General features: G+C 41.7%; 2 protein-coding genes across 5 annotated transcripts in view; both read right to left on the reverse strand.

Moving 5' to 3' along the window:
- The window catches only part of NEK2 (NIMA related kinase 2), an 18,031-nt gene extending 17,988 nt beyond the window's left edge, over nt 1-43 (reverse strand). The window contains exon 1 of the mRNA XM_058165327.1: nt 1-43. This exon is cut by the window's left edge and continues 124 nt beyond it. The gene's annotated coding sequence lies outside the window, so the exon portion shown is untranslated.
- A 54,761-nt stretch (nt 44-54,804) lies between these two features.
- On the reverse strand, nt 54,805-120,578 carry LPGAT1 (lysophosphatidylglycerol acyltransferase 1). Of its 4 annotated transcripts, none has more exons than XM_058165328.1 (9): nt 118,454-120,578; nt 116,702-116,922; nt 115,454-115,721; nt 101,555-101,673; nt 92,891-93,019; nt 87,251-87,524; nt 69,854-69,980; nt 63,444-63,550; nt 54,805-62,436 (listed from the first exon to the last, which is right to left on the reverse strand). In XM_058165328.1, exons 3-9 carry the CDS (start codon nt 115,689-115,691, stop codon nt 62,285-62,287), a joined length of 1,146 nt encoding a protein of 381 aa, XP_058021311.1. In that variant the 5' UTR covers nt 115,692-115,721; nt 116,702-116,922; nt 118,454-120,578; the 3' UTR covers nt 54,805-62,284. The 4 variants fall into 4 exon arrangements, with proteins under 4 accessions (XP_058021311.1, XP_058021312.1, XP_058021313.1 ...); XM_058165329.1 differs by lacking the exon at nt 118,454-120,578 and adding an exon at nt 117,904-118,367; XM_058165331.1 differs by having other exon boundaries at nt 54,810-62,436; nt 92,891-92,986; nt 118,454-120,126.
- Nucleotides 120,579-121,896: the final 1,318 nt, after the last annotated feature.

Genomic DNA, 121,896 nt, shown 5'->3' on the forward strand with positions numbered 1-121,896 from the left:
CCCTAAACAGTAAACACGCCGTTTCGCCGCGGAAGATGTTTAAAACGCGCCGCGCCTGCCGCTGATTGGCCTGGCTTCGCGGCTCCGCCCAAACCTCGCCGTCCGGCTTCCGATTGGCTCCTGTGGATACGTGCGGGACGCGCCGCGCAACGGTTGCTTCGGCAGTTGCTAGGCGACCACAATAAGTGGCGCTTCAGGGCGGCGCGAGCAGCGGATAGAGATCGTCCCGATTGGCTCTCCAAGCCCCGCCCCTATTCTAACCTGATGCTTTGATGGTGGTCTGCCTTCCAAAAAGCGTCTTAAGGTGTCTGTCGGGAACCAGGTTTTTTATTTCAAACAAACTATCATCGCTTTCCTTTCCGTATTTCAATACCTTGTATTTCCTAATCATTTGGCCTATAAATGTTACATGCAGTGGTGGGATTCAAGTAATTTAACAACCGGTTCTTTGCCCTAATGATTTCTTCCAACAACCAGTTTGCCAAACTGTTCAGAAAGTTAACAACCGGTTCTCCCGAAGTGGTGCGAACTGGCTGAATCCCACCACTGGTTACATAGACAGAAAGGTTAGTTTGCTGTCCTTCGTAAACTAAGATTGGATTGCAAACAGTCCAATTTCAGTCCTTGATATGTGTGTTTAGAAATAAATCTTACAATATTTATCGTTTTCATTAACTACTCTTGGAGCAAAGCTTTCCTGCACAGGTATAATGTTCCATAAAATAAAGCCCATAAAGATAATCCCACAAAAAAATAATTAGACTATCAACTTTCACAACATAGAAACCAATAGCGGTGGACCCACTTTTTAGGAAGGAGATAAAAAGAATTCACCTCAGAAAGCAAGGGCATTTTGAGATTTCCATGAAATGTGTTCTGTTGGAATTTTATCCTGTCTTTATTACCTTACTTATAAGTAACTCGATGTTTTGGGAAACAGCAGGATGCCGTTATTCCTCCAGAACAAGATGTGGCTTCTAGTGTTCCAGAAATGGAATGGGCCAAAGGAGCTCTTTATTTGTAGGTTTAATTATGAGTCATTCTGCATTTCAATAGGTTGAGCAAAATATTTGCATGGAGGGCTTCTTTCAAAGAGAAAAATCTCAATTTAATGAAGATTAAATTTAGTTTAATTTTCACAATATATATGGCCGCTCCATTTTCTCAGATTTTGAGCAATTCTACACTGCAGCCTAATCTGCTTGTCTCCCATTTGTTTCTTAAACTCACATAATAAATTCCACACCAGATTGCAGTGAGTTGGCAGCATGGCCACCTTGAGGTTCAATCCCTACTATTGCCACTACAAGACTTAACTGGTCATTCTGCTGTTTCTTGCTCTTCCCATCTATGTAAAGAAGGCAGTGTTCGCTAATTGACTCCTTGTGGACTGGAGACCAGATTAGATGGACAGATTTGATTTAGAGAAAATCCAATTTCACTCTTGCCATTGAGCTTCAGTATCTGAACCTTTGTTCTGCGTGTTATAATGTCATTATTTTGAAACAGCCTATCTGTACTGACTGCAGGAACAGTCTGGATCAGTAAAATAATGCCAGGGTTTTTTAAAAAAATATATATACAATACTAAAGGACTAAAATAACAGTTAATTTTATTCTGGTCTTTGATTTATAACATGGTTGCTATTCTCATTCATCATTTTATTAATTGTACTGGGGATTATAGAATGGATGAGAAGAAATGTATATAGATATATTAAATTAAATATCTGTGGGTATGCACATAACTACAAATATCCTAGACAAAGGGCACCTGCTTTATATCTGAACTTGATGTTTCAAAACTCAGAAAAGAAGTCAAACCTGAGAAATTGTGCCCTTTCTTTGAAAAACAAGACATTTGCAAAAGGCAAACTAGTAAAAATTTAATGCAGCAACTTTGATTTTAAATATCTTGCAACTAAGATATCAAAGATGACCTCTTTGAAAGATTTTACCTTTTAAAAAATAACTGAAGTGAACCTTTCCGAGCTTATACTACAAACACTAAATATTTTATTTATTTATTTACCTCCCGAACGACTCAGGGCGGTGTACAGGCAAAATAAAAACAGACAAGACAATATACAGTATAAAATGCAAGATTAAAAAACTTATTATAATTAGCCTAAAAATTTAAAATATATAGAAAACTAAAACCCCATTTAAAATTAATAATAAAAATTATAAAATCAATAAAATTTAAGCCAGCCCCGCGTGAATGAAAAGATGTGTCTTCAGTTCGCGGCGAAAGGTCCGAAGGTCAGGTATTTGGCGTAAACCTGGGGGAAGTTCGTTCCAGAGTGTGGGAGACCCCACAGAGAAGGACCTTCCCCTGGGGGCCGCCAGCCGACATTGCTTGGCGGACGGCACCCTGAGGAGTCCCTCTCTGTGAGAGCGTACGGGTCGGTGGGAGGCATGTGGTAACAGCAGGCGGTCCCGTAAGTACCCAGGCCCTAAGCCATGGAGCGCTTTAAAGGTCATAACCAAAACCTTAAAGTGCACCCGAAAGGCCACAGGTAGCCAGTGCAGTCTGCGCAGGAGCGGTGTTACATGGGAGCTACGCGAAGCTCCCTCTATCACCCGCGCAGCTGCATTCTGGACTAACTGAAGCCCTCGAGTGCACCTCAAGGGGAGCCCCATGTAGAGAGCATTACAATAATCCAGGCGAGAGGTAACGAGTGCGTGAGTGACTGTGCACAAGGCATCCCGATCAAGGAAGGGGTGCAACTGCCGAACCAGGCGGACCTGGTGGAAGGCCCCCCTGGAGACGGCCATCAAATGGTCTTCAAACGACAGCCGCTCATCCAGGAGGACACCTAAGTTGCGCACCCTATCCTTTGGGGCCAATAACTCGCCTCCAACAGTCAGCTGCAGCTGCAGCTGACTGAATCGAGATGCCGGCATCCACAGCCACTCCGTCTTGGAGGGATTGAGCTTGAGCCTGTTTCTCCCCATCCAGACCAGAATATTCCACTAGATGGCACTACTTTATCACTTCTCAAAGTTTAAAAAAAATCTTTGTACAGCCTTAAAGTTTCACTGTAACATAATGAATTACAGTACATCTTATTAGATGTGTTGTATTGTCCTCAGTTGGCTCCCTCTCTCCCTCTCTCTCTCTCTGTGTTGTGTGTGTGTGTGTGTGTGTGTGTGTGTGTGTAAATGAAAAAGAGATGAAATGCAAGAAAAGATTATTTGTGCCTTTTTTACATAAAAGGCAACTGTTTAATAAAGGAATATCACCTTTTAAAATCTTTGAATAGTCTGCTGGCAGGTAGTCAGTCCACAAAGGGATGGAGCCAATTTAAGTCAATATTAGTTCAGAAAAGTGAATATAATTACATGTATTCATAATGTTTCTAATTTGTCCTTAGTGTAAATGCTATGGGGCTGGCCCCAAGTTTTTTTCTTTTTGTGTGGGGGGGTACACATGTGACTTCTGGCTATAGCTTGGACAGTCTTGAAATGTATAATGAGAGCCCAGGGCACACTGACAATAGAGGCCACTGGTTTTTCCAACTACATTCTGCTGTTTAGCTTTTTAAATACCCTAGCTAGCACAACATTGCTGGAAGGAAAGCAGCATCCTCAGCAATTAGTGTTGTTATAAATTGTTGTATCCCATCTGGTTTCCTTTTGAACTCATATATGAAAGTACTTGGAAATGTGTCTATGCACATGCAGTATCTATCAGGCAGGTAGTGTTTGTAACCCACAAACATTGTTTCACAACAATCTAAAATAGATTTACTATTATATCCAGCTATTTTTTTCTTTGTTCTGAGTATGTAATAGGCCTGCTGAAAGATTATAGGAAGCAGTATGTGGACTCTTTTTATGGTAAGAAAATTAGAATAGAATAGAATAGAATAGAATAGAATAGAATAGAATAGAATAGAATAGAATAGAATAGAATAGAATAGAATAACAGAGTTGGAAGGGACCTTGGAGGTCTTCTAGTCCAACCCCTTGCTTAAGCAGGAAACCCTATACCATTTAAGACAAATGGTTATCTACTCTCTTCTTAAAAACCTTCAGTGTTGGAGCATTCACAACTTCTGGAGGCAAGTTGTTCCACTGATTAATTGTTCTAACTGTCAGGAAATTTCTCCTTAGTTCTAAGTTGCTTCTCTCCTTGATTAGTTTCCACCCATTGCTTCTTCTCCTACCCTCAGGTGCTTTGGAGAATAGCTTGACTCCCTGTTCTTTGTGGCAGCCCCTGAGATATTGGAACACTGCTGTCATATCACTCCAGTCCAGTGGTGGGCTTTAAATTTTTTAACAACTGGCTCTCTGCCCTAATGATTGGATGGATGGGCATGTATGGGTGGTCATGGATGGGTGGTCATGTGACTGGGTGTGCGTGGCCAACGCAACGTCGCTTCTTTGCCTAAAAAAAGATAGGTTGAATGCTGTTTCTCTCTGCCAAGCACTCTCTGGATGGGACTTTACAGGACCCAAAGCGGCGGCTCACAGCTGCTAAATTTCGCTGTGCTGCACAAGACATTTTCCCAGCAAGAGCAGCAGTGGAGAGAAACAGCTGCCGACCCGGAGAGCACATTGAGCGTCTCCACAAGCGATTGAGGTTCGCCCAACACTAGGGGCCGGAAGGAGGGGCTGCAAGATCTGAGAGACACTGGAGATGCAACCCAGCTGCTTCTCTACAGCGCTGGGTAAGGTTTGGGTAAGAACCATAGCCAAACCGCTTTAGGCCCTCTGCACCCATGCTGCCCCCCCTGTGCCCTTTGGTCAAATGCAGCAGGCCGCAGGCTGGGTAAATTGCTTCAGCTTGAGGGGGACATGCATGTCCCCAGACCCAAGGTGAAGGGTGAGTGGGCGGCATGCAGGCAGAGGTCCCAGGGAAGGCCAGGGACTGGCGGTTCACTGGGCCTTGAACTGAGGTGAAGGGCAAGCAGGCAGCATGGAAGGATGGTGAGAGCCAGGCCCAAAAGGTGTCCAAGTCTCGCCATGTCCACCCTGAGGCAGCTCTTCATCTGAGCGCCTTACCTTCACAGGCAGCCGTGGTGAGCAGAACATGGAGATCAGGGTGCTAAGCTGCAGCAAAGGCAGGCAAGCGGGCGAGTCGCAAAGATCAGCTGGGCTGCATGGTCTGGGCAAGTGAGCCAGAGAATAACTGGGCACAGGCGTGACTCTATCCACTGGCCAAGGCAAGCGAGGTGAGATAGGGCGAACTGGGGTGGAGCGGGGCAGGGTGGGGCAGGGCAGGGCAGGGTAGGTGAGACCCACCAGTGGTGGGACTTGCCGGTTTGCTGAACTGCGCAGAATCGTAACAACCAGTTCGCCTGAAGCAGTCCGAACCGGCAGTAGCCCACTTCTGCCCTAGTCCTTCTTGTCATCAAACTAGACATACCCAGTTCCTGCAACTGTTCTTCATGTTTTAGTCTCCAGTCCCCTAATCATCTTTGTTGCTCTTCTGTCTCCACGTCTTTTTTACACTCGTGACCAAAACTGGATGCAGTTTTCCAAGTGTGGCCTTACCAAGGCATTATAAAGTGGTATTAACACTTGTTTGTTTCTAGATGTTCGCTGATTCATTGCTTATCTTTTCCAGAAACTTCCCTGGTATTGAGGTCAAGTTGATAGGGCTGTAGTTTCCTGGATCTATTTTTTTTCCTTTTTTTGAAGATGGGAGCTACATCAGCTCTTTTCCAGTCCTCTGGCAGTTCCCCGGTGTTCTTTGAAAGATATAGTTCAGTGATTCTGAGATCTCATCTGCCAGTTCCTTCAAGATCTTGGTTGTAATCCATCTGGTCCTGGTGATTTGAACTTGTCTAGAGTAGACAGGTGCTCACTTACCATTTTCTTCTTTATTTTAGCTTGTGTTCCTAATCTGTTTTTTGTGGTACTGTTTTTGATAGGTTGGATTATTTTTTCCCTTTGAGAGGTGCAAAAAATGAATTAAGTAGTTCTGGTGTCTCCCTGTTGCTTGTCACCTTCTTGCCACCTTCTCCTAGCAATGTAACAATTGTTTCCTTGACTTTTTTCTTGTTTTTAACATGTTGGAAGAAGCTTTTTTTGTTATTTTTTTCTTTGTGGCAAGCCTTTGTTTATTGTGAGCCTTAGCTTTCCTCATTCCATTTTTGCAGACTCAGGCTATTTGCTGATATTCTGTCTTAGTTATGTGTCCCTTTCTCCACTTTTTATAGTTATCCTTTTTGTCTTTCAATTTTTCAGAGAGTGCTTTATGCAGCCAAGCTGGTTTTGAGAGCTGTTATTTTTCTTCTTCATTGGTACTGTTGCTACACTAGGCTTTTATAATCTCACTTTTCAAAATTTCCCAAGCTTCTTGAGTAGTTTTCCCCTTGAGGATTCTCATTTTCATTCTCATTCAATCCTTCCCAAGCTCTCTCTAAGTTCATTGAAATTAGCTCTCTTAAAGTCCAGGACTCAAGTTTGACTTTGTTCTATTGCTTGTGCTTGCATAATGTTGAATTCTAATATTGTATGATCACACACACACCCAAAATTCCTGTAGCTTCAACACCTTCTATCATTTCATCTCTGAAGGGCAACAGAAGTCTAGAGATTGTCCTGGAGGACTCCTGCTATGGCAGCAAAACCCTCTTTTGGTATCATGTGGCTAATTTCTCCAGATGTAGAAGCCAATTGGCATATCAAATGCAATCTCGCCTCCACCAAATCCAGAGATGCCTGATTTTATTGATATGCTACCAAAAGAACCCTCCCAGAGAAAAAAAGAATGGGATGGGATAGGATAGAGTAAGATAATCACATACTGTAATCACCTTTTATGTTCAGGCTAAAGCCGTGATGGCGAACCTATGGCATGCACACCGGAAGTGGCACACAGAGCCATTTCTCCAGGCACGTGGAGCTGTAGCCCGTTGCTCTTCCAGATTCTGGTGCGTTGGCCAGCCACCCATTGCATATGCATGCTCCAGGAAGATAATCTTCCTGTTTCTAGAGTGCACATGCTCACTGGCCAGCTGGTCTGGTTTCTGGTGTGCACGCACACACGAAGACCAGCAACAGGCGCGTGTGCCAAAACATGCAGAGAGGGGATCCCGGCGGTTGCTTCCTAAGGGAGCAGAGCAACGTAAGCTGGGGCTTCCTTCCCTCCCTGCCCATGCTGGCTTGTGCAGTTCCAGGTGGTCCAGAGCACCAATGGACCAGCAGCCAGTGAGAGCGGGGTGGTGGGCTGCCTGTGCAGATGACCCCGTGGCCTGGGCTCCTCCCTGCTGGAAGCCGCATTCCCCGGCCGGCAGCAGCACTCTCGGGAAGGCAGAAGAAAGCTAGAACTTGGTGGGGGGGGAAATGTGGAGATTGGAGAAGGCACGGAAGGCAGGAAAAAGCTTTCCTCCCTGGAAATGCACATTGCAGAGCCATGTGCCCTCCTCCTCCTCCTTCTCCACAAACTCACTTTCTCTTTCCTCCTGGCTAGATCTGCCGCCTGAAATTCAAGGAGGGGATTGCAGCACTGCCACCCGAAAACGCTTGCCGAGATCATGGCAACAGTGTTTTCGGGTGGCAGCACTTTGCCTTACGCCCTCTGCACAGCACCCACTTCACCAACTGGGTCCTGACCTCTGTGCTCCACTGGACCGCTACCGGAATCAGGCTCCGACCAAGGCAGCAGAGGCAAAGGAGGCTTGCTGGGAAGCCCGGCACCAGTGGGGAGGAGTCCAGGCAAGAATTTCGGGGTCACAGCAGAACGAACAACCAAAGCCCGTCTCTGCCGGCACGCCTGCCTCTACCCCCCCCTCTTCTCAGAAGAAGAGCAGCTTGCAAGGCTCTGTCATAGTTCTTTAACCAGCTTCTTGCACTGCAAGATGCCCCCCTCTCTCAGGTGTGGCCCTCCTTTTTATCGAGGGCCTACCTCATTGACGGATTTTGGAATCCCAAGAGGTGGCATGCTTCTAAGAGAGGGTTAAGGAGGTTTTTAAATTTATATTTTTGTAAACTTTTATCTAATTCAAATAATGGGTTAGGGGGTGGGGGGTGGGGGGGCACGCCCACAGGGGATTAGGCTAGTCCCTTCTAAGGTTCACGATCTGGAGGTTTGTAAATTGGAGGTCTTGGAGGAGGTTAAGGGTCGACCATGTATGGGCACTTCCATCTGCACGGTACGAGGGAGGGGCAGGTATGGCAGAAGCAGGGGCTCGTATCATGTTCGGGGAGTGTGTTCTCGCTGTTTGAAAGCGATACCGCACTCCGGGCCCCTAGGCTTCACTCGGGTCCCGAGTGGTTATATCCCCCGGAACCTGGACCTTCGACTGATGTTATGCAATGCCAGGTCCGTCATGAATAAGGCCCCCCCTCATATCCGATCTTATTCAAGAGGGGGGAGCGGACCTAATGGGCACGGAAGGGGGGTTTCCCCTCACTGAGATGTGCCCACCAGGTTTCCGTGCGTTCCATCAGCCGAGGGCCCAGGGTAGGGGTGGGGGGGTAGCGGTTGTCATTAACGAGAGTCTGGATCCGAGGGAGGTCGCTGTCCCGCAAATAGCGGTTGTGAAACTCTCTTCGTGAGGTGGGGCCAGGGGGTGCAGGTGGGCTTGCTGATTACGTACCTGGCTCCTTGCTACGTGATGGCAGCCCTGCCCGAGCTGCTGGAGATGATAGCCGGGACGGCGGTTGAAACCCCCAGACTTATGGTCATGGGGGATTTCAACTTGCCGTCGGCGGGCGATTCGTCAATGGCAGCTCGGGAGTTCATAGCTTCCATGACGGCCTTGGACCTGACCCAGGTAGTTGAGGTCCCCACCCACGTTGGGGGTAACACACTGGACTTGATTTTCGTCTTGGGACAGTGGCTAAATGATCTGGAGTTAGGGGAATTAATATCTCAACCCCTGTCATGGTCAGATCATTTATTCCTTCGGCTAGACTTTCGGACCACTACATCTCACCGCAGGGAGACGGAACCAGTTCGATGGTTCCGTCCCAGGCGCCTGATGGACCCTGAGAGGTTTCTGACGGAGCTTGGGCCATTTCTGAGGGAATTAGCCCACGGCTCGGCTGAGGAACTGGCGGCCGCCTGGGAGGAGGAGGCGGCTGGCGCCTTAGACCGTGTCGTGCCTTTGCGGCTTCTGACCCGGCGACGAACTCGACCAGCTCCTTGGTATAACGAGGAGCTGAGAGAGATGAAGCACCGGAAAAGAAGCCTAGAGAGCGCCTGGAGGTCCAGCCGCTCCGAACCTGACCGAACACTAGCGAAGTCATATATTCAGACTTATCTAGTGGCGATCAGGGCGGCAAAACATAACTATTTCTCCGCACTCATTGCATCGGCAGATAATCTTCCAGCCACCCTGTTTAGGGTGACCCGCTCCCTGCTTACGCAGGAGGCTTGGGAGGACCCCTTACACGGACGTGCTGAGGATTTTGTACAGTATCTGTCTGATAAAATCGCTCAGATTTGGGATGGCTTGGACACTGATTGGATAGATCCGGGTGGGATGGCGGAGACGAGTCTTGAGAATGTTATCTGGGCTGAGTTCGATCCTGTGACTCCTGATGACATGGACAGGTTGTTGGTTAGGTTGAATTCCACCACATGTTTATTGGACCCGTGTCCCTCCTGGATGGTACTGGCCACACGGGAGGTTACACGAGGCTGGCTCCTGGGAGTTACCAACGCTTCTTTGTTCGAGGGTGTTTTCCCCGCCGCATTGAAAGAGGCGGTGGTGAGGCCCCTCCTCAAGAAGCCCTCCCTGGACCCGGCTGTTTTAGCGAACTATCATCCAGTCTCCAACCTTCGCTTTTTGGCGAAGGTTGTTGAGAGTGTGGTGGCATATCAGCTTCCTCAACACCTGGAGGAAACTGTCTATCTGGACCCGTTCCAGTCCGGTTTCAGACCCGGATACAGCACTGAGACGGCTTTGGTCGCGTTGGTGGATGACCTCTGGAGAGCCCGGGACAGGGGTTGTTCCTCTGTCCTGGTTCTATTAGATCTCTCGGCGGCTTTTGATACCATCGACCATGGTATCCTGCTGTGGCGGTTGGAGGGATTGGGGGTGGGAGGCACCGTTTATCGGTGGTTCTCCTATCTCTCTGACCATTCGCAGATGGTGTTGGCAGGGGGGCAGAGGTCGACCCCAAGGCACCTCACTTGTGGGGTGCCTCAGGGGTCTGTTCTCTTGCCTCTCCTGTTCAACATCTATATGAAGCCGCTGGGTGAGGTTATCATCTGTACGCTGATGATACTCAGCTGTACATTTCTACCCCGAACCACCCCAACGAAGCCATTGAGGTGATGGGCCGGTGTCTTTAGGCCGTGCGGGTCTGGATGGGGAGGAACAGGCTCCGACTCAACCCTTCCAAGACAGAGTGGCTGTGGGTTCCGGCGTCCCGGTACAGTCAGCTTACATCATCGTTGACTGTGGGGGGGGGGAAGTACTGACCCCCAGGGAGGGAGTGCGCAACTTAGGTGTTCTCTTGGACGATCGGCTGTCCTTAGAGGAACGTTTGACAGCCGTCGCCAGGGGAGCATTTTATCAGGTTCACCTGATTTGCCAGTTGCGCCCTTTCCTTGACTGGGACGCCTTACGCACGGTCATTCATGCCCTCGTCACTTCCCGCCTGGACTATTGCAATGCTCTCTACATGGGGCTCCCTTTGAAGAGCACCAGGAGGCTCCAGCTAGTCCAGAATGCGGCCGTGCGGGTGATAGAGGGAGCACCGTGTTGCTCCCATATAACACCCATCCTGCGCGGCCTACACTGGCTGCCGGTAGCCTTCCGGGTGCAATTCAAGGTTTTGGTCACCATCTTTAAAGCACTCCATGGCTTAGGACCGGGATACCTACGAGACCGCCTTCTGCCGCCAATTGCCTCCCAACGACCCGTGCGCTCCCACAGAGCGGGCCTCCTCAGGGTGCCGTCGACCAAACAATGTAGGTTGGCGACCCCCAGGGGGAGGGCCTTCTCTGTGGCAGCACCGGCCCTGTGGAATGAGCTTCCTCCTGGGTTACGACAACTCCCCGACCTCCGGACCTTCAGACGTGAACTGAAGACTTTATTATTTCAGCGAGCTGGACTAGCCTAAGAATAAAATATTTTAGTTCAATTTTAATTGGTTTTTAATCGGTTTTTACCGTTTTAGTGATTATGATAATATTTAATTTTAATTGGGTTTTATGTTGTTTATTTATTATATTGTCTTATTTTAATATGCCTGTGAACCGCCCCGAGACCTACGGGAGATGGTGTGGTATAAAAGTATGATTAATAAATAAATAAATAAATAAATTTTGGACAATCCGTCCCCACGCGGCTCTCAGGTCCCTGTCCAAACTGGCCTGGAAGCGGCGCATCACCTTGCACCTACAAGCGAGGCGGTGGCTGCTCTCGCCAGTAACTGAGCCCGCAAATTGGTGTAGTGGGCTGTTACCAGTGAGAGCAGCTGCCACCTTGCTTGTGCCTTCTCATCCAACCTGCTGGGTGTTTCTCCGGTTCTTTCCGCCATAGCTGCACAGCCTTTTCTTCCAATTCTAGCTATGCCTTGGGACTCAGCCACGGCAGCCCAGAACTGCAGTTCCCATCACTCCAACCAGCAGCCTCTGCTCGTGTCAAGAAACCGGCAGCCGGGTAGGAGGAGGACAAGGATGGGCGCAAGGTGACATGCTGCTTCCAGCCCAGTTCGGCTGCAGGTGGGTGAGCAGGCAGCCCTCAGGGAAGAACGCTGCACTGTATGACACATCTCCCGGTCGCAGGCTGCATGCAGGGCCCGAGGCGGAGGGGTGAGTTTTCCCAGCTGGTGCATGGCGCTGCTGAGGTGGTAGGCCAAGAGCGTTGCCGCCAGCTGGGGAACAGCTATCATGCCAGGGAACAGGCCGGTAACTGGTTGTCCTCCATTATGAGGTATGCTGGCCCTCTTGGAAAAAGTGGGGTGTACACATACTCAGTGGAGGGTGCATGTGCACATGCGCAGTGCGGGAAGCATGCACATGGGGAGTGTGATTGGCAGTCATGCGTGCATGCACAAATGGGGGCGCCCATTTCATTAGCTCAGACTTTTCGCACACAACACCAAAAAGGTTTGCCATCACTGGGCTAAAGCAATTAGCCAGTATTTCTTCACTAGGGATCTGGGATTGCTATATGTAAACAAATATCCCCCTAACTGACTTAAGGATGCCTTGCTAGCCATTCTTCAAGACATGTCCATGAATTTAATAGACATAATTTGTAATACTTAATACTTATGTTGTCATTTCTAATAATCCCTACTGGACTTTGCCTTAATAGGAAGGGATGGAGTTTCAGAGATGTGTTTATAGAAACTGGGAGACAATATGGAATGAAGAGATCTTTGGTTTTATTTTAAGAGATAGTGATACATTCTTTAAGTTGATTGTACTTGCTGGGGATGAAGGGGGAGATTTCTTTTTTCTTTTTCTATTTTATTTTTTTCTTTATATTTTGTTTGCTTTAATGTATCTATTTTATAGCTGTATGAATTTTACTTGTATAATATATCTCTAACAAAATTATTTTAAAAATAATATCCATATGTCCATCTTTTCCTCATACCCAGCTAACCCAGCTAACTTTCATTCTCTTATCCAATGTGTAAATAATTCACAGATGTGCATTCCATCTTCTCCCAACAGAAACTTAATATGTAGTACTTTGGTGGCAACTGAGCTGGGCAATGACTGGAATCTGCCCAGCTCTTACTGGCTATTGGGCTCCTCCCCTCCAGCTGTCTTCAGTGGATTATGGCTGTCTCCCAAGTTCTCCTTGTGATTCACCAATTTAAATCAGTGTTGCTCTCCATGTGATCTCTGAAGTGATACTTTCTCTTCCTTGCATGACAAGCATGTGGGCAGGTTGTGCCAGGTTTTTCCCTCCCAAATCTGTGTACAAGGAGTCTGGGAGAGTGCCACAGATTCTACAACTACAGATCCCCCATGCAGTGTGCTGAAATGACTGCTCAGCAGGAAGATTTATTTATTTATTTATTCTGTCGAGTACGTATTAGATAATATATATAAGTATAAGCATGAATTGAATACATAAAATGAATACAATTAAAGGGAACATTAGGACAGGGATGATAGGCACACTGGTGTTCTTATGCCATGCCCCTTACAGACCTCTTAGGAATGGGGTGAGATCAACAGTAGCCAGTCTAAGGTTAAAATTTTGGGAGATTTTGGATGAAACCACAGAGTCAGGTAGTGCATTCCAGGCATTGACCACTCTGTTGCTGAAGTCATATTTTCTGCAATTGAGTTTGGAGCGGTTCACTTTAAGTTTGTATCTATTGTGCGCTTGTGTATCGTTGTGGTTGAAGCTGAAGTATTCATTGTCAGGTAGGACATTGTAGCAGGATTTTATGAGCTATGCTTAGGTCAGACCGAAGGCGGCGTAGTTCTAAATAAAGATGCCATGTCTGCTAACCCCCTATGTGAGCAGCCGACATGCCTGCAAAATGGACAGAGCAAGAAAGATTGCAAGCAAAGAACCAGGACAGGTAAAGACCATTCCAAAAAAAAGCCAAACAACATAAAAGTCTGAGAAGATTTCAACAGTGGAAGTAAAAATAATATCCATATGTCCATATGACATATGACATTCTCAGGCATTCCTGAGAATGCCGGGCCAGAATTTAGTCGGGAGAACGGGAGGCGGAATGGCGGCGGTTGGATGGGGCGGGGCAATTGGAGCTCCGGCCTATCTTCCGGCTTCCTTTCCGGCCTCTCCCAGGCAGCGTCCTTCTCTCCTGGCCTATTTTTGGTGATCCTCCGGCCTCTTTTTCGAACGGTGTTGGCTACTCTGGCTTCTTTTTCGATCTTGGAAGGCAACGGTTCTTTTCGATCTTGGAAGGCAACGGTTTGGACGAGGGCCGTTTCGATCTTTGAGCCCAACAACGATTACAGGTTACAGGAGCCCCAGCTTAGCCTTAAGTTGCCTGACTACAACAATGGCAACAATACAACAATGGCAGCTCTGGCCCAACCTTTGATTTAAGGAAGGGCCTCAGCTAAGCAACGGATCATGGGTCCCTACAGAATGGGGGGGGTGGACCGCGGCCATTGCCACGAGGACGAAGACGCCTTGTTGGGGCGGTGGATGACCCCTGAGCTATCCGTGGCAGTGGACACAGTAGACTCTTTTCCATCTCTCCTCCCCCCCCCTGGAATTCAATCTGGACCGGTTGGGGCTGTTTGGGCCGTTTATTTCTACCTCGGTGGTCTGTGTGTGTGATGGTGCGATGGTGTTTTATGACAGTGCACAATACATGGAAATCCCCTCCCCCTCGGACTCCCCCTGGACTCTGGAGCTTGGATGGGGGTTTGGACTTGGAGTCTTAGACTCCCCCCTAGACTCTGGAGCTTGGACGGGGGCTTTAGAGGGTCGTGACTGCCATTCCAGGCTTGCTTTAAGATCTGGCAAGGGCCTTGGGACAGCGTGTGTTTGCTGCTGGGACTGGCCCTATTTTGGCCATGTTAAGTTAAGATCTGCCGTTTTCTGGCCTTTCCCCCCTCCCCCCCTCTCCTTGCTGATGAGGAGTGGGATGGATTGGAGGGGAATAGATTGGCAGCTGTGTCATCTTAAACACCTTCTGTTTTAACATCGCTTTGTGGATTCCATGAGAGAGCATCCATCTTGTCTTCACCATCTCGTTTTTACCACCTGCATCATCTCTACCATCTTTATCATCTGTGGCCTTTTGTCATCGGCCCTAAAATTATGACTGCCGTACCATCACCTGTGGTCTGGGATGAACTCTTTACGCCAATTTGGCCCAATATGAGACATGAGATATTCTTCATCGGAACTCCATCATCTGCAAGGTTCCCCCGCCTCGCAGGAATGGCCCCCCATGTTATCGGGGGCCTATCTCAAGGATGGGTTTTGGGACCCAGAGAGATGGCATGCGGCAAGAAGGAACCTTTGGGGTTTCTTAGATAGATTTTTAAGGGGAGGGAGGGGGAAGTCGGGTAATGGGGGATACTCGTCGGGGAGGGGTTTTTTAAATGTTTTTTTACCGGGGAGTTTTAAGGGGAATTTTAAGGGGGGGAGGGAAATTGACGGGTTTGGTTCGGGTGGGTGGACGGGTGGGGGAGGAAACCCGTCAGGGAGGGTGGGGAGGGCAGGTCCAGTCCCGGAAACTGTTCCCGGCGGTTTTTCATCAGGTCCGAGGGAGGGGGGTGAGGGGTACGTTCCAGAGGTGGATGTTGGTCCCATCTGTACGGTAAGTGGGAGGGGCAGATATGGCGGAAGTAAGGGGCCGTATCGTTTTCTGGGAGCACGTGCTCACTGTTTAAAAGCGATCACGTGCTCCGGCCCCCCAGTCCTCCCCGTTCCCCGGAAGGCCAGGATCCTCAGAGCCCGGGCCTCCGGTTGATGTTGTGTAATGCCCGGTCCGTGGTTAATAAAGCCCCCCTGATTTGTGACCTTATTCAGGGGGAATCCACGGACTTTATGGGCATTACGGAGACCTGGTTGGGCGCAGAAGGGGGCGTGCCCCTAGTTGAACTGTGCCCTCCAGGTTTCCGAGCATTCCATCAACCGAGGGCCCGGGGTAGGGGTGGAGGGGTGGCGGTTGTTATGAGAGAGGGTCTGGAGCCGAGGGAGACCACTGTTCCTCAGATAGCCAGCTGTGAATCCCTTCTTGTGAAGTGGGGCTATAAGAATCAGATGGGTCTGTTGATCGCGTACCTGGCTCCTTGCTACATGACTACAGCCCTGCCTGAGCTGCTGGAGGTGCTTGCCGGGGTGGCTGTTGAGATCCCCAGACTGTTGGTCATGGGTGATTTCAACTTGCCATCGGCCGGCCTGTCGTCGACAGTGGTTCAGGAGTTCCAGGCTTCCATGACGGCCTTGGACCTGATTCAAATAACTGATGGCCCTACCCACACGGGGGGAATCCGCGCTGGACTTGATTTATATCTCTGGACAGTGGTTTAATGATCTGGTAGTAAGAGATTTAGTGACGATACCGGTGTCATGGTCAGATCATTTTCTCCTCTGCCTAGACTTTCAGACCACTACTCACCACCGCAGGGAGACGGAACCAATGCGTTGGTTCCGTCCCAGGCGCCTGATGGACCCTGAGAGGTTCCAGACGGAGCTTGGGCCATTTCCTGAGGGTCTTGCCCACGGCATGACCGAAGAACTAGTGGCGGCCTGGGAACAGGCCGCGGCTGGGGCTTTGGACCGTGTCGTGCCTTTGCGGCCTCTCACCCGGCGCAGATCTCAATTAGCTCCTTGGTTCTCTGAGGAGCTGAGAGAGATGAAACGCCGGAGAAGACGCCTAGAGAGTGTTTGGAGGTCCAGCCGTTCCGAAGCTGATCGGACACTAGTTAGGTCTTTTTCAAAGACCTACCTAGTGGCACTGAGGGTGGCGAAGCATTCCTATGCTTCCTCCCTCATTGCGTCGGCAGATAACCGCCCGGCCGCCCTGTTTCGGGTAACCCGTTCCCTCCTTCACCAGGGGGAGCGGGATGACCCCTTACAGGGACGTGCCGAGGAGTTTAGCGGTTATCTATACGATAAAATCGCTTAGCTCCGGGATAGCTTGGACCAAGATTGCGATGATCCGGATGAGATGACTGAGGCGCGTCTTGTTGATGTTGTTTGGGATGAGTTTGATTCTGTGGCTCCCGAGGACGTGGACAGGTTGCTGGGGAGACTGCATGCCACTACATGTTTACTGGACCTGTGCCTCCAGGTTTCGAGCATTCCATCAACCGAGGGCCCGGGGTAGGGGTGGAGGGGTGGCGGTTGTTATGAGAGAGGGTCTGGAGCCGAGGGAGACCACTGTTCCTCAGATAGCCAGCTGTGAATCCCTTCTTGTGAAGTGGGGCTATAAGAATCAGATGGGTCTGTTGATCGCGTACCTGGCTCCTTGCTACATGACTACAGCCCTGCCTGAGCTGCTGGAGGTGCTTGCCGGGGTGGCTGTTGAGATCCCCAGACTGTTGGTCATGGGTGATTTCAACTTGCCATCGGCCGGCCTGTCGTCGACAGTGGTTCAGGAGTTCCAGGCTTCCATGACGGCCTTGGACCTGATTCAAATAACTGATGGCCCTACCCACACGGGGGGAATCCGCGCTGGACTTGATTTATATCTCTGGACAGTGGTTTAATGATCTGGTAGTAAGAGATTTAGTGACGATACCGGTGTCATGGTCAGATCATTTTCTCCTCTGCCTAGACTTTCAGACCACTACTCACCACCGCAGGGAGACGGAACCAATGCGTTGGTTCCGTCCCAGGCGCCTGATGGACCCTGAGAGGTTCCAGACGGAGCTTGGGCCGTTTCCTGAGGATCTTGCCCACGGCACGACCGAAGAACTAGTGGCGGCCTGGGAACAGGCCGCGGCTGGGGCTTTGGACCGTGTCGTGCCTTTGCGGCCTCTGACCCGGCGCAGATCTCAATTAGCTCCTTGGTTCTCTGTGGAGCTGAGAGATGAAACGCGGAGAGGACGCCTAGAGAGTGTTTGGAGGTCCAGCCGTTCCGAAGCTGATCGGACACTAGTTAGGTCTTTTTCAAAGACCTACCTAGTGGCACTGAGGGTGGCGAAGCATTCCTATGCTTCCTCCCTCATTGCGTCGGCAGATAACCGCCCGGCCGCCCTGTTTCGGGTAACCCGTTCCCTCCTTCACCAGGGGGAGCGGGATGACCCTGAGCTATCCGTGGCAGTGGACACAGTAGACTCTTTTCCATCTCTCCTCCCCCCCCCCGGAATTCAATCTGGACCGGTTGGGGCTGTTTGGGCCGTTTATTTCTACCTCGGTGGTCTGTGTGTGTGATGGTGCGATGGTGTTTTATGACAGTGCACAATACATGGAAATCCCCTCCCCCTCGGACTCCCCCTGGACTCTGGAGCTTGGATGGGGGTTTGGACTTGGAGTCTTAGACTCCCCCCTAGACTCTGGAGCTTGGACGGGGGCTTTAGAGGGTTGTGACTGCCATTCCAGGCTTGCTTTAAGATCTGGCAAGGGCCTTGGGACAGCGTGTGTTTGCTGCCAGGACTGGCCCTATTTTGGCCATGTTAAGTTAAGATCTGCCGTTTCTTGGCCTTTCCCCCCTCCCCCCACTCTCCTTGCTGATGGGGAGTGGGATGGATTGGAGGGGAATAGATTGGCAGCTGTGTCATCTTAAACATCTTCTGTTTTAACATCGCTTTGTGGATTCCATGAGAGAGCATCCATTTTGTCTTCACCATCTCGTTTTACCACCTGCATCATCTCTACCATCTTTATCATCTGTGGCCTTTTGTTATCGGCCCTAAAATTATGACTGCCGTACCATCACCTGTGGTCTGGGATGAACTCTTTATGCCAATTTGGCCCAATATGAGACATGAGATATTCTTCATCGGAACTCCATCATCTGCGAGGTTCCCCCGCCTCGCAGGAATGGCCCCCCATGTTATCGGGGGCCTATCTCAAGGATGGGTTTTGGGACCCAGAGAGATGGCATGCAAGAAGGAACCTTTGGGGTTTCTTAGATAGATTTTAAGGGAGGTAGGGGAAGTCGGGTAATGGGGATACTCGTCGGGAGGGTTTTTAAATGTTTTTACCGGGAGTTTTAAGGGAATTTTAAGGGGAGGAAATTGACGGTTTGGTTGGGTGGGTGGACGGGTGGGGAGGAAACCCGTCAGGGAGGGTGGGAGGCAGGTCCAGTCCCGGAAACTGTTCGGCGGTTTTCATCAGGTCCGAGGAGGGTGAGAGTGCGTTCCAGAGGTGGATGTTGGTCCCATCTGTACGGTAAGTGGGAGGGGCAGATATGGCGGAAGTAAGGGGCGTGTCGTTTTCTGGGCCTACCCACACGGGGGAATCCGCTGGACTTGATTTATATCTCTGGACAGTGGTTTAATGATCTGGTAGTAAGAGATTTAGTGACGATACTGGTGTCATGGTCAGATCATTTTCTCCTCCGCCTAGACTTTCAGACTGCTACTCACCATAGCAGGGAGACGGAACCAATGCGTTGGTTCTGTCCCAGGCGCCTGATGGACCCTGAGAGGTTCCAGACGGAGCTTGGGCCGTTTCCTGAGGATCTTGCCCACGGCACGACCGAAGAACTAGTGGCAGCCTGGGAACAGGCCGCAGCTGGGGCTTTGGACCGTGTCGTGCCTTTGCGGCCTCTGACCCGGCGCAGATCTCAATTAGCTCCTTGGTTCTCTGAGGAGCTGAGAGATGAAACGCGGAGAAGACGCCTAGAGAGTGTTTGGAGGTCCAGCCGTTCGGTTGATCGGACACTAGTTAGGTCTTTTCAAAGACCTACCTAGTGGCACTGAGGGTGGCGAAGCATTCTATGCTTCCTCCTCATTGCGCCGGCAGATAACCGCCCGCCGCCCTGTTTGGGTAACCCGTTCCCTCCTTCACCAGGGGAGCGGGATGACCCCTGAGCTATCCGTGGCAGTGGACACAGTAGACTCTTTTCCATCTCTCCTCCCCCCCCCCGGAATTCAATCTGGACCGGTTGGGGCTGTTTGGGCCGTTTATTTCTACCTCGGTGGTCTGTGTGTGTGATGGTGCGATGGTGTTTTATGACAGTGCACAATACATGGAAATCCCCTCCCCCTCGGACTCCCCCTGGACTCTGGAGCTTGGATGGGGGTTTGGACTTGGAGTCTTAGACTCCCCCCTAGACTCTGGAGCTTGGACGGGGGCTTTAGAGGGTCGTGACTGCCATCCCAGGCTTGCTTTAAGATCTGGCAAGGGCCTTGGGACAGCGTGTGTTTGCTGCCGGGACTGGCCCTATTTTGGCCATGTTAAGTTAAGATCTGCCGTTTCCTGGCCTTTCCCCCCTCCCCCCACTCTCCTTGCTGATGGGGAGTGGGATGGATTGGAGGGGAATAGATTGGCAGCTGTGTCATCTTAAACATCTTCTGTTTTAACATCGCTTTGTGGATTCCATGAGAGAGCATCCATTTTGTCTTCACCATCTCGTTTTACCACCTGCATCATCTCTACCATCTTTATCATCTGTGGCCTTTTGTTATCGGCCCTAAAATTATGACTGCCGTACCATCACCTGTGGTCTGGGATGAACTCTTTACGCCAATTTGGCCCAATATGAGACATGAGATATTCTTCATCGGAACTCCATCATCTGCGAGGTTCCCCCGCCTCGCAGGAATGGCCCCCCATGTTATCGGGGGCCTATCTCAAGGATGGGTTTTGGGACCCAGAGAGATGGCATGCGGCAAGAAGGAACCTTTGGGGTTTCTTAGATAGATTTTTAAGGGGAGGGAGGGGGAAGTCGGGTAATGGGGGATACTCGTCGGGGAGGGGTTTTTTAAATGTTTTTTTACCGGGGAGTTTTAAGGGGAATTTTAAGGGGGGGAGGAAAATTGATGGGTTTGGTTCGGGGGGGTGGACGGGTGGGGGAGGAAACCCGTCAGGGAGGGTGGGGAGGGCAGGTCCAGTCCCGGAAACTGTTCCCGGCGGTTTTTCATCAGGTCCGAGAGGGGGGGGAGGGGTACGTTACAGAGGTGGAAGTTGGTTCCATCTGTACGGTAAGTGGGAGGGGCAGATATGGCAGAAGCAAGGGGCCGTATCGTTTTCTGGGAGCACGTGCTCGCTGTTTAAAAGCGATCACATGCTCCGGCCCCCCAGTCTTCCCCCATTCCCCGGAAGGCCAGGATCTCAGAGCCCGGGCCTCTGGTTGATGTTGTGTAATGCCCAGTCCGTGGTTAATAAAGCCCCCCTGATTTGTGACCTTATTCAGGGGGAATCCACGGACTTTATGGGCATTACGGAGACCTGGTTGGGCGCAGAAGGGGGCGTGCCCCTAGTTGAACTGTGCCCTCCAGGTTTCCAAGCATTCCATCAACCGAGGGCCCGGGGTAGGGGTGGAGGGGTGGCGGTTGTTATAAAAGAGGGTCTGGAGCCAAGGGAGACCACTGTTCCTCAGATAGCCGGCTGTGAATCCCTTCTTGTGAAGTGGGGCCATAAGAATCAGATGGGTTTGTTGATCGCGTACCTGGCTCCTTGCTACGTGACTACAGCCCTGCCTGAGCTGCTGGAGGTGCTTGCCGGGGTAGCTGTTGAGATCCCCAGACTGTTGGTCATGGGTGATTTCAACTTGCCATCGGCCGGCCTGTCGTCGACAGTGGTTCAGGAGTTCCAGGCTTCCATGATGGCCTTGGACCTGATCCAAATAACTGATGGCCCTACCCACACGGGGGGATCCGCGCTGGACTTGATTTAGATCTCTGGACAGTGGTTTAATGATCTGGTAGTAAGAGACTTAGTGACGATACCGGTGTCATGGTCAGATCATTTTCTCCTTCGCCTTGACTTTCAGACCGCTACTCACCACCGCAGGGAGATGGAACCAATGCGTTGGTTCCGTCCCAGGCGCCTGATGGACCCTGAGAGGTTCCAGACGGAGCTTGGGCCGTTTCCTGAGGATCTTGCCCACGGCACGACCGAAGAACTAGTGGCAGCCTGGGAACAGGCTGGGGCTTTGGACCGTGTCGTGCCTTTGTGGCCTCTGACCCGGTGCAGATCTCAATTAGCGCCTTGGTTCTCTGAGGAGCTGAGAGAGATGAAACGCCGGAGAAGATGCCTAGAGAGTGTTTGGAGGTCCAGCCGTTCCGAAGCTGATCGGACACTAGTTAGGTCTTTTTCAAAGACCTACCTAGTGGCACTGAGGGTGGCGAAGCATTCCTATGCTTCCTCCCTCATTGCGTCGGCAGATAACCGCCCGGCCGCCCTGTTTTGGGTAACCCGTTCCCTCCTTCACCAGGGGGAGCGGGATGACCCCTTACAGGGACGTGCCGAGGAGTTTAGCGGTTATCTATACGATAAAATCGCTTAGCTCCGGGATAGCTTGGACCAAGATTGCGATGATCCGGATGAGATGACTGAGGCGCGTCTTGTTGATGTTGTTTGGGATGAGTTTGATTCTGTGGCTCCCGAGGACGTGGACAGGTTGCTGGGGAGACTGCATGCCACTACATGTTTACTGGACCTGTGCCCCTCCTGGCTGGTGCTGGCCACTCAGGATGTGACACGAGGCTGGCTCCGGGATATTATAAATGCTTCTTTGATGGAGGGGACCTTTCCCGCCGCCTTGAAAGAGGCGGTGGTGAGACCCCTCCTCAAGAAGCCTTCCCTGGACCCAGCTATTTTGGGTAATTACCGTCCTGTCTCCAACCTTCGCTTTGTGGCGAAGGTTGTAGAGAGTGTGGTGGCGTGGCAGTTTCCTCAGTACCTGGAGGAAGCTGTCTATCTAGACCCGTTCCAGTCCGGCTTCCGGCCCGGGCATAGCACGGAGACAGCTTTGGTCACGTTGGTGGATGACCTCTGGAGGGCCAGGGATAGGGGTTGCTCCTCTGCCTTGGTCCTGTTAGATCTCTCATCGGCTTTTGATACCATCGACCATGGTATCCTGCTGCGCCGGCTGGAGGGGTTGGGAGTGGGAGGCACCGTTTATCGGTGGTTCTCCTCCTACCTCTCCGACCGGTCGCAGACGGTGTTGACAGGGGGGCAGAGATCGGCCGCGAGGCACCTCACTTGTGGGGTGCCGCAGGGGTCGATTCTCTCGCCTCTCCTGTTCAACATCTATATGAAGCCGCTGGGCGAGGTCATCAGTGGCTTTGGGGTGAGTTATCACCTGTACGCTGATGATACTCAGCTGTACTTTTCCACCCCAGGCCACCCCAGCGAAGCTGTCGAAGTGCTGTCCCATTGTCTGGAGGCCGTACGGGTCTGGATGGGGAGAAACAGACTCAGACTCAATCCATCCAAGACGGAGTGGCTGTGGATGCCGGCATCTCGGTACAGCCAGCTGCAACCGCAGCTGACTGTTGGGGGCGAGTCACTGGCCCCAACGGAAAGGGTGCGCAACTTGGGCGTTCTCCTGGATGGACGGCTGTCGTTCGAAGATCATTTGGCGGCCGTCTCCAGGAGAGCTTTTTACCAGGTTCGCCTGGTCCGCCAGTTGCGCCCCTTTCTAGACCGGGATGCCTTATGCACGGTCACTCATGCTCTCGTCACTTCTCGCCTGGATTATTGCAATGCTCTCTACATGGGGCTACCCCTGAAGTGCACTCGGAGACTTCAGCTAGTCCAGAATGCAGCTGCGCGGGTGATTGAGGGAGCACCACGTTGCTCCCGGGTAACACCACTCCTGCGCAGTCTGCACTGGCTACCTGTGGTCTTCCGGGTGCGCTTCAAGGTTTTGGTTACCACCTTCAAAGCGCTCCATGGCTTAGGGCCCGGGTACTTACGGGACCGCCTGCTGTTACCACATGCCTCCCACCGACCCGTGCGCTCTCACAGAGAGGGTCTTCTCAGGGTGCCGTCCGCCAGGCAGTGTCGGCTGGCGGCCCCCAGGGGAAGGGCCTTCTCTGTGGGAGCACCTACTTTCTGGAACGAACTTCCCCCCAGTTTACGCCAATTACCTGACCTTCGGACCTTTCGCCGGGAACTGAAAACTTATTTATTCATTCAAGCGGGACTGGCCTGATTTTTTAATTGCTAAATTTTTAAATTCTTAAATTTTAAATTTTAATTGTATTTTACTGGGTATTTTATATGGTCAATTTGGACGGTTTTAATTTCGGCCTTTATGGAATAAGTTTTTTAATTGTTATCTTAGTGTGTATATAAATTGTTTTAATGCAGGCTGTACACCGCCCTGAGTCCTTCGGGAGAAGGGTGGTATAAAAGTTTAATTAATTAATTAAATAAATAAATAAATAAATAAATAAATAAATAAATAAATAAATAAATAAATAAATAAATAAATAAATAATATGCATCCGGCAGAAGTGCTCAGACTAAAAGCATCAATATGGCAGAGAACTGATTTAAGGAATCAAAATAGAGACAAATACTGCTCAGAGTCACTTCTCAGAGTGACATGGGCAGCATATAAATTCAATAAATAAATAAACCACTCTGTCAAAACTCCACTCTATGCATGATCTGGATCAAGCCCCAGTCCATGTTTTGAGGAGCAGTAGGTCGAATGTTTTCTTAATGGCAAAGAAATCACTCAATTGTTGGACCATAACCTGTCTTATATCATTATCAAGCACTAGTCTTATTACTGAGGAAATGTAGAGACTGGCAAATTGGCCAGCCTACACTTGAGCCATCTCATAGCTTGGAGGAAAGCCCATTAAACCATTGTCTGCATATGCTTATTATATATTAATCCACAGGCCACAATGCAATTGAAACTGCAATAATTTTTATTGCCGTTAAATAAATTTCATACAAAAGCTCCACAGTTTATAGCTGAATGGCTCTTTGCGTTTTCATTTCATTTTTTTTTTCAGTTAAAAATAACCACATTTTTATTAGGTTCTTTCTGTCATACTATGCTTTTATTGCATGTTTATGTTACATAAACATGGTCAAATTGCGGTTAATATAAAATACAGTGACAAACAAGATTATTTTAAAATAGATTTGTTGTTTTCAGAAACTCTAAAACCCATTGTGTCAGTTTCCAGATAACAAATATTTATTGAAAGGGAAGATATGTGCAAGTGCCTGGATGACATCTATCAGTGGGGAGACATCAAACAATCCTGCCTTTTCTTCTTTATCCTTTCTGCCTGTGCTCCCTTTGCCTACAGATTTCTCAGCAATAGTTTGAAAACATTTGTGCAATTTAGCTTTAAATCCATAATGGTGCAATCTGATATGTTTCTAAATGCACAGCTCATGTGCTTCTTCCTTCAAATTCTCACTGATTCACCCTTGGTTTTCATGATACCATTGCTTTGGCATTTAACTGGGGCAGCTTTTTGTTTGTTTTACTTCTTTCCTGGATAATGCCTCTCTCATCATTAAAGGTAAAGGTTCCCCTCACACATTCGTGCTAGTCTTTCATCATTATTCTTTATTAAATCCTAATCTGTGTGCTGCCTCTTTTGTTAAAGCCAGTGGTGCATGAATATTTCAAGTAAATATAACAATAAAAATAGCAATTACAATAAAAAATTTGCAATAGCAAAGATAGCAACTTTAATTAATTTAATTTTTTTGTAACATGGGACAAGTGACCGCAATGCTGAATGCGCTTACTTGGGAAGAAGTTATATTGAACATTGAAGATTTGCATTATGAACAGCCATGCTCTGAATTGTACCATTTGGGATTTCAGTTTATTGATTATAGTTATGTGTTTCTAAATTTATTTGTCTGGAACTAAGCTTTTGTTTATGCTTAGCTGATGATAATTATTGACATCAGTGAAAAGCTATAGACTTGTTTTTAGAATATTGTTCATAAAAAACACCGTGCTTGTGATTTCAGGCAAAAATTATCCTGGCTGGAGTCTAAAGAAGAATTTCTAAATTAGCTTTTCAAGAAATAGAAGAATTTTCTCCAAAAAGATTCTTAAAGATGCCAAACATTCATTAACAATAATTGCACAGAAGATGGCCAGAACAAATGTTCTGGCTTTAATTGCGGCTCAGCTAAAAATAGTCTTCTTTCAAATTTCACAATGACAAGAAAAGGAAACACAAAGTTCATGTTGTCTTTGCACGCATTACAAGCAATGTTTCTAAAAAATCTTGCTTACTAAAACTGCAATTAGATAGCCAAAAACAAAGAATGAATCATCAGCAGTTCTTTATAATGACCTTACAGTAAGGATTCACTTGCATTATTAGTGTCATAAATAAGAATTGCAAATATTATGTGGAACAAACCTGAGAGCATTTAGCAGGCAGATGTAACTGTAATTTTCTATTTTAAATATGTTGATTTCAAATTTCTTTCTCCATGAAATTATCCCTTAAGGTAATGCTCAAAAAGAAGACCCATTGAATTCAAACTACTGACCAGAAGCCTTCTACCATTGGTGCCCAGTATTCTGCTTACAATTCATTCATCCACTTACAAGTTACACTTACACTTAGGGCCTCTGTGGCTCAGACTGGTAAGACAGTCTATTATTAATAGCAGCTGCCTGCAATTACTGCAGGTTCAAGCCCCACCAGGCCCAAGGTTGACTCAGCCTTCCATCCTTTATAAGGTAGGTAAAATGAGGACCCAGATTGTTGGGGGCAATAAGTTGACTTTGTATATAATATACAAATGGATGAAGACGCCCTGAGTCTTCGGAGAAGGGCAGGATATAAATGCAAATTTAAAAAAAAAGGCATGAACAGGATGCTGTTACCCAATTATTGCTGCCTTGAATTTTCCCTGTGGTCATCATTTCTCAGATTCAGGAAGCCCTACTTTTTCTTAAAACTGAAAGGGACATGATATCCCTGTATTATTAGCACCCTGTTGTTGCTTTTACAAGGCAAGGCTTTTGCCACATACGTGTTTCACTGATAAGTAAAAGTTCAAGTGGAAGAAATAACAAGATCATAAAATATTTTATGAGGGTTATTGTGAATGTGGTCAGCTTCATATAACTTTATCCACAGAACCTGTGGCACATCAACTGCTATGAACAGAACATATCAGTAGAGTGCAATTCTCTTAGGTACGTGGTAAGCTAACTGTACTTTGACTTTAGAACAGAAAAGCAAGGTTGTATAGTGATAGGAATCACCTGTTTGGAAATAGTAATTTTCCTTAGGGAATATGTATTGCAATGTTATTTATCCTTAAGACTGATATCACCACCCATTTTATCTATAATAACCTGAGTGGCTCACAGCAAAATCACTACCAATAACCAATAACAGCAAAAGATAAAACATAAATATATAACTTATTAAAGGACATAAAGACCTGTCCTTTATAATAAAGGATGTATGGTCATTGTAATTATACCTGACTATATTCTACATCAGGGTTTTGTAACCTTAGCAGCTTTATGATGTGTGAACCAACTCCCAAAAGTCCCTAGCTAGCATGCTGGCTGGGGAATTCTGGGAATTGAAGTCCATATACTGTATCTTCAAGCTGCAAAGATTGAGAAATACTGTACTATTTTCTGCTGTAGTTCTCAGTTTATTGGTGGCTGCAAAACACCAGAAATTCTCCTCTCAGATCTGTGTAAAATTGTTGCTTTATTGATAATTCGGCCATGCTGACACTGAGAAAAAGGCTCAAATAGGAGGGAAAAAAGGCAGCACATGTGCCTGGAATTTTGTCAAGGAGCCTGCTTCCACATATTTTAGGGAGAAACTGTAAAATTTATTTATCTGCACCAGCCACATAACATCTCAACAACAACAAAAATCTGGATAGAGGATTGCAGTACCTGGAGACAGCAGAATAGAGGAGAAAGAACTGGAGAAAAACATAAAATACAAAGACCTACAAACAGAAGTAGAATGACTATGATCAAAGAAAAAATAGTACCATTAGTAATAAGCATCATGGATGCAATTCCAAAATATTTGGAGGACCATTTGAACAACATTGGCATCAACATCATCCCCAACAATTATTCAAAAGTCAGCTTTACTTGGAACAGCTTATATCCTATGATACCTTTACAACATCAAACAACAGCTTCTGCCTATCCCAGATCATAATATGCAGAAGAACAGTACTGTTGTAAATAATAAAGATACCTTACTTATTCAAAGAGAGCAAATATATGCTATAGTTGTCCCCCAGTCAATCCCTTAACACCTTCTGGAAGATTCATATTTTTGTCAGTCTCCAAAAGGCCACGAGATCACCAAATCCCAGAAACATTTTAGAATACCCATCAGAATATTTGGGTAGAAATTATCACATTTCATATTAGCATTTTATGTGTGTTGATTAGGTTTTGGTTACTGAACCTCATGGATTAGCTGATTGGATCAATGCTCATACCAGGGATTGCATGTGTCTCCTCATGGATCAACACTTTATTTTATCACAACAGTATGCACAAGCATCAACATAAAATAACTACATATCATATAAGCATATATATGAGCAAAAGTATGCAATAACTATATTAATTTAATATAATGAAAGGAAACAATAGGACAGGAATGGTAGGCACTTTTGTGCACTTATGCACGCCCCTTATAGTCCCCCTAGGAATGGGATGAGGTCAATAGTAGACAGTTTTTGGTTAAAGCTTTTGGGATTTTGAGAAGAGACCACAGAGTCAGGTAGTGTTCCAAGCATTAATAACTGTTGCGGAAGTCATATTTTCTGCAATCAAGATTGAAGCGGTTAACATTAAATTTAAATCTATTGTTTGCTCTTGTATTATTGCGATTGAAGCTGAAGTAGTCTTCAACAGGAAGGACATTACAATAGATGATTCTAAGTGTTAACACACGTCTTGTCGGGAGTGGGTGGATTTCTAAGTTTTCTAAGCCCAGGATTTCAAGTCTGGTGGTATAAGGTATTTTGTTGTTTTCAGAGGAATGGAGAACTCTTGTAAAATATTTCTGGACATGTTCAATTGTATTAATGTCAGAGATGTGGTATGGGTTCCAGACAGGTGAGCTGTATTCAAGAATAGGTCTAGCGAATGTTTTGTATGCTCTGGTTAGTAGTGTAGTGTTTTTGGAAAAGAAGCTACGCAAGATTAGGTTTACAACTCTTAGAGCCTTTTTTGCTATGTAGTTGCAGTGGGCTTTGGCACTTAGATCAGTTGATATGAAAACTCCAAGGTCTTTAACAGGGTGGGGGTCATCTGTAAGGTTATTTCCATCAAGCTTGTACTTAGTGTTTGGGTTCTTTTTTCCAATATGTAAGACTGAGCATTTGCTGGTTGAGATTTGGAGTTGCCAAGTTTTAGACCAATCGGATACAAAGTCAAGGTCTTTTTGAAGGATAGTAGTATTGTTGGTGGTGTTAAATAGTTTGACATCATCAGCAAAGAGAACACAGTAACTTGAGATATGGTCACAGAGATCATTTATGTATAGTATGAAGAGCGTTGGTCCAAGAACGCTGCCTTGAGGAATGCCACTTTTGACAGGACCAGGATTTGATAGAGCATTGCCAATTTTGACCACTTGTTGTCTGTTTGACAGGAAAGCAGTTATCCAATTGTGAAGAAGTCCTGAAATGCCGTAGGATTTTAGTTTTAGGAGACGTTTATCATGTACTACTGAGTCAAAAGCTTTGCAAAAGTCTATGTAGATTGCATCTATTGCTTTCCCTTGATCAAGATTAGTAGTCCATACGTTTTTGCAGTGGAGAAGTTGTAAGTTACATGATAATTTTTTTCTGAAGCCAAATTGTTTATTAGAGAGTAGGTTGTTTATTTCTAGGTGGAGGGTAACGGATTGGTTGATGATAGATTCCATTACTTTGTAGGTGACGCAGAATAGAGAGATTGGTCTGTAATTTTCAACCAGGGTGGGATCTCCTTTTTTGAAGATAGGGGTGACTGTGGCGAGAGACCAAAGTTTGGGAAGGGAACTAGTCGTGAAAGCTTTATCAGAGATTATGCTTAGGGGTTCTGCTATATTAGTGGAAAGTTTTTTTTTTAAAGTATGCACATAGTCCATCAGGCTCAATAGATAAAGATGGTTTCAGTTTGTGAAGAGCTTTTTCAACATTATCTTCTGTGAAGTCTATATGTGTTAAGTCATTGTACTCATTGTTGGTACGATTGGGGAATGTCAGATATGAGCTATCACTGTTAACAAAGACTGAGCCAAAGAATGTGTTAAAGAGGTTTGCTTTAACTGTTTCATCATTACATTCTTTGCTGTTAGATTCTTTTAGTGGTGGGATGGATCTTGATTCTTTAAGTTTATTGTTCACAAAATTATAAAAAGCACGATGAGAATTTGTGCGCAGAAGGTCTTCTTCTTGCTTGGTGTGGTAAATGGTGCATTCAGTTTTTATTTGGTTGCAAATATTTTTGTAGCGGTTTTTGAAGTTTGCTACATAGCCCTTTTTGTTTCTTCTCCAGAGGGATTTTTTTTTTTGGATTGAAGCTTTTTTATTGATATGGGTAATTTGCTTTTTTTGATTTTGGTGGTGATTTGTGGTATGTATAGTTTAATGATTCTATTGATTTCAAGTAGCAAAACTCTATAGTGGTCTTCGGCAGTGATACAGGTTGAGAACAGATTTTGCCAGTCAAGAGATGAGAGGTCGTTGTTTATAAGGTCATAGTTGGCTTTTTTGAAATTGTAGTTAGGAGTACTATTATTATGATGATTTATGTGAGGACGTATATTGAGACAAAAGTCTATCATGCAGTGGTCACTGTTGGAAAAGGGTTCTTTTATTTGTAGTCCATAAATTGAGTTTGTGTTATTGCAAAAGATGAGGTCAAGGCAGTTGTTGAGTCATGTATTGTTAGTTACTAATTGTTCAAGACCTAGGTTTGTAATGGTGTTGTATAGTGTAGTATGGATTGGTTCCAGTTGTACATTCATTTGTTATTCAGTTAATAAAAGGTAGATTTAATAAAAGATTTAATAAAATTTAATAAAAATTTAATAAAAATTTAAAACTCCTCAGTTTGACTCCTCAGGGTGCCGTCGGCCAGGCAGTGCCGACTGGCGACGCCCAGGGGAAGGGCCTTTTCTGTGGGGGCTCCCACCCTCTGGAACGAGCTTCCCCCAGGATTTCGTCAACTTCCTGACCTTCGGACCTTCCGCCGCGAGCTTAAGACACATCTATTCATTTGCGCAGGACTGGACTAGATTTTTTAAATTTTAAATGTCTAAATTTTAGATTTGGTTTTAAATTGGGTTTTATTGTTTTTATGTCTATTTTAAATTTAGGCCGATATAATAAGTTTTTTAGATGAATGTTTTATTTTGTATATTTATGTGTTTTTTATATGGCTGTACACCGCCCTGAGTCCCTAGGGAGATAGGGCGGTATAAAAATATGAATAAATAAATAAATAAATAAGTAAATAAGTAAATAAATAAATAAATAAATAAATAAATAAATAAATAAATAAATAAATAAATAAATAAATAAATAAATAAATAAAAGATTTAATAAAAGGTAGATTTAATAAAAGGTAGATTTGCCCTCAATCACAGGTTGGGAGCCACTGGCTATAAAGAGCAAGATCATTTCACATTTGTGATGAATCACTTAAAGTCATGTAGCAATCTCAGCTATACTGCATGTAGATGGCTTTAAATTACATCAGAACTTTGCATTCAGAGAGTCCTAGTTTCCTGTCTGGCAAGGAGGTCTATCAACATGATAAAGGAGCAATCAGAAGGAGCTTTCTGGCCCTTTATCTTTTCCATGCAGTTCTTAAAGCGGTAAAGTGATGCATTCTTTTTTTTGTTTGTTTAAGCCAGCTATGCGTAACATTTTACCCACTAGTTTAGCCATAACTTCAAAAAAAAAAAACATTACGGTCTGCCAACAGTCTTCCCCTAGCATTTTTTTTATTTCTAAGCAAGAAACAAAAACAGATTTCTTGAGTTCCTGCTAGGCACAGCTGGTGGGCCTGCATCCAGATGGGTCAATTTGTTCAGGCTTGGTTTGATAGACAATTGTGAATTTCCTGTAGGAATGAAATGGAAGGAACAGACTGAGGATATTTGATTATATCTAATTTAGGTGGGTGACAAGGTGACTCAGACATCTGACACTGTCTCCCTGTGACTTTGCTAGAGCAAAATCAGCATCGTGCAGGCTAGTTGCCTCAAGCAGTGCAGGTAGCAAGCAGTAAGGAGTGATCAGGAGGCATTTGGTTCACTACACATTTCGGCCTCTAAGTGCATTCCTGCGTCATCTCCAGTATGGAGAAAAATATATTACCGTATATTTTGCCTAGCTAGAAGTCTTCTGCCTCTGGAATTAGGCAGCAGTCATAATTTCATATTTCACTGCACAAGAGTGTCCATTCTGGATCCATGAGTTCATAATGCTGCCATGGATAAAATGGAAAGATGCAGGAAGAAGCTACACACAAAAAAAATATATTTACTCTACTTCCACTTATAACTTTTCCAATGGAAATGTGAACTTTCTCCTGTTATCTGAGCTTATGTTCTGTATATTTCTTTTCTTTATTGTGAAAGTGAGAACATATGCTTTAGAGCTGAACAGCAGAGTTAGACTGAGGTCTCGGAGAGTTTCATAAAACAGGCCAAACCAATTTTCAGTTTAAAAAACCCATCACTTCTGAAAAATAGGGCATGAAAGAAGCCACTCCATTTAAAAAACCTTTGAGAAGTCTGGTCTGCAGTTATGTTGTTGAGCAGATAAAGTATATGAATAATGGCTCTGCCACATCTGAATTTGGCCTTTAAGTTTTATTTAGGGATATGTCAGACAGACAAATATTTACAAGTTTTCCAGTGTGTTCAGTATTTAGCCCATCTTTGGATGGAATAACCATTGTGTCAGTGTATATTTTTTTTACTTCTGTAAAAGACAACTAATCAACTGGTTAGTAAATATCAAAAAACAACTAGATAGACAGTTTCCTTTGACACAGGAAGCCACAAAAACAGGCATAATTAATTTACAATACTCTCTAGGCTATGGAACAAAATGTAATCATAATATAAAATCATTATGGGGAAGAACAGGAAAAAGAAATCAGATTAATTAGGAGAATCTGTGCTGATACCTACCCACTGAATGCTGTGTAGTGTGTATGCCCTTGCTATCTGGACAGCAGAAATACAGAAGCAGGAAGAACATTCTGGTTTGAGGCCACTTTGAGAAAGATTTGTTCTGATCTCTCTTAAAATTGAAACATGGAGAATATTTTTTTCATGTAGAGAAAGTGGCATGATAGAGCTGATGCTTGTAGCAATGTCGCTAGTCAATTTCTGTTCTATTCACTACTTGGCCTAAGGCTACCCAAGAAGCAGGATGGCAGGAGACTGTGGCCTCATGTAATTTAAATACATTTATTAAAATATTTATGACCTGCTTTTTAAACTGTCTTCTGTTCAAGGACACATTAAAAATAATAAAATGAACTAATTTAAAATCAGTTGCCAGTTATTAAAATAAATGCTATTAAAAAAGCTATTAAAATTATATACATATATATATATATGTTTTTGTAGGTTTTCACAGGTATAGGTATGTAGGTCTTGGCATTTTCGGGTCTTTTCCCATGTAAGGTTACCTTACACGGGAAAAGACCCAAAAATGCCAAGACCTACACACACACACACACACACACACACATATATGTAGATGTAGATGTAGCACGACCATGAACACGAAGCCAAACAACAGCAATGCAGCTCACCAGCTCAAATCCCCCTGCAACTCAGACTAATCTGAGCACAACCAAGCCCCAACCCAAACAGGACACACCCCCATCCAATCAGAGCACAAAAAAAATCCCCATCCAATCAGAGCACAGCCAAGCTCCCACCCAATCAGTTCAAACCCCCTCTAGCAGTTAAAAAGGAAGAAACAGTTGCAATCACACATTGCTCCCAGAAGCAAGAAGCTGAAGCCTGAAGATGACGAATGAGACTTCGTCGAAACGTCGCCAAGACACTTCCAATTTTAAGCGGGAGAAAACCCGAATAACCAAAGACCTACATACATACATACATACATACATACATACATACATACATATATATATATATATATGTTTGTTTTCTGAGGTTTTCACGGGTGTTTGTATGTAGGTCTTTGGTTGTTCGGGTTTTCTCCCGCGTAAAATTGGAAGTGTCTTGGCAATGTTCCAACGAAGTCTCATTCGTCATCTTCAGGCTTCAGTTTCGTGCTTCTGGGAGCAATGTGATTGCAGCTGTTTCTTCCTTTTAACTGCTAGTGGGGTTTGAACTGATTGGGTGGGAGCTTGGCTGTGCTCTGATTGGATGGGGTTTTTTTGTGCTCTGATTGGCTGGGGGTGTGTCCTGTGTTGGTGGGGGCTTGGTTGTGCTCAGATTAGTCTGAGTTGCAGGGGGATTTGAGCTGGTGAGCTGCATTGCACAAACATAACATCAAGACAGCATTCTGCACAAACCAAAAAATATCCACCATCCTAAGAAACCCCAAAGACAAAATTGAGTTAGAAAATCAAGGAGTATATGAAATCATGCACCGCCTGCCCCACCACATACATCGGACAAACCAACAGAAGAAGTGCACGCATTGAAGAACACAAGAACTCAGTCAAAAAAGAGGAACCAACTTCTTCCCTGGTCCATCACCTTAAAGCCACAGGACACAATATTGACTTTAAAAAGACCAGAACTATCGCCAAAAGTGAACATTTTAACAACAGAATAATCAGAGAAGCCATCAAGATAGAAAACGCCCACACAGCATGAACAAACGAGATGATATCTCCACCTACCAGCCATTTGGAAACCCGCCTTATTGACAAACGAGTCCCTAACACGAGGAATGACACCAGACCCACACTCACGAGGTCCACACAGGATGTCACCACCACATCCACCCAGAAAGCAGACCCAAACCCACACTGATCAGGAAGCACGACCAAGGACCAGAAGCCAGACCGCAGCTGCAACGTTAGCCATTTCAAACCCCTCCAATCCATACATGCAGCAGACAGACACCCACTATGAAGATGTAGCACGAGCACAAACACGAAGCCAAACAACAGAAATGCAACTCACCAGCTCAAATCCCCCTGCAACTCACATTAATCTGAGCACAACCAAGCCCCCACCCAAACAGGACACACCCCCAGCCAATCAGAGCACAAAAAAACCCACATCCAATCAGAGCACAGCCAAGCTCCCACCCAATCAGTTCAAACCCCCACTAGCAGTTAAAAAGGAAGAAACAGCTGCAATCACACACTGCTCCCAGAAGCACGAAGCTGAAGCCTGAAGATGACGAATGAGACTTCGTCGAACGTCGCCAAGACACTTCAATTTTAAGCGGGAGAAAACCGAATAACCAAAGACCTACATACATACATACATACATACATACATACATACATACATATATATATATATATATGTTTGTTTTCTGAGGTTTTCGCGGGTGTTTGTATGTAGGTCTTTGATTATTCGGGTTTTCTCCCGCGTAAAATTGGAAGTGTCTTGGCAATGTTCCAACGAAGTCTCATTCGTCATCTTCAGGCTTCAGTTTCGTGCTTCTGGGAGCAATGTGTGATTGCAGCTGTTTCTTCCTTTTTAACTGCTAGTGGGGGTTTGAACTGATTGGGTGGGAGCTTGGCTGTGCTCTGATTGGATGGGGTTTTTTTGTGCTCTGATTGGCTGGGGGTGTGTCCTGTGTTGGTGGGGGCTTGGTTGTGCTCAGATTAGTCTGAGTTGCAGGGGGATTTGAGCTGGTGAGCTGCATTGCACAAACATAACATCAAGACAGCATTCTGCACAAACCAAAAAATATCCACCATCCTAAGAAACCCCAAAGACAAAATTGAGTTAGAAAATCAAGGAGTATATGAAATCCCATGCACCGCCTGCCCCACCACATACATCGGACAAACCAACAGAAGAAGTGCACGCATTGAAGAACACAAGAACTCAGTCAAAAAAGAGGAACCAACTTCTTCCCTGGTCCATCACCTTAAAGCCACAGGACACAATATTGACTTTAAAAAGACCAGAACTATCGCCAAAAGTGAACATTTTAACAACAGAATAATCAGAGAAGCCATCAAGATAGAAAAACGCCCACACAGCATGAACAAACGAGATGATATCTCCCACCTACCAGCCATTTGGAAACCCGCCCTTATTGACAAACGAGTCCCTAACACGAGGAATGACACCAGACCCACACTCACGAGGTCCACACAGGATGTCACCACCACACATCCACCCAGAAAGCAGACCCAAACCCACACTGATCAGGAAGCACGACCAAGGACCAGAAGCCAGACCGCAGCTGCAACGTTAGCCATTTCAAACCCCTCCAATCCATACATGCAGCAGACAGACACCCACTATGAAGATGTAGCACGAGCACAAACACGAAGCCAAACAACAGAAATGCAACTCACCAGCTCAAATCCCCCTGCAACTCACATTAATCTGAGCACAACCAAGCCCCCACCCAAACAGGACACACCCCCAGCCAATCAGAGCACAAAAAAACCCACATCCAATCAGAGCACAGCCAAGCTCCCACCCAATCAGTTCAAACCCCCACTAGCAGTTAAAAAGGAAGAAACAGCTGCAATCACACACTGCTCCCAGAAGCACGAAGCTGAAGCCTGAAGATGACGAATGAGACTTCGTCGAACGTCGCCAAGACACTTCAATTTTAAGCGGGAGAAAACCCGAATAACCAAAGACCTACATATATATATATATATATATATATATATATATATATATATATGTATATATATATATATATATATATATATTTATATATATATATATATATATATATATATGTTTTCTGAGGTTTTCACGGGTGTTTGTATATAGGTTTTTGGTTGTTCGGTTTTTCTCCCGTGTAAAATTGGAAGTGTCTTGGCAATGTTCCAACGAAGTCTCATTCGTCATCTTCAGGCTTCAGTTTCGTGCTTCTGGGAGCAATGTGTGATTGCAGCTGTTTCTTCCTTTTAACTGCTAGTGGGGTTTGAACTGATTGGGTGGGAGCTTGGCTGTGCTCTGATTGGATGTGGGTTTTTGTGCTCTGATTGGCTGGGGTGTGTCCTGTTGGGGTGGGGCTTGGTTGTGCTCAAATTAGTCTGAGTTGCAGGGGGATCTGAGCTGGTGAGCTGCACTGCTGCTGTTTGGCTTCGTGTTCGTGGTCGTGCTACATCTTCGTAGTGGGTGTCAGTCTGCTGCATGTATGGATTGGAGGGGTTTGAAATGGCTAATGTTGCAGCTGCGGTCTGGCTTCTGGTCCTTGGTCGTGCTTCCTGATCAGTGTGGGTTTGGGTGTGCTTTCTGGGTGGATGTGTGGTGGTGACATCCTGTGTGGACCTCGTGAGTGTGGGTCTGGTGTCATTCCTCGTGTTAGGGACACGTTTGTCAATAAGGGCAGGTTTCCAAATGGCTGGTAGGCGGGAGGTATCATCTCGTTTGTTCATGCTGTGTGGGCGTTTTTCTATCTCGATGGCTTCTCTGATTATTCTGTTGTTAAAGTGTTCAGTTTTGGCGATAGTTCTGGTCTTTTTAAAGTCAATATCGTGTCCTGTGACTTTAAAGTTACTTTTAAAGTTTAAAGACTTTAAACAGAAGTTAACAACCAACTTCCCTTCCTAGATGTCTTAGTCTACAAGAAACCCAATGGCTCCCTAGGACACACCATCTACCAGAAGAAAACACACACAAACCGCTATCTGCATGCACTCTCACACCACCACCCAGCACAGATCAACTCCGTAGCCAAGACACTCATCTCTAGAACAAAATGCTTAGCTGACGAACAACACCTAAAAACCGAACTACACACTCTCACAAACGTACTAACATCCAATGGATTCCAGAGAAATAAGATTACCAAACTAATCCAAAAAGAACCCCCCACTAAAACCCAAGACAGAGAGCAAGAAAATGGCACAGCCCTCCTCCCATATATAAAAGGCACCACAGACAGAATCAGCAAGATCCTCCACAAACATAACATCAAGACAGCATTCTGCACAAACCAAAAAATATCCACCATCCTAAGAAACCCCAAAGACAAAATTGAGTTAGAAAATCAAGGAGTATATGAAATCCCATGCACCGCCTGCCCCACCACATACATTGGACAAACCAACAGAAGAATAAGTGCACGATTGAAGAACACAAGAACTCATTCAAAAAGAGGAACCAACTTCTTCCCTGGTCCAACACTTTAAAGTCACAGGACACGATATTGACTTTAAAAAGACCAGAACTATCGCCAAAACTGAACACTTTAACAACAGAATAATCAGAGAAGCCATCGAGATAGAAAAACGCCCACACAGCATGAACAAACGAGATGATACCTCCCGCCTACCAGCCATTTGGTAACCTGCCCTTATTGACAAACGTGTCCCTAACACGAGGAATGACACCAGACCCACACTCACGAGGTCCACACAGGATGTCACCACCACACATCCACCCAGAAAGCACACCCAAACCCACACTGATCAGGAAGCACGACCAAGGACCAGAAGCCAGACCGCAGCTGCAACATTAGCCATTTCAAACCCCTCCAATCCATACATGCAGCAGACTGACACCCACTACGAAGATGTAGCACGACCACGAACACGAAGCCAAACAGCAGCAGTGCAGCTCACCAGCTCAGATCCCCCTGCAACTCAGACTAATTTGAGCACAACCAAGCCCCCACCCAAACAGGACACACCCCAAGCCAATCAGAGCACAAAAAAACCCACATCCAATCAGAGCACAGCCAAGCTCCCACCCAATCAGTTCAAACCCCCACTAGCAGTTAAAAAGGAAGAAACAGCTGCAATCACACATTGCTCCCAGAAGCACGAAGCTGAAGCCTGAAGATGACGAATGAGACTTCGTCGAAACGTCGCCAAGACACTTCCAATTTTACACGGGAGAAAACCCGAACAACCAAAGACCTATATATATATATATATATATATACACACACACACACACATACACATACACACATACATATGTAGGTCTTGGCATTTTTGGGTCTTTTACACGGGAAAAGACCTGAAAATGCCAAGACCTACATACCTATACCCGTGAAAACCTACAAAACATACATACACCACACACACACACACACACACATATATACATATATATATATATATACACATACATATATATACACGCACACTCATATACACGCGCACACAATTTAATATATTTAATATAAGCTATTAAAACAAAATAAATCTGCTAGAACGGGGTTGGAGTAGAAGGCTTCCAACTCTATTATATATGATGTTCTGCTATGTTTTAAAATCAAAGATGGAGTGGGAAATGACAAAGAGAACTGAAAGCATGGCCAAAAAAAGCAGGATTGATGACCTGCAAAGCCACAAAGGGAATTGGAGCCACCTGAATTGCTGGTTAACTTTACTCACCAGGAGAGATCATGTCCATTAGCAAAATATTCAATACTATTTAAACGTCGTCTTATTGCTGGTTTGATAGAAACATTGATTTTTCTATTGGGAATGCTGGAATTTCTTCCTGAAATTGGACAAAACAGTGTTTGCATATTTGGTCTTTTCTCTTCAGTTTTAAAGCAGCTTCCCCACTGAGTCTAGAGGTGGTATTCAGCAGGTTCTGACCAGTTCTGGAGAACCGGTAGCGGAAATTTTGAGTAGTTCGGAGAACTGGTAAATACCACCTCTGAATACCACCTGCCCCATCTATTCTCTGCCTCTTGAGTCCCAGCTGATCGGGAGGAAATGGGGATTTTGCAGTAACCTTCCGCTGGAGTGGGGTGGGAATGGAGATTTTACAGTATCCTTCTCCTGCTATGCAGAGAATAGATGGGGGTGGGGCCAGTCAGAATTTTTACTACCGGCTCTCCGAACTACTCAAAATTTCCGCTACTGGTTCTCCAGAACTGGTCAGAACCTGCTGAAACCCACCTCTGGTGCAGTCATCATGATTTGAAGTCACTCCTGGTTAGTGTTACTATCCCAGAGAAAGCTAATAATGCAGGGAAAAGATCTGGAATGTGCTCCAAAGTCACTTTTCTCATGGGCGAGTGTGGCTGAGTGAATCTTATCAGGGGTGTCAAACTTGCAGCCCACGGGCAGCCCACAGGCAGGCCATGCCCACCTCAGCTCTGTGAAGGGAAAAAACATTGTGAAACATAATATGACGGCAGTGTGATACTGCAAGTTTGACACCTGTGTTGTACATGATGCATTGCCTTAAACCAGGGGTCTCCAACCTTGGCAACTTTAAGCCTGGCGGACTTCAACTCTGGGGCCTCTGGTGGCTCAGCAGACTAAGTCTGTCTGTTATTAACACAGCTGCTTGCAATTACTGCAAGTTCAAGTCCCACCAGGCCCAAGGTTGACTCAGCCTTCCATCCTTTATAAGGTAGGTAAAACGAGGACCCAGATTGTTGGGGGCAATAAAAGTTGACTTTGTATATAATATACAAATGGATGAAGACTATTGCTTAACACAGTGTAAGCCACCCTGAGTTTTCGGAGAAGGGCGGGATATAAAGTCAAATAAAAAAAAAACCTTCCAGAATTCCCCAGCCAGCTGGCTGGGGAATTCTGGGAGTTGAAGTCCGTCAGGCTTAAAGTTGCCAAGGTTGAAGACCCCTGCCTTAAACTAACAACATATAGTAATCCTAGAATCTTAGAGAGGAATGAAATTATAAAATTAGAAGAACTGGAGTTTTATTGCCAGAAGATCTCTAAAACATTGGCAGGTAATCTGTGTCTAGACTTGATTACCCTGCATCCTGCATCACTCACAAAATCTTGGGATTATAAGGTCAGGGTGGAGGCAGTAAAAGTATTGCTCTTGTCCTATGCCATATTATCTTGAACCTAGCTTTCTAACCGCAGGCTAATAAATCTTTCAGCCAATCCCACTATCAATGGAGCATGTCTAATTTATTGAATCATCACTCTTAGCCGGAAAGCATGTAAGTTGCATGATCTCTTCAACATCAGGGTTAGTGAACTTCACAGAGGAGTTGGAGGTGACTGAGGAAATTGAATCAGCAAATGTTAATGAGGCTGATCAGCTGGGGAGTTTCCACACTCCTGAGCATTAGAAATTGAGTGCCTTGGGGAGAATAAACAGCTTCTTCACCAGATTGTGCATATGGAGTCTTCCTATGGGATGAGAGTATGAATTCTGCCTTTTGTGAATGTATAATTAACATAACTACATGCATGTATCAAGACTGCTTCAGATTCAATTTGGATTGTGCTTGTATTTTGTTGTTTTTTCTCAAAATAAACATTATAATTGATTGCGCCTAGCATCAGAATTCTAACATGATTTAGGTCCATATGATAGAAACAGGTTTGCTCCAGTATTCTGCAACCTGTTGGAGCCCAAAACGTGTCATTATACTGAATCCCTACAATACAGTAGCTTTCTGCAAGGGTGTCCATAGAGTATGGTAAAATAAGTCAAAATGGCAGTTGCATTTGAAGCGCCATCTGTTTTTTTTATGAGGATGGATACATTAAAAATTCTTATCACATATTTGTAACTGACTTTTTTAAGCATGCCTTGCAGACATCTTGCCACCTTCTGCAAAGCCATTCAGCAGTGAACCACCACAATACTGCATCAGGAGAAGATGGAGTTAGGATGCATTGGGAAAAGAAATAGAGGTGTGTTGAAATCTAATGCCACTTACTGCCAATTCTTAATAACTATAAAATAACACCAGTGGTGGGATTCAGCCAGTTCGCACCTATTCGGGAGAACCGGTTGTTAACTTTCTAAGCAGTTCGGAGAACCGGTTGTTGGAAGAAATCTTATTTCGTTTTTTTCCACTTTACAGGGCTAATCCTGTAAGGAAGGCAGGAAGGAAACATTCTGGTGTTGTTTCTAGCCTAATCTTTATTGCCCTCCTTACAGAAACTGCCTCTCTGGCTAACCCTTATTATATTGTAACAGCTAAGGCGAAGCACCCATAGACGTGAGTGACATTGAGTTGGCCACGCCCACACGGTCACATGACCACCGAGCCACACCTACCCAGCTGGTCATTAGGGAAGAGAACTGGTTGTTAAATTATGTGAATCCCATCATTGAATAACACTTAAAGATAATTTCTTCTGAACTTAACTAAGAGACCAAATTGTTCTCTGTTTGCCTGTTTCTACAGTTTGGTCCTTGGGAGTCAAACTTAGAAGAGAGAGGGAGGGAGGGAAGTTCTTTCGTAGTCTATTTAATGTTGTTAAATACTGTAATTTTATAGTTTTATACTCTTCGATGTTTATGAAGAATTACAATTTATTTATTTGATTTTTATATCACCTTTTTGCTTTATAAGTAACTCAAGTCAGCGCATATACCTAATCATCCTTTCTCCTCCTATTGTCCCACCAATAACAACCCTGGGTGGTGGGTTGAGCCAAGAGTCACCCATCTGGCTTTCATGCCTAACAGTCACAATCTCCTGGTTTTGAGGCCAGTCCCTCAATTGAGTCTCGATGTCAGAGTCAACTTTATGTGAGTCAGGTGACTTGTTTAAAGATAAATAAAATAAATGTCTTTAAAGTTTCACTACATCCTGAATTTTATACAAACAGTTCCAGTTTGGAAAGGGCATTAAAACCTCATTTGTCATGATGCCAGACAATTGTAGGAAAGTTTTGGTTGGTGAAAAGAGGGGAAACACAACTTTTCCTGCACTCACTGACACTTTCTGCTAATATCTGTCCTTTCAACCAGCCATTTTTCCATAGACAGTTTTACTCCAGAGTCATAAATCCATCCTGGGCCAAAAAGGATCAGGCACTTTTAGCTGGGAATATTTAATTGTCAGAGGAGGGGTTAATTGCTTACTTCTATTTATAAATAAAAAGTCCTATTTTGGAATATAGATGAATGTCAACTTGCAAAACATCCCTGGTCTTCTGTTGAGTTGCCGTAGGCAAGGGGGATGGGAAAATGGACTCTGCAGCTGTGGCCAGGCAGCACATCAGTCAAAACTAAAGCACATTCCAGCCATATCTCTGTCAAGGCCATCTCCACAGTTACTCACAGTGGCCTGAGGGGAGTGATCTCTATAACCTGCAAAATTGCTTCGTTGGAGAATGTGACTTATGACACACCTTGGGAGGGGGGAAATAGGGTCACAGCTGGAACGTAAATTACGTGGGGTCAGGGTTGGCTTGCTGTCAGGGTTCCCACCGATGCCCTAATTAAATCATGAGCTTTGAGCCAAGCTTCAAAAGAAATCCAGTTATTTATTAGGAGCTTCATGTCAGCACATTCCAAGTGAAGTCAGCTCTGCCCCACGTAATTTATGTTCCAGCTCTGATCCTGTTTCCTTCCTCCCCTCAAGATGTGTCATCAGTCACATTCTCCAACAAAGCAATTTTGTGAGTTGCAGAGATCACTCCCCTCCGGCCACGGTGAGTAACCAGGGAGACAGCCTTGACACAGATATAGCTGGAATGTGCTTTTGTTTTGACTGTCGTGCTGCCTCGCCACAATTGCAGAGTTCATTTTCCCATCCCCCTTGCCTATGACAACTCGTGAGCAAGCCAGGGATACTTTGCCAGTTGACAATGAAATTGTTTTGGACTAGAACCTATTCCTTTTCTTCCTTTATAATCATTCCTTTCTTCCACCCCCCACCCAAAAAAACCCAGTTGGCTCTGCAGCAGTCAGAAATCTCCATTAGATCAGTGACACAGATGAAATGCAATTTCCAGAATTTATATCCCAAGAAGAGAGCCTGAGAGACAATTTGCCAGGTGGAATAAAGACAATCAAACAGACCTGCTCCGTTGACAAGGTTTCTCTGGAGCAGTTAAAGTTAAATTTGGTTTGTGGAAGCCATATAATTTAAAGACAATAGGGCTGATCAGGAAAATAATGAATAGATTACTATTTGGGGGGGGATCACTTTCACTGAACCCTTTTCAAATCAGGACATGGGTGGATTCTGCCATCACAATAACAGGAAGGAAATACATGATGCCGAAACAACAACAGATAAAGGAAAAATTGGCCAACAGGACCAAGAAAGAAGAAACTTTGGGGGAGGAAACATCTTTCAGTACTCAAATTAATCCAAGCCAACCTTAGTTTCAAGTCAGTATAGTCTTCTTATTGAAGATATGGAATGGATTTCCTTTATATAGCTTTCAGTAGTTGATACTTGATCCTGCATTGCAGCCCCTGCCCTCACCTATTGTCACCTGGGCATGGCTTCAGAGCTCTTCTAGTTATTAACCGTTAGATGTTATTTCAAATTTAGATTAAACTAATCAGGTTTCTTTCTTTTTTTCATATATTTAGTTGTATAAACTAGTTTCTGTGCAGATGGTAAAATTAGACATGAAGAAAAAACCCACTAACTATACATAACTTTCAAAAACTATACAGCTACGAGCTGTGACAACAACATGATTTTCATTTCGCTTTTCTTGAAATAATATATATAATCCAAAGTACTGAAATTACTGTTTATCCCGCTGAATGTTTCTTTAGTTCTTCTAAAAGCAGCGCTTTAAGGAAAAGAGCTTATTCCTACTTTAATCTTTTAAAAAAAAAAAAGGTCAGCTTCAATATCCTAAACCATCTGGAATCCATTTTATGAAGATCCAAATGTTCTGGCCAAGGTACAGGGCATGTATGCTTTGATATTAACTACCTGGATGCACTGTTCTTTCAGCTAAGTTCAAACTGTAGCAACAATGTGGAGAGGATGTAGATGATTAGGATTAAAAAATACATAGAAGCTGAGGAGGAGTGGACATTCTAGGTCAGGGGTCAGCAACCTGCGGCTCTGAAGCTACATATGGCTTTCACCCCTCTGCTGCGGCTCCCTGTCACTCAAAAGATATGTCACAACCGCCAATGTGCAACAACCGTCAATTTATTGAGCTTTTCAACCCCCGGTAGACCAACCATGGATAAATCCAAGAAAAGAAAAAAGTTTTAGAAGAAAACAGAAGGTTTAATTCAACTACATATGGTAGTTTTGTGGCTACTCAAGAAATAGTCAGGCACGGGAAGGGTTCTGTGGCTCGCGGTATTTTCTTTTCTGTGGGAAACAGGTCCAAATGGCTCTTTGAGTGTTTAAGGTTGCAGACCCTTGTTCTAGGTGTAAGAAGCTGGCCACTTTGCATGGGCAGAGTGATCTCAGATATGTATGATTATACATGATGTATGATTGTAATTTCCATTATCGGTGGCTCAGTGAATAATGCCAAGTGGACACGAGATTAGGGGAAGCTGATACAAAATAGGAAATCCAGCCTAGAATGGGAGATGATGAACTCTTAATATTTTTTTCTGCATTTCAAATCCACAATAATAGAGCAGAAAGTTGTCAGAGGGAAGGGTTTTGGCTGTCTTCCACTGCTGAAATCTCTCACAGTTCTGCATTGGAACAGAGCTTATATCTGAATTCCGCTTGCAAGTATCCATTAAATTAATGGATATTAAACATATTTGGCATCGTTAAAGCAGAGAATGATGAAGAATGTCACAAGCTTTTCTTTAAACTAATTTGCATTTTAATGAAAGGATATGTAAACTTAGGCACATGGAAGCAAAATAGCCTCCCCTGACAGATGAAGTCTATCATTGAGTTTTGAGCTAGTAGCAGCTGATAACAGAGAGATGGAGGGGCAGGAATGGAAAGCTTGATGAAAACATGGATACATTGCACAACTATGACAAAGGCTAATTTCTTGTTGGGATCATTAAGAAAGGGCTACAAGATAAAATTTCTCATTTTGTAACTGTACAAAAAAATTTGTGCAATCATATTTAAAACCTTGTAATTGGACAAAGAGTACTGCAGAGCTAGAAAAGGTGCATAAAAAACATATGATATGTGAGAATGGCTTTGAAAAGGGGTGGGGAGGAGATGCTGTCTATGGAATGATTAAATAAGGGGTGAGGAAAAGCCCACAGCTGCCTTACGGGCTGAGAAAGAAACTCAAAGAATCCTCCCTATCAGGCTATGTAAAGAGATGGCTGTGCTTTCAGACTTGCAATATTCTACTAATGTAGACTTACAATAAAGTAGAATTAGCTCATCTGGTTTAGTCATTACTGACTTTGCATCTTTTTAGTTTAGGGAAAAAAATTAAAAATATAAGCAAGTAAAAGAGGATATTGTAAAAGAGTGTTAAGATTACTCTTGAAATGGAGAAAATGAACAGAAAGGCATGTTTTAAAATCACATCCTTTAGTGCACATCCTTTAGTGCAGGGTTCCCCAACCTGTGAGGAGATTGCAACTGGGCCACAGAAATGGCCAGTGAGCACACGCTTACGCGTACGCTGGCTGCTCATGCAGAACCATCTCCTCTTCCCCCTCTGCCAGTCCGCAAAATTGGAAACGCTGGGGAACACTGCTCTAGTGAAACGGAATTATTTCCTACTAGGATTTTTTTCTTTCTAATCTTCCTTTTAATGAGGAGTTGAATTGGCTTAAATTCAGGCTCATCTTCCTTTTGGGTAAATACAGTAAATAGTAAGTGATTTAGTTCATCAATGACAATCCTCATGATGAAATGCAATCATGGCTACAAACTAGGACAACTTTAAAAGGGAAATACTTTTACAGATAGTCCTCGACTTACAACCCCAATTGAGCTCAAAATTTCTGTTGTTAAGTGAGATATTTATTAAGTGTGTTTTGCCCCATTTTCCAACCTTTCTTTCCATAGTTGTTAAGTGAATCACCGCAGTTGATAAGTTAGTAACCCGGCTGTTAAGTGAATCTGGCTTCCCCATTGACTTTGCTTGTCAGAAGGTCGCAAAAAGGGATCATGTGATCTTGGGACACAGCAATAGTCATAAGTATGAACCAGTTGCCAAGCATTTGAATTTTGATCACGTGATCATGGGGATGCTACAAAGGTTGTAACTGTGAAAAATGGTCATAATTCACTTTTTCCAGTGCCATTGTAACTCTGAACAGTCACTAAATGAACCGTTGTAAATCAAGGATTACCTGTAGTAATTATGACCCATTATTTATCTATTTAAAACATTTATATAGTCACCCAGGTTATATCAAAATCTGGGTAGCTCCTAATAAACAAGTGTATATGTATTACCTCTAATATTAAATGTGACATTCTACTACTCATTATTCTTGGGAAGCATAAGTGAGCAATGCTGTTTACTTATTAGACTGATATTTTGCTATTCCTTCAAGAGATCTAGGAAGCGTAACAACACTCCTTTTTCAAAGTGTTCCCCCACAAAATCCTGTGTGACTGAACTGAGAAATGATGAGAGATTCCAAATCACCCATGAAGCTTCCATAAATAAAAGAGAACATGGACTTTGATATCCCCAAACTGAATCTAATATCATGTTATTTTTGTGCTCACACTGCTGTCACGTTCTATTGTGAGCTTCCTAAGGCTTCTATAGTCCATTTTACTCTGTTTCCTCCAAAATAAGACATCCCCTGGTAATAAGCCCAATTGGGCCAATCGCTTATTTCAGGTTTCAAAAAAATATAAGACAGGGTCTTATTTTTCAGGAAACACGGTAGGACGAGAATGTAAATCTAGATAAAATGTAGATATGTGTTTGTTGTAACTAAATGGTGCTCAGATGTAAGCAGACAGTCTCCATGCCTGTCTGAATGATCATCTAATGAAATTCATCATGAAGAATTATTAATAGAGTGTATTTTTCCTTCTCTCTTCCCCATCTCCTTTTCCTCCTATCTTTAAAAGCCTGAGGCTAGGTACTGTCTGATTTAGTGATCATTGGACAGTTCTGAAAAAACAGATGTAAAAAACAAAAGTGATCAAAATAAGTGGAACAGGCACTCATTCGTTTAAATTAGGCTTGCACAGGAGACAGGATTGTTGGATTATTCTCAAGTTGCTATCCTTTATGAATCACAGTTGCTACTGCAGGATCAGCAGGGAAATGCAATTTAATGTTCTGCGGCAGCATTTAAAATATAAAATAGCTCCTGTCTAAGTACTCCTAGAACCTCTCTATATCTTTGCTGTTTGTACCTTGATATTGGGCCAAACTTTGGTGAGTAGAAATTAATTTACATGCTCCCATTTCCCAGGTTTCTGGAATGAATGGGTGCATCACAACACTTCTCTTACTAACGCAGAGTAACTTATTTATTTGGAATATTTAGATGATTTATGGAACTGTCCAATCCACATAATGATGATTCCAGATGGTGTACATTAAGTAAACAAAAAACAGTAATTACAAATGAAAAACTGTATGAAATGAAAAATGAAATCCATAAATCAGACAATATACAGCCTAGATCAACCAAATATCTCCACCTCCAGAAAATGGGTTCATCTATCATCCTGGCCCAAATCCTGAAGGAAAAGCTGTTTGTTTTTTTTAAAGCTTCCCAATAGGTTTAAAGGATTGGGCCAAGTGAATCTTAGGAGAAGCAGAAGATCATACCAGAGAGCATATCAGAAAAAGCACATCTTCTAGGTCCATCAAATTACCATAAACTGCTTGAGAGGAGAAGTGGTTTGCCATCCGGTGAGAGTATGTGGGAAAGGCAAAAATAGGCAGTCACAGATATAACCTGACCTGATTCCAAGTAGGGTCTGTGAAATGTGAAATGAGAGAGCTGGGGGGGGGGGAAAGTATCTAATCACTCAAAACATATCTTAGAAAAGAGCAAATCCCAGATAGTCTGGTGATCCTTTATCAATGAAACACTATCAAAAAGTTGTTTAACCCAATACTCAATTTTTACCTTACATCATTTAAAGCCATTTGTAATTAGTATTCTGGATGCATTGCAAAAATATTTATTGATGTTATTTAGCGTGGAAGAAAAAAAATGACTTACTTTAAGCAATTTGTATAGAGGAAGAAAATACGAGATCAAAATGTTTCTCCTTTGGGATCTTTGCAGGAGCATCCATAGTTCTGTAGGCTATTTTCATATCTTTGATCTTGCTGAGCTTCTCTTGTGCTATTCATATTCATTTTTGACTATTTTCTCTTAGGAAAAATAATTAAAGAACAGTTTTTATAGCCCAATGGAAGGTGTTTTCCTTTTGAAGATGTTTATTGCACACAAAATGGAAAAAGCAGCAGCAACATCATTACTGTATTGGTCAAAAATGAGCATCTTTGTGGCAGCTTTTTGTTTATCTCAAGAAAAGAAACCACTAGATGAGATGAGTTGGCCAGCTAAACCCATTTAATATAGTATTTGCATAATGCGATAAAAGCAGGTGTCTGCTTTCTTAAATCAGAGCTGAAACTAAGGAGAGCAAGTGGACTTCCAGTCTTGCCAAATGCATATTTAGAGGTTTTTGCATTATGCATGTACAGCCCAACAAAAAAATACTGAGACAGTTAAGCTGAAAACTAAATGAGAACTTTAACTACCTTGAAGCACACATTCTTGTTTTACTTAGAATATTAAGACTCCATCCTCATTACTTAATATGGAAAAATCACCCTTAACAGAATAACAAAATAACAGAGTTGGAAGGGACCTCTTTCTTCTAGTCCAACTCCTTGCTCAAGCAGGAAAACCCTATAACATTTCAGACAAGTGTTGGAGCACCTACAATTTCCAGAGGGAAGTTGTTCCATCAGGAAATTTCATAGTTCTGGGCTGGTTCTCTTCTTGATTAGTTTCCATCACTTCTTGTCTTGCCTGCAGGTGCTTTGGAGAATGGACGTTGGTCTTACCTGAGACGTCCTTTCTCAGCAAGGAGGAAAACGGCAGTCAGGCACGGCAGTCAGGCATGGGTTAACTCTTGTGTCAAGCTTGTAGGACCGAGTCTTTAATTTGTTTCAAGCCCCGCCTTATCCTGTTGTCTCTCCAGTTTTTGGCGAGGAAGCTGCTCAGACTCTACGTGTCTTCCTGAAATGACAAACAATTAATGTACGCCCCCCCCCCCATGGATAAACATCGGCCCCAGAAGGGTGGGGCTGACTGCCGTTTTCCTCCTTGCTGAGAAAGGACGTCTCAGGTAAGACCAACGTCCATTCTCCAGACAGGTGGGAAAACGGCAGTCAGGCATGGGACATACCAAAGCTAGGTGATTGTCCGGGAGGGTGAAGATAGGCCGATGAGTCATGGGTTGTCGTGTACACTTTGCAAAACTCGTCTACCGAAGGAGGCTTCTGCCGATGCATAGGTATCGAGTTTATAGTGTCTGATGAAAGGCGACGGTGAAGACCAAGTTGCCGCCCTGCATACTTCCTCTAAGGCGCCTGGGTCGCCCAAGCTGCAGTGGAGGCACTCCTCGTGGAGTGTGCTGTGATGTTCTTTGGCCGAGGAAGAGATTGCAAATCGTATGTCATGGCTATGGTGGCCCGTATCCATCTGCCAATGGTAGGTCCTGAAACCTTGGAGCCTAACGAAGAAGGTTGGAAGGAAACAAGGAGAGCTTCCGTTTCTGAAATGGAGAAGTACAATGTAAGTATATCTTTAAGGCTCTTCGGACATCCAACGTATGCCATTCATGTTCCTTTTGATGTCTGGGTACGGGACAGAAATTTGGGAGAATCAGTTCCTGAGAACGATGAAATAGTGAATTAACTTTTGGAACAAAGGTTGGGTCGAGACGCAGAACTACCCTATCGAGGTGAAAATGCAAAGGTCTTTGCGTGTTGAGAGCGCTGCCAATTCTGAAATGCGGCGAGCTGAAGTTATGGCAATAAGGAAAGCCACCTTGAAAGTCAAGAGTCGTAAAGAAGCCTCTCGGAGTGGTTCAAATGGCGCTCTCATTAATGTATTAAGAACTTTATTAAGGTTCCAGGATGGGTACCTGTGAATAGTAGGAGGATGCAGGTTAGAGGCTCCCCTCAAAACAATCTGATGACTGGATCCTTTGCCAGGGACTCTGATGAGCTGAAGGTAAGCACCGAGGAAAGAGCTGCGACTTGGCGTCGGAGGGTGTTAGGAGAGAGACCTGACGTCAGGCCCTCTTGTAGGAAACCAATGATGTGAGATAGGTCAGGATTCCTAGGTGAAATGGACCTCTTTGAGCACCACATCGAGAAAGCTTTCCAAGTGAATTGGTATATGCGCTTCGTGGATGGTCGTCGTGCCGCCTGAATTGTCGGGACTGCATCTGGGGAATGTTGAGACCGCTAAGATGTCCCGCTCAATCGCCAGACGGTGAGTTGTTACCACTGAGGTTCTGGATGGATGAGAACGCCCTGACTGAGAGCAATCTGATTGTCTGGTATGCGCCAAGGTGTTGTCACTGAAAGAGCTTTGAGGTCCGCAAACCAAGGTCTCCGAGGCCAATGAGGAGCCACTAGGATTAGTTCGGCCTTCTCTTCCAGGAGTTTTCTGATTACCTTGGGAATTAATGGAAGCGGAGGGAACGCATAAAGCAGTTCCGGTGGCCATGGTGATCTTAGCGCATCGACCGCTTCCGCTCCTGGGGACGGGAACCTGGCAAAGAATCTGGGTAGTTGACGATTTGAGGGAGTTGCAAATAGATCCACCTTGGGAAGACCAAATCGAAGGGAAATCTTTTGAAAGAGAGCTGGATCTAGTTTCCACTCCGCTTGATCTATTTGCTGGCGACTGAGGGCATCCGCCCGAACATTTGCTTTGCCTGAAATATGGGAAGCTCGAAGTGAGAGAAGGTTGAATTCGGCCCAGTGGCCGAGGGTCAGTGTCTCTGTCATGAGGGTTCTTGAATGTGTGCCTCCCCATCTGTTTATATGGGCTTTTGCTGTTGTGTTGTCTGTGAGCACAAGAATGTCCTGACCCTTCACTAAGTCGTGGAAGTGGAGAAGGGCCTTGTGGATTGCTCTTAGTTCTAGAAGGTTTATATTGAGTTTGCGTTCCTGTGCTGACCATAAGCCTTGAGCCATATTTGGACCCAGGTGGGCTCCCCATCCTGTGAGACTGGCATCTGTCGTAAGGACAATTCTGTTGGGTTCTCTGAATCGACTGCCCTTGGACAGAGCGGCTGATAGCCTCCACTGGAGTGATGTCAATGTCTTTGGTAGAAGACAATTCTTGTTAGTGATGTGGACTGGCCTCTTCGTTGATACGGGAGCAAGGTCCATTGTAGTTCCCTGCTGTGTAAGCGAGACCAGGGTACAATTCCAAAAGTGGAAACCATCTTCCCCAATAGTTGGGAAAGAGATTTCAAGGGACTGGATCGGGAATAAATGATCTGTCTGACCAGATCCTTGAGACTATTCTGGCGATCCTGGGAGAGGAATACTAATGACTGTTTGGAATCTATGATAGCTCCCAGGTGTAAGATAATGTTGGAAGGTGAGAGGTGGCTTTTGGCCCAATTTATGGAAAAGCCATGTTCCTGTAGTATATGAATAGTGGTATTTAGGTCCCGATGAGCCAAGGGCTCAGATCGGGACATGATGATAATATCATCCAGGTAGAATTGGATACGGATGGGATGAGTGCGAATGTGACCAATTAAGGCTCCCATGACTTTGGAGAACACTCTAGGGGCTGAAGATAAACCAAACGGAAGGGCCCTATATTGAAAATGTTGGCCATTGTAACAGAAACGGAGGTATTTTCTATGTCCCGGGGCAATAAGAACATGAAGATAAGCTTCTGTTAGGTCTATTGAAGCCATGAAATCCTCTGGGTGAATGGCTTCTAAAATAGAATGTAAGGACTGCATCTTAAATTTTCGATAAGCAATGAATTTATTTAAGGATTTAAGGTCCAGAATTGCCCTCCATCCCCCCGAGGGTTTAGCTACTACAAAAAGTCTAGAGTAAAACCCCTTGCCCTGATGAGACTGTGGAACCTGTTGAATAGCTTTGATATTGGAGAGATGAGTAATGGCCTCTTCCATGATAGCACGGTTATGACTGTCGTGAGAAATGGGACAAGGAATAAAAAACCTAGGGGGAATAGAGGTGAATTCTAAAAAGAGACCTTCCCTAATAGTCTGTAGAACCCAAGCATCCGAAATAGTAGATTCCCAGTGGGCGGAGAAAAGGGACAGGCGTCCGCCAATGGGAGGGGAAGAGAGTGAATTACTTAGATCTACGGGAGCCCCTTCCCCTACCCCCACGGAAGGGCTTTCTGGAAGAAATCTTGTAAGGTGTTCTGACCTGATTGTCCTGTTGAAAGGAGCCTCTGGGTTGAAAAGGTCTGTGTTGACGTGACTGGTAGAAGCTGGAATCGGAACCCCGAAAGGACTGATGACGAGAATAAGGAGTTGAGCGAACGTCAGAGCGCCTGGACAATGATGGAAGGATCTTCCGCTTATCCTTTGTTTCAATCAAGAGGGGTTCAAGTGACTCCCCAAACAATTTTTCTCCTGAAAAGGGTGATGAGGCTAGTCTCCATTTGTTTTTTACATCTGCCTGCCAATTACGAAGCCAAAGGAGCCTGCGTGAAGTGATAGAAGACCCTATGGCCTTGGATGCGAAACGAGCGGCATTGAGTGTGGCATCTGCCGAGTATTCCAGAGCTGCAATGATCTTGTTAAGGTCCTGGTGGGATCTTGTATCTGCTGGGTTTGTCCTTGCTTGTAACTGCTTCAACCAAATGATGGTTGCTCTGTTGAAAAAGGATGCTGAAGCAGCCGCCTTCACTGACCAAGCTGCCGCCTGATGCCCTTTTATCAGAACCTTTTCAGCCCTTTTATCTTCAGGACGAAGATATTCCTCTGGGGGTCCCGTTATGTGGGAGGTGGCAGAGAGACTATAGGATTGTCTACTGCCGGTACCTGTAGGAGGTTGGACATTTCAGAAGTCATATTATATAAACGTTTGTCTAGGCTGTTTGGAAAAGGTCCAGAACCTGGGACTCCCCATTGTCGTTGAACCACATCTGTAAATAGTTTGGGGGACGGTACAGCGTCTGCTGTTATTGCTGGTTCAGAAAATAAAGTAGTAGAGGGATCATCCCCTTTCTCCCTACTAATTCTAGTTGTGGCCACTTCTCCCAATCGGGTGGTCATTTGGGCCTTATGTAATAGTGATTTAAAGACTTGAGGATTAAATAATCCAATGAAGGCTGGTTGTTCAAGATCTAAGCCTTCATCTTCTGAAAGGGCCTCATCCCTAGGGATCTCTCCCTCTGACAAATATTCTTGATCTGAATGGTCAGGAGATACCGTCTGACCGTGTTCTGACATGATGTCTTCAGAACCTAGATGTTCCTGATGAGATCTGGCTGGAGGAGCTTGAGGCCTAGACTCCTGCTGATAACATTGCCTGAAGCTGGATCGAATTGCATCAGCAATGAGAATCCCAAACTCCGGAGGAAGCTGTAAGCCCCCCTGGCCCTGGATAGGATTGGAATGGGGCGCTGTTTGAATGGGCTCCCTGGTATTAGAATGTTGGCTTGGTCTTATATCAGTTTCTGGCATAGTCTGAAACAATGGGGCCCCATCTATAGGGACTGGAGTAGATCCTGTAGTTGGTTGATCTGGTGACCAATTAGGAGGTAAAGAGGTAACAGATGCTGCCCTGTGGGGGGACTGTTCCTCCTCCCGTGAAGGAGTAGTACTCACAGTGGACTGAGGTCTGGAAGTGAGAGAGGCCTGGTGCTGGGCCTTGGAGACTGCCTTTTCTAATGCCTTATGTCTCCTCCTTTCCTCCACCGTGGGTTTGGGTTTGAGTTCAGATCCCTTACTTTTGGAAGATCTGCCTGTAGGGCTGATGTTCCTCCTGGGACATCCTCAGGAACCCGGGAGGTGAGATTTCTTTCTTTATTGGTCTTTTTGCTCATTTTCTAATAATCCTCAGGAATAAGCAGGCAAAAGCTTGGTAAGAATCGCTTCCCAATATGGCGACCGGCTAAAGAACTTTGATTGCCTCCAAAATGGCGCCCGGAGTCTTTTCGCCAAAATTAGCCGCCCGAGAGATCGCACCAATATAAACTGCCCTTGTGGCCTCAGAGGCAAAGCTCAAGTAAGAGGCCCCACTCTACTTCCCCCACGATTTCACCAGCCGGTGGTATACTTGCGTGAGGAGGGTTCTGTAGCGTCAGCCAAACTGTTCTCCCCAGCTGCCGCTGAGATCGGAAAGATAAGGGCTGTAATAGATCTCTCGGTGCGCCGTTTTAGCTGCTCAGCAAAGGCTGTGAAACGCAGCTTGCAGAAAAACTCCGCCCCCTTTGCAGAGTTGGGAAGCTAAGCAAACCTCTCTGAGCCCCGGGAGGTTGCTGAGGAATGAATCTGCCAGCCGGCAAGATAATAGCTTCTGCTGCTCTCCTTTTGCCGATTGAAATCTGAATCCTTTGTAAATATTGTAATAACGCTGAAAACTTGATTAAATAAAAGCACAAAATAAAACTAAAGCTAGAGCTAACTTAGGAGCTCAGGAAGACACGTTGGTCCAGCTTGGGACCGAGTAAAAAACTGGAGAGACAACAGGATAAGGCGGGGCTTGAAACAAATTAAAGACTCGGTCCTACAAGCTTGACACAAGAGTTAACCCATGCCTGACTGCCGTGCCTGACTGCCGTTTTCCCACCTGTCTGGAGAATAGGGTGACCTTCTCTTCTTTGTGGCAGCCCCTTAGATGTTGGGACACTGATATGTCACCCACAGTCCTTCTTTTCATTAAATTAGACATAACTAATTTCTGCAACCGTTCATGTATTTTAGCCTCCAGTTACCTAATCATGTTGCTCTTTGCATTTTTTCTAGAATCTGAACATCTTTTTTATATTGTGGTGTCCAAAACTGGATTCAATATCCCAAGTGTGGTCTTACTAAGGCCTTATAGTGTGGTATTAACACTCATGTCACTCTTGTTTAGGCTAGGTACCCCTTGACTTACCATCACAATTGAGTCCAAAATTTCTATTGCCAAGCGTCTGAATTTTGATCACGTGACCAAGGGGATGCTCCAACAGTTGTGAAAACCTGACTGTACAGAACTGTACAGTTTACAGGAGTTCTGTTTAGAATATAGAGATTTAATTTTTAGATTTAGAGTGCTGAAATAGTTCTGTTTTCATGCTATTTCAGTTCTTTGCGAACTAGTTTTTGTTTATTTAAAGCATTTGTAACCTGTTCTCAGTATCTGATGTTCCCAGGTTGGTTTACCTATAAGTGGGATGGGGGTTGGGGAATTGCTTGCGTTTCATAACTGAATGAAATTAGGCTTTTTCAGATTCAAATTAAGGCATGCTGCTTGAAGCATGGGCCTCTGGTGGCTCAGCAGACTAAGCCTGTTATTAACACAGCTGCTTGCAATTACTGCAGGTTCAAGTCCCACCAGGCCCAAGGTTGACTCAGCCTTTCATCCTTTATAAGGTAGGTAAAATGAGGACCCAGATTGTTGGGGGCAATAAGTTGACTTTGTATATAATATACAAATGGATGAAGACTATTGCTTAACACTGTGTAAGCCGCCCTGAGTCTTTGGAGAAGGGCGGGATATAAATGCAAATAAATAAATAAATAAATAAGCAAAGAAGAAATGGTTCTTCCCATCCTTTCATCTATGGAAGTGAATTGACTGGGTAGCTGCATTTTTCTCCCAGCACTGGTGGCTCCATGGCATTCTCTTTTGCATCTGAGGTAGAAGCTTAGTTGAGGCCTTCAGGGCAGACTATGTGGTCTCATAGGATTCTGTACTTAAGACAAGAACAGTTCTCAAAATAACCTGCTTCGTTGTCTTTTATGGTGGGACAAGCTTGGTCTTACCCACACAAAATCCAATTCTGGTTACCATATGCCAGAGTCAGGAATCCCATTGAGATCTACCAATAAATCTCGCTTACCTTCTTTCCACCCCTACTACAGGTAATCCTCCACTTGCCCTTCATTTAGTGACCATTCAAAGTTATAATGGTGCTGAAAAGTGACTTGACCATTTTTCACACAATCGTTGCAGCATGGCCAAGTGATAATAATTTGGATGCTTGGCAATTTGCAGTTATTTATAATGGTCGCAGTGTCCCAGTATCATATGATCCTCTTTTACAAACTTCTGACAAGCAAAGTCAATGAGGATTCACTTAACAACCATGTTACTAACTTTAACACCTGCAGCGATTCACTTAACAGTAGCAAGAAAGGTTATCACAGGGAGTAAAACTCACTTAACAGCTTTGTTGTTTAGCAATGGAAATTTTGAGCTAAATTGTGGTCATAGGTTGAGGACTACCTGTATAGGATTTATCTGGCAACCTGTTTTCTTAAGCACTTCTTGTACAATCAAGAATTATGTAAATAATGATTTAATGTTATTTTGAGTAAGTAATCAGTGAAAGCTTGTGACCTTTCTGATAAATTATTGAAAGGGGGGGGGTGTTAAGCAGAGCATTAAATTCTCACTTTAAACAATTAAAAATCTTATTCAGACAGTGTCATTTCTGAGATTCAGCAGCACTGCCCACACACTCCCAAGCATCTTGTGGCAACTAACCAGCTATACTTTAAAAACCAAAAGAATAAAAGAAATAGAAAAAAATCTAGGACACTTCAGTTTTGTTTCCCTTACAATACTGTATAGAAAATGCTGAGCGGAGAACTCAGTGCCCTGGTTGCTGTTGGGCTACATCTATCCATATTCTTCAGTGCTTGCTGGGACTGCTGAGAGTAGTCATTACTCAACTTCTGGCAAACCTCCCAAGCCAAGGCTATGTGATACAGCTATTCATACTCACTAGTTGGTAGAGAGGAAAGTCAAATCCAGACAAAATCCTATCTCTTACAGTATTTCCTTATATATCTATAACCTGGATGAAATCGGGGTTGGAAAAAGGCATTGAAAACTTACATAATTTCTTTCACAAGGAAGCTTTACGTGCTTTCCAAACAAAGAAATGTTTATGGACATGGAAAAATGTTTCCCATTGTAGTATGTTTGGTTCACCTTTACAATTTCTGTCGCTCATAATAAGAAAACGGTCTGTGTTATAATAGAAGATATTTGAAAGACTACATAGACCAAAGACCATTTCTTTCTTATTCCAATTGCTTCTTACTATATTCCTATCAATAAGTGAAGTTGTTCATAGAAAACACACCCAAAGAATTTACTAAAAACAACTGGCGAAGATCCAGTCCCCTTATTGAATATTGCAAGTTGCTGGATCCTAAGCCTTAGGGACAGAGTCCTAACATAAGTTTACTATTAGTGTGTTATTTATATCACATACACAGTAATAACCATTAGGTCATATCAATTGTTGCTTGTTAATGAAGGCATAATGATTTGCTAACAAGTCAAATCCTGAATATGAAGACACACAAAGGGTGCTTTGGTACACATTGTTTATATTTATTAGGACATATGTGATAAGTGTATGTTAATGTCTTTGTGATATTTGGTCTCCCAGGACAGGAGCCTTTCTCTCAAACAAAGAATCATGTCCTGAAATGCAGTCATGCCTACTTATACAGGCCCTACCATCTGAACATTAATCTTGCATTTAACAAAACTATATCAATGAATAATAGGAGTAGGGTATAGTATATTATTGTAGAATCAAATGTATTTGATCAAACTGATTGTACAGTATGTCGGTTTCTAAATTAAAAAAAAATATTCAAGTGGCATTTTTCTTCTAAGACCAGTGTTTCTCAACTTTGGCAACTTTAAGATATTTATATTTATTATATATAATATTATATAAATATTATATAAATATTATATTTATATTTATAAATATTATATACATATTTATTCATTCAAGCAGGACTGGCATAAATAGTTGATTTTAAATTGGGGTTTTAGTAATATTTTAAATTTTTAAATCTTTTAAATTATCGGCCGTTTAGTAATAGTTTATTTTAAATTCTTTTAATTGTGTATATTCTGTGTTTTATTCTGGCTGTACACCGCCCTGAGTCCTTCGGGAGAAGGGCAGTATAAAAATTTAATAAAATAAAAAATAAATAAATAAAATAAAATAAGATAGATGGACTTCAACTCCCACAATTTCCAAGCCAGCCTGACTGGAGAAGTCTGGGAGTTGAAGTCCACCCATCTTAAAACTGCCAGAGCTGAGAAAGATTGTTCCAGACAGATAGTAGAACCAGTTCCCACTGTGGAAAAGCCCAAACAGCCAGCCCTTTCTAAGAACCATTTCAGAAATGCAATGTGTATGTAAGCATCTCAAACTAGAGTGTCGTTTCAGTTGCCAGAAACATCAGAGGGAAATCAGAGACCTACTTGATTATAATTTCCTGAAGAGATTAGATGAATCATGCATGTCAACCAACTGGCAGACAAAAGACTAAAGATTTAAAAGCCAATATATCAGACTGCAGGAAAGCAGGGTGTGTAAAATGTGAAGGCCATTTTGGTATTCTGAATTTGGAACAATGCAGCATTTCAGATTTTTATCACAAGAACAGGACAAAATGAGGGCTATTTTTGTTCCACAAAGTTTACAGTAAGTCCTAATTAAAAAAAAAATTGCCAACCATTAAGAATGTATATTAATCAAATAAACAAGGAGCTGTCCCTACCTTTCTGGCTGGTTCTAATTGAGGAAGGAAAGGCGGTGAATAGTTTTGATCCCTTAGAATACAACCATTTGAAGCTAGCACAGAAGCAGGAATGTAGTGCTATACTATTTCTCTGTAATTCTCTAAAGCAGCCGTGTTGGGAGGTGGTTTACTAAGTTGCAGATGAGGCTACATTCATATCTCTCTAAACGCTTTTTGGCATCAGATCTAAAGAAGTGCACAGCCCTATTATTTTGTTTTATGCTAGGAAAAAACCTTCCCCTTCCCCTTCCCTCTAATGCAGATTATTAAAGGCACTTCAATTTGTAGTTGTATAAAAGGAGATAATGCAGCATTTTGACCCTGAAAATTCACAGGGCATGCCAAGCGATTACCTGAAACACCAAGCACAAAGAGTTCTGAAATATATACATTGTATTGTTTTCTATGGAGTCAGCATTATTACTGTCAAACTCATCACTTCTGGCCTAAAAATAATATTGTGCTATCCCTATGATCTGAAATTAACAAATTTTATAGGTATGTAATTTCAACACAAGGTTTCAAGAACAGCAGGTGACCCAAGCAAGCAAGGAAAAGGTAGAAGATCAGATATGAGCTGCACTTAGTTACCAGCTAAGTATAACATTGCATACATAGCCATATATATACATTCCTTCCTACACACTTTTTGCATTCTTAAATTGGATCATTTGGTCCTGTTGAACTCCAATGGATTATTGCCAAATAAACAATTTAACCATCTTTTATTCTGGGTAGAGAAATACTTTTTATTGAGGAGTTCCTGAAACCGCTGTCTTCAGTTTCTCCTGATTCAGCGATGAAGAAGGCACAATATTCTTTCTTCGTGTTTTCCACTGTAGAATAAAAAATCCAGTGCAGTTTATACTGAAACACCTCATTTGGAAGTGTCTCTTGAAATTAATGGGACATAGCATTATACCATTATACCAAAATCACAAACATAATTCATAATTAAAGGGCCACTAGTGCTTTATAAATGCCTTATTAATGTTTTATAAGTGCTTTATAAATGTATCACATTAAAGAAGTAGGGCAAGATCGGAAGATGTGGAGAGATCCGGCCCACAGGATCACCAAAATCCTGTTTGCGAGGATGTTTGACAACTGAATGGACACATCATCATCATTATCATCTTAAAGAAAATAAACTAAAATTAGTGGTTAACCTATATTACACCTAGTGATTCCCATTTGTTTTAACAAGCCCCCATTCAGAATCTATCAGCAATATCTGCAATGGACAAGGACTGTATTCCTCATGACAGAGTTTAAAAACAACAATGAATTTGAGTGTCTACTTATTTTGTTTAAACCCAGATTATTGTAGAAGCAAATTAATCTAATGTATCTCCAAACAATGTACATCTAAACAACTATTTGTATCCACATCAACAATGAGTCTTTTGAATTATAGCCATATCCATCCAATGAATAGAAAGAAAACCTCTATCTATATCACCATTTTGCTAAAGGAAAATAAAACCTTCTGTTCACTTTAGAACCAGCACAAAAAGGCAAGTGCAATTAAAAGTACTCATACCCCAAAATGCTGCACTTCGTAAGAATTAATTTAATGGCATTTTCTTACATTAGTAATAAATTGATCATTTCAAAAACTGGTTAAAGTGTACCTTTAATACTCACATGGTCTACTGCATGTAATTATTATGTTGAAAATATATATTATCCTAGAGTGAATTATAGATGTTGCCATAATACTTAATAAAAGGTATTCTAGTTTAAAATTAGTATTATTTGCATATTATGGCATTTATATAGATAATAGAAAATTTGCTTTTCTGATTGTACTTCTACCCCATTCAAACAAAAGATAAATATAATGTGGTTTTATATTTTTATTTTATATACTACTCACCAAAGCTGGTTCTCATGAAATTTGGGAAAACAAAAACGGAACAAAAACAGAAGAATATATATCTCAAACTCAGCACAGACAACTGTTGTTGGTTTGACTTTGCTCTTAGAAAAAAAGTTACAGTCCAGAAAAGACAACATTTGGTAATTAGTATACAGGCCTGAACGTGTAAATTAGAAACTGGTTTCTAGGAATGGTTTTGTATTATAATGATGCAGTCACACGGTATTGATGTCAAGCATTCAAAGAATGATAATAACACAGAATTCTTCAAAATTATTATAGAACTGTAATGTGATCACCTGGAACCCTGTTATAGTGCCAAACTGCCTTTTCAGTTAAACTCCCTATGACAGTGACATATTTTAACAAGATGACAGATTTAGTAATGCCATTTACAGTTCAGAGAATTTCACAACAGCTCTGGTTTATAAAGCAGATTTTCTTCTCTTTTTTTGTTTTGTTCAATGACTAGGTATTCTGTTTGATGATTAAGCTAACTTCCTCTTATTTTTCCTATAAGCAAAGCATCAGGTGCTTGGCATGTATAAACTGTCCCACACACATTTCCAGTGCTTCTTTTTCTCAGATGAAAATAAAGGCCTCTCTGAAGATTAAAAATTACAACAACAACAACAACAAAATCATTTTGCCAAATCTATGGCAACTCATGTACTTCAATGCTGAAAATCCAGACCTTTCTGAACTGCTAATGGCCCTCCAAAATACTAGCTCTTAGAAACAGCGCCTACATTTCTGTCTAGCTATGCTCCTTTATCACTTTTTTAAAAGTGCATTTTGAGAAAGAAAGAAAAGAAGGAAGGAAGGAAGGAAGGAAAGAAGGAAAGAAAGAAAAAGACAAAATGCATTCTATAATAACAATAGGAAACAGATTAATGACATTCCATTTCTGAAGCACCCTTTCAAGAGGATATTCACAAGAGGTTCAAATGACAAAAACATGGTAAAAATAGATTGGTCTATGAGGTATGCACAATTTTTTCAACACTTCGTGACACCGCAAGTCTTTTTGCAGTATACTTTTCCTTTTTTTTGTCTTACAATACAAGATCTCTCAGAAAGTATTCAAAAGATTTTTTTTAAAAAAGGAAAAAAGCTACTAAACAGGTATCATGGGGCAGTCACAATACCATAGCCAGGGTTGTGAATTATGTTAAACAGATCCAGCATAATTAATTACAATACAATTTGACTTGTGCAGATGAAGGATCTCTACCACAAGACTTGCAGTACAGACTACTGAAGAAAGTTGCTGAAGATTTGGAGTTTTAACTACAATGTTGAATACTACCGGTGATAAAAGCATTCTCTGCTACAGATATTCACCTCTGATGGCTGCGTAACTGCATTTCCTGTTAAAATGATGAATTTGCTGACATAGGTATGCTGAAGTCACCCCTTTTAAAAATATGGATAATTCTTAAAATATATCATTCGGTCACTATATTGTTGATCCTTTCTTCTAATGGAATTTAAAATCCTCCCCCAAAAGGAGAGAAAGTCCATCCAGTATGCTCCTTTCTACTGGCATATTCATATTTGAACACATAACATGATGCATTCTGTAAAGTACCAAAGTTCCTCATTGTGTCCTTGTGTCCCATTCATTCACCTTTTAAAATAGGCATTCATAAAAATACTGAAGAATGCAGTACCACATACCACCTGACAAAAATGCAAATAACTGTACAAGAATTAGCCACAAATTGCTAAGAGTCATCTCTCGGGAAACAACTTCGGTCTGTCCTTGCAGAGGAGGGAATGTTCCTGAAACAGAAAAAAAAACCATTTTGTGACAATTTCAATTTACCTTTCTAATCTTTTTTCTCTATATTATGAAATTAATAAGAACTTAGGGCACACCAGATATAACCCTGGGTCTCTTTTATGATCATCAATACATTAGGAAGTGGTTGCCTTTCCTATCTGCAAACGTTTTCCTATCTGGAGTAATTATTGTTTATATATCTTAGTAATGTTTATTCCACTGAGTCTAATTAGTTTTACCAATGTTTTATCAAATCCTAGTCAAGCAATGTATTTTTGTTTAATTTCTGTTTGGGTAAGCATTGGGGTTTAGCTTCAACTCTGATTAGCATCAGAGCTGAATTCTTTGACCTTGAAATAAGGTTTCCTTTTCAAAGAACCCACATAGACAAAGGAATCAGAGTAACTTCAATAATTTTGCTTATCAAGAGACACTGCATCAAATCTAAAGGGAAGGGCTCTAGATATATACAGTTAAAAGATTCTCTGAATTTTTCTAAAATTAAAGAAGCAAAAATGACAGCATTTCTGCAATGAAACAGCGTGGTGAACTAGTATTTAAATGTAAGATTAATGTATTATATGCACTTATTTGAATAATAACATTGTTCAATAACTCACTCACCAAGTGCCATTGTCTCTTAACAAAACTTTAAAAGTTTATGGCAACAATTTTCAATAACTTGTATTTTTTAGCCACCTGAACTTTTTTAGACAAATTTACAAGCTATGAAATAACTCTTGGTTTTTACTATAGATTTCTTCTTGTTCCATGATTAGGCATCAACCAAAGTCTAATGGACAGCAAATATGTATTGTACAAAATCTTTAATGTCCATGTTAAAAGTATATATTATCTCAAGAAAGGAGACTAAACCAAACACATATCCATTGTGTAGTGGACCAACAAAATGAGAATATAAATAGGAGTTGTGTATCACAACTCCTATATTGATTAAGAAATTGTTGGTGGTGTTGGTGTTAAACAGACAATTCTTACATAGTACCTGTCTTGTAAAAGTGTGACAAAAGACCCTCCTTTTCAATGAACCGTTGATATAACCAAACAGTGAGTGCTTCAGGATCATTGGGTACATCCTTAATTGGAAAAATTCTGCATTTTAAAAAAAACAGAAAAGTCAATTAGATATATGATATATTTTTATTTTTTAAGATAATTTCATTTTTTGCTTTGAACTCCATCAGGATTTAGTGCATGTTCCAATATTTACACAGCTTGTTTTTTAACAATAATCTATGATATTTATTAGTATTATTCAAGGGAAACCTTTTAAAAATTATTGGGGCAGTTGAATTATCAAATGATAGTTATTCTTCAATTTCAGGTTAAAAAAACAGACATTAATTCTGGCTTTCAGTTCAAACTCTAGCATCTGGCCTATATTTGATTAAAAGCTGCATTTTATTCTTTCAGAGACCTCTACATTTTGTAAACAAAAAATGTAATTTAAATCTTATACTAAATATCTCGTCTGGATTCTGAAAAAGAGAATCAGCAATTAAATATTCACAGATATAAATATGTAATACATATATAAGGGCTGATAATTCTAGCTCTGATTTTATTTTCAATCTATGAAGGCAAGTACTATAAAAGAAAAATTAACATATGCAATACTATCTCTACCTAAGATTTCCATGTGTGATTCAGTCATGGTGAAACATGAAAAAATTATGCCATTTGCTACTTGTGATCTGCTGTGTTTCCCATCACATTTTTCTTTTCTTGATATGATATGATGAAATAGCTATTTAATTTTATTTAAATTCAAAATCTCAGCCTGAAAGCACCAACCTCATTCCAGTATTATATACAACGTCTCTTATTCTTAATTTTGTTTAGTTTTGTTGAGAGCATGCTGGCTCTGCAAATCTGGGTTCTTACATAGTCTTACATTCTTACTTTCTACTTCCTATCTCAGAAGGGCTTATCACTGGGATACTGTTGCAATAAGCCCAGTACCAGAAATGCAGGATTTATGCTAAAAAAGAAATAAGTCCTCAAGAGCAAGTTTAGGAAAATCAGTATTTACATGAATGGAATCAACTAAGTTAACGTATAAAGAGATAAGGAATACTGACTTTTGAACACAATGTTATCTTATTAGAACAATTCGCATTGATTTGAAAATGAAAGATGTTTTCCTTTTGGCATCTGGCATTCCCAAATTGACCTCGCCTCTTGATTTATGGGAGATGCTTTCCTCTCATTTTTATTGATTTTTTCATAACATAACATAACATAACATCAGAGTTGGAAGGGACCTTGGAGGCCTTCTAGTCCAACCCCCTGCCCAGGCAGGAAACCCTACACCATCTCAGTCAGATGGTTATCCAACATTTTCTTAAAAATTTCCAGTGTTGGAGCATTCACAACTTCTGAAGGCAAGTCGTTCCACTTATTAATTGTTCTGTCAGGAAATTTCTCCTTAGTTCTAAGTTGCTTCTTTCTTTGATCAGTTTCCACCCATTGCTTCTTGTTCTACCCTCAGGTGCTTTGGAGAACAGCCCGACTCCCTCTTCTTTGTGGCAGCCCCTGAGATATTGGAACACAGCTATCATGTCTCCCCCTAGTCCTTCTTTTTGTTAAACTAGACAGACCCAGTTCCTGCAACCGTTCTTCATATGTTTTATCCTCCAGTCCCCTAATCATCTTTGTTGCTCTTCTCTGCACTCTTTCTAGAGTCTCAACATCTTTTTTACATCGTGGCGACCAAAACTGGATGCAATATTCCAAGTGTGGCCTTACCAAGGCATTATAAAGTGGCACTAACACTTCACGTGATCTTGATTCTATCCCTCTGTTTATGTAGCCCAGAACTGTGTTGGCTTTTTTAACAGCTGCTGCACACTGCTGGCTCATATCTAAATGGTTATCCAATAAGACTACAAGATCCCTCTCACAGGTACTTATTGAGCAAGGTACCACATATACGGTACTGGTGCATTTTGTTTTTTTGGCCTAAATGTAGAACCTTACTTTTTTCACTGTTGAATTTCATTTTGTTAGATAGCGCCCAATGTTCAAGTCTGTCAAGATCTTTCTGTAACTTGAGCCTATCTTCTGGAGTGTTGGCTATTCCTGCCAGCTTGGTGTCATCTGCAAATTTGATGAGTTCCCCATCTATCCCCTCGTCCAAGTCATTGATGAAGATGTTGAAGAGTACTGGGCCTAAAACAGAGCCTTGGGGTACTCCACTGCATACTTCCCTCCATGTGGATGTAGTTCCGTTGAGGACTACACGTTGAGTGCGGTTGGTCAGCCAGTTACGAATCCATCTGGTGGTGGTGCTGTCTAACCCAAATTTTTCTACTTTATCTAGTAGTAGGTTATGGTCTACTTTATCAAATGCTTTACTGAAGTCCAAGTAAATTATATCGACAGCATTCCTCTGGTCTACAAATTTTGTCATTTTGTCAAAGAATGCGATAAGATTAGTCTGGCATGATCTGTTTTTGATTTATTCCTCTCTCTTTTTGTTTTACAGTATTGCTTTATTCCTCCATTTTGGTTTCCTGAAGATAAGCAGGCTGGGAAGTATCTGAGATTCATTACCTATATTAATTTGAGATCCTTTATCTATGAATATGCATGCTTACATCATCTGCTGCTTATGTATTAGTCTCCCATGTCTTTCTGACAGGCAGACAGACCCTATATCGGGCGAGGTCTCTCTCAATATTCTTTGGAAGGAGTCCCACTAGCATGTGTTGTTTAATAAGCACTTCAATAAGCCTTGATTATTTGTTTTGGGTCCTGCATTTTGATTTCAAACAAGTAAAACATATTCCTTCCTTCTGTCATCAGTTTATTGAACCTTCAATCTGTAAAGCAATTTCCTCTTTATTGCCAAGTAAATACCTAAGAGTGAAAAAAACCTTCCATGCAATAAAAATCCAAGGTTTTTTTAGAGGTTACCATAATAGCATAGTCCTCAGAGAAACATTTATTGCCCTAACCTAGTAATAATAATAACAACAGAGTTGGAAGGGACCTTGGAGGCCTTCTAGTCCAAACCCCTACCCAGGCAGGAAACCCTACACCATCTCAAACAGATGGTTATCCAACATTTTCTAAAAAATTTCCAGTGTTGGAGCATTCACCACTTTTGCAGGCAAGTCATTCCACTTATTAATTGTTCTAACTGTCAGGAAATTTCTCCTTATTTCTCAGTTGCTTCTTTCCTTGATCAGTTTCCACCCATTGCTTCTTGTTCTACCCTCAGTACAAGAAACATAATTCACAGAATGAAATATTTCCTGTTCATTTTAACCACTACATATCTGTTTTACTCATTTCACTGCCAATTTCTGATTCTCATCATCCTTGCCAGGAAGATACTGAAAGGTCATGAAGTAGCTGCTTTTGTTAGTAAGCTCTCTTAACGCAAGTGCCTCTGGGCTTCTCTTATGCAAGCCTACTGAGCACCAGCCTTCTGTTAATAGTACGAACTGGTGATTTTAAGATTTAGGCATTCAGAAACATCTTTCATAATCATAATCTGTTTGTACTGTCCTTTTTGTTGATATGATTCTTTATCTCTAAAGCCTTTCTACTTACGATACAATTCATTATGCTGAAAAGTTGTTCAAATTATAGAATAAACTACATTATTGCATATTGTGTTATATTCCAGATGTATCCTATTTAGGGCGGGGGGGGGGCAGTTGGAATCATAGATTTGAAGGTACCATTCATCTATTAAATCCAATATACTGTTCATTACAGGAATCTCAATAAAAGCATTCTCATGTTAGAATTTTTTTTAACACAGAATCATAGAATTGGGCATGACTAATATAGAGAGTGTTTTTTTCATTGAGCAAATAATAAGATTGCATGTTTACTCGTAATATAGCATCATATTTTGCTACTTAATAAACACAACTGTGAGTTTGCTGCTATGCCAGAAACACTGCAGTACACCATTTAGGAACCTTTAAGGGCACTGAGAAACTTTGGAACCCTCTCTTGATTAGCTACAATTCCAAGATCCTATTCGTATATATTGTTACTAAGCCAGATATATATTTGGTATCTTTCCATTTGATTTATTTTAAAAAAATTGAATTGGTTTCTATTAAATTTCATTGGTTGTTTTCAGTCCACATCTCTTGCCTTAGCTAACCAACGTAATTTTGAATGCTGCTGCAATTTTCTAGAACATTAAGTTATGCCACCCAGTTCAAATTATTAAAGAATGTGTTAAACAATATGTGACCAAAAATGAATGCTGTAATACCATCTGGAGTTTACCCCAATTTATTTCCAGAGACTCAAGCAGCTTAAAGAATGAATATATGAAAATAAAGAATAAAAATAAATCAAACCAATACAACACCATTTGGGTTACATAATCCTATTCATCTCAATCTGAAAAACTGTGATTTTATAGGTCTCTGAAAACAGTGTATATTGAGGGGAGGGAGAGGATAACTGGATATCTAGGAAAAAATTGCCCCAAAGGAGGGGGTCTATTTCTAAGAAGAGTTCTATAAAATCCCTGAAAGATGCATCTCCTTGTTGGTGGGGGTCTCAGCAGGCTTTCTCTCCCACTTTTTACTGGACAGGAAAATTCAATTTAGAGAAGGTGGTCAGGGAGATAAACAATTTGACAAAGAACTTGGTAATGAGCACTGACTGAATTTTCAAGTCAGTTTAATCGATGTGCCAACACTCTACATTCAATCAGCTTGCTAATCAGGATAACATGGAAACTATAAAGGCAGGATGGAGACACATACCATATTTTTCAGACTATAAGTCACACTTTTTTGTCTCCCAAAAGGGGGTGAAAATATCTGTGCATCTTATAGACCGAATATTGCTGAAGCCCTATCCACCCGCTGTTTTCTTTTCTTTCTTTCTTTTTTTGCCTCCACACGCCTCATTTTCAGGATTTTTTTCAGCCCGTTTTCAAGGCTCTTTTCAACCCATTTTTGAGGCTTTTTTGGCCTGTTTTCGAGGCTTTTCTCTGCCATTTTTGAGTTGTTTTTTTCAGCCCATTTCAAGGTTTCTGGATGCATGCGAAAAGAGCAGTAAGAGAAACAGAAGCCTCAAGTGCAGTGGTGATTCCTTCCAGCTCATATAGGTAGCACTAAGAAAATCTTCCACAATTTGGTACTCTCCAAAACTGTTGAACTATAATTCACATTATCCCCACATGGGGAAAATCAGTTCTTAGATGAGTGGAATTAATTAAATCAAGTTGCTATATAGAGATATAGGGCAAAGTCTGTTATCTCATCCCATATAATTGCAATGGGTAATGTTTTGTGTGTGGTGACTTGTATTCCCAAAATGCCCCCTCCTCTTGGGTTATGGGAGGTGTTTTCCTTCCTGTTTTATCACCTTATTGCTTGGTAACCTGAGCTCATTTGCTTACAGTAACTTGAGGTCCGTTTCCTACTACTTACATTAGTATCTGTTATTTATGCATTAGTCTCTCCCACCTTTTAAAGATATAAATATGAGTGTCTCTCCAATATGTGCTGTTTAATAAAACACTGCAGTAAACCCTGATTATTTGCTTTGGGTCCTGCACTTGATTTCACACCAACCCTTACAACTGTTGGCAGAAGGGTGATGTAATCCTGTATTTTACAAGAGATCAGGAACAAGAAAACTATTATTTAATGTTAAGTGCTAACCAACCTATTTTTAAATTACTGTTTTGCAAGTTGCAGAAACTGGCAGCATTGAAAACAAATTTAAGGAAGATAAAGAAATTCACTCTGTTCCATATTCTCCCCATATTTTTAAATTAGCAGCAACAAAGCTGAAAAAGTGATACATCTAGCAACAAAAATAATATTTTTTTCTTTTCTTACACAAGTAATTATTCTCATAGTACTTCAAAAATTGTTTAGCTGAGTTATTACTGGCAGTTCATTTTAGTTAAGGAAATTTGATTTGCCATCCTCACAAACTTTGTTGCTGTTGCAATAAATGTTAAATATGCAAGAAAAAGTGACAGAAAGAGCTGTTCCAGGCAGGGTCTTAACCTGTTTGGGGCATCCTTTTGTTTTATTCGTGTTTAATACTTATTTAACTCTTAGGAAGTTTTCTTTTTGTGTTTTTAAGCTTATCACAGATATCTTAAATAGGTTTACTATTACATGTCCTAAAGCACATGTAAGAGTATATAAGTTTATATAAGGAGGGGCTTCTTCCTTAAGCTCATTAGTTTGGACTTGGAACTGTAATTTTAGCAACCAGGATTTAAGATATACTTTCCAGCATTTCCAAATGCAAAATTTCATACCCAAAAAGTAAAACACTAACTATAAAGCTGCTTATATTTCTACAGAATTATATGTTCTGAGATGCCACATTAGGAAAATTTCAAATCCAGGCCTGTTAAAATGAATTGAAGACAGAAAGTGCATTTCATACCTGTAATGTACATGAGTAATTGTTGGCCGCCTGTAGCCAAGAATCCATGTCTGAATGTCTATGGGCTCAGCTTTGGGAAATGCAATAGTTGTATCTATCACCCACTGAAGACCTTTTGATTTACTTTCTAAAAAAAAATATATAGAAGAAAGAAAACCCAAGACAACACTTTTAATCACATATATCATAATTCTAAGATTTCATTAATGTTAATATTCTATTCATTCATTCCTAAAAGATATCAAATCCCACATACTATATTCAAAATGTTTATTTCTTAACTTGGATAACAAATGGAAAATTCTTTTAATCTGCAAACTGCTACCTACATACATTGGCTAATTTTAATCAGTATTATATATCAAATGCTGGATATAAAAACTTGTCCTGATTTCTTAATAAGCCATGAAGTAAATCAACACAGCAATGTAAAAGAAAAATGCTTGCCATTCAAATGCTTTAACTATATTATATGGTGGTTTATGTTTTTATTATTACATTATATTATTAAATTTGTTTGCTTCTATTCTTAAGGCAACTCTGTATTAATATCTAATATCAAATGTAAATAATAATAAAATGGTGGCTAAAATATGAATTTAAAAAATCCATGAGCACTGGATGTGCATTATTTGGTGTTCTATCAACAAGTGAATGGCTAATAAGCCAAGCACTTAACTCAAGCTATAAATGCTAAGTGCTAAATGTATGTTTGTGTATTCTTTCCAGGCAAAAGAACTGACATCAGGCCAATAAGTAACTTTAAAGTGCTTGCAATTTCTAGTATCACTAGCTTAGCTCTAAAATCTATTTTCAGATCCAATTTCTACACAGGAATATACGAAGTTTGATTCTGGTATTAAGAACTAGAACCTCCTTTCTCTCACTTCTGTTTCTTGTAATAATTCTTGTAATTCTTTAATATGCATGGTCCATTTGTAAATTTGCCTTTGATGCACAGAAACCTTATGTTTAATACAACTGTTTAACACAAAGCTGATTAATGTAAATGATACATTTCTTAATAACTATAATATTGTAATCTACATTCCACTTAAATCAGCATTTTCATTATCACCTATATGGTAATTAGACAGAAACCTTTACCTTTTACCTACATCACCTTGCAAGTCCTAGAAAGGTGGAGTTGACCCAGAACCTGTTGTTGACCCAGAGCCTGTTGTTGGGGAAGGTATGTGTTGCAATAAAGCATTGTATACAGGTTTGCTATGATGTGATGTGTCAAGTCCTTAGAGAGCAAAGAAGCGGGGCTATAAACATTCCTCAAATTGAAATTTTCATGAATATTCTTGTCATAACATGAGTATAGTTATTTCCCTACACCAGTATTGTATCATTTAGATCCGATGCATATGGGAGAATAAAGCATGTTAATACAACTGATTTAATGCCTTAACAATAGCTACAAAATTATTTATTGTTATAGTTCAGAATAGATCTATTAATCTCATTTATCAATATTGGAACTGCTACTGATTTTCTGAAAGCCTCTGTTCTTGCAGTGCCCAATGACCAAATGTCTCTTCAATACAAAAGCCAATACTGGACTCTGAGAGACTTGCTTGGCTGTGCACCTTTCAAAATATTGACAGTGGGTAGCAGTTCAACAATAAATTAGGAGCAGACAGACGTTATTGGGATTTGTGCAGAAATTAATTAAAATACATTAAAAGTTCTCATAGGGTTAAAGCCACTCTAATTTAAGAATTATAACTATTTTAGAAACTTTCAAAATTACAAAAATTAACTAAATAAAAATTAGTATTAGAAATACAATGAGGAAGACCGAGAATAAAGTTAAAAATAATGCAAGACGTTAGGGAAAGAGGGGGTTTAAAAATGCCTAACTTGAAATTGTACTATGATGCAGTTGCTTTAGCTTTAATTTCTGACTGGATTAATTTAACAGAGGAAAGGGTTTTGAATATAGAAGGTTATGGTTTATTATATGGTTGGCATGCATATGTGTTATATGACAAGAAAATTGATAAGATATTTAAGAATAATATGGTCAGAAGTGCTTTGTTGAGGGTTTGGAAAAAATATCAATATAAGTTAGATGGAAAGATACCAATATGGACTATCCCCAGACATATGATAGAGAATATAAATATATTACAAAAAATGGAGGTTATCACTTACAAAGAGCTTTTGATTATGGAAAAAGGGGAATTACAGTTAAAATCTAGGGAGAAATTGAGGGATGGAGAAATTATACGTGGTTCCAGTATGGACAATTGCAATCTAGATGGAAAATAGATCAGAAAATTGGTATTAGGCAAAGTGATGATAACTTGGTAAAACAAATAAAAGATCAAGGTCAATAGCATATAAAGAGATTATATAATGTATTGGTAGAAATTGATTCAGAAATGGAGTTGGTTAAAGATTGTATGGTAAAATGGGCACAAAATTTTCAACAACCTATAATGTTAGAAACATGGGAAAAAATTTGGGTGAGAAATGTTAAATTTACGCAAGCACAAAATTTAAGAGAAAATTTTTATAAAATGTTTTATAGATGGCATTTAGTGTTGTGTTTCGTCCAATCTCACCTCAACCGGGGTCTTCTTATCTGCTTCCGAATACGGAGGAATGTTCTAGTATGCCTCCCGGCCCCAGCCCTGGCTCCATGCCCAGACAGGCTGAAGAGGAAGAAATACCTCCAGCCCCCAGCTCTGGCTCCATGCCCAGGCAAACGGAGCAACTAGACCCCTCCCCCTCCTCCACAGCATGTGAGCCTGAGGAAGGTCAATTACCAACAGCTGCCGACTGGAGTGACCCTCGCGTCAGAAGACTTGATAGGCGGAGGCAACAGAAGGAAGGGAGGGGCAGGCCTGGATAAGTGCTGAGTCATGGAGCCACACCTCATGCCTATATAAAGGATCTGCTTTCTGGCATTCTCTGAGTCAGGCAAAGTCTAAACATATCTTGCTGAAGTCACTTTCTGGTCTCCTGCCTGCCCTGAGGACTTTGCTAGGACTTTGGCAGAGCTGTAGAGGCACACCTGATTCGGATTTCCCTGACCCGGCCGTCAGCGGAGGAGTGGGACACGACATTTAGATCCGAAAAAACTGTCATGTATGTATCCAAATGTGAAAGCAAAATGTTGGAGATGTGATTGTGAGGTTGCTACTTATTATCATATATGGTGGACTTGCAAAAAAGTTAAAGCTTTTTGGATTAAAATATGGTGGATTATGCAGAACATTTTGAAAAAGAAGATCAAGTTTGTTCCACAGTTCTTTTTATTAGGAATAATTCCAGATTGCACTGTTATAGAGACAAAACTGATTTTGAATTTAATAACTGCTGCAAGACTATTGATTGCACAATATTGGAAGAAAGAAGACTTACCTACAATTGGAGAATGGATTAGTAAAGTATCAAATTTAGCAGAAATGGCAAAAATTTCTGCCTACTTGAAAGACTATACACAAGAAAAATATATTTTGGAATGGAGAAAGTGGATCGATTATATTCAAAATAAGTATCAGATTAAAAAATATCAATTAGTTTTTGAGTGAAGTTAGGAATTGCTATGTATTAGAGTTTAAGAAAGAAGGGAATTGATAGTGTGATGGTGTGAAATGGAATATGTTTTATGTTATATTTTAGATTATGTTTGTTAGTTACTATACCCTGTATTCTGTTCTGGGAAGTCTCGGGGGGAAGTGGGGAAATGGGGGGGAAGGGGAAGATTATAAATTGATTGATTGCCCTTGTACAGGAATAATGGTAGAATTAAACAAGTTGGAATGGTGTAAAGTCGGGGCTGCTCGGTAACCACTCCAAAAGGGAAAGGGTAAGGAAAGAGGAGTAAAGAAGGAAGAAAGTAGGTAGGCAGGTAGGTAGGTAGGAAAGAAGGGAGGGAGAAGAAAGGATAGGAGGAGAAGAAGGAGGGGAAGATAGAGGGTTAGAAAGGATGGAAGTAAGAACTGGGAAAGAGGAGGGGAAGTAGGAAAGCGAGGAGAAGGATGGTGGGGAAAGTAGAAGAAGGATGAGAAGGGTAGGAAGGATTAAGGAAGGGAGTGGCGGCCGAGCAGGCCTGATTGAGCATAATCTGAGTATAGGATCGATTGTTGGATAAGTGATTGTACTGTACACTGGTCAAATTGTGAGAATTATTATGGAAAATAAAAAAAAATTGCCCGGAAGGAGAAATACAATGAGGAAGGATATTCAAAAGTGGACTACTATTATCCCGTGGTAAAAGTTCGAGGTAATGCCAAATTGCAAGACAGGTGCCAAAACCAAGTTACATGCTTCTTTTTGATTGCCATCAAGTCATTGTCAACTCTTAATCATAAAAAGGCCTTTTCAGGATGAGCCTAATCTGGCCCGCCAAATTTTCCAATGGTGAAGCCATCACCACAACGGTATATTTGAATCCATTAACTTTGCTGCTAGTTATCCTCTTTTTTGTTCCATTTTTGTTTCAGCATTAGGACTTCTCAGGGGATCTGAATCTTTGCTAGATATGTCCAAAATATGATAATTTGACCCTAATCATGTTTACCTCAGGTGAGAACTCTGAATTGATTTATTCTATAATTCATTTGTTTGATTTCTTGGATATCCAACGGGAGTCTTCTCCCACACCAAAAGCATCAGCACTTTTCTACCCTGCTTCTTTGAAGTCCAATTTCCATACAATATTGCCTATATGATTTTGAACTTTTTGGGTGGAAACATGTCACATTTTAATATATTTGTAAAAGCCTTCATCATTATCCTACCAAATACCAATTTATGCATACTTCTTGATTGCTGCTTCCTTTGCTAGTTTGCTATTGATAGTTAATCCTAAAAAATTATTCAATATTTCAGTATCTTCATTTGACAGTTCTACAATTGGTTGCTATAACTGTTGTCATCAGTTCAGTTTTCTTCATATTTAATTATAATCCAATGTTTTCAATGTGCTCCTTGACTTGCATTATTACAGCTTCCAGATCATCTGCATTTTCAACCAGCATGCTAACATAATAACTGTAAAAGTCATTGGTGTTTCTTCCTCCAATTTTAAAACTATATTTATCTTCTTCCAATTCAGTTTCCTCTCAATATGTTTTCAACACATAAACGGAATAAATAAACCATGTCTCATTCCTTTGCCAATTTGGACTTACTCTATTTTATCATCTTCTCTCTGGATTGTGGTTACCTGACCTGTATATAGATTTTTAAGATTTTTTAGTATTAGATGTTCTGAGAGTTTCATTTTCCTAAAGACATCCCATAGATTGACGTAAGCATCCTGTGGCTTTCTCAGTTACTAACATTTATCAGCAAAGAGGTGCTTGTTCTCTTTGGACTTTACTAAAGTCATTTGGAACATCTGACATCTCCCTTTCCATGTAGGGCTCTAATCTTCATTGGATTATCCTGAGCTTTTTCTTTCTTTTCTTTTCTTTTTTTTTTTTTTGGTGCTAGCATGCAAAATAATGATATTGTATGATAGAATGGACATTTGGTTAAGCTTCCTTACTTTAGTACTATATTATATTAGTACTATAGTATATTAACCTCTTCCAATCTTGGCCACTGTGGGTTTTTTTTCCAGATCTGATACCTTAGTTTGATTACAATCTTTACTAATTATTCTTCTATTGTTTGCCATATTTCTACAGATATTCCATTAATTGCCATAGTTTTCCACTATGCATGCTCATTCAATGTTGAAAACTCCTTCCTTGTTGGGAGATCTTTCGGAAGTGCTTTCTTGCTTTTCTGTGTCAACTTTAAATAAGTCGCTCAGAAAATTCTGAACTGTAAGATGGGCAACAAATTAGACAACCAAACAGATAGAACATTTCTATTTTCAATGTTTACAAATGTTGTTTTAATTCTGTTTCTTGTCTCTTCTATTTGATCTCTGAAATTCTTTGTTAAATTCTTTCCCATATCCTTGTCTGCTTCAGCATCTCTTCTTGTCAATTTCCACCATTTGTTTTAGCATTTAGGTAGCTTTCTTCTGTTTCTTGTCTCTTCTATTTGATCTCTGAAATTCTTTGTTAAATTCTTTCCCATATCCTTGTCTGCTTCAGCATCTCTTCTTGTCAATTTCCACCATTTGTTTTAGCATTTAGGTAGCTTTCTTCTGTTTCTTGTCTCTTCTATTTGATCTCTGAAATTCTTTGTTAAATTCTTTCCCATATCCTTGTCTGCTTCAGCATCTCTTCTTGTCAATTTCCACCATTTGTTTTAGCATTTAGGTAGCTTTCTTCTGTTTCTTGGTTGTTTACAAGTCTCTTTTCATACTCATCTTTAACATCTTTATTTCATTCCGCAGTTCCTTTGGTTTCCTAGCAATAAGTTTAGGACTTCAAAGCAATTTCTTAAGTTCTCCTTGAAAATGCTGGGTATATGATCAATGTCGTAGTATAAAAATGGGCTGGTTCTAGCTAGATTTGGAACCTGCATAAAAACAGTTTGTGATATAGTCAATTTGATTGATGCGTACTCTGGCGATGTAGGCATCATTTTAGTTGTTTTTTTGTTTTTTTAATTGAAAAAGTTTTACAAAATTTTCCCCCCCATACATCCCCTCCTCCCCAGAACCCTAACCCTTCCCCTCCCTCCTCCCTCATTCCCCCATCCCCTCCCCCCCCGACTTCCCAGAGCAAATACAGAGTATTGTATCTAACAATCATAAACTAAAATATGCTAATTAACATAAACTCCCATCCCTCTTCTTGAACCTCAACTCCCCTTTTCCATAAAAAAAGAAGAAAAAGGAAAATATTAATACTAATACAATTATTTATTTATTTATTTATTTATTTATTTATTTATCATATTTATATACCGCCCTATCTCCCTACGGACTCAGGGCGGTTTACAGGCAGTTAAAACACATATAAATACAGATTAAAACGACAATTAAAAAACTTATTCTAAGCCCAAATCATTAAAACAGTATAAATAATAAAAAACCCCTTAAAACCAATTACTTTAAAAACCTAATCCAGTCCCGCGCAGATGAATAAGTATGTTTTAAGCTCGCGACGAAAGGTTCGGAGATCCGGAAGTTGACGTAGTCCTGGAGGGAGTTCGTTCCAGAGGGTGGGAGCCCCCACAGAGAAGGCCCTTCCCCTGGGTGTCGCCAGACGGCACTGCCTAGCTGACGGCACCCTGAGGAGTCCCTCTCTGTGAGAGCGCACGGGTCGGTGAGAGGTATTTGGTAGCAGTAGGCGGTCCCGTAAATAACCCGGCCCTATGCCATGGAGCGCTTTAAAGATTGTCACCAACACCTTGAAGCGCACCCGGAAGGCCACAGGTAGCCAGTGCAGTCTGCGCAGGAGAGGTGTCACACGGGAGCCACGAGGGGCTCCCTCTATCACCCGCGCAGCCGCATTCTGGACTAACTGAAGCCTCCGGATGCCCCTCAAGGGGAGCCCCATGTAGAGAGCATTGCAGTAATCCAGGCGAGACGTCACGAGGGCGTGAGTGACCGTGCATAAGGCATCCCGGTCTAGAAAGGGGCGCAACTGGCGCACCAGGCGAACCTGGTGGAAAGCTCTCCCGGAGACGGCCGTCAAATGGTCTTCAAAAGACAGCCGTTCATCCAGGAGAACGCCCAGATTGCGCACCCTCTCCATCGGGGCCAATGACTCGCCCCCAACAGTCAGCCGAGGACTCAGCTGACTGTACCGGGATGCCGGCATCCACAGCCACTCTGTCTTGGAAGGATTGAGCTTGAGCCTGTTTCTCCCCATCCAGACCCGGACGGCTTCCAAACACCGGGACAGCACTTCGATAGCTTCATTGGGGTGGCCCGGTGTGGAAAAGTACAGCTGGGTGTCATCAGCGTACAGCTGGTACCTCACACCGAAGCCACTGATGATCTCACCCAGCGGCTTCATATAGATGTTGAACAGAAGGGGCGAGAGAATCGACCCCTGCGGCACCCCACAAGTGAGGCGCCTCGGGGCCGACCTCTGCCCCCCCGTCAACACCGTCTGCGACCGGTCGGAGAGATAGGAGGAGAACCACCGATAAACGGTGCCTCCCATTCCCAATCCTCTAACCGCGCAGCAGGATCCCATGATCGATGGTACGGAAAGCCGCTGAGAGGTCTAATAGGACCAGGACAGAGGAACAACCCCTATCCCTGGCCCTCCAGAGATCATCCACCAACGCGACCAAAGCCGTCTCCGTGCTGTAACCGGGCCGGAAACCGGACTGGAACGGGTCCAGATAGACAGTTTCATCCAGGTGCAGGGGAAACTGATATGCCACCATATTTCTACAACCTTCGCATGAGCGGGTTGGAGACCGGACGATAATTACCTAAAACAGCCGGGTCCAGGAGGCTTCTTGAGGAGGGCCCTCACCACCGCCTCTTTCAAGGCGGCCGGAAAGACTCCCTCCAACAAAGAGGCACTCGTAATCGCCTGGAGCCAGCCTCGTGTCACCTCCTGAGTGGCCAGCACCAACCAGGAGGGGCACGGGTCCAGTAAACACGTGGTGGCATTCAGCCTACCCAGCAACCTGTCCATGTCCTCGGGAGCCACAGGGTCAAACTCATCCCAAAAAATATCACCAAGACCACCCTCAGACGCCTCATCTGAATCGCCGCAATTTTGGTCTAAACCGTCTCGAAGCTGAACGATTTTATCGTATAGATAACCGTTAAACTCCTCAGCACGTCCCTGCAACAGGTCATCCCGCTCCCCTGGGTGAAGGAGGGAACGGGTCACCCGAAACAGGGCGGCTGGGCGGTTATCTGCCGACGCAATGAGGGAGGAGGCGTAGCAATGTCTCGCTTCCCTCAGTGCCACCAGGTAGGTCCTAGTATAGGACCTAACTAGTGTCCGATCAGCCTCTAAACGGCTAGACCTCCAGGAGCTCTCTAGGCGTCTTCTCCAGCGTTTCATCCCCCTCAGCTCCTCGGAGAACCAAGGAGCCGGTTGGGATCTGCGCCGGGTCAGAGGCCGCAGAGGCACGACACGGTCTAAAGCCCCAGCCGCAGCCCGTTGCCAGGCTGCGGCTAGTTCCTCTGCCGTGCCGTGAGCCAGACCCTCAGGAAGTGGCCCAAGCTCCGTCCGGAACCTCTCCGGGTCCATCAGGCGCCTGGGACGGAACCAACGTTGTGGTTCCGTCTCCCTGCGGTGGTGAGTGGCGGTCAGAAAGTCCAGGCGAAGGAGAGAGTGATCTGACCATGACAAAGGTTCTATGACATTTTTTAAATCCAAATTAACTTGATTAATTTCTTCAACTCTATCATCCAACTGCTTTATATTCTCCACCTTGGTCTGAAACTCCTCTATTTTACTTTTTAAGTTCAAATTAACTTGATCATCCAATTGTTTTATATATTAAACCAGAGTCTTAAATGCTGCCACCACTTCTTCTCTTATCTCTTCATCCTGAGCTGCAACAAAGTCTTTAATTTTCAATATTTTCTCCTCAATTTCCTTATTTTTTTTATCCCGAACAGAAATTTGAGCCTTCATAAATTCCTTCAGCTCCTCTTGTAATTATGTAGTTGAATTAACGGGGCTCTAACTTCCTTGAAGACAGCAGGCTGTATTTGTACAGAAGCCATCTTACTTTGATTTTATAATTTAAAACAAAGTCAAATCTTTTCGTAAACACAGTATTTAAGTTGAATAAATCAGTTGTATAATCCTTCCAGCTTTCACTTTATAGTTTCTTCATATAAACGTAAAATCCAGCAAGTTTAAGCAAAGTTATAAACGGTAACAGTGTTAATAAACACCTTTTTGACTTTCACTTTCATGCCCATTATACTCAGACGCCATTTCTTTTCCTCTCAAACGGAATCCACACACGGGGTTGAGGTCTGGTACTCACATCTACCTTGCCTCCTGACATTGCTCTGTCTGGTTAAGTCAAAAATCCATTTAATCTCAATATTGATCGCAGATGTGGTTGCGGCGTTTTGCTCTGCCAAAAAAGACAGAGGCATCCTGGATCCGGAGCTCTTCGGGTTACCAAGGGAGCTCTTCCCTTCAAGCCTCCAGGATTATTCCTGGTGCTTTAGGGGGGGCTCTACCTCCACCCGATTGCTCATCTTTCCCTCTTCACCCGAGGGAAAGGATTCCAAGCCGCTAGACAGCTGATTTTCGCTGTCTTTGCGGCTCTAAGCGCTCCAGGGCTGGCGGTCTAAAAAGACCGTCCTCAACAACCAGCGGAGCCACAGGAAGTCCATCGTTTTAGTTGTTTTGAAGACTGTGTTAGCAATAAAGAAGTTATTGGATGACAGAAAAGAATGGCTTTCTCCTGCTTCTTTTCAATTTCCTAGGCCGTATAGTCCAACTACATTTTCCTTCCCACCATTTCCAACTTTGACATTCCAGTTTCAATCACAAGCAACACATGTTCTGTTGATTTCAGATTGCCCGTGACATAAAACTAATCAACTTCCTTTTCTTCTGCATCAGTGGTAGATAATCTTCATATGAAAGTGTTGTCTGCAAAATCTAATTGATGTTATCTGTTCACTGAATTGTTGTGTCTCGTTCGCTTTCCCCGCAGCCGGGCCCTCTTATCTCCTTCCGGACGCTGAGGAATGTCCTGGCATGCTTCCAGGCCCCAGCCCTGGCTCCATGCCCAGACAGGCCGAGGAAGAAGAAGTGCTTCCAGCCCCCAGCCCTGGCTCCATGCCCAGGCAAACAGAACAACTAGATCCCTCCCCCTCCCCCACAGCATGTGAGCCTGAGGAAGGTCAATTACCAACAGCTGGAGACTGGAGTGACCCTCGCTTCAGAATTGATAGGTGGCGTCAACAGAAGGAAGGGAGGGGCAGGCCTGGATAAGTGCTGAGTCATGGAGCCACACCCCATAGCCTATATAAAGGATCTGCTTTCTGACATTCTCTGAGTCAGGCAAAGTCTACCTTATATTGCTGAAATCACTTCCTGGTCTCCTGCCTGCCTTGAGAACTTTGCTAGGACTTTGGCAGAGCTGCAGAGGCACGCCTGATTCGGATTTCCCTGACCCGGCCGTCAGCGGAGGAGTGGGACACGACATGAATGTTCTTTACCTAGGCACTGTGTTTGATACAGTATATCTTTCCTAATATGAAAGCAACACTTGTTTTTCATGACCTGACCATTAAACAATATAATATCGTTCCCACTATAAAATATGCTTGCAGTTTTGGATTTTCTTTTCCTGCATGGTAATACAGTATCTTCAACTAGACGTCCAGAAGGTTTTCATCTAACCACATCCTAAAACTATTAGTACTCTGAAAGATCCTCAGCAATTCCTCAGAAACATGTTGAATGCCATCAGCCTGAGAGACCCAGCAGCCAGTACTATATCATCAGTCACTTTAATTTGTCTCGGTGATTTTCTTGTTAAAATACAGGAGTGGCTTACCATCTGCCTTCACCCATATAATATGAAATGATGCCTTTGCTGTTGTCATCAAAATAATAATCCAACCTCAGCATCTTCTTATGTTGCTGCTGCTTGATATAGCTTCTTGTCTGCTTTAGCTGAGCAACTAGAATATTATTATCTTGGTGTAAACTCCTAGAATTTTTCACTTATTCTTTTCAGGAATACCTACTTGCTCTGCTATGATGAGACATCACAGTAGGATGTGAGGGTATATGGTTGTTTAACTACTATTAAATATGGTAATGTGCTAATAATATGAAAATATTGCCCATATTGCAAGCATCTTTCCTAACATTTTCTATATAGATACTTCAATAAATACGGCAGATAAAATCCAGAGATGAATTAGAGTTTCAGGAAAGAGCACAGTAATGGCTATATTTATTCAAAAAGTTATAGACAAGAATGATTTCAATCAGAATAGAGCTGGAAGGGATCTTGGAGGTCTTCGAATCTAGTCCAAACCCCTGTTCAAGCAGGAGACTCTATACCAGTGACGGCAAACCTTTTAGACACCGAGTGCCCAAACTGCATGTGTGCGCATGCCCAAACTGAAAGGTCTGTGCATGTACGCAAATATGCACAGACATGCGCATGCACAGACATGCGCAAATGTGCACATGCACATGCACAGCAGAGACCCAAAGACCAGCTGGCCGGCGGGAGGCAGGACATCCCAACACCGGCAGAGCAGCAAGAGGTAAGATCTTTTTCTTTCATGAGCTTCTGTTTCATCTTTTGCAGGGAAACAAAAGCTCACAAAAGAAACGCCACGGAGACCTGGGACAATGCCGCACATGCCAGCAGAGAGGGCTCTGCGTGCCACCTGTGGCACAAATGCCATAGATTGGCCATCATGGCTCTATGCCAGTGATGGTGAACCTTTTCGGCACCGAGTGCTGAAAAGGGAGCACGCATGCGTTTGAGCCGCAACCAAGAAGTGGCGCTGGCCAGGGCACATGCGCGCACCTAAAAATGAACTTCTGGTTTCAGCTACTGAACTTCCGGTTTCAGCCGGCTACTCTTCTGGGTTTCTAGCATGCATGCGCACAGGACGATCAGCTGGCCAGCGCACATGCTCACGCAGGAAAACAGAAGACCAGGTCTTTCATTTTCTGGCACTCCCTCGTGCAAAAAGGCCAGCTGATCATCACGTGCACCTGCGCGCCAGAAACCCGGAAGAGGAACAGGCAATGCCTCGCGTGCCAGGTGACATGGCTCCGAGTGCTACTTCGGGCACGCATGCCATAGGTTCACCATCACGGCTCTTTACCATTTCAGATAGGTGGCTGTCCAGTCTTTTCTTAAAAACTCCAGTGATGAAGCACCTACAACTTCTGAAGGCAAGCTATTTCACTGGTTAATTGTCCTCCATGTTAGGAAGTTTCTCCTTAATTTCAGGTTACTTCTATCCTTGATTAGTTTCCACTCATTGTTTGTCTTGTCTTCTGGTGCTTTGGAAAATAAGTTGACCCCCTCTTTATTGTGGCAGCCCCTCAAATACTGGAATATTGCTATCAAGTCACTCCTAGTCCTTCTTTTCTCTGGACTGGCCATACCCAATTCCTGTAACCTTTCTTCATATATTTTTGTCTCCAGGCCCTTAATCATTTTAGTTGCTCTTCTTTGCACTTTTCCCAAGTCTCAACATTTTTTCTGTAATGTAATAACCGAAATGGGATGAAGTATTCCTGGTGTGCTCTTAGTAAGGATTTATAAAGCGGTACTAATACTTCACGTGATTTTGATTCTATGCCTCAGTTTATACAACCAAGGATTGTATTAGCTTTTTTGGTTGCTGCCGCACACTGCTGGCTCATGTTTAAATGACAGTCCACTAGGACAGATTTTCTCTAATCTGTACTTGTACTGTTGGTATTCATATTTGGTATTTATACAAGTATCCATGTTATATGAAACTATAATGAAAGCACATTTGTGGGCTTTCAAAAACTGAGTCAAGAACAGGCTGGGAAGATTGCTACGACTGCTGTCGCTTCCATAATAATCTTTGATTTATAACTCTAATTGAACCTGGAAATCATGAGGGTCATTAAGCAGGTCACCATGTGACCACCCAATTTTGTGATCGTTTTTGCTGTGGTTAAGCAAATGATGGAATCATTATGCAATCCCATTTTGCAAGGAATTGGAAGTAAACACTGTTTTCCAGCAAAAAATATTGTAAATCACAGTAATATGACTGCTGGACACTGCAAATGGCCATAAATGTGGGCTGGTCGCCCAATCTTGTAGAAGATTCCTTTGACTCTTGAAATACTACTTCATGGTGATGGTGGGCGGGTACATAGATCAGGTTACAAGAGATACCAAATTCTGATGAGTTTTCTAAGTTTCTCTTTAGCAGTTATGATAGGTTTCAGCTGTAATCCCAGCCCATGGAGGACCTATACAGTAGTTCTGAATCATCTAATGACACCTCAGGAAAAAGAAAAAAAATATAAGCACTTATATTTAGATGTTCCTCAAGAAAAACTATAAATGAAGGGGCTAAAATGTTTAAAAGTCTCTCAATTTTGTTACTTGAAGAAAATACAAATTTGTATCTAGTTCAGAGACTGCTCCTAATAAGACTTTCAGTGTTGCTCCTCTTGAGAATTCTCCAAGTTCTTGCTTCCTCTGAAAGCAAACAAATTAGCCTATAGAGATTTGAATGGAACCCTGCAGAGTGCAGGATGCATGTATCTATTTCTCTGAACAGGTCATTTTTCTCTCATGGCTTCTTGCAGTCAGAGGCTGCCAAGAACAATAGTTTGCCTTAATATTTCATATAAATACACCATGAAGCACAGTTGTTTTCACTCAGTGTGAATACAAATCCTCACAATACCAAGCTAAAAAAAAAAAAACCAGAAGAAAAAATTTGCAATGCTAAGTGAAGTACCATTACTATTCAAATATACAAAGTGTGTATATGTAGCAACGAAATAGAAAATGAATGCAAACATGCACGCTTTGTGGGGGAGGGAGAATTAAACAATACAGGTAGTCCTCAATTTACAACAGTTCATTTAGTGACTGTTCAAGGTTACAATGGCACTGAAAAAAGGGACATGACCGTTTTTCACACTTACAATTGTTGCAGCATCCCCACAGTCATGTGAATTACATTCAGATGCTTGACAACTGACTCACATTTATGATGGTCGCACTGCCACTGGGTCACGTGATCCCCTTTTGCGACCTTCTGACAAGCAAAGTCAATGGGGAAGCCAAATTCACTTAACAACTCTGTTACTAATTTAAGAACTGCAGTGATTCACTTAACAAATGTGGCAAAAGTTGTAAAATGGGGCAAAACTCACTTAACAAATTTCTCACTTAGCAAAATAAATTTTGGGCTCAACTGTGGTCGTAAAATGAGGACTACCTATATATTTGAATATCATCATTATCAACTACTTATCATAAAGCCTTTGGAATACAGAAAAATAAGTGGATTATTATAGCTAAAAATATAATTTTGCAACCACTTACATAATAATTTATATACATGCAATGAAGTGTGTGATTCAATTAAACTCCCACATTTTAATATTGCATTTAATATAATATATATTTGTTACAGTTATAATTGTTTTATATTTTTATGATGTACACCAACTGAAATTATGTGCTGAAATGGATGGCTGTAGAAATCAAATAAAATAAAATTAGAAATCTATAGAAGCATTATGAGTAGAAAAGCAACAAATGAGAAGACTAAAAGTATCATAGTATATGAGGTCCACAGAAGCCATTTATTTCCAAAAATGGCAAAATAAATAGATAGCCAAGGCTAGAAAACTGTTAGACTAATTGAAAAGGTAAATTGGTTTGATCTTCACATAATTATTCTTGTGTAACTTTCCACTAAAAGTAGCCTGCTTGTTGAACAGATATGAAAACTCAAAAAGTATTTGGTCTAACTAAAGGTGTTGTTTCACTTGGTTGTGTGATTGTTGTTTCTATAAGACCGGTAGCAGTTAAAAGTAATGCCAATGGACTGTTTTTCAACAAATTCAAAACACATGGATCCGGTTTAACTTTTAAAAACTAAGCAATGTATTTAGTATTAGTTCTATGTTAGAAACTCTATAGTCGCCAAAATACTGTATATATTGTTTATTAATGCATATAGGTACAGGTAATCCTCAACTTACAACCAGTCACATGGCAACTATTCGATGTTACTTTTGACCCAGTTTCACAATTCCAAAGTCACCCTCTCCCCACCATGGTCATGTGATCCTATTTTGGGCACTCATCAACTGGCCACATTTACAGCCCCCCATAGTCATATCACTGCAACTTATGGTTTGCTGAAAAACACTGTATACTTCTGATGTCTGGCACAAACCAGCCCATAGTAAACTTTAACAACCACAACTTTGTTTAATGACTGTGACATTTGCATAACGAGTGCCAAAAAAGATTGTAAAATCAGGTCTAGTTCCATGGTGATCTACTTTATGACCATCATAATTTATGTCTGTAATTGCCAGGATTTATTACAGTCATAACTTGAGGACTACTTGTATTTTGTGGCTAATTTCGTTCCTAAGAAAGACACCGACAAGTATTATTTTCATGACAGTTTATACTGAGAATCATACAGGGGTCCACAGAAATGTGTGAACATCAAAAACTGATCCCAGAACTGAGACTTGACAGTTTGATGTGTTGGGCCCTGGTTGTCATAAGCTCCACTTGAGGCTTGCTTGAATGAAAACCAGTATGAGGGATTGAGGCTATCATTGTATGGATCCCTTTCTTCCTACAGTAATTTAATCACAGAAGATGCAGCAAGCAATGCTATAAACCTATTCCAGGCAACTTTGACTCTGCATGTGAGACTAAGATGGTCTGAATAGCGTTTGTGTTCTGCAAGTTTGCCATTGAACCACAAAGTGTAGATGTCATTAGTTCTAGATGAATATGAGCTCCTAAAGTGACTAAATTTGATCTAAATGGAATATTATTTTTATGGTGGCCTAAGTGGAAGTATTCCGATCTTGTGTTATCTGGTAGCAGAAGGAAAAACTAAAGAAGCGATGCCAGCATTTGCATGAGACACTTTTGAGTGTGGTCTCTATAGACATATTTTGTTAATTCATCCTATTCCAGTAACTGCTATTTGAGCAGCCACCTTCCCTGATGGCAAAAGACTCACTCTATAAGACCCTATGGAATTGCAGTGGCCTGAGATCAGAAGGGAAATTGTCAGCGAAGACCACCTGCCTTAAAATTGGATCTATTAACCTCCAGAAAATAAATGCTTCCGTCTGTTACCTTCCTCCATTCTCTCCACTCCCCGGAAGGACTGAGAATAATCTTTCACCCAAGGAAACAGCACAGGGAACCTTATACTGCAGATGCCAAGGGTGGTCCCTAAAGAGAGCTACATGGAGAACTGCCTTTATAAGTTCTGTTGAAGATACTATTCAGATTCTAAATCTCCATGTAAGGTCATCTGGTGTAAAGATGATCTTGATGGAAATATGCAAAAATCATTACCTAGGCAAAAGAAGCCAAAAAACTTTTCAAGTCCAGAGTAAGGCAATATCAATTGGAAATGCCTCAGGGAGATGCCTCCTAATTCGCTGAAGTATAAAAGAGGGAGGAGGTACAGTACAAACAGCCTTGCAAGATTCTGTTAATATTGCCAATCTCAGTAAAGATAGTTTTAGCCTTCCTCTGGAGTCAATTTTCTGATTTGAAGCTGACATTCACCTGTCAGAAAGCTTTTCTGAAGTAGCTTAGGAGTTACTCAAGACTTTAGAAGTCATAGCGCCAAAGAAAATTACAATTATTTGGTAGCTTAATAGTATTGTACAGCTTTGGGTAAACATTACATTTACAGGATACAATGCTAATTTATACAAATTGTTTTGTAACAAATTATACCTGCAATACAGTACAGAATAAACCCTCAGACTACATTTAAGATTCTGCTCAGATACCAACTGTTTCATAAATATTCAAAATGTGCCATACCTGATACAGGAACCTTTTCACCCGCCAAAGTTCCATTTTCTTGCTGAGCTACCAGATTTTTCAGTATAACTTGTGTGGCTCCCAGTCTTGGCAGTGTGACATGTGTAAGAAATGGCAAATTGTTTTTCTTGGCAAATGCCTGACTGGTTTCTCTTCTTTTTCTAAGAAAACCACCTTCTGGAAACAATACAATCCACTTGCGACTACGGCTCCTGTAATATTTTTCTAGATGTTCACGGAGGAGTACAAGCTGCTGGTCACGATAAGCTTTTCCCTAAAATGGAAATGACAAAAAGAATACTAAATAAAATATCAGAATAATCTTTATTTTCCTACCCAAACCAGTTATTTTTACTGAAAAACTTCAAACAAATTTGTTTTCAATAAATTGTGAATTTAAGAAATAAACATAAAATTAATATATAATTAAAATATTTTACAGGACTTCAATTTCCTTTTTCAAAGCTAGATTCATACATTGCAATAAGGTATAATATGCTTTGTTTGATTAGAACTCAATATGAAGTATAAATCAAGTATATATGGATTTTTAAATAAAATATAAAAGAAGCTATGACTTATTACATTGTATGATGAGAGATCCTTAATGCTTTCTGATCTTGGTTGTTTTCTTACAGATGTTTCATTACCCAAACTAGATAACATCATCAGTGCTAGTAAGGAGTGGGGTTTGCTCTCAATTCATATTCTAATGGCTTGCTCTGTCACTGTTAGTGGGGATTGTTAGAGGTTCTTTGGTTGGGCTGTTTACTATTAGCTTGACATTCCTTGATTGGAGTATTGTTTACTTCTTGATTGTTGGTCTGATGTTAATCTTGGTGTTAATCTATGCACATGTGGGTGTTGATTGCTGGTCCAGAGGTATTTTGGTCTTTTTGATCCCTTTTTGGTTTGTTGATTGTCTCCCTGGCACAGTACAGATGTTGTCTATGTGTCTATTAATAACCAATTTGTCAGTGCCAGGTTTACAAGAATTCTCTAGTGTTTTTTGGGCCTGGCTTAGTGTAGGATGGTCACAATTTTCCAGTTGAAATTATGTCCATATGTTGTGAAATTAAAAAGGTTCTTTTCATCATGTCTGTATGATGATGGATGAGCCACTGTGGCACAATGATTAGAGTGCAGTACTGCAGGCTACTTCTGCTGACTGCTGGCTGACTGCAATTTGACAGTTTGAATCTCACCAGGCTCAAGGTTGATTCAGCCTTCCATCCTTCCAAGGTGGGTAAAATAAGCACCTAAATTGTTGGGGGGGGGGCAATATGCTGACTCTGTAAACCACTTAGAGAGGGCTGTAAAGCATTGTAAAGTGGTATATAAGTCTAAGTGCTATTGCTATTCTGCTAGTCCTCTGCCTGTTTGTCCTACATAGTAGCTTTGCAGTCTTTACACTATAGTTGTATATGACTCGTTTTTTCTTCTGAGGCTGCTCAATCTTTTGGTTTACTTAAGATGTTTTGGAGAGCTTTAGTTGGTTTGTTTGCTGCACTAATGCCATGTGGTAGTAATTGTCTGTTAGTGGTTTCTGAAATGATTTTGATATATGACAACATTATCCATTTTATGGCTTGTGTTGGTTGTGCTATATTGGGTTGAATAGTCAGTGCTCAAGTATAAACATATTGCAGCCACCCAGAACAGCAGAAAAAGGAAACAGAACATCTATACAACATATTCCAACAAAATGGATATCCATGCAATTTCAACAAATAGTGCCTAATTTAACAAGCCAAGTGAACAAAAAAATCAAAACACCTCCCCACCAGCAATCAACATTCAAATGAACATAGATGAACATAGACCAAGATTAACATCAGACTTATAATCAAGAAGTAAACTTTTTTCTTTTTATGACCCTGTAATTTCTTGTTTCGGGGAGGAGTGAGGGTGACTGAATGAAGCTGAGCTTTTTACTGGCCAGATAACCTTCCTGACACCTATGCAAATTTTGCAGCAGATATTTTCTCTTTGCACCCTAATAGAGAAACATTTGTCAATGCCTAGGATTGAATTCTCAGTCTTCTGAGTGGAAAGACCTCTAGTCCATCTTGCAACTCAATCAAGAAGTACACAATACCCTAATCAAATAACTGCAAAACAAGATAAGAGTAAACAACCCAACAAAGAACCACTAAGACCACTCCCACCAATACTGACAGGGCAAGCCACTGGAATATGAACTGAGAGCAAAGTCAACTCCCTACTAGCACTGATGATGTTATCTAGTTTGGGCAATGAAACATCTGCAAGAAAACAACAGAGCTCATCTCTGAACTACGAATATTTGTAGTAAATCATGGAGTTGTCCATTGTTTAAGCAATTCACAGAACTGAAAGAAAGATAGCTTTCATTCAAGTTTAAGTGTTGGGCCTGACATCTGAGGAGGTCCCCTTTTCAGTTTTTTTTTTTTTTTAGTAAAAAAGTTTTATTTCCATTTTCCAACAACCTATTCAATATACAGTCTCTTATTCAACATTAGTCATTAACTTTCATTTGTTACTTATTCGGACCTGTCCAGCTACCACTTCCTTCCTTTTCAGTTTTCTTGAGTGAAAGATCATTCTCAATCTTTCTGGTTTGTGCAGGGAATGGAGGAAGTTAAAAATAGAAAACACACACATGTAGAATAAAGCAAAATTCCTGGTGTCATATCTCAAAACACCTTCTGGAAGAGTTCTGTTTTCAGATGCGTCTGTAAGGTAATTCAAGTAAGTGCTTGCCTAATCTCTAGTGGCTGAAATAGCACCTCTGAGGTTTTTCCTCTTTCCCAAACTGCTTTTCTCAGAAACATCAACTTGATCAGTCCAATTTTAGTGGGTGACTACAGTCCTGAAGGTAACTTGGTGCCAGACCATAAACCTCCTCAGATGCCGAGAGTGGCACCTGAAGAAATCTACATGGAGAATGCCTTGATAGGTTGTCACATGTCCTGGTGAACATACTATTCAGATTCTCAATCTCCATAAATGGTCATTAGGTGTACATACTAGTAAAGATGACTGCGCACCAACTGTGCATTAATTGTTGTATTCTCATAAAGCAATCAGAGTCTTGTGGGATTGTAATAGGACATAAATGAAATAAAAATGATTTATATAAATTACTCAAATTTAAAATTATCTCTTTCCTATGTATATTTCTAAGTTTCCTAGCATTAAGGTTCAAGTTAGCAGATGGGCAAAGATCGAATCACTTCTTACAAAAAGTATCCTATTTCTACAAATGATCTTCCGTACATGTACACTGGACTTAAGCATGAAGCTTCAACTTTTAGAAATAATTGTCCCCCTTCCTTACCCTAGAAAAAGCATCCAAAACCTGTTTAAAAAATACTTTTAATCTTAATTTTAAAAAATAAAATTAAAAAGTGAATACAGAATCTGTTCAACTGGGTAAATAAAGCCAATGTAATCATAAACTTGTTAGGCACTAATCCAGTTAAAAGTAAACTCCCCAGAGAACAGGCAATCAAATTAAATTTAATTATTTGTGAATTAATCATTCTTTCATTTCTCCCTGTAGTCCAACAAGGTAGACCAGATTAAAAACACAATGCCACATAGATCAAGATTTTATTGTAACAAATGAATAGGTCCTCCTCTATTTTTATTTTCATATGAGCTAGGGAGGGGCCTGCCTGTCATGTTTACTCAAGCCTCTCTTATCTGACCATTCCTCCACTCACTGGAGAAGAACCTAATGCTGGGAAAGATTGAGGGCAAAGAAGAATGGGATGACAGAGAATGAGGTGGCTGGATGGAGTCACTGAAGCACTAGGCGTGAGCTTAAATAGACTCCAGAGGATGGTAGAGGATAGGAAGGCCTGGAGGAACGTTGTCCATGGGGTCGCAATGGGTCGGACACGACTTCGCAACTAACAACAACAATGGTACTGATTCTTCCTCCTGCCTTCAAAGTCATTCCCTATGTCCTCTATACTCTCCCATTGACATCCTCTTACTTATTTGGGGATAAATCCAATCAAAATATGTTCCTGCCATTATTTCTTTCGCTGCTAGCTTTATAACTAATTGCTAAATCTCCCAAGCTCAACAATTTCTAGCCAAACGGAAATTAATATTCAAAGGCTCTAAATTGTGTTCATTTCTTTTCACATTTTTCCATAGAAACCTGGTGTGATCAGAAACGGAAGGAGAGAAGCTACAATCTGTTATATAGAACTGAACTATACCTAAAGAAGAGCAGGAAATTGATATCAGAGTTTGCAGAGCTATGATCACTCTATTTTAAACATTGTGGTCTGGATCTAGGCTACTTCCATTCTCCAGCTACTCTCTAAGATAGTTCATTAGGAAATGTTATTTTTCAACTCACTCTTCTTTCTCCAGGGATCTTTTTTTTGTCTTTATCTTATAGCCTACATGTTCGCTTTAATCCTTTTGAAGTTTATGGCTGTTTGTCCTTATCACTTTTTTCTGTCTTTCACTTTCTTTTTCTGCAAACATTGTCGAACAGCAGGAAACAAGTTCCAAAAAGCAGAATATTACATCTGCATCAGTAGTATTCGCTGAAATACATACAGTTTATTGTTGGCTGTCTAATAATAAATATACTGTATCTTAGAATTTTCTAAATGAATAATTAAGTAAAGTCTATAAAACTACAAACGTCACTCAATTGGGGTTCTTTGCCTACATGTCTACTATGTAGATAAAATTATAAATTAAGAGATTTATATGATTTGTAAGGTAGATTTATGGGAGATGAATTTTACAGCTTAAACAACCCTTTCCACATCTGTAATTCTATGAAGATTATAAATGTTTTGTATATCAAGAATACATTACAATTTCTGGTCCCCTGACATTTAAAGATGCAAAATATTCTGTTGCACTGCAGTTGCAAAGAATCATCTATATGTGTAAAAACACTAAACTCTTAAGATAAGTATGTTTTACAGTTTTTAAAATGACTTGCCAAAGTTGTCTGAAAGGTGGGAGGTTTATATAAATGTTTTAAATAAATAAGTATGGGATACACTTGGCATACAGAGAAGTCATTCAGACAAAGCCAAAATATGGATTAATATTTTATTTTAAAAAGTTTGGATTCACTTGTTCCTATCTCACATTAGATTAAAAACTTGTGGCAAACCATGTACTCCAATCCCCAAAGAAGCATAGTTTGTTGTAAACAGAGGTCTTGTATTTTCTAAGTGGGTGAACAAAATAAATGACACACATCTACAGTACACCAAACCAGTATTTTTAGTAATTATTGTGTGTTTCTCCACATTCTGTTAAATTTTTCATTAATTGTTGACACTATTTGAAATGGATTTCAATTTAATATATACCAATAGCAACACAATAACATTTAGATTTATATACTGCCCCATAGTACTTTACAGCACTCACTAGGTGGTTTAGAGTCAGCATATGACCACCAGCAATTTTCCCGACCTTGGAAGGATGGAAGGCTGAATCAACCTTGAGCCAGCCAGGATTGAACTTTGGGCTATGGGCAGAGTTAGCTTGCAATACTGCATTCTAAACACTGAGCCACAAAGGTTCTTCATATACATTGACAATCATAGCAAGATACAAATAAATATTTAAGAAAGCAGATTTTACTATTAAAATATTTGTAGTTCTTGCCTGTTTTATAAAGAAGTCTCCATGAATCAGAGATACAATTCCAAAATTTGTGTATTTAAACATATGTTCCATCAGCCACATCATCCGACGAACAACCTGGGAAAATTGAGATAAGAAATAGTGTGCATTCTGCATATAAACAAAACAAAAATCAGAGATAGGTTTTCTGTTCCACAGAAGCAAATGTATAAAAATACAAAAATATTTTTGCTATTAAATAGAAAACTGAATACAAATTACATCCTTATAATGTTCATATAAATGTTTTTACTAAAAACTTATTAGCTTTCAAGAAGCATTTACTAAAGCAACATTCTCTCAGTATATTTCTCCTTCCTAAAATCCTCACTTTCACTTTATATAAAATCAACAAATAGCTATTTCTTCACTATTTTGAATAAATCATATTATTTAAAATCCAGTTTCATTAATTAACATTTTTAAAGATCTCATGCAATTTTTATTTCTATATGAGCATTTTAATTTATTTATTTCAGAAAAAGCAAGAGAATACAAAGCAAACCTGTAGATGGTAAACAGAATTTGCAAAACTATATTGATTATTCAAAAAATATACCTACCCAATAATACTTTTTAAGATCTTTAAGACTTTCTATTTTAGAGAGCATTCTTTTACAATGTTGACTTAATTTTTAAAATTTGTGTAGATGTACAAAGTTAACAAAGTTAAACTTATTGTATTATACCCATCACATTCATTTTGAACATGCCATTATATGCTCTCTATTTTATTTGTCCCATTTTGAATGATATAATTTCTTATGCTACAAAAATGAGATAAGAAAAAACATGAGGATCAAATTAAGGTATCTAATTGCCAATGAAAGAGGCGGTGGTGAGACCCCTCCTCAAGAAGCCTTCCCTGGACCCAGCTATTTTGGGTAATTACCGTCCAGTCTCCAACCTTCGCTTTATTGCGAAGGTTGTAGAGAGTGTGGTGGCGTGGCAGTTTCCTCAGTACCTGGAGGAAGCTGTCTATCTAGACCCGTTCCAGTCCGGCTTCCGGCCCGGGCACAGCACGGAGACAGCTTTGGTCGCGTTGGTGGATGACCTCTGGAGGGCCAGGGACAGGGGTTGCTCCTCTGCCTTGGTCCTGTTAGATCTCTCATCGGCTTTTGATACCATCGACCATGGTATCTTGCTGCGCCGGTTGGAGGGGTTGGGAGTGGGAGGCACCGTTTATCGGTGGTTCTCCTCCTACCTCTCTGACCGGTCGCAGACGGTGTTGACAGGAGGGCAGAGATCGACCGCGAGGCACCTCACTTGTGGGGTGCCACAGGCTTCGATTCTCTCGCCCCTCCTGTTCAACATCTATATGAAGCCGTTGGGCGAGGTCATCAGTGGCTTTGGGGTGAGTTATCATCTGTACGCTGATGATACTCAGCTGTACTTCTCCACCCCAGGCCACCCCAGCGAAGCTGTCGAAGTGCTGTCCCGTTGTTTGGAGGCCGTACGGGTCTGGATGGGGAGAAACAGACTCAGACTCAATCCATCCAAGACGGAGTGGCTGTGGATGCCGGCATCTCGGTACAGTCAGCTGCACCCGCAGCTGACTGTTGGGGGTGAGTCATTGGCCCCGACGGAAGGGGTGCGCAACCTGGGCGTTCTCCTGGATGGACGGCTGTCGTTTGAAGACCATGTGGCGGCCGTCTCCAGGAGAGCTTTTCACCAGGTCCGCCTGGTGTGCCAGTTGCGCCCCTTTCTGGACCGGGATGCCTTATGCACGGTCACTCACGCTCTCGTCACTTCTCGCCTGGATTATTGCAATGCTCTCTACATGGGGCTACCTCTGAGGTGCACCCGGAGACTTCAGCTAGTCCAGAATGCAGCTGCGCGGGTGATTGAGGGAGCGCCATGTTGCTCCCGGGTAACACCACTCCTGCGCAGTCTGCACTGGCTGCCTGTGGTCTTTCGGGTGCGCTTCAAGGTTTTGGTTACCACCTTTAAAGCGCTCCATGGCTTAGGGCCCGGGTACTTACGGGACCACCTGCTGTTACCTTATGCCTCCCATCGACCCGTACGCTCTCACAGAGAGGGTCTTCTCAGGGTGCCGTCCGCCAAGCAGTACCGGCTGGCGGCCCCCAGGAGAAGAGCCTTCTCTGTTGGAGCTCCCACTCTCTGGAACGACCTTCCCCCCGGTTTGCGCCAAATATCTGACCTTCGGACCTTTCGTCGGGAATTAAAAACTTATTTATTCATCCAAGCGGGACTGGACTGATTTTTTAGATTTTTAAATTTCTAAATTTTAAAATTTTAAATTTTTTATATTTTCTGTAATTTTATATGGGGTATTTTAGGTTGGTCAATTCGACAGTTTTAATTCGGCCACTATTGAATAGGTATTTTAAATTGATTTTTAACTTTGTATATTTATTGTTTTTTATCTTGGCTGTACACCGCCCTGAGTCCTTCGGGAGAAGGGCAGTATAAAAGTTTAATAAATAATAATAATAATAATAATAATAATAATAATAATCTGCTGTTTCCCAATTTAAAAATATAAAACAAAAACAGATATGTAAAAGAGTATAGGTAATCCTCGAGTTTCAACAGCAACTGGGACTTGGATTGCTATTGCTAAGCAATGTGAATATAATGCATGTCACATGATCATATCATTTAGCAATGGCAGTCCAGGTAGTCTGAATTGCCTCTATAACCGCAAGATGTGTAAGTTGTTAAGCAAAGAAGCAATATTATACTGATGATACTCAACTTTATGACTTTCTATCATTAAATTCAATCAGTACTTTTGAATTTTCTTAAGTTCAAAATGGGTGAAAGAAAAAGAGAAAAACAACCAGTTGAATTAGATGAAGACAAGATGAAAAGATCGTAAACAGAACTTGGGGACTGAGGTTCAACCTCTTGGAAAAAATTGCATTCTCCTTAAAAGATCAGAACCCATATGGGAATGTTTCTTGAACCTCAGCTATGAGTGGATCTGTTGTGACCCAGGTTCCTGGACCCGGACTCCTGGACTCGGATGATTCAGAAAGTGAGGGAGAAGACCTGGCAAGCCCTGCTTCTCTAGGGCCCTCTCCCTCCCTGGCACCCATTCAAAGGGAGGAGGAGGGGCCGGCAAGGCCTGATACTCTCGAGCCTTCTTCTGATTTGGCAACGCCCCAAGAACAGTTTTGGAGTGATGCAAGACTGCGCAGACGTGACCGGCGCGCGCAGCAGAGGAAGCGTTGGGATAAAGCCAAGGAATGATGGTCATGCAGTGACATCTGCAGAGACTATAAATAGGAGGCGGGACTTCCTGGTTTTTTGTCTTGGACAAAGCAATGAATTTGCGCGGGCAAACTGTATCAATGGAGGGAAGAATATATTCGTGAGTAATTCTGGCCTTATCTATAATTTCCTCGTTATCTCCAGAAACTTGGCAGGCCCAGGGGTAGACATGGCTAGGACATTTATCTATGTAAATAAATTAGAAAAGGAGACCTTTGACTGACTCTTTGTTGGGAGTATTGGGGGAGGGAAACAGAACATTTTGTCCAAGACCCCGACTAAACCATCTTCCACCAAAGATGGACCAGCAGCAGGTACAGCAGCAGTTACAGCAGCTACAAGCGGCTAATCAACAGCTCCAGCAGCAAGTGGCTCACTTGGCAGGCCAACTTGCTGCCGGGAATGTGCCTGCAGCCCCCCCCTCATCCTCCCACTCCTCCTCCTCGTCGCAAGTGCCCGATAACCGTGCCGGATCAGTTTTCTGGGCAGCCTGAGATGTTCCCGACCTTCTTGGGACAGTGCCAGCTCTACCTGGCTATGCGGCCAGAGGATTTCCCAGACGACCGGGCTAAGGTGGCCTTCGTGATTAACCTTCTTTCCGGCTCGGCTGCCCGATGGGCCACGCCCCTCTTGCTCCAGGACAGCCCCCTACTGGCGGACCAACAGCGTTTTTGGCAGCACCTGCGCATCATGTACGAGGACTCCGTTCGGATGCTGACGGCAACCAGGCGCCTTAAGGAACTCCGTCAAGCGAAACGCCCCCTGCAGGAGTACATCGCCGAATTTCATCTTGTGCCAGGACTCTGACTGGAATGATGCAGCGCTGGTGGACGTGTTCCAGGAGGGACTCTCAGAGGAACTGCAAGACGAGCTGGCCCGGGTGGAGGCGCCGCAGACCCTCGACAACTTGGTGCCCCTTTGTCTCCGCCTCGACGCCCGTCTGCAATGGCAACCGTCCCGTCGGGCCCCTGGGACCCGTCGTTGACATCTGCACCCCCACTTCCTGTGCCACCAGCACCCCGGGTCACCCCACGTTTTGTAACCGCTGCGGAAGAGCCCATAGAGTTGGGAGTGGCCAGACCTCGCCTGACAGCCCAGGAGCGGAACTGGAGGCGCCAAGGGGGATTGTGCCTGTACTGTGGGGAGCCCGGCCACTTCACCGCTTCTTGCCCCAGAAAGCGAAGTGGGACAATTCCTCGGGCATATCATCTTGCCCGAGGGCATAGCCATGGACCCACGCAAAGTAGAAGCTTTGTGTAGGTGGGAAGCCCCTCGTCGGGTGAAGGATGTTCAGCGCCTGCTGGGCTTCGCCAACTACTACCGGACCTTCATCCCGGGCTTCGCCACACTGACAGCTCCACTTACCCAGCTCCTCAGGAAGAAGGTCGCGTTCCAGTGGGGTCCCCCGCAGCAAGAAGCATTCACAGCTCTCAAGAAAGCCTTCATCACGGAACCCGTCCTAAGGCATCCCAACCCGCTCCGGCCTTTTGTGGTGGAGACAGACACGTCCAATGTGGCTCTGGGAGTGGTGCTGTTACAGGCTCCGACGAATGGCGGCACACTTTTTCCCTGCGCTTACTACTCTCGGAAACTCAATCCTTCCGAGCGCAACTACACCATCTGGGAAAAAGAGTTGCTGGCTATCAAGGCTGCATTCGAGGCTTGGCGACACCATCTGGAGGGGGCGCGACATCAGGTGGAGGTCTGAATGGACCCTCGGAATCTCGAGCACCTCACCACAGCTCGGAAGTTGAACCAGCGGCAGATCCGGTGGTCGTTGTTTTTTGCCCGGTTCAACTTCCACGTGACCTACATTCCCAGCGGTCACAACCGGAGGGCGGATGCCCTGTCCCGCAAGCCAGAGTACCTCTGCGCCAAGGACCCCCTTCCTCCACAGATGGTGCTACCGGCAGAAGCCTTGGCCGCAGCACGGGAACCAGTGGACTTGCGGGCCCAGGTGCAAGAGGCGCAGCGCCAGGACGCCTGGTCGCAGCAAAGGAGAGCGGAGGTGGGCCCCACGTCTCCTTGGACCTTGGAGGAGGACTTACTCAAGTTTTGGGGGTGATTATATGTGCCCACAGGACCACTCCGAGCCCTAGTCATGACCCAGTGCCACGACAACCCTGCAGCAGGACATTTTGGGTTCTTCAAGACCCTCCACTTGGTGACAGGGACCTTTTGGTGGCCCCGAGTGCGGCATGATGTACATGCCTACGTGACATCCTGCGTACCATGCCGGCAAGCCAAGGCCGCCACGGGGGCCCTTCCCGGGCTCCTCCAGCCCTTGCCGACACCCGATAGACCCTGGAGGGCGATCTCCATGGACTTCCTGACGGACCTGCCGCCGTCCTCTGGGTTCACCACGGTGCTGGTAGTGGTGGACATGCTCACCAAGATGGCACACTTCATCCCATGCCACGGACTGCCCACAGCCGCAAAAACGGCCCGTCTCTTTCTGCAACACATCTTCCGCCTCCATGGTCTACCGGACAGGGTGGTTTCGGACCGCGGAGTTCAGTTCACAGCTCACTTCTGGAAGAGCCTGATGGCCGCGTTGGAGGTGCAGGTGTGTCTGTCATCATCGCACCATCCGGAGACCGATGGGGGTACAGAGAAGGTCATCGGTATCCTGGAACAGTATCTCCGTTGCTTCATCAACCAGCAACAGGACAACTGAGCCGATTACCTGTCCCTGGCGGAGTTTGCTTTTAACAACTCTCAGCACACCTCTACTCAGATGACCCCGTTCTTTGCCAATGTGGGGTACCATCCGCGGCTCTTCCCTCTGGCACCACCGGACTCTCCTGTTCCCGAAACGCAGACCTTCCTGACGGAATTGCATGCGGTCCAACAGTTGGTACGTCAGCAGCTGGATCAGGGAAAGGAGGACTACAAACGGTCTGCCGACCGCTCCCGATGGGCAACGCCCCCGCTGGCGGTTGGAGACCGGGTGTGGCTGTCCACCAAACACCTCCCGTCTGACCGCCCGGTAAAGAAGTTGGACCACCAATTCATCGGCCCATTCTCTGTCGAGGCAATCATCAACCCGGTAGCCTACCGACTGACCCTGCCACGATCCATGCGGATCCACCCCGTCTTTCACCGGTCCCTTCTGGTTCCTGAGGCCACACCGAGTCCCCTTCGGTGCCCAACAGCACCCGTCACTGTCGCCGAGGACGGGTCGGAGGAATACGAAGTTCACAGCGTACAGGACTCCCGCTGGCTGAAGGGTCGTTTCCAATATTTGATCGCGTGGAAGGGATACGGGACTGATTTCTCCTGAGTAGATGCCTCCGACGTTCATGCCCCTGACCTGGTGCAGGCCTTCCATGAGCAGAACCTAGCCCGACCGCATCCTGATCGTCAGCCCCGGGGGAAGGGCCCTGCGGTGAGGGATAGTGTTGTGACCCAGGTTCCTGGACCCGGACTCGTGGACTCGGGTGATTCAGAAAGTGAGGGAGAAGACCTGGCAAGCCCTTCTTCTCTTGGGCCCTCTCCCTCCCTGGCACCCATTCAAAGGGAGGAGGAGGGGCCGGCAAGGCCTGATTCTCTCGAGCCTTCTTCTGATTTGGCAACGCCCCAAGAACAGTTTTGGAGTGATACAAGACTGCGCAGACGTGATCGGCGCGCGCAGCAGAGGAAGTGTTGGGATAAAGCCAAGGAATGATGGTCATGCAGTGACATCTGCAGAGACTATAAATAGGAGGTGGGACTTCCTGGTTTTTTGTCTTGGACAAAGCAATGAATTTGCGCGGGCAAACTGTATCAATGGAGGGAAGAATATATTCGTGAGTAATTCTGGCCTTATCTATAATTTCCTCGTTATCTCCAGAAACTTGGCAGGCCCGGGGGTAGACGTGGCTAGGACATTTATCTATGTAAATAAATTAGAAAAGGAGACCTCTGACAGACTCTTTGTTGGGAGTATTGGGGGAGGGAAACAGAACAGGATCCTTTAGTGATAGCGACCAGAAAGGAGGATCTTGCATAACCCCATCTATTTATTTATTTTATTTATTTATTTTCATCAAGCATATATTAGATAACAGATATAAACATAATTATGAATATGTGAAATGGATACGAATAAAAGGGAACATTAGGACAGGGCATGCTGTACCAACTGCATCCTTCCTGTGACAGTCAAACTTGACTGCTTTTTCATGCCCTCATTACATCCCATCTTGAGTGCTGAAATATGCTCTACTGGGAGCTACAGTATCTTTGGAAAGTATTTGAAAATTTAAGTTAGTAGAAAATTCTATGGTGCAAGACAGGGATTCAAATTATACCTCTGCTGAAAGATCTGTACTGATAGTCATTTCCTTACTGGGCACAATTTAAGGTGTAGTCAATCAACTTTATAAGTAAAACCCTGGTTACTTAAGGATCACTTTCACCTATTACAAGCTTCTTATATTTGTAAGATCAGAAATATAGGTCCTCTTAAATATATCTATACTATCAAAGGCTCATGTTTTTGGCATGTGGGAGAGGCTCTTCTCTTGCTATGGCACTCACTCCCTTAGCATTTATATCTGCCCCCAATTCTCTCAGGGTTTAGGAAATTTGTGAAGATGCATGCCTTCAATCAGACTCTTAACTGTCCAGTGATTTGATTATTTTGTTTTTTAAATGTGGTATTTTAGTTTCAATACAGGTAGTCCTCCACTTATGAACACAATTGAGCCCAACATTTCCATTGCTAAGTAAGAAAGTTGTTAAGTGAGTTTTGCCTCTTTTTACAACCTTTCTTGCCATAGTTGTTAAATGAATCACTGCAGTTGTTAAGTTAGTAACTGCCTTCCTCATTGTCTTTGCTTGTCAGAAGGTTGCAAAATGTGATCACATGACCCCGGGAAACTGCAATTGTCATAAATACTTATCAGTTGTCAAGCATCTGAATTTTGATCACATGACTGTGGGGATGCTGCAATGGACATGTGTGAAAAATGGTCATAAGTCATTTTTTCATTTCTAATTTCAAATAGTCACAAATGGTTTTAAGTTGAGGACTACCTGTACTTAAATTTTTATTTTTATTTATTATCATGGCTGTACATCAGAGTAGGTAGGTAGGTAGGGATAGACCAGGGCTGTCATGTGCTGGCCACGCCCACATCCAGTTTAGCAAAGGGTAAAAAAGTTCTGATACAGGGTGACAACGTGAATTTGACATAGGCAGACAGGACAGAAATGCTGCCTGACCTAAACATTTGTATGTCCTGCTTCTATAGCACAGACATGTAAATAATGAAAGTTGAGAAGATACAGAAATATAAAATATGATTAAAGTATTGGATGGACATAGGTTTTGTGCATGAGTCTTCTAATGTTATATTTCTGAAAAAAGTACCCAGATTGTTCAACAAGTACAGTATATCAACAATATCTATCAAAGTAGCATACCGTGCCTTTGTCTTGAAGGCACATCATTAGAGTGCAAATATCTCCGGTTGATTGATGGTTCACCAGCATCAAAGCTTCATCTTCTGAAATTGTTCTAATATCATCTCCCCATTCCATGACTGTGCAAAAACAGAAGGAAAAAAGAGACTTAATTAAAATAATGGTCACTTACACAAATTTAAAATAGATGATAGCAACTCATGTTTCACAGGTATTCCAACCAATTACATTGATTTGTAAATTTGGATTACTTCATCTATAATACACAAAATATAAAAACCAAAGACTTATAAAAATGAGGCAAAACTAAAATGTAACAATCTTGTAGTAAAATTTCTAAATCCAGGAACAAACACTACATTTTCCATTTTTTAATTTGTAAATTATTATGTACTATAAACATGTATGTCAAAACCATCTTTGAAAATAAGTAAAACAAAGGCCAAAAAAAAATATGAAGGCTTATAAAGTTGAGGCAAAATTAAAATGTAGTAATCTGGCAGGTAAATTTCTAAATCCAGAAACAAATACCCTAGATTTTCCATTTTTAAATTTGTAAATAATTATGTGCTGTATATTGAACATGTATGTTGGAAAATATCTTTGAAAATAAGTAAAACAATGATAAGACAAAGTCTCTTTCAAAGTGAACCTAATGCCTGGTGATTTCATGATTATGTTACTGTAATTTTCAAAAACTTAAAATGATTTACCTTTGCATTCTTCTATTATTATTTCCTTAATTTTCTACTCTAGCCTGATTTCTGGTCAAATACCAATCCAGCCTGAACAAAGACGGCAAGGCTGTTACAATGCTTCTGTTTTTAATTCAAGCATTCATATTCTGATACCAAATGCTTAAAAGCTTAAAAAACACTGGTGAATGACAAAAATCTGCACATAGCAAAACTTTTTCCTTCAGAGGTATTTAAAAGTATCTACAAACAATACTGAATCATACAAAAATATAGTGTATCATAAAAATTCATCCCGGATAAAGTTATATTATGTTAACAACCCCTCAAATGGGTCAAATTTAGTTAACAATGGATAAATGTTATGCGATGATAGCCCATGACGGAATACGACATGCAAGGAGAACTACAAAACCTAACTTGCTAAAATCACCATGGGGCAATTATGTTCTCGTTTTTATTTTCCAAATTTAAAATCCATTCCCTGATGATGGACCACTTTGTGACTTTTCCTATGAGCACACTAATCCAATACTGAAACTGGTTAGTTTTTTTGCAGGGTAGAGAGAATGATGATTGAACAATTCTGAGTATATATATGTGTGAATTCTCCCATATGAACCATCTGCCTGTTGTAAATATTTCTGAAATATTAGCTTCATATGTCATCATTAAGGAAAGTAAAGAACCCTGGAATATAGTCACCCAATAGTACTCCTAGAGATGTAGAATGATTTCCATCAAGAGTTGCAATAATAATGTAAAGCTCAGTTATCTAGGAAAGCTTAGGAATGTCAGGTCCTAAGTGTTATTCTATAAAATAGCCTGAACTAATTTTAACTTCACTCTGGAAGTTTTAGATAGGATTCTCTCACTACAACATATTCTACAGTTGCCTTGATTCCCTCAATATTTAATTTTATTATCTGTTCAGTATAAGGTTAAATGCAACACATTGGATTGGATTGGAGGCTACAAAATGTTCCTAAGAAAAAATACAGTATGGAAAAGAAGCATAATTATGCTGTTCCAAAAGAAATTAGATTAGATTTTAAGATTGAAGAAGGTTGCTACTCTAATTTTTGTAAAACTGTTAGATATAAGAAAATATATCTATAAATGATTATCAAGGGTTTTTTTTACTTAATAACGTTATTAAGAATTCTAAATTTCTGAAGCTTGCTATGGAAGGAATAGTCATCCTGAGAGAACATGAATTTCTTCTATTATCTTCAAAGCCTCTGTAATAAGCAAAATTAAAAGTCTCTTATTCTTATGCATTTGACAAGACTGGTCAGAGTCTAAATTTTATCTTAAATTCAAAATCCAAAAAATGTTCAAGTGGCAAGGTCAGGTTAAGGTACCTAATAAACATGTCATAACTCCTAAAATATGTAAGTTCACATACAAACGTAAAAAGATCTATCTATACCTATTCATAACCAGAAATAATTAAGATATTGCTAAAGCAATTTTAAATACTTTTGAACTTAACAAATCAGAAGATCCTAAGTTTTTCTTTTAAAAAACCTGTTTTATTATTTTTATATCAAGTACAGTAAAAACTACTGAAAAAGAAATATACAAAAAACAAAGAATATAAGTAAAATGCAGCACCTCTCTGGAAGAAAGATAACAGCAGCAGTAACTAGGAAGATGCTGCACCAAGGCAAGAAGAAGAGCTACACTCTGTGTCAATGGTAGGTTTCTGGGACAGGTGGTTTGAGACAAACCATCTTTCATCTAATGATGTTATCCCTCTACAGCAGGGGTGTCAAACTCGATTTTATTGAGGGCCACATCAAGGTTGTGTTTGACCTCAGGGGTGGGCATGGCCAGCTTGATGTTACTTGTGTTGGGCGCTCTGCCAGAGAAAACAGGCTCCCGAGTTCTGTTTTTGGCTGCACCAGCCTCCTGCAACCCTCTGCCAGAGAAAACGGAGCTCGGGGGGGTGGGGGGCTCGAGCTCTGTTTTCAGTGACAGAGGCACTGCAGGCCACTCCTTCGCTATTTCCAGGGCGGCCCTGTGGGTCAGATCTTAGCACCCCTGCTCTACAGGTATTACAATTATATTTTGTGCCTTTTGATAATTAATCACGATATTCAAATTACTTATTAAGTCACTTTGATAATTGAGAAATATTTTGAAAAATAAAAAAGTATTTAAAAATTCTGATACTAAAGCCTAAAAGCTATGATACAATCCATGAATTGTGCATGTAGCCAGCTAAAGAAGTGAAACTTCAAAAAACATAATATTTGGGTATTTTGAAGATAATTTCAAGGATAAGAAAAGAACAACATATTCAAAATAATCAGTGGTTCAACATAGTCCACTGCAACTAGAAAATAGTCCATTTGCTTCCTGTATTTATTATCTTTTTATCAGAAAGCACTAGTAGGAATCAATATTAAAGTGTTATTTAAAAATATTAACACACACACAACACACAAAAAAACAGGATCATCAGACTTTAGCTTAAAGTACAATAAATATTACAAGTTCTTTTTTCCTTCCGTCCTGAAACAGCAGGTATTCAAAGGCGAGAACCCTTCCCTTCCTCATATTATCGACTTCTAGTCTCCCCATCTCGGACCTCTCCATCTTTTATAATTTCATGTTGTTTTACATTTTTAAAATTTGTATCTCAAATTATTCAGTTTTAATATCTTATTAAATTTAATGATTAAAGTATACACTATCCAGAGCGTCTATGAAAGTGGTGGGCAGGATAGACGATAGGTAGGTAAATAGGTAGGTAGGTAGATCGATCGATTGATCGATAGTCCTAATCAAACCAAACTATTTTCAAAGAGTTTGGACTCTACCAAGCCACTGTCAGGCAGACCATGGAGGCAATTCAACATAACTGTTACCCTTCCCAGGAATGATCAACCCAGATCAACCCAGGATAATGAGGCATGTAATACTCCAGGAGATCTCAGAGAATCCAGCGTAACTTCTAAGGAACTGAAGCCCTCTCTTGTATTGGCAAATGACTGCTAGTAAGACCATCCTCAAGAAAACTACAACAACAGTGCTGTTCATGGCAAGGGTTACAAAGAGAAAACAGCTGCTAATAGAAGAGAATATTTGTAGCTCACAATATAGCCCGCGATGCAATCGGGTTTGATATGCCTGGTCTAGTATTAATCTTGATATTAATCTCTGCTCATCCTACTGATGGCTGGTAAAGATGGTGCTTAGGTCTTTTTGTTTCCTTTTTGGCTTTTTGATTGTCTCTTTAATGTATGTAGATGTTTTTCTCTATGCTTATCTTAGTCATCTAAGCACATTTGATGTCAAATAACCTACTAACCATTTCTTTTTCAGAATGTGTCCTAATCAAAAAACACAGTACAATATCTTAAGAAACATTATGATTCATACGGACAAGAGATTGTGGAAAGTCAGCAATCTGCAGGGCTTCATCTGGCCTGCTGGAGAACTGTTCCCTTCCATCCGGTTACAACTACTTTGTTCCTCCAAGGCCATTTATACATAGGTTAGACAGAAGAACAGAGAACAGAAGCAGTTGAAGATGTTCATTACATCTGATTTTTAAAAAATTTGATCCTATTTCTTCAGTGGGAGTGCAATCTTATCTGGAGTCAATTTTAAAATCTACAAGTGGAAGATGAAAACTATCAGCTCCAAGTTTCTCAATTACATCTAAAGTTGTAAGAAAAACAGCTAAATATTACTTTATAAGTTCTTCCATAGGTGATGAATTCTTACTACCAGTAGAAAATATAGATATAATAGCCATTATCTCAACTATCACAGTTCAAACAGTTTTAGCAAATAGCTATAAAAAATTTTGACACCTGGGAAAGTCAAATGCTTCCATAATAGGTAGCAGATGATATAACTGCAAAGCACATGATGCAAATGTAAGCAAAGAATTCTATGTATGGCTTTCTCAGATTTCCAACTTTTGTCAGACGAGCTTGACCAGATGTCATCCATTCATGCCACATCCTTCGCACACGGTCCTTGAAAGGTTTATTTAAACTGACATCTAGGGGCTGCAATACAGATGTAAGCCCACCTGGAATAACGGCCAAAGTGACTTGAGATGACTTTGCCAATTTTTTTATGTCATCAGATGTGTGGGCTCTGAACATATCCCAAACTAACAGTGATCTTCTAGTCCAGTCCCCACTCCTCAAGCAAGAGATCCTATACTGTTTCAGACAAAGGATTGTCCAGTCTGTTCTTTAAAAACCCTCCAGGAATGAAGTGTCCAATAAGGTTCAAATTGCAAGTAGTCCTCAATTTAAGACTGCAATTGAGCCCAAAACGTTGTTTTGTTATTTTTCCCTAACCGTGTATGTATCCCCCTGCCCCCATTTCGTCAGGCTGCCATCAAAGCACGGCTGAATATTATTATTATTATTATTATTATTATTATTATCATTATTATTATCATTATTATTATCATTATCATCATTATCATCATCATCATCATATTATTATTATTATTATTATTATTATCATTATCATCATCATCATCATCATTATTATTATTATTATTATCATTATCATCATCATTATTATTATTATCATTATCATTATCATCATCATTATTATTATTATTATTATTATTATCATTATCATCATCATTATTATTATTATTATTATCATTATCATCATTATCATCATCATCATCATCATCATCATCATCATCATCATCATTATTATTATTATTATTATTATTATTATTATTATTATTATTATTATTATTATTATTATTATTATTATACCGCCCTTCTCCCGAAGGACTCAGTGCGGTGAAGTAAGATTCAACAGCGGCAGCTGGCTCTGTGTTTGTGTGTGTGTAGTATGCGCGTTGGCCGCCCTGTTTCCTGGTGCTCTGCTCCCTGACCCCAGTGGCAGTCCTTACTCTCTCTCTCCCTCTTTCTTTCCTTCTCGTTCCCCAGTTCAGAGCTCGGACTGCTCTTATTTTCACTCCCCCTTTTCTTTTCTTTTCCTTCCTTACACCAGCCGCCCACCTATGCCAAGGTCTCCCTGGCTTTTTCGCTCTCTGTAAGCAGCGGCTTCTCGGCAGCGTCGCCCCCCGCCTCCAATTGGTTTGGAGAAGGAAAGCTAATTTGCTGATCTGCGCGAGGGTCGGTTTCTTTTGCCTCCCTTCTTCTTCCTCACTCGGGGGAGTGAAACGCAAAGTATAGTTAGCCTGAAAAAAAACTGAACCGTGTGACTGGCGGGAGAGAAGGACGGCGCCGGGAGGGGCGGGGAGAAATCGTTTGTTCTTGCCGTATTTCTCCGCTTTCCAAGAGGCTTTTTCTTTTTCACCTCTTTCTCCCCACCTCCCCAATTTCCATAGGGGGAAAAAAAAAACCTGGGGAAAACTTGGCAAAAAATAAAATAAAATAAAAAGTACTGAGTGCAAATGTTTTTTTTTTATACTGTAGTTGGAGTTTTCCACGTTTCTTTCACATTCGAGGCGAGAGGAGGCGAGTAAGAGGAGGCGAGGGTGACAACGCCCCTCCGCCCCTCCGAGGCGAGAGGAGGCAGTGAGAGGCGAAAATGTCGACGCCCCCTCCGCCCCCCGCCCCCTCCGCCGACCACCGCCGCCATCAAAAGCGGCGGAGCGCCGGAGGCCAGCCGCCGCCCAAAGCAGCCGGCCGAGCTGGCAAAGCATGCCGGCAGCATTTGGGCTCGTCCTGCCGGCACTTCACGGCGGCCTCCCCACCCACCCACCCACCCCCACTGCCGCCGCACTCAATTTGGCTTTTCGGAGAGGAGGGCGAGGGTGACAAACGCCCCCTCCACCCCCTCCGAGGGCGAGAGGAGGACGAGTGAGAGGGGGGCGAAAATGCCGAACGCCCCCTCCGCCCCCCGCGCCGACCACCGCCGCCATCAAAAAGCAGCGGAAGAAAACGCCGGAGGCCAGCCACCGCCCCAAAACGAGCCGGCCGAGCTGGCAAAGCATGCCGGCAGCATTTGGGCTCGTCCTGCCGGCCCAGCTGCAAGGGTAGACTCGAGTATAAGCCGAGGGGGCGCTTTTCAGCACAAAAAACGTGCTGAAAAACTCGGCTTATACTCGAGTGTATACGGTAGATGTTTTTCTCTATGCTTATCTTAGTCATCTAAGCACATTTGATGTCAAATAACCTACTAACCATTTCTTTTTCAGAATGTGTCCTAATCAAAAAACACAGTACAATATCTTAAGAAACATTATGATTCATACGGACAAGAGATTGTGGAAAGTCAGCAATCTGCAGGGCTTCATCTGGCCTGCTGGAGAACTGTTCTCTTCCATCCGGTTACAACTACTTTGTTCCTCCAAGGCCATTTATACATAGGTTAGACAGAAGAACAGAGAACAGAAGCAGTTGAAGATGTTCATTACATCTGATTTTTAAAAAATTTGATCCTATTTCTTCAGTGGGAGTGCAATCTTATCTGGAGTCAATTTTAAAATCTACAAGTGGAAGATGAAAACTATCAGCTCCAAGTTTCTCAATTACATCTAAAGTTGTAAGAAAAACAGCTAAATATTACTTTATAAGTTCTTCCATAGGTGATGAATTCTTACTACCAGTAGAAAATATAGATATAATAGCCATTATCTCAACTATCACAGTTCAAACAGTTTTAGCAAATAGCTATAAAAAATTTTGACACCTGGGAAAGTCAAATGCTTCCATAATAGGTAGCAGATGATATAACTGCAAAGCACATGATGCAAATGTAAGCAAAGAATTGAAGGACGGCCGAGGGAGGGGGGGTTTCAATTTTTCCCCCCTGCCAGGGCAGTTTTCTGCATCTCATACATGAAATTTGGTGCTTGTTTTCTTCTAGGCAGAGAAGCACTGAAGAATCTAGTTATTGCTGACTTCATTGCTTCAGAACTTATTAAATCCTTTAAACAGATAATTCTTTATAAAGAGAAAAATCCTTTTACTAATATTGTTTCTTAATTCTACTGCAATTTGTAAAACTATATTGTAAATTCAAGAATTCCTAAACATTGTAAGAGAAATGACCAGTCCAAATGCCATAGGTCTGTTATAATTTCAAAGATACCGAACTTTCCAGAACAATCTTTTGAAAAAGAACCAAGGGAACCAACATAATCTTCAGAAACAAGCATATACAGGTGGTCCTCAACTTGCAACAGGTCATTTAGTGATCACTCAAAGTTACAATGGCACTGAAAACAGGACTTACAACAGTTTTTCATGCTTACAACTGTTGCAGCAGCCCCATGATCACATGAACAAAATTCAGCTGCTTGGCAAATGCTCACATTCATGATAGCTGCAGTGCCTCAGGGTCATGTAATCATCTTTTGCGACCTTCTGACAAGCAAAGTCAATGGGGAAGCCAGATTCACTTAACAACCGTGTTACTAGCTTAACAACTGCAGTGATTCACTTAGCAACTATGGTCAGAATGTTCGTAAAATGGGGCAAAACTCAACGTCTCACTTAGCAACAGAAATTTTGGGCTCAATTGTGGTCATAAGTCAAGGACTATCTGTACCACCATAAAACAACTTTATAAAAACCTTTTCCTTAGGAAATTATGACTTCCATATATAGCAACACTGCTCTCAGAATTCTTCCTTGATAAGCTTGACATAATTACAATAAAAAGTGTAATATAAAACCCACTTCTTTTTGCTCAAAGAAGCTTTTTTTATTATGGTTAGAAGTTTCAAATAAAGCCTAAAACACTTTGCAACTATTTTTGAGTAAGTATTTTTTAAAATGAAACCTGAAAACAAGCTATACCTTAGAAACAACTATAAGAATAATTCCAAATAACTCAAGTAGACTGTTACAGGTAGTCCTCGACTTACAACAGTTTGTTTAGTGATCATTCAAAGTTACAAGAGCACAGAAGAAAAGTCAGTTTTTCACACTTATCACCATCGCAATATAACCATGGTTACATGATCAAAATTCAGATGCTTGGCAACGGACTCTTGTTTATGATGGATGCAGTGTCCCAGAGTCATGTGATCATTTTTTGCAACCTTCTGACAAGCAAAGTCAATGGGGAAACCAGATTCATTTAACAACTGTTACTAATTTAACAACTGCAGTGATTTACTTAGCAACTGTGACAAAAAAAAGTCGTAAAATGGGGTAAAACTCACTTAACAAATGTCTCACTTAGCAACAGAAATTGAGCTCAATGGCAGTAGTAAGTTGAGGACTATCTGTAATGTTCAATAATCAAAGAGCACAAACACACATCCTTAACTCACACCCAAGAGGTTTACTTTGCCCAGCTGAGTTCACACATCACACTACTATAAGGCAAAATGCAATTTACATGTCTGTGCTTTAGACTGTTGTATGAACCCAAACTTTATGCCTTGTAAAGCTTGGTTTATGGTCTAGCATAGTGTTATTTTGTCACTCAGTCAACAAGCCAAAAACAAATAGCTTTACAGAACTTTTGAACTAGGTCTAATTACTACTTGGGAAATCCAAGATACAATGAATGCCTTACATCCATTTGATTAACTAATTAAAACATTGTGTGAAATCATTTCACCTTGAAGAATGAATAATCAGAATTTTATGTTAAGCAGAAATCAACTTGCAACCTTAAGGTTGCAATGGATATGTTATATTCAATCTCCAGACCCAATTTTGTGATCCCAAGCACCCTTTAGGTGAATACACTGAACAACAAAGATTTGGCGTGTATTTTAAGAGATTTTTGGCTGCTAATCACGAAAATAATCCTCAGTTTAACTTATCACGTATCATTTTATAGAAATCTTCTGTTTTTACACAATGACAAGTCCCCAGTTCATATCTATTGGCTGTGCTGCACACATTAAAGAAACATATAAAAACATGGAAGTTGTTGAAGCATGTACAGTACACCAAATACAACTGGAATAACTAAGATCTAAAAGTAGCAGGTCTGGCTACTTGGAATGGAGCGTAGATATACCAAGTTCTGTTGTTACATATTCAAATGGCGCAGTCATGCAAGAGAGTTGCATTGCATCAAAACAAGTGGCCACTCCAAAATAATTTGCTTCCAAGAGGGAAAAATGTGGCACACAAACCACTTTTTGAACCTGACAAAAAATTTTTTGCCTCTGCTTCACTTGAAATTCAGACTAATTAAAAATTTTTTGAAAGCAATGAACAAGTGGAGGTTTTCGTTATTTGAGACAGATGTTTGCAAGAATAACTGATACCAATATTAAAGAAGTCATTATTATTAGTCCATAGATCAGATGTCATCAATGACAAACAGTTCAAGGATCTATTAGTGTGGCCAGAGAAAATCTTCTGGAAAGCATCCAAGGATGTAGTTGAGAATCTTCTTGGCAACTCCAGAGCACCAAATTACATTCAACTGGTTGATAAACTTCTTACAGTATACAAGAGCACGAAATACAACATGTCACTGTAGATTCATTTTCTGAATTCAGACTTGGACTTCTAGGTGCAGTCCGGGATGAACATGTTGAAAGGTTTCATCAGGACATTGCCACAATGGAAGAACATTATCAGGGCAATTGAAATCCACCATGCTGGCCAATTTTTGGTGACACTTTAGCAAGATACATCAGACACTGAGTACAAACAAAAATCAGCAGCAAAATGCTGTTAGCCCTGTTGAATTCATGCAGCATATCAGAAACATTGTGCAATTAAATATATTATAGTTATTAAAAATTAATTTCATATTTCTGAAGATTCCCACATGATACAGTCACTCTGAAACTGTATATGTTCAGTCTGAAGGGGTCTTCATAATCATCAAACATTTTTCAAGAAGCAAAACTTGAAAAAAATTGTTGTCCACTGATATTAATGACATGTCTACCAAAACCAACAGTGCAATTTCCCATAATTTTGAAATAAGAAATAAAATAACATATTTAAATTCTCATAAGTTGTTTGATGACTGCCATATATTTGGCAATATACAAGTATTTAAAAACTTAATCCCAGGCAATTCTATCATGCTATACTGTAGCAAAATATTCAGTAAATATGTTTACTAAAGGTATGTAGTAACAAAATACTAAAAACATTTTAGAGGATGATATCTCCTAATATAAACTTCAAATGGTGCATTTACATCATGCTTACCTTGTTGGAATCTCCCTGTCATTTGAACTCAGTAGTCTGGACATTTCCAGGTTTAAAATTGGAAATGTGTATCCAAGGTTGGTTGCTAGTACTTTTACAAAGAGGACATTTTGAGGCTATTTATCCCTCTCAGTTTTCAAACCCAGAGAAAATAATTAGAATATCCATCATACAACATAGGCTTTTCCTATTGTGTGATCTCCTTTCCTCTCTCCTTCAAGTACTTATGAGGAACTAGAACTGTGACAGAAGATGAGTAGAATAAGCCTCTGCAAATCTTATCTCTGGTGGCTTCATCTGATCACTCTCTATGAATTTTACATTTTAAATTATACGGAAGAAAGTTATAGTGAACAATCTACTACATAGGTAACTGGAAGGCTGTCCAAAATGGCTCCTCCATAGCAAACTGAGACTGTCATCTGTTTCTTGTATGTGTCACTAAGGTATAGGTTAACTTACTCATTGTTTGTATCAGATTCAGTTCAGCATTTTCAGACTGAATTGATATGAAGTGCAAACCAAAATATCCTAGATATATGACTGAATATTTGTGACATATTGTTATGTCATATTTGTTAACATTCATATTAATGTTACACATAGTATAAACCTGCCAAATTAATTTATATAACACCAAACTAATTTAAAGATGAATACTAGCAGATTGCCTTACACAATACAGTATTATAAAAACTCAATTTTAATTGTTAACATTTTCTGACCACTCTTATCAGAATAAATTTAGGCAACTTTTGGGTGGCATGAACTATACTTAATTGCTTTGCAAAGAGCACAGCCACATTTTAGGTTTCCACAACAGTTTTTAAAAAATTCTATCTTAAACTGCACTGCTGAAATTCAATAACTTGAACTGCTAAAATTACTAGAGGTTGCATAAAGTTGCATTTTATAAATCCCTATATTGTACATTAGCTCAAAATTGTATGATGAAAAACACCAACATACAACTTTTTATTTTAAAATATCCAGGTATGAGAGAGAAAATAGTACATATTTAAACGAGATACAGAATCACAGGTAAGAGTTATGTACTTCCATTCAAATATTTTTAAAACATGTCCTTTATTTTAAAAATTAGTTGTCTTAAGCATGAAGAACTATTACCTACAGATCATGCCAATATTTTAAAATATTTTTATTTCAGGCTTAATTCAGAAGATAACGAGAATACTTATTATAGGTCCAGTTGACCCAAAAATGATGGAACAGCTTATATTCTAGAAGACAACAGCAATTAAAAATGCTTTTATTATATAAGTGGGCTGAAAATAATAAGTTTTTTAATATAGAGAGCAGAAACCAAATGTACAGATGTGAACTTGGCAATATCTGATCTTCAATAGTGCACGGGTGTCAAACTTGTAGCATCACATTGCCCTCACATGAGGTTTCACGATGTTTTTCCCCTTTGTGGAGCTGGGGTGGGCATGACCTGTGCATGATGCATCCAGCCCATGGACCGCCCGTTTGACACCCCTGTAATAGTTATTTAAGTGAATGAGTCGATGTGGCTGCAAAAAAGGCAAATGCAATTTTTGATTATATCAGCAAAAGTATGGCTTCCTAGCCGTAAATAATTCTACTTTAGTCCTACTTATTAGTTCTCACCAGAACTCTGTCATCTCCAATCATCATACTTTACAGAATTAGCCAAACTGGATCAAGTTCAAAAAATGGCAATGAAAATTATCATGAGATTAGAAACTAAGTTCTATAAGGATAGACAGAAGGAATTAGATATGTTTTGCCATAAGACAATTGAGAGAGGATATGAGAAAGGGTGCAAATACAGAACATCAAGATCTTTTCTCCATCAACCCAAAAATATACAGAATGATAAAATTAGGTTACAAGACAGCAAATGTCAGCTGAATGTTAAGAGGAAAATTCTAACAGAAAGAGCAGTTTAACAGTACAAAGTACTGTACAAAGAAGCACTTTTGATTCCCCCAAAAGTGGATGAGTTCAGCAGATGTATACAAAAAATTTATCACTGTTTTCATATAAATTCTTCCTTTGAACAGAGAATTGATCTTCATGGTTTAAAGGGTCTCTTTCAATTCTATTATTATGAATACTTTTTTTCTGTAACTATCCAAGTTATCACTTTGGATATCAACACTATTTGGATGAATATGGCAATAAAACAATAAAATGAAGTAGTAAAGAGTGACATTCACAGAAACATTTCCACAAACTATTTGTGATGGTCATTATAAAAAATCAGTATTCATTTCAGCATTTACCATCGCTGATTTCATGCACGAGTCCCTCATATTTTAACTATGATTCATTGAACAAACCTTATTAAATTCACACAGTTTATACACTATAATTGACAAATCACTACAGCTGACTTTGCACAATATGATAGGCTACAAATGCAAACAAACCACCTTTTGGTTTAGTGTGCTGAATATATTCAAGCTCTCTAAGTTTTCAACCCACAAATTTCAATGTAACCCAAATAACAGCATCTAGGATAGCATGCAGATTCAATATAACCTGCTCTTCCCCAAAAAATGAAACTTTTTTTTGTAAACTACTTGCAAATGAATCTGAATTCAATACAGCTTTTTTTCTATTCAAAATCAACTTGCCTTTTCAAAAGTATCAAATAAAAGCATGTTTAAGAATTTCTCTGAGGCAAGAGTAGACTAAATGAGCTTCAGAACTCTTTTATATATAGTATAATATACATTTTCTGTTGGACCATTACTTTGGTACTGGGTTCTTTAGCTGCCATGTATACTTTACATTACTTTAAGCAAGGTACAACAGTGTGGACAAAAAGACAACTTAATTTATAATACTCAAGCATTTTTTGTATCTGTGCAAGAACTCATGTAAATATTTTAAGAAAGTTAATATACCTAAACATAGTTGTTTGTACAATATCCTTAACTGAATTATGGTTTAATCAATTAACCAAAATGCATGGTTTGCATAGCAAACAGTGCCATAAATTAACAGCATAGGTAGAGTTCATATATTAAGTTAGCCTAAATGTGGTTGAATGTGGTTGAATCACTGCCAGTGATTTATATAAATGTTTCATATCAAGAAAATGTTCTTACCTGTATATCCTGCCCACCAGCCCCAGGATGCCACCATGGCTAAAAGCCATTTAAATAATACTCCTTCGATATGCCAAAACCATTTATTATCCAATAATCGAAGAGGTTGCAGTACTATCATGTACAGAATATAGGACGGAATAGCAACAAGGTTATTAGCAACCATGAAGCTAAATCTTAACAGTGCTTTCAGAAATATATAGCCTGCCCTTTGGGCCTTCTCCAAAGTTATAGCCATTCTTTTCACACAGAAGTTTGTAGTCTTTTCCTACAGGATAAGAAAGAGAAAAATTACTCAGCATAAAGTACACAATTTCATGTTTTTTTTAAAAAAATCCTTCCTGATCAAACATATTTTCATTTAAAAATATGGTAATAGATTTTGCAAGTATTTTCATGGTTTTTTTTAATTTTCTAGATGAATACATAAATATTGTTCTCAAATCTTTAAAAAAACATAATAAAATTCACTGCAGGCTAATAATGAGAATTACTTATTTTTATTGTTGTTATATTCACAACTGCTGGAAGAAATTTTACAATGCTGTTCCTCATACCCCTAGGGTTTGTGTTTTTATAAGAATATACATTTGACAAGATTATACATTTACAAGGACATACATTTTATCTCTCAATAAGATAATTGCATGTGAAGTAAATCTTCATTTTCAATGTCTTAAGTATGCCACAGCAAGCATACTAAAGAAATGTGCATTCTATTTGGTAACCTAATTATGATATACAAAGGGCAGATCTTTTGAGACAAAGAATTCCCTTTGCTCTTCCTCCATAAAAAATTGTAATGATGGTTACACATTAACATCAAGAATACTTAACTGCCCTTTATTTTGCAAGTGGAAATGTAGGTAAAGAGAAAAAATGAAAACATGCAGACTATTATGCTTTTAAGTGTATGCCTTGAGATTTTAGCGTGAAGCACTATAGAAATGTTTTCTCTAAATGATTTTTAAAATGACAAACCCATTAATTAGCAACATGATTAAAATTACCTCAATCCCTAAATTACAAGAAGGAAACAGTGAAATAAAAATACAAAAGCACCAGTTTGAATGACAAATAGGTAGCAAAAGGGAACAAAGAATAAAGACTCCATCCCAAAGGACTTATCTAGGAGTAGGATTTACTAAATTCAATGCTTGCATCTGGAGTATGTAGACTACTAAAGGGTTGGGGAAGGAGAATAGAAGAAAGAAAGGCTCAGCCCACACTATTCACTGGATCACTCACCTTCTGCTGCGCAGAGGAAAGGGAACAGGAGGGCCCAGAGAAGCCGGCCTGATGGCCTTAGCAATAGAGGGGGGTGCCTTGATCGGTGGCTGCCGGTGAAGGAGAAGGAAGTGGAGGCAGTGGCTGCAACTCTGGCGGGATAACGACGGTCTCATGAACATGGAGGTTTCTGGCCTGGACGGAATGGGCTGGGAAACACTCCCTATTTGCTTTGGACTTCCCTGAGGGGGGGAAAAAAAAAACAAGCGGAGATAGACCACTGGAAGAGCCCGAAACAGTACAAATGCCGGAGACAGCTGCGTTACAAGGGAAGGCGCCGTCCAGAAGACTTATCACACCCTAGCAAGGTTTGCACAATATTCGGGGCCTACGGCGATTCGCACGCCTTTCTCAAGAGGAGGCTGAATCCCGCCGCGAATTACTCCGGCTGGCGTATGCGCAACTCCCGCACCTGTTGGGGTATCGGAGCGCCGTGCGCCGTAAGGCAGGAAAAAAAAAGATGCGGAGGATGCCTCACATCTCAGCCGCCGCTGTCGAATATTTCGGATGACGGGAAACAGGCTCGAGCTCTCTGGACACGCACAAGTTTGCAAGGGCTTCAAAGAAAAGAGAAGCTCTACTCGTGCCCCGGCCAAATAGAGAACTCAGCGTATTACTCCGCTCAGAAGCATTTACGCTGTTTTATAAGTAGAGGAAGGATGGCGAGAAAATCCTCCCTCCAAACCATGAGTTTCACCATATCTTGCTAAAATTAACTTCCTCCCTATAGGAGAGGTCGAAAGGGTAGATTTTCACAACGGAAAAGGAGGGGATGCGCAGACACGGGAGGGGAGCATGGTCACTCAAGGTCTTTTTCCAAAGCATCGGGAGCGACCCATTCACCTATATGAAGTGCCTCGAAATACAGTTACCTTACATGCACAAGAAAAAAAAAAACTGGAATTCCCGCTCGCGTCCTCTAATGGCGCGGGGAGTTGGAATCCTGACCTTTGTTCCAATTCGGGGGAAACAGAAAGGATCCTAGCTGGAATAGACAAGAGCACAAACCCGGCCACAAACTTTATAAACGCTGGGAATGGGTCTCTCCCAGGAACTTGAGTTGGCTCCTTCCTCCCGGTTGAGAACTTCTTCCAAGGGCGCTAACGGTGTGTGCCTCCTCAGCCTCAAGTAGGGGACCTTTCGCAAACAGCACCGTTGCCTACCTAGGACACTCGTGGGTCGCTCTCCTCCGACCGACCGCCGTCGTCGTCTTCCCCCCCATCCCACCCCCCGGAACGAAAGCTCTGAAAAGGGTCATGTTCCCGAAGAAGGCATCTCCCGTTTTTGCCCAAAATGAGCCCCGAAAGGCAGCCGTGGACATGACGACCCTTGTCCCTTTTCAAGTTCAACCTCGGGCTCCAGGGCAGCCTCCTCAAGGGCGACAGTCACCCTCCTTCTCCTCTTCTTCCTCCTCCTCCATCACCGCCGCCACGCCGCGCTGCTCACCCAGAGCAAGGGGAGGATCTGAAGAGAGCGCCAATGAGAAGGAAGCGCCCCGACCTAGCCTCGGGCGGCAAGAGGGGGGGGGGTCCTTTCAAGGGCGCCAAGAGCCTGTCCCCAGCTTCTCCCCCAGGAGGGGCTGTTTCCCCGAAGAGCCCCGGCAGCTTCTTCGAGGCTCCCTCACTTATCTCGCTGCCCTCCTCCCTCAGTCCCTTCTCTTCCCCTCTCGAAAGGCGCCGCTCGCGGGCAAAGGATGGGTGGGGACTTTCCTACCTCCGACCAGGCGGCTTTCCTTCCAGGGCCATTTCTGAGGAGCCCGTCGGATTCATAACGGTGGCAACCGTGGCCGCCAGGGCCCTCGCCCACCTCGACTGCCGCGAAGAGGCTGCGCCGTGACCCCTCGACGCCGCCTCTTTCTCCTGCGGCTAACTCGGCTCGCCGGCAAGTTTCGCTGGCTCTCGAGGAGGTGGAAGCGAAGGCAGGAGCAGGTCGCTCACTGCAGCAAGCCCCGCTGTCTCCGGCCGATAGCTCCCTCTAACGAGCCGAAGCTTAGCAGTCTGGCTTCGTCCGTCCCTCCGCCCGCCAGTCAGCCAAACTCCCGGCGGGCTGGGCCTCAGCAGGCCGCCTCCCTCGCAGCTCCCCTCCCCGGTCCCGGAAGAGGCAGCGAAAGCGCGTCCTTCTTCCCGCTAAAAGGAACGCGAAAGTGAGACTATCGGAGAAACGGCGACAAGAATTGCAGCCAGTAAAAATGCAAAGAGGTTTAGCAGCCCTTCCCGTTGTCCTCAGGCTTGAATGGCTGTACCGGCAGCAAGAAGAGGATATGACCGAATGACTGCCTGGGCGACCTGACAGCGCCACGGCCTTTGCACAGTTCGTGACTAGCGAGTCCTGAATTTAAAAAGTCGCGTTAGGAGATTAAGACTGAAGGTCCAAAAAAAAAAGAAAAAAACCAGCCCCACCGCCTCATGTCTCTCACGTGTTCTCTGAAGGGCCCGAGAGGTTGTAAGAGAAAACTTGAGGCAGGGCCTATATTGAAAGTAAAACTTACTATTGTAGGCAGAAATAGGCTGAGGACTGGAAAAAGGATAACAACGTAAGGGGTCTGAGAGGAGGCCTTCAAAGGAAATATTAAAATATATTTATATATATATATGATGAGCTTGAGTGGTAAGGAATAAAATCTCTTACTGTGTTTAAGGACAGAAGCGGAATGGGAATTCAGCCTTGTAATCCAGCAAGTGAAATGGGACTAAAAAGTGTACAGTACAATTTTGGACATCCCTGTAACACCATTCTACTCTAATTTTCACTGTTGTTGAAGAGTTGGGTGCATGAATGTTTGTGGTGACCTGCATTTTTAGCTAAAAATAGTGGTTGTTGCATTACTTTTATTTCTTTTTATTATTTATTGTACTTTTCTAAGCATATGAGTAAACTAGTTTGTCTACAGAGAAGAGGTATTTATAAAAACATTAAAATAGGCTATTCTGCAACAACTTGGAGAAGAATTAGCATGTGCCAACAGTTGTTTAGGGACAAAACATAAAGACATTATGATAGGAACAACTACCTGGAACTCTGAATGTATTCTGTATTATAATTTTAAATTGTTTTCTCTATGAATCTATATGTAACCAAAACCACATAACACAAAACAATAGTCATTGCATGATATATCTTGGAATGATAAACTGAACTAAGAGCATCTTATACAACATGCCATTGTTTTACATCTATATTTTCTTATGAGACATTTGGAGAAGAAAAATAAAGAGTTGGCTGAATTAATTAAGATGAATTCATTTTCCCTCTTACTATCAGATTTGAATTGAAATTTGCAGCAACATTTAGAGGGACTCTGGCTTCAACTAAGATTTGTAGGAGCACATGTGACCCTGTTATCTTTCTCTCTCTCTCTTTCTATATATATATATATATATATCGCTGATTAGAATATATCTTCTAGAACGGGTGTCAAACTCGCATAGTGATGTTGGTGTCACATGATGTATTGGGACTTTTTTCCCCTTGGCTAAACCAGGCGTGAGCATGGCCAGCACATGACGTGTCTGGGCGACAAGCCACGACTTTGAACAGCCCTGTTCGAGAATATATTCTTTAGTCGGTTATTTAGGCAGATAGTATAGTACTAATTTGACCAGATGTACTTGTAAAAATATTTAAGTCAAAATTTATACTGTTTAGCATTTCAGCAAAGCTAAATATTTAATACGTCAGGCTTTAATAATCATTTGGTCTGGATCACTGAAATTTCAAATTATGTTTAAGATCAACTCCACCCACTGTTAAGTGAGGCAACCCTCACGGGTTAATTTTTGTATATGTCTTTTTAACTTGGCTGTAAACCACCCTGAATCTTCGGAGAAGGGCAGTATAGAAATGTAAATAATAAATAAATAAATAAATAAACCCTGAAATCAAGCTTTATCTTGAATTGCAAATCTGCAAATGAATTAAGGTGGGACATTAAATTTTATATAAATTATAAAATATATAAATTGTATAAAATATAACATATTCATATTTGATAGTTTGGACAAAAATAAACTTTGTAATCAAATCCTTATTCTTAAAGTCACAAATATGTGGCTGATGTTCATCCATAATTTCTAACTATGTAAAAGTTATTAATCTGCTTTTGATAAAGTTCATGGTGTTGAATCACTATAATTATTATAATATTGCAGGCCTGTCAAATTGGCTCATGGCCCAGATGCATCACACACAGGCCACACCCACCCTAGCTCCGCAAAGACAAAAACTCGCGATACATCACAGCACGTGACACGATAGAGATTGATACCCGTGTACTATATTGTGTACACTTCCACAGAGGCTGTGTTCTCATAATGCCATTAGTTCATTTATTGAATACATCTCAGTTGACTGGAATTGAGCAATTTTCTGTGCAATAAACAGTTGTTTACAGTTACAGCATCTGAGTTTATACAGCATCCCAGCAAAATAAGCAACCAAATTTTGGTTTAGAATTACATGTGAACCATTATACATAAGCCCAAATTATTCAGTAAATCCCATCTAAAATAAAGCATATTTTAGAAGTTTATGCAAGTTCAACTATTTTTATGATTTCTATAATTAGTTATTAACAATCTATTCAGCAAATCTAAATAGCATAGAACTTAATTGTTTTAATAGGCATACATAGGAATACTGTCAGTCTTGGAAGCCACAGTATAAACAGTACAGTGCTAGGTGAACTGATTATCTGAATTTGTATAAGATATGGTAGATTCCTAATAGAAATACTACTGTGTGATTAACAGTTTGCTCCACCTCTGAGAACTACCAGCACTAAGACATCAGTGAAAATTTCTACTTCTCCTGTGACTATTTGGCATACATTAAATGACAGTTTTCAGTTACAGCTAAGAGTGTCAACTTTATATTCTACAACACTGATCTTAATAGACCTTGTTTACTTACTATTTCAGCCAATTATTTTTAAATTAAAAGTAAGGTTATCACTATTACATAGAATAAAACCTTCAATTTGTATCATATATGATAATGTGTAATCCCTTCTACATTTCAGCTTTCAGTAAGAAAATTTACCTTTGAAGAAGATAGCTATCATCGGACATGAACTTTGCTTATCTGTGGCCTGTCAGTTAATAGGTTTCAAATTATTTAGTACTTGACAATTAATGTTTAACTTATTTTTTCTAGTATTT

Source organism: Ahaetulla prasina, chromosome 1 (assembly GCF_028640845.1).
Source record: "Ahaetulla prasina isolate Xishuangbanna chromosome 1, ASM2864084v1, whole genome shotgun sequence".
Taxonomy (NCBI): Eukaryota; Metazoa; Chordata; class Lepidosauria; order Squamata; family Colubridae; genus Ahaetulla; species Ahaetulla prasina.

What these genes read in the sequence shown, in the direction of transcription:
- LPGAT1 (XM_058165330.1), bottom strand. Translation starts at nt 115,691, where the DNA reads ATGGCTATAACTTTGGAGAAGGCCCAAAGGGCAGGCTATATATTTCTG. An exon ending in GCCTTCAAGACAAAGGCACG is followed by an intron (nt 93,020 to 101,554) that starts GTATGCTACTTT and finishes GTTTATATGCAG; the next exon opens with AATGCACACTATTTCTTATC. An exon ending in ATTACTCATGTACATTACAG is followed by an intron (nt 63,551 to 69,853) that starts GTATGAAATGCA and finishes TTTAAAATGCAG; the next exon opens with AATTTTTCCAATTAAGGATG.